This window comes from Bombina bombina, chromosome 7 (genome assembly GCF_027579735.1).
Source record: "Bombina bombina isolate aBomBom1 chromosome 7, aBomBom1.pri, whole genome shotgun sequence".
Classification (NCBI taxonomy): domain Eukaryota; kingdom Metazoa; phylum Chordata; class Amphibia; order Anura; family Bombinatoridae; genus Bombina; species Bombina bombina.
Genome location: NC_069505.1, coordinates 51,084,420 through 51,228,598, shown reverse-complemented (window position 1 = coordinate 51,228,598; position 144,179 = coordinate 51,084,420). Strand labels below are relative to the sequence as shown.

The 144,179-nt window shown below is 37.5% G+C and overlaps 1 protein-coding gene across 1 annotated transcript; it reads right to left on the bottom strand.

Moving 5' to 3' along the window:
- Positions 1-40,870: 40,870 nt before the first annotated feature.
- Positions 40,871-101,714, bottom strand: LOC128636209 (mucin-5B-like). Its single transcript, XM_053689253.1, has 64 exons — positions 101,639-101,714; positions 99,985-100,246; positions 98,815-98,929; positions 97,832-97,919; positions 95,824-95,936; positions 92,992-93,202; positions 92,087-92,207; positions 91,616-91,738; positions 91,359-91,497; positions 90,769-90,879; positions 90,105-90,174; positions 89,205-89,342; positions 87,604-87,768; positions 86,233-86,327; positions 85,700-85,826; positions 84,805-85,060; positions 84,480-84,532; positions 83,936-84,036; positions 83,663-83,814; positions 82,670-82,808; positions 82,398-82,508; positions 81,659-81,838; positions 76,956-77,195; positions 76,236-76,392; positions 75,841-75,969; positions 73,624-73,774; positions 73,466-73,509; positions 72,954-73,169; positions 69,291-72,689; positions 68,871-69,241; positions 68,100-68,837; positions 67,698-68,066; positions 67,329-67,652; positions 66,558-67,295; positions 66,171-66,524; positions 65,816-66,137; positions 65,400-65,767; positions 65,016-65,366; positions 64,629-64,982; positions 64,245-64,595; positions 63,456-64,211; positions 63,072-63,410; positions 62,745-63,026; positions 62,652-62,702; positions 60,803-62,240; positions 60,103-60,404; positions 59,734-59,908; positions 57,964-58,211; positions 56,949-57,132; positions 56,428-56,800; positions 55,184-55,362; positions 54,675-54,744; positions 54,477-54,589; positions 54,082-54,113; positions 52,653-52,830; positions 45,700-45,804; positions 45,513-45,553; positions 45,258-45,383; positions 45,069-45,150; positions 44,086-44,102; positions 43,318-43,446; positions 42,249-42,288; positions 41,825-41,948; positions 40,871-41,102 (listed from the first exon to the last, which is right to left on the bottom strand). Exons 1-64 carry the CDS (start codon positions 101,712-101,714, stop codon positions 40,871-40,873), a joined length of 17,538 nt encoding a protein of 5,845 aa, XP_053545228.1.
- Positions 101,715-144,179: the final 42,465 nt, after the last annotated feature.

Below are 144,179 nucleotides of genomic sequence, written 5' to 3'. Positions count from 1 at the left end.
CCCTATTCTACATTAAAAAAGTTCAAAGCTCTTTTACCTTACCAGCCCTTAAAAGGGCCTTTTGTGGGGGCATGCCCCAAAGAGTTCAGCTCTTTTGCCTGTAAAAGAAAAATACAACCCCCCCCCAACATTAAAACCCACCACCCACATACCCCTAATCTAACCCAAACCCCCCTTAACACTAATCCCCTGAAGATCATCCTACCTTGTCTTCACTCAGCCGTGAGGGTAGGGCATTTTTTTATTTTGGGGGGGTTTGTTATTTTATTAGGGGGCTTAGATTAGGTGTAAGTAGCTTAAAATTGTTGTAAGATTTTTTTTAAATGTTTGTAACTTATTTTTTTTATTTTTTGTAACTTAGCTTTTTTTATTTTTTGTACTTTAGTTAGTTTATGTAATTGTATTTAATTGTAGTTATTTGTAGGTAGTTTATTTAATTTATTTAATGATAGTGTAGTGTTAGGTTTAATTGTAACTTAGGTTAGGATTTATTTTACAGGTAATTTTGTATTTCTTTTAGCTAGGGAGTTATTAAATAGTTAATAACTATTCTAACTAGCTAAAACAAATACAAAGTTACCTGTAAAATAAATATAAATCCTAAGATAGCTACAATGTAATTATTAATTATATTGTAGCTATCTTAGGGTTTATTTTACAGGTAAGTATTTAGTTTTAAATAGGAATAATTTATTAAAGTATAGTGTAGTGTTAGGTGTAATTGTAACTTAGGTTAGTTTTTAGTTTACAGGTACATTTCTCTTTATTTTAGCTAGGTAAGCTATTAAATAGTTAATAACTATTTAATAGCTATTGTACCTAGTTAAAATAAATTGAAATTTGCCTGTAAAATAAAAATAAATCCTAAGATAGCTACAAGATAATTATTATTTATATTGTAGCTATATTAGGGTTTATTTTAAAGGTAAGTATTTAGTTTTAAATAGGATTAACTTAGTTAATAATAGAAATATTATTTAGATTTATTTAATTAATATTTAAGTTAGGGGGGCGTTAGGGTTAGTGTTAGACTTAGGTTTAGGGGTTAATAATTTTATTACAGTGGCGGCGGTGTAGTGGGGGGCAAGATAGGGGTTAATAAATTTAATATAGGTTGCGGCGGGTTCAGGGAGCGGCGGTTTAGGGGTTAACATATTTATTATAGCTTGCAGTGGGCTCCGGGAGCGGCGGTTTAGGGGTTAATACATATATTATAGCTTGCGGTGGGCTCCGGGAGCGGCGGTTTAGGGGTTAATACTTTTATTATATTTGCGGTGGGCTCCTGGAGCGGCAGTTTAGGGGTTAATATGTATAGAGTAGCTTGCAGTGCGCTCCGGGAGCGGCGGTTTAGGGGGTAATAACTTTATTTAGTTGCGGCGGTGTAGGGGGGCAGATTAGGGGTGTTTAGACTCGGGGTACATGTTAGGGTGTTAGGTGTAGACATCTCCCATAGGAATCAATGGGATGTCTGGCAACAGCGAACTTGTACTTTCGCTATGGTCAGACTCCCATTGATTCCTATGGGATCCACCGCCTCCAGGGGTGGCGGTTTGAAAACCAGGTACGCTGGGCCGTGAAAGTGCCAAGCGTACCTGCTAGTCATTTGATAACTAGCAAAAGTAGTCAGATTGTGCCGCACTTGTGTGCGGAACATCTGGAGTGACGTAAGAATCGATCTGTGTTGGACTGAGTCCGGCGGATCGAAGTTTACGTCACAAAATTCTACTTTTGCCGGTCTCTAGCCTTTGATAACTAAGGCGAATCAGCCTCGCCACAAATACGCTGCGGAATTCCAGCGTATTTGAGGTTGACGGCTTGATAACTATCCCCCATAGCATGAGCTATAGCAACATGGTTTACAGTGAATAGCATAAGTTATGGCAACAGAGTTTACAACCTATAGTGTGAGCTATAGCAACATGGTTTACAGTGAATAGCATAAGTTATGGCAACAGGATTTACAACATATAGCGTGAGCTATAGCAACATGGTTTACAGTGAATAGCATAAGTTATGGCAACAGAGTTTGCAACATAGAGCAACATGGTTTACAGTGAATAGCATAAGTTATGGCAACGGTTTACAACATATAGCGTGAGCTATAGCAACATGGTTATAGTGAATAGCATAAGTTATGGCAACAGGGTTTACAACATATAGCGTGAGCTATAGCAACATGGTTTACAGTGAATAGCATAAGTTATGGCAACAGAGTTTACAACATATAGCGTGAGCTATATAGCAACATGGTTTACAGTGAATAACATAAGCTATGGCAACAGAGTTTACAACATATAGCATGAGCTATAGCAACATGGTTTACAGTGAATAACATAAGCTATGGCAACAGAGTTTACAACATAGTGGGGGTAGTTATTAAGCCGTCTACTTTCCTGCCTTCGCCGGCCCAATACGCCCGCCTAAGCTCGCCTAGCTTCGCCGCCGCGGACCTGAATACGTTCGCCTAAGTTATCAAATAAAGCTGTCAAAAAGCCGCGCACCAAGTACGGGGCGATGAGCAGCGGACTGTGAGAGTTTTCCCAGCTTTATTGCTAGCCTGTCACTAAGCACCCACACTAAACTACACTGTTCTATCCCTATACCGGGGCCCCCGGAGCCCCTCACAACTCAATAAAGTTACTAACCCCTAAGCCGCCGCTCCTAGACCCTGCCGCAACTGTGATAAATGTATTAACCCCTAAACCGCCGCTCCTAGACCCTGCCGCAACTGTGATAAATGTATTAACCCCTAAACCGCCGCTCCTAGACCCTGCCGCAACTGTGATAAATGTATTAACCCCTAAACCGCCGCTCCTAGACCCTGCCGCAACTGTGATAAATGTATTAACCCTTAAACCGCCGCTCCCGGACACCGCTGCCACCTACATTATACCTAGTAACCCCTATCCTGCCCCCCTACACCGTCGCCACCTATAATAAATTTATTAACCCCTATCCTGCCCCCCACTACACCGCCGCCACTGTAATAAAATTATTAACCCCTAAACCTAACCCTAACCCTAACACCCCCCTAACTTAAATATTAATTAAATAAATCTAAATAATATTTCTCTTATTAACTATGTTAATCCTATTTAAAACTAAATACTTACCTTTAAAATAAACCCTAATATAGCTACAATATAAATAATAATTATCTTGTAGCTATTTTAGGATTTATTTTTATTTTACAGGCAAATTTCAATTTATTTTAACTAGGTACAATAGCTATTAAATAGTTATTAACTATTTAATAGCTTACCTAGCTAAAATAAAGAGAAATGTACCTGTAAACTAAAAACTAACCTAAGTTACAATTACACCTAACACTACACTATACTTTAATAAATTATTCCTATTTAAAACTAAATACTTACCTGTAAAATAAACCCTAAGATAGCTACAATATAATTAATAATTACATTGTAGCTATCTTAGGATTTATATTTATTTTACAGGTAACTTTGTATTTATTTTAGCTAGTTAGAATAGTTATTAAATAGTTATTATTTAAAATAAAAAAAATAAGTTACAAACATTTAAAAAAATATTACAACAATTTTAAGCTACTTACACCTAATCTAAGCCCCCTAATAAAATAACAAACCCCCCCAAAATAAAAAAATGCCCTACCCTATTCTACATTAAAAAAGTTCAAAGCTCTTTTACCTTACCAGCCCTTAAAAGGGCCTTTTGTGGGGGCATGCCCCAAAGAGTTCAGCTCTTTTGCCTGTAAAAGAAAAATACAACCCCCCCAACATTAAAACCCACCACCCACATACCCCTAATCTAACCCAAACCCCCTTTAACACTAATCCCCTGAAGATCATCCTACCTTGTCTTCACTCAGCCGTGAGGGTAGGACATTTTTTTATTTTGGGGGGGTTTGTTATTTTATTAGGGGGCTTAGATTAGGTGTAAGTAGCTTAAAATTGTTGTAAGATTTTTTTTAAATGTTTGTAACTTATTTTTTTTATTTTTTGTAACTTAGCTTTTTTTATTTTTTGTACTTTAGTTAGTTTATGTAATTGTATTTCATTGTAGTTATTTGTAGGTAGTTTATTTAATTTATTTAATGATAGTGTAGTGTTAGGTTTAATTGTAACTTAGGTTAGGATTTATTTTACAGGTAATTTTGTATTTCTTTTAGCTAGGTAGTTATTAAATAGTTAATAACTATTTAATAACTATTCTAACTAGCTAAAATAAATACAAAGTTACCTGTAAAATAAATATAAATCCTAAAATAGCTACAATGTAATTATTAATTATATTGTAGCTATCTTAGGGTTTATTTTACAGGTAAGTATTTAGTTAGGGGGGCGTTAGGGTTAGTGTTAGACTTAGGTTTAGGGGTTAATAATTTTATTACAGTGGCGACGGTGTAGTGGGGGGCAAGATAGGGGTTAATAAATTTAATATAGGTTGCGGCGGGTTCAGGGAGCGGCGGTTTAGGGGTTAACATATTTATTATAGCTTGCAGTGGGCTCCGGGAGCGGCAGTTTAGGGGTTAATACATATATTATAGCTTGCGGTGGGCTCCGGGAGCGGCGGTTTAGGGGTTAATACTTTTATTATATTTGCGGTGGGCTCCGGGAGCGGCAGTTTAGGGGTTAATATGTATAGAGTAGCTTGCAGTGGGCTCCGGGAGCGGCGGTTTAGGGGGGTAATAACTTTATTTAGTTGCGGCGGTGTAGGGGGGCAGATTAGGGGTGTTTAGACTCGGGGTACATGTTAGGGTGTTAGGTGTAGACATCTCCCATAGGAATCAATGGGATGTCTGGCAACAGCGAACTTGTACTTTCGCTATGGTCAGACTCCCATTGATTCCTATGGGATCCACCGCCTCCAGGGGTGGCGGTTTGAAAACCAGGTACGCTGGGCCGTGAAAGTGCCAAGCGTACCTGCTAGTCATTTGATAACTAGCAAAAGTAGTCAGATTGTGCCGCACTTGTGTGCGGAACATCTGGAGTGACGTAAGAATCGATCTGTGTTGGACTGAGTCCGGCGGATCGAAGTTTACGTCACAAAATTCTACTTTTGCCGGTCTCTAGCCTTTGATAACTAAGGCGAATCAGCCTCGCCACAAATACGCTGCGGAATTCCAGCGTATTTGAGGTTGACGGCTTGATAACTATCCCCCATAGCATGAGCTATAGCAACATGGTTTACATTGAATAGCATAAGTTATGGCAACAGAGTTTACAACCTATAGCGTGAGCTATAGCAACATGGTTTACAGTGAATAGCATAAGTTATGGCAACAGGATTTACAACATATAGCGTGAGCTATAGCAACATGGTTTACAGTGAATAGCATAAGTTATGGCAACAGAGTTTGCAACATAGAGCAACATGGTTTACAGTGAATAGCATAAGTTATGGCAACGGTTTACAACATATAGCGTGAGCTATAGCAACATGGTTATAGTGAATAGCATAAGTTATGGCAACAGGGTTTACAACATATAGCGTGAGCTATAGCAACATGGTTTACAGTGAATAGCATAAGTTATGGCAACAGAGTTTACAACATATAGCGTGAGCTATATAGCAACATGGTTTACAGTGAATAGCATAAGTTATGGCAACAGAGTTTACAACATATAGCATGAGCTATAGCAACATGGTTTACAGTGAATAGCATAAGTTATGGCAACAGGATTTACAACATATAGCGTGAGCTATAGCAACATGGTTTACAGTGAATAGCATAAGTTATGGCAACAGAGTTTACAACATATAGCATGAGCTATAGCAACATGGTTTACAGTGAATAGTATAAGTTATGGCAACAGGGTTTGCAACAAATAGCGTGAGATATAGCAACATGGTTTACAGTGTTGCCATAACTTATGCTATTCACTGTAAACCATGTTGCTATAGCTCATGCTATATGTTGTAAACTCTGTTGCCATAACTTATGCTATTCAGAGTTTACAACATATAGCATGACCTATAGCAACATGGTTTACAGTGAATAGCATAAGTTATGGCAACAGAGTTTACAACCTATAGCGTGAGCTATAGCAACATGGTTTACAGTGAATAGCATAAATTATGGCAACAGGGTTTACAACATATAGCGTGAGCTATAGCAACATGGTTTACAGTGAATAGCATAAGTTATGGCAACAGAGTTTACAACATGTAGCGTGAACTATAGCAACATGGTTTACAGTGAATAGCATAAGTTATGGCAAAGGGGTTTACAACATATAGCGTGAGCTATAGCAACATGGTTTACAGTGAATAGCATAAGTTATGGCAACAGAGTTTACAACATATAGCGTGAGCTATAGCAAGATGGTTTACAGTGAATAGCATAAGTAATGGCAACAGGGTTTACAACATATAGCGTGAGCTATAGCAACATGGTTTACAGTGAATAGCATAAGTTATGGCAACAGAGTTTACAACATATAGCGTGAGCTATAGCAACATGGTTTACAGTGAATAGCATAAGTTATGGCAACAGAGTTTACAACATGTAGCGTGAGCTATAGCAACATGGTTTACAGTGAATAGCATAAGTTATGGCAACAGGGATTACAACATATAGCATGAGCTATAGCAACATGGTTTACAGTGAATAGCATAAGTTATGGCAACAGGATATACAACATATAGTGTGAGCTATAGCAACATGGTTTACAGTGAATAGCATAAGTTATGGCAACAGGATATACAACATATAGCGTGAGCTATAGCAACATGGTTTACAGTGAATAGCATAAGTTATGGCAACAGGATATACAACATATAGCGTGAGCTATAGCAAGGTGGTTTACAGTGAATAGCATACGTTATGGCAACAGGGTTTACAACATATAGCATGAGCTATAGCAACATGGTTTACAGTGAGTAGCATAAGTTATGGCAACAGAGTTTACAACATGTAGCGTGAGCTATAGCAACATGGTTTGGCAGTGAGTAGCATAAGTTATGGCAACAGGGTTTACAACATATAGCATGAGCTATAGCAACATGGTTTACAGTGAGTAGCATAAGTTATGGCAACAGGGTTTACAACATATAGCATGAGCTATAGCAACATGGTTTACAGTGAGTAGCATAAGTTATGGCAACAGAGTTTACAACATGTAGCGTGAGCTATAGCAACATGGTTTACAGTGAATAGCATAAGTTATGGCAACAGGATATACAACATATAGCGTGAGCTAAAGCAAGATGGTCTACAGTGAATAGCATAAGTTATGGCAACAGGGTTTACAACATATAGCATGAGCTATAGCAACATGGTTTACAGTGAGTAGCATAAGTTATGGCAACAGAGTTTACAACATGTAGCGTGAGCTATAGCAACATGGTTTACAGTGAATAGCATAAGTTATGGCAACAGAGTTTACAACATATAGCGTGAGCTATAGCAAGATGGTTTACAGTGAATAGCATAAGTTATGGCAACAGGGTTTACAACATGTAGCGTGAGCTATAGCAACATGGTTTACAGTGAATAGCATAAGTTATGGCAACAGAGTTTACAACATATAGCGTGAGCTATAGCAACGTGGTTTACAGTGAGTAGCATAAGTTATGGCAACAGAGTTTACAACATATAGCGTGAGCTATGTAATAGGAATATATATAGAGTGCCTAAAGAGGCTGGAGTGATAAAAGAAACTTTGGTTTATTAAACATAAGATATATATATATAAACACACATATATAGTGCAGAAAAAAGATCCCTATTAGGGTGATCAAATACAAGAAGAAGTTAAAAAACAATCAAGTTATCACATTCAAACATATAAAAGATAAAACACATATGTTATCAGTACATGAGGTAAGTGGATGAGGCCCTCCTGTGAGGGAAGTAGCTCAGTCTTAGGCTGGTAAGGGGCACATTATACGATAAATGTAGGATAAACACTCCTAAAATCCTAAGTAGTGTTCCAATGAAATATGTGAATATTTTGTGATCCAAAGTAGTGTTCCAGGCTAGTGTTCCAAAATAATATAGTGTCCAGGCAATAAAATCCAAAGTGGGAGGTGTAAAAAATGAAAAAAGAAAAAGTAAAAAATGGGAAAAATATGAGTGTATCAAAAACGTGAAAAAGTTTAAAAAACTAATAGTGAGTGTTCTACATTGAAATATGTGGTGAAAAAGTGGTAAAATAATTTGTTATTGTACGAAAAATAGAAGCAGTATATCCAAAAGAATAATAAGTCCCTCTGTGGGGTGAATGTCTCTTAGGTGGTGAATTGTGATTCCCAGTAATTACCTGTAAGAGATATAGAAAATAGTGCAATACAGCTAAAATCCTTGGAAAAAAAAATGGAATAGGGTTTATTAGTAACTGTCAATGCATTTCGGCCCTCAGAAGTGAGCCTTTATCAAGACTCATGATAAAGGCCCACTTCTGAGGGCCGAAACGCGTTAACAGTAACTGGTAAGCCTTATTCCATTTTTTTTACCAAGGATTTTAGCTGTATTGCACTATTTTTTATATCTTTTACAGGTAATTACTGGGAATCACAATTCACCATCCAAGAGACATTCACCCCACAGAGGGACTTATTATTCTTTTGGATATACTGCTTCTATTTTTCGTACAATAACAAATTGTTTTACCACTTTTTCACCACATATTTCAATGTAGAACACTCACTATTAGTTTTTTAAACTTTTTCACGTTTTTGATACACTCATATTTTTCCCATTTTTTTTATTTTTGACTTTTTCTTTTTTCATTTTTCACACCTCTCACTTTGGATTTTATTTCCTGGAACACTACTTTGGATCACAATATATTCACATATTTCATTGGAACACTACTTAGGATTTTAAGAGAGTGTTTATCCTACATTTTTCGTATAATGTGCCCCTTATCAGCCTAAGACTGAGCTACTTACCTCATGTACTGATAACATATGTGTTTTATCTTTTATATGTTTGAATGTGATAACTTGATTGTTTTTTAACTTCTTCTTGTATTTGATCATCCTTATAGGGATCTTTTTTCTGCACTATATATGTGATTTTATATATATTTTATGTTTAATAAACCATAGTTTCTTTTATCACTCGAGCCTCTTTAGGCGCTCTTTACATATTCCTATTATATATTCTCCCTCTATGGTGTGCTAGTACACCTTGTGTATTAGAGTGACGGGGGTTTATCCTAAGCGCTTAGTCTCCTTACACCTTTGTATTTAGCATGAGCTATGACAACATGGTTTACAGCATATAGCATGAGCTATGGAAACATGCCTTACTACAGCATATAAGATTTAATAGTTTATTATGGAGGTGCAGGGGTTAATTCTGGAAGATTTTTGGCCATGGCTGTTAGGATTTATTGCAGTAGGGGAGGAGGGCCATATCCCTAATTATGCAGTGTTAAGTCCCACAGGAAAAGATAATTTATTTGATATAAGGAGAACACATAATATCCATATTATATAGATATAGGATTGTGGTTCAATTGTTAATACCCAGCAGTCATTGCAATAACCTGGAAGGAATAACAGCCTTCAAAACCCGAGTTGGGCATTATGAATATTTAGTGATATCATTTGGTTTATGCCACGCCCCTGTTATCTTTCAGAACTTTGTTAACAAAATTTTCTGTGCTTGTCCCAACCTCTTTGTCATTATTTACCTGGATGATATTCTTATACACTCTAAGACAGAAGTAGACCACATTAACCATATCCGAGCAGTACTGTACAGATTACAAAATGTTGTTTATTTTCTAAAATTGAGAAATGGTCTTTCCTTCTCAGTGGTATACCTTTCCTTGGGAATATAATGACAAGGATTCAAGATGAACCAGCAGAAACTTTCCTGCTCTTACTTGAAAAAAGAGAAAACTGTAGAGTTTGGCCAGACACTGCAAAGTATTTAAAAAACAAAAAGAAGCCATCTGTACCTCCCCAGTACTAAGACATCCAGACATAGGACTTCATTTATCCTATTGATAGACACCTTGAATGTGACTGCAGGGACCATACTATCACAACCTGATCCAGAATCAGGGCGTCTTCACCCAGTTGTATTTTATTCCAAAAAAGTTTTCTGTTACAGAAATTTTGTATGATGGCTTGATAGAGTGATATCACCTTCTAAAATAAACAAAAAACCCATTTAAGATTATGACTGACCTTACAAATATTATTTACCTGGACTCAGCTTGGACACTCATCAAGCACAATGGTCATTGATTTTGTTTTACAAATTTCCATTTAATCTTTTCCTATATACCTGGTTCAAAGAACTCAAAAGCTATGAAAGGTCAGGACTCAAGGATGACTGTGAGAGGATGAAATGCGTTGTCCTGCTTTTGTCAATAAGACTTACTGAATTTTTCTGTGCCAAGCAGAGTGAGTTGGACAGGGGTAACGTTAATCCCTGTAAAAACAATTGTGTATGTAATAATACAGAAATGTGTTAAAAAAACAATATTGAGCATAAAGTATAATAGTGACCGACCGAAAGTTCACAACATAATATGTTTGTTATGTAGGATAGATTTTCTTATGTGTCTTCAAATTACTCCAAATAATAATGGACCAATCTCCAAGGTAAATAGAGTAAAATCAGAATAACCTTAAAAAATTAACTAACATACACCTAGATTACAAGTTTTGCGTTCGTGTTTTAACGCTGAAAAAAATGACAATTTCAGTGTTAAAACAGTAACGCAGCCATTATAAATCTTGTCAGTATAGCTGTACTGCAATCATTTTAGCCTGTAACGCAACATCAATCCCACACTCAAAAAAATGATGTTTTTGAGTAAGATTTCCATATCGCTGCCATTACAAGTTTTGTGGTGAGGCTAAAAAGCTTGCGTTACAGCCTATACAAGATCCGTTTCACAATCTGAGACCAGTATTTATGAGTTTTACGCAACAAAACTGTTATACAAAACTCATAACTAAACTGTTACAAAGTACACTAACACCCATAAACTACCTATTAACCGCTAAACTGAGGCCTTCCCGCATCGCAAATACTATATTAAAGTTATTAACCCCTAATCTGCCACTCCCGACATCGCCGCCATTAATAAAGTTATAAACCCCTATTCCCCTGCACTCCAACATCGCCCACACTATAATAAAGATATTAACCCCTATTCTGCCGCTCCCTGACATCGCCACCACTAAATAAAGTTATTAACCCCTAAACCTCTGGCCTCCCACATCACTGCCACTAAATAAACCTATTAACCCCTAAACCGACAGCTCCCCACATCACAAAACACTAAAATTAAACTATTAACCCCTAAACCTAACAACCCCCTAACTTTAAATTAAAAGTTCAAGATGCCTATCTTAAAATAAATAAAAACTTATCTGTGAAATTAAAAACACCTAAGTTTAAACTATATATTAAACCAACATTACTATTATACTAAAATTAAAATAACTATCAATTAAATTACACTACTAAAAAAATGTAAATCTATAATTACAAAAAAATTAAAAAATACTAAATTACAAAAAAATAAAAAAAATACTAAAGTACAAAAAATAACAAACACTAAATTACGTAAAATAACAAACAAAATTATCCAAAATAAAAACATTATTTACACCTAGATTACACCTAATCTAATAGCCCTATAAAAATATCCCCCCCCCCCAAAAAAAAACAAAAAAACCTAGCCTACAGTAAACTACCAATAGCCCTTAAAAGGGCCTTTTGTAGGGCATTGCCCTAAAGAAATCAGCTCTTTTACCTGAAAGAAAAAATATACAAAGACCCCCCAATAGTAAAACCCACCACCCAACCAACCCGCCAAAAAACCCACCTAACTAATAAAAACCTAAGCTACCCATTGCCCTGAAAAGGGCATTTGTATGGGCATTGCCCTTAAAAGGGCATTCAGCTTTTTTTCTTGCCCTGAAAAGGGCAATCAGCTCTTTTAAGAAAAGCCCAAACCCTAATCTAAAAAAAAAAAACCCCCAAAAAAGTTTAAAAAAACCTAACACTAACCCCCGAAGATCCACTTACAGTTGAAGTCCGGACATCCAGGCGGCGAGGTCTTCATCCATCCAGATAGTGTCTTCTATCTCCATCCAGGCGGCGTCTTCTATCTTCATCCCGGTGGCGCAGAGCGGGTCCATTCTGAAGACATCCGGCGCGGAGCATCCTCTTCATACGGTCGCCCCCGTATACTGAATCTTCTAATCAGCCAATAGGATGAGAGCTACTGAAATCCTGTTGGCTGTTCAAATCAGCCAATAGGATGAGAGCTACTGAAATTCTATTGACTATTCAAATCAGCCAATAGAATTTCATTAGCTCTTATCCTATTGGCTGATTCGAACAGCCAATAGGATTTCAGTAGCTCTCATCCTATTGGCTGATTTGAATTTAAAAAATTCAAATCAGGCAATAGGAATGCAAGGGATGCCATTTTGAAAAGGCTCCCTTGCATTGAAAATTCAGTATACGGCGGCGACCGTATGAAGAGGATGCGCCATGCCGGATATGTTCAGGATTGACCCACTCCGTGCCACCGGAATGAAACATAGAATTTGACGGTAGATAAGAACCAAAAAGGCCAATCAAGTCTACCCATGAAGATAGAAGAAGCCGCCTGGATGAAGATAGAAGACACCGCCTGGATGGATGAAGACTTCTTGCCGCCTGGATGTCCGGACTTTAAAAACTGTAAGTGGATCTTCGGCGGTTAGTGTTAGGTTTTTATTTTAGATTAGGGTTTGGGCTTTTCTTAAAAGAGCCGAATGCCCTATTCAGGGCAAGAAAAAGAGCTGAATGCCCTTTTAATGGCAATGCCCATACAAATGCCCTTTTCAGGGCAATGGGTAGCTTAGGATTTTATTAGTTAGGTTTTTTTTATTTTGGGGGGTTGGTTGGGTGGTGGGTTTTACTGTTGGGGGGGTTTGTATATTTTTTTCAAGTAAAAGAGCTGATTTCTTTAGGGCAATGCCCTACAAAAGGCCTTTTAAGGGCTACTGGTAGTTTATTGTAGGCTAGGGTTTTTTATTTTGGGGGGCTTTTTTAATTTTTATAGGGCTATTAGATTAGGTGTAATTGTTTTTATTTTGGATAATTTTGTTTGTTATTTTTAGTAATTTAGTGTTTGTTATATTTTGTATTTAGTATTTTTTTAATTTTTGTAATTTAGTATCTTTTATTTTTTGTAATTGCATATTATTATTTTTTTAGTAGTGTTAAGTTTTTTTAATGTGTAATTTAATTTATTTAATTGATATTTAGTTTACTTTTACAGTAGTACAATAGTAATGTTAAATTTATAGTTTAAACTTTTTAATTTCCCAGGTAAGTTTTTATTTATTTTAAGATAGGGATCTTGTAATTTTAATTTTAAGTAAGGGGGTTGTTAGTATTAGGGGGTAATAGTTTATTTTAGTTTTTTGCGATGTGGGGGGCTGTTGGTTTAGGGATTAATAGGTTTATTTAGTGGCAGTGATTTGGGAGGCCAGAGGTTTAGGGGTTAATAACTTTATTTAGTGGCGGCGATGTCAGGGAGTGGCGGAATAGGGGTTAATAACTTTATTATAGTGGTGCAATATCGGGAGCGGCAGATTACGGGTTAACACATTTATTTTGGTTGCGGCGATATCTGGAGTGGCAGATTAGGGGTTAATAACATTATGTGTTGTTGGCGACGTCGGGGGCAGCAGATTAGCGGTGTTTAGACGTGGGGTTTATGTTAGGTTTAAATGTAACTTTTCCCCCCATAGACATCAATGAGGTTGCGTTACGGAGATTTTCATTCCGCGATCGCAGGTGTTTTTTTTTCTAACACTCTCTCCCCATTGATGTCTATGGGGAAAGCGTGCACGAGCACGTCAAAGCAGCACTTGTATTTTGTGCGGTATGGAGCTCATAGCCACCATATCGCATGCACAAGGCGGCTTTTCTAAAACTTGTAATGGCAGCGCTATGGAAGGTGAAATAACGCAACTTTTGTTGCATTCTTTTCACACCCTCTATAGCGCAAAACTTGTAATCTAGGTGATAGTGCACTCCATTGTAATAACAAGTAATAGGGCATACGCCGACCCCAGGCAGCTGTTGTCTATGCGTTTCTGCTCTAACAATAGCCTCTCTCTTTTTAGTAGGTTTCATGTTGTTATAACGGAGTGCACTATGTTAAGGTTATTCTGATTTTTCACTATTCACCGTGGAGATTGGTTAATTATCCTTTTGGAGTAATTTGGGGACATATAAGAAGATTTATCCTACACAACACATATATTATCTTGTGAAATTTTGGACACTATTATACTTTATGTTCAATTATTTTTATTTTTTTATTATTACATTTATATATTTTTGTTTTAACACATATTTCTGTACTATTATATAAACAATTGTCTTTGCAAGGGTAAACTGGACCCTTGTGGTAAATTGTGATTTATATATATTCTCTAAAAGAGAGTGTTATTATTCATTTTTTTGTATTGTATATATAATTCTTATTTTTTCCCATACCTCAGAGCATTATTTTTTGGTGCTTTCCTTTTTCTTTGTTTATATATATATTTATTATTATATTATATTTATTTATATATTTATTATTATATTATATTTATTTATATATTTAATATTATATTATAACTTATTTATATATTATTACTATATTATATTTATTTATATATTTATTATTATATTATAACATTGATATATTATTATTATATTATATTTATTTATATATTATTATATTATATTTATTTATATATTTATTATTATATTATATTTATTTATATATTATTATTATTTTATATTTATTTATATATTATTATTTATAATATTTTGTCCTTTTTGCAGATTAAGGGCTAGATTACAAGTAGATTGCTAAATTATCGCACACCCACAAACAGACAAACACTAATATCGCTTGCATGAAAGCGATAGTTAGCGCTCCACTTGTAATCTGACCCTAAATCAGGAAATCTGCATGAGGAGAGCTGGTGTTTTAATACAGCTAATAGCGCTTGATTTTAACTTCAATTTGTTCATAATGTAAATATGATTTTTTTTAAAACCGTTGCCAACTTAAAAAAAAACATTTTCCCCTTTAGGTAAAATAAACTATGTATGTATATATACAGTATATATATAATATATATATATATATATATATATATATAGCTTTTTTGTGGGGGTACTCACTGGTACTGAGTACCACCACCTCTACCAACTCATAAGAGGTAATATTTGTAATCATCATGTAATCACAAGAGGGGACTGCAAAATACAACAAACGTAAATAATGTTGTCCCTTTGCTTTTCTCAAAGTTACTGAGCAGAATATATAAATAAAAAATCAATGAGTACCGGCACCTTTGTTTTGAGTACCGGCACCTTTTCTTTTACAAAAAAACACTGTGTATATATATATTAGTACAAATATTAGAATACCTGGGGACAGGAGGTCCACACGTAAGCCCCAAAAGCGCTACTGGTGAGAAATATCTAATGTTAAAAAGGTATAGATAGAGTTAAAAGACTAAGCAGCCAATCACCATATAATAGATAAGTCCCCAAGAACCTTATCAAAATAACAAATACAAATAGAAGAGTTACAGATGGCACTTAATCAAAAAGATCATATATACAACCTAATATATAAAGTGAATATTGGACATAGAAATTACGGACATAGAAATTATATCCCTATGTATTATATAAAAATCTAAAACAGAGCAGAATTCATGGTGTCACAGTTTAGAAAAAATATATAAATCAATATTCTGCAGGTCCCAATAAATATGTATGTAAACCAGAGAATATATACTTAAAGGGACACTGTACCCAAATTTTTTTCTTTTGTGATTCAGATAGAGCATGCAATTTCAAGCAACTTTCTAATTTACTTCTATTATCAATTTTTCTTCGTTCTCTTGATATCTTTATTTGAAAAAGAAGGCATCTAAGCTGAGGAAACAGCAAATTTGTGGTTCAGAACCATGGACAGCAATTGTTTATTGGTGCTGCCCAATCAGCAAGGACAACCCAGGTTGTTCACCAAAAATGGGCCGGCATCTAAACTTAAATTCCTGCTTTTCAAATAAACATACCAAGAGAATGAAGACAATTTGATAATAGGAGTACATTAGAAAGTTGCTTCAAATTGCATGCTCTATCTGAATCACAAAAGAAAAAATTTGGGTACAGTGTCCCTTTAACGGATATGTCAAACTATTTATAATTCAATCCTAACAAGATATATATACAATTGATACAATCTTAAAAATGATACAATAAATAAAATTAATAAAAGAAGCGTTAATTCATCAATATTGCAAAATGTAATCAGAAAAAATTGGTGCAAGTGAAGTCCTTCAATCTTGATAACTTGTGCCAGAAATGGGGATATAAGCTCTCTCCCCCTATCAGATGTGCACTTACTTGGTTTAACCTCAATCACATATGAGGTAAGTATCAGGCACTCCCAGAGTATGGATAATAGATTAGGTGGATTTGATCTTCAGATCACACAGCAGGCAGAAACTTCCGGTATTACCCTCAATTCAGTCTCCCTCCGTTCAAATGTAGAACGATATGGCCACAGATATGGAGAGAAAACACAAACCAAAGAGGGCTAATAGTGTTATACCCTTTATTACAAGTCAAATACAAAATAAGCCGTAGTTATTCCAACTCACACTTTACAACCTCAATACAAGGAGGTATATTAAAAACGTTTGAAATCACAGTTCCTCTGCACACTTTACCACAGTTCATATAGCACACTGAAAGTTGTACAGTTTTTTTTACCACATAATATCCTTCTCATAGAGAGGCCTACAGCCTTAAAACAGATTTACAAATAAACCTTATGCATTTTGAAGGGCCCGTAATAGTTTCCCTTCTTCATCAGAGGTGTTTTCGCGGTCAATAGACTCCTTGCTATATATCGCTATGAGGCCCGTATTTCCGGGTAGCAGCGTAATGCCGACGTCACCTGCGTCTATACGTGAGAGTCTCTTATCTCCACAACGCCTTGTAACTATGGACGCTCTCAGAAATCTAGCAGCCCTTTAAGTACATTAACCCTGCTGCTATCCGGAAGTATTGACATTCAACATCGAGAGTTTTGTTTTATTATAATTCATATATATACCCAGGACTTGTTGCACCATTATGTATAAACTTTTAATAAATATTTAATTATTTAATAGCTGTTAAAAACGATCTAAAATTAAAACATAATAAAAACAGTAGTAAACACTCAAAAGATATTTAAAAACTTTAGGTTAAATTTATAAGCAAAATGATAATAGTACTTAAAATATTTTACATTTTACATCCATAACTAACGGCTAGATTTAGAGTTTTGTGGCCAAAGGGGTGCGTTAGCTACGCGTGGTTTTTTCCCCCCGCACCTTTTAAACAACGTATTTAGAGTTCTCAGAAGGGCTGCGTTAGGCTCCAAAAAGGGAGCGTACAGGCATATTTACCGCCACTGCAACTCTAAATACCAGCGTTGCTTACGGACGCGGCCAGCTTCAGAAACGTGCTCGTGCACGATTCCCCCATAGGAAACAATGGGGCATTTTGAGCTAAAAAAAACCTAACACCTGCAAAAAAGCAGCGTTCAGCTCCTAACGCAGCCCCATTGTTTCCTATGGGGAAACACTTCCTAAGTCTGCACCTAACACCCTAACATGTACCCCGAGTCTAAACACCCCTAACCTTACACTTATTAAACCCTAATCTGCCAACCCCGCTATCGGTGACCCCTGCATATTATTTTTAACCCCTAATCTGCTGCTCCGGACACCGCTGCAACCTACATTATAGCTATGAACCCCTAATCTGCTGCCCCTAACACCGCCGACCCCTATATTATATTTATTAACCCCTAATCTGCCCCCCCTAACGTCGCCGCTACCTACCTACAATTATTAACCCCTAATCTGCCGACCGGACCTCACCGCTACTATAATAAATGTATTACCCCCTAATCCGCCTCACTCCCGCCTCAAAAACCCTATAATAAATAGTATTAACCCCTAATCTGCCCTCCCTAACATCGCCGACACCTAACTTCAAGTATTAACCCCTAATCTGCCGACCGGACCTCACCGCTACGCTAATAAATGTATTAACCCCTAAAGCTAAGTCTAACCCTAACCCTAACACCCCCCTAAGTTAAATATAATTTAAATCTAACGAAATAAAATAAATCTTATTAAATAAATTATTCCTATTTAAAGCTAAATACTTACCTGTAAAATAAACCCTAATATAGCTACAATATAAATAATAATTACATTGTAGCTATTTTAGGATTAATATTTATTTTACAGGCAACTTTGTATTTATTTTAACCAGGTACAATAGCTATTAAATAGTTAATAACTATTTAATAGTTACCTAGTTAAAATAATTACAAAATTACCTGTAAAATAAATCCTAACCTAAGTTACAATTAAACCTAACACTACACTATCAATAAATTAATTAAATAAACTATCTACAATTATCTACAATTAACTCAACTAAACTAAATTACAAAAAAACCAAACACTAAATTACAAAAACAAACAAACACTAAATTACAAAAACAAACACTACATTACAAAAAATAAAAAAAGATTACAAGAATTTTAAACTAATTACACCTACTCTAAGCCCCCTAAAAAAATAACAAAGCCCCCCAAAATAAAAAAATGCCCTACCCTATTCTAAAATAAATATTTTACAGCTCTTTTACCTTACCAGCCCTTAAAAGGGCCTTTTGCGGGGCATGCCCCAAAGAAAACAGCTCTTTTGCCTGTAAAAAAACATACAATACCCCCTCCCCAACATTACAACCCACCACCCACATACCCCTAATCTAACCCAAACCCCCCTTAAAAAACCCTAAGCCCCTGAAGATCTTCCTACCTTGTCTTCACCACGCCGGGTATCATCGATCCATCCAGAAGAGGCTCCGAAGTCTTCATCCTATCCGGGCATAGGATAGAAGAGGATCCGCGTCGGCTGCTTCAAGATGGTCCCGCTCCGCGCCGGATGGAAGAAGATAGAAGATGCCGCCTGGATGAAGATGTCTACTGGTCCGGATGCCCTCTTCTTGCCGGATAGGATGAAGACTTCGGACCCTCTGTAGGAGCTCTTCTGCCCGGATAGGATGAAGACTTCGGAGCCTCTTCTGGATGGATCAGTGATACCCGGCATGGTGAAGACAAGGTAGGAAGATCTTCAGGGGCTTAGTGTTAGGTTTTTTAAGGGGGGTTTGGGTTAGATTAGGGGTATGTGGGTGGTGGGTTGTAATGTTGGGGGGGGTATTGTATGTTTTTTTTACAGGCAAAAGAGCTGTTTTCTTTGGGGCATGCCCCGCAAAAAGGCCCTTTAAGGGCTGGTAAGGTAAAAGAGCTGTAAAATATTCATTTTAGAATAGGGTAGGGCATTTTTTATTTTGGGGGGCTTTGTTATTTTTTTAGGGGGCTTAGAGTAGGTGTAATTAGATTAAAATTCTTATAATCTTTTTTTAATTTTTGTAATTTAGTGTTTGTTTTTTTAGTGGGGTTTTTTTTTTTGTAATTTAGTTTAGTTGATTTAATTGTAGATAATTGTAGATAGTTTATTTAATTAATTTATTGATAGTGTAGTGTTATGTTTAATTGTAACTTAGGTTAGGATTTATTTTACAGGTAATTTTGTAATTATTTTAACTAGGTAACTATTAAATAGTTATTAACTATTTAATAGCTATTGTACCTGGTTAAAATAAATACAAAGTTGCCTGTAAAATAAATATTAATCCTAAAATAGCTTCAATGTAATTATTATTTATATTGTAGCTATATTAGGGTTTATTTTACAGGTACGTATTTAGCTTTAAATAGGAATAATTTATTTAATAAGATCTATTTTATTTCGTTAGATTTAAATTATATTTAACTTAGGGGGGTGTTAGGGTTAGGTTTAGACTTAGCTTTAGGGGTTAATACATTTATTAGAGTAGCGGCGAGGTCCGGTCGGCAGATTAGGGGTTAATACTTGAAGTTAGGTGTCCGCGATGTTAGGGAGGGCAGATTAGGGGTTAATACTATTTATTATAGGGTTTTTGAGGCGGGAGTGAGGCGGATTAGGGGTTAATACATTTATTATAGTAGCGGTGAGGTCCAGTCGGCAGATTAGGGGTTAATAATTGTAGGTAGGTAGCGGCGACATGGGGGGGCAGATTAAGGGTTAATAAATATTATGTAGGGGTCGGCGATGTTAGGGGCAGCAGATTAGGGGTACATAGGGATAATGTAGGTTGCGGCGGTGTGCGGTCGGCAGATTAGGGGTTAAAAAAATTAATAGAGTGGCGGCGATGTGGGGGGGCCTCGGTTTAGGGGTACATAGGTAGTTTATGGGTGTTAGTGTACTTTAGAGCACAGTAGTTAAGAGCTTTATGAACCGGCGTTAGCCCAGAAAGCTCTTAACTCCTGGCTTTTTTCTGCGGCTGGAGTCTTGTCGTTAGATTTCTAACGCTCACTTCAGCCAAGACTCTAAATACCGGCGTTAGAAAGATCCCATTGAAAAGATAGGTTACGCATTTTGTGTAAGGGGATCTGCGGTATGGAAAAGTCGCGGCTCGAAAGTGAGCGTTAAACCCTTTCCTGACTGACTCTAAATACCAGCGGGCGGCCAAAACCAGCGTTAGGACCCCCTAATGCTGGTTTTGACGGCTAACGCAGAACTCTAAATCTAGGCGAAAGAATTTAATAAACATGATTTCATTTTCTCTTACAATAAAATTACTTTTTCTATACTTGACACAGGAAAAGTAGATATGGGGTATATTTAGAAACCCTGGGGTATTTTTACTAAAAACATCAATAAATAGTGTTGATTAAAAATCTCTACTATTAATCAAAAAAATCACAGTTCCTCTGCACACTTTACCACAGTTCATATAGCACACTGGAAGTTGTACAGTTTTCTTTACCACATAATATCCTTCTCATAGAGAGGCCTTCAGCCTTAATACAGTTTTACAAATAAACCTTACGCATTTCGAAGGGCCCGTAATAGTTTCCCTTCTCCATTAGAGGTGTTTTCGCGGTCAATAGACTCCTTTCTATATACCGCTATGAGGCCCATATTTCCGGGTAGCAGTGTAATGCCAACATCACCTGCGTCTATACGTGAGAGTCTCTTATCTCCACAACGCCTTGTAACTAAGGACGCTTTCAGAAAACTAGCAGCCCTTTACGTACATTAACTCTGCTGCTATCTGGAAGTGTTGACATTCAACATTGAGAGTTTTGTTTTATTATAATTCATATATATACCTAGGACTTGTTGCACCATTATGTATAAACTTTTAATAAATATTTAATTATTTAATAGCTGTTAAAACGGATCTAAAATTAAAACATAATAAAAACAGTAGTAAACACTCAAAAGATATTTAAAAACTTTAGGTTAAATTCATAAGCAAAATGATAATAGTACTTAAAATATTTTACATTTTACATCCATAACAAAGAATTTAATAAGCATGATTTAATTTTCTCTTACAATAAAATTACTTTTACTATACTTGACACAGGAAAAGTAGATATGGGGTATATTTAGAAACCCTGGGGTATTTTCACTAAAAACATCAATAAATAGTGTTGATTAAAAATCTCTACTATTAATCAAAAGGGCATCTTATTAAAATTCAAGGATTATCAAAAATAGAAAGAGAATAACTAGTTGCTATGAGTTAATGGCCATTTTGTATTATAAAAAGGCTGCCACATCAATATCTTTATTCAAGCCCCAAGGGGTCCTTGTATTGAAGGCATGGATCCAATATGTTTCCCTTTGTCGTAGTAGGATCTCCCTGTTCCCCCCTCTTTTACCAATCTGGACCTGTTCCAGGACTGTTCCTCTAAAACATTTAGGATCACAATTGTGTACCAATTTGTAATGGTCGGATTAATTATGTGTCTTGAGTCCTGCTTTTATGTTAGTGACATGTTCATATAAATGTTTTTTATAGGGTCTTGTTGTCCTCCCAATATATTGCAAATCACAGCTACATTGCAGTAAATATACTACAAAAGTAGCTTTGCAATTTACAAGGTTCTTAATTTCACATTTTTTACCATTGCCGGTTGAACAGACTGATTTAGTTATTTTACTCCCATTAAACATATGTTCACATGCCATACAATTTAATCTGTTACATTTATAAAAGCCCATTGTCCCTGTTTGTAACCAATTCTTTTTCTCCTCCTGATCTTTTAATTGGCTGGGGGCTATTATCATTTTTAAGTTTTTATATTTCTTGAAAATGCAATTTGGTTTGGGGCCTATCTTATCTTTTAAAAGATCATCTTTCTTTAAAATGTGTTTGATTCCTTCTGAACCTTCACAGAACGTTGAAATAAAACTCATGTTATTATTTCTATTTTTATTTTCATTTTTTCTAGACAAGAAACAAAATAGTGAAGAAGAAGAAAATCACCCCACTGAAAATATGAACAGAGGGGAGGATCTAAATAATGGGAAACGGAAAACCAGGTTCTAGAGGACTATGTTTTCCAGGAAAACTGGGATGGTCAATTGGACACCCCCAGAGAAGGGAGAAGTAATTCCGATTGGCTAGATATAAACACCCCAGATTATATTATGGGAGTTAAATAACTAAATCAGTCTGTTCAACCACCAATGGTATAAAATGTGAAATTAAGAACCTTGTAAATTGTAAAGCTACTTTTGTAGTATATTTACTGCAATGTAGCTGTGATTTGCAATATATTGGGAGGACAACAAGACCCTATAAAAAACGCTTATATGAACATGTCACTAACATAAAAGCAGGACTCAAGACACATAATTAATCCGACCATTACAAATTGGTACACAATTGTGATCCTAAATGTTTTAGAGGAACAGTCCTGGAACAGGTCCAGATTGGTAAAAGGGGGGGAACAGGGAGATCCTACTACGACAAAGGGAAACATATTGGATCCATGCCTTCAATACAAGGACCCCTTGGGGCTTGAATAAAGATATTGATGTGGCAGCCTTTTTATAATACAAAATGGCCATTAACTCATAGCAACTAGTTATTCTCTTTCTATTTTTGATAATCCTTGAATTTTAATAAGATGCCCTTTTGATTAATAGTAGAGATTTTTAATCAACACTATTTATTGATGTTTTTAGTGAAAATACCCCAGGGTTTCTAAATATACCCGATATTTACTTTTCCTGTGTCAAGTATAGTAAAAGTAATTTTATTGTAAGAGAAAATTAAATCATGCTTATTAAATTCTTTGTTATGGATGTAAAATGTAAAATATTTTAAGTACTATTATCATTTTGCTTATGAATTTAACCTAAAGTTTTTAAATATCTTTTGAGTGTTTACTACTGTTTTTATTATGTTTTAATTTTAGATCGGTTTTAACAGCTATTAAATAATTAAATATTTATTAAAAGTTTATACATAATGGTGCAACAAGTCCTAGGTATATATATGAATTATAATAAAACAAAACTCTCAATGTTGAATGTCAACACTTCCAGATAGCAGCAGAGTTAATGTACGTAAAGGGCTGCTAGTTTTCTGAAAGCGTCCTTAGTTACAAGGCGTTGTGGAGATAAGAGACTCTCACGTATAGACGCAGGTGATGTCGGCATTACGCTGCTACCCGGAAATATGGGCCTCATAGCGGTATATAGAAAGGAGTCTATTGACTGCGAAAACACCTCTAATGGAGAAGGGAAACTATTACGGGCCCTTCGAAATGCGTAAGGTTTATTTGTAAAACTGTATTAAGGCTGAAGGCCTCTCTATGAGAAGGATATTATGTGGTAAAGAAAACTGTACAACTTCCAGTGTGCTATATGAACTGTGGTAAAGTGTGCAGAGGAACTGTGATTTCAAACGTTTTTAATATACCAAATTGTATTGAGGTTGTAAAGTGTGAGTTGGAATAACTACGGCTTATTTTGTATTTGACTTGTAATAAAGGGTATAACACTATTAGCCCTCTTTGGTTTGTGTTTTCTCTCCATATCTGTGGCCATATCGTTCTACATTTGAACGGAGGGAGACTGAATTGAGGGTAATACCGGAAGTTTCTGCCTGTTGTGTGATCTGAAGATCAAATCCACCTAATCTATTATCCATACACTGGGAGTGCCTGATACTTACCTCATATGTGATTGAGGTTAAACCAAGTAAGTGCACATCTAATAGGGGGAGAGAGCTTATATCCCCATTTCTGGCACAAGTTATCGAGATTGAAGGACTTCACTTGCACCGTTTTTTTCTGATTACATTTTGCAATATTGATGAATTAACGCTTCTTTTATTGATTGTATCATTTTTAAGATTGTATCAATTGTATATATATCTTGATAGGATTGAATTATAAATAGTTTGACATATCCGTTAAGTATATATTCTCTGGTTTACATACATATTTATTGGGACCTGCAGAATATTGATTTATATATTTTTTCTAAACTGTGACAACATGAATTCTGCTCTGTTTTAGATTTTTATATAATACATAGGGATATAATTTCTATGTCCGTAATTTCTATGTCCAATATTCACTTTATATATTAGGTTGTATATATGATCTTTTTGATTAAGCTTTAACTCTTCTATTTATATATATATATATATATATATATATATATATATATATATATATATATATATATATATATATATATATATACATACAGTCATGGCTAAACATATTGGCACCCCTGCATTTCTGTCAGATAATGCACCACTTCGCCCAGAAAATTATTTCAATTACAAATATTTAGGCATTCTCATGTTTATTTCTTTTTTTTGTATTGGTATGACACAAAAAGTGGAGAAAAAAAAGCCAAATCTGACACATTCCACGCAAAACTCCAAAAATGGACTGGACCAAATTTTTGGCACCTTCTCAAAATTGTAAGAAATAATTGCATTCCAAGTTTGTAATTAAACTCACCTGTATCAATTTACAGGTGCTGGCAATATAGAAATCACCTGGCAACCAGTTAAAATAGTGAAAAATGTACTAAACCTTTCTGTTGTGTGTCTTTGTGTGCCACACTGAGCATGGAGAAGAGAAATAGCAGCAAAAGAATTGTCTGACGATCTGAGAACAAAAATTGTGGAAAAGAATGGACAATCTTAAGGTTACATGTCCATCTCCAGAGATCTTAATGTTCCTGTGTCTACTCTGCGCAACGTTGTCAAGAAGTTTAGAGCCCATGGCACTGTAGCTAATGTCCCTGGACGTTGACGAAAGAGAAAAATTGATCAAAGATTGGAACAAAGGATTGTTCGAATGGTGGATAAAGAACCTCAATCAACTTCCAGACATATTCAAGCTGACCTTCAGGCACAGGGTACAAATGTGTCAACTCTCACTATAAAATGCCATCTGAATGAAAAGGGACGCTATGAGACCCAGGAGGACCCCACTGCTGACAGAAACATAGAAAAGCCGATTGGAGTTTGCCAAAACTTACCTAAGGAAGCAAAAATTATTTTGGGAGAATGTGCTGTGGACAGATGAAACAAAATTACAGCTTTTTGTTAAAGCCCATCATTCTACTGTCTTCAGAAAAAGAAATGAGGCTTTTAAAGAATAGAATACAGTCCCTACAGTCAAATATGGCGGAGGTTCACTGATGTTTTGAGGTTACTTTGCTGCCTCATGCACTGGATGTCTTGACTGTGTGCATGGCATTATGAAATCTGAAGACTACCAAAGAATTCTGTGGTGCAATGTAGGGCCCAATGTCAGAAAGTTGGGTCTTCGTCAGAGGTCTTACAGCAGGACAATAACCCAAAGCACACTTCAAAAAGCACACAGAAATGGTTAAAGAGACCTGTGGAGAGAAATCAAAACAGCAGTTGGGAAAAGGAACCCTTTCAATCTGAGAGACCTGGAGCAGTTGGTGAAAGAAGAGTGGTCCAAAACTCCAGTAAAGAGATGTAATAAACTCATTGATGGTTATAGGAAGCGATTGATTTCAGTAATTTTTTCCAAGGGGTGTGCTAACAAATATTAAATTGAGGGTGCCAATAATTTTGTCCAGTCCATTTCTGGAGTTTTGCGTGGAATGTGTCAGATTTGGCTTTTTTTCTCCACTTTTTTCTGTCATACCAATACAAACAAAAGAAATAAACATGAGACTGCCTAAACATTTGTAATTGCAACAGGTTTCTAGGTGAAGCATTATCTGACAGAAATGCAGGGGTGCCAATATTTTTGGCTATGACTGTACACTCAATAGAAGTGCTCTCTCAGGATTAAACAGTAGCTCAGTAGCTTATTCTATGGCGATTTACCCCATGGGAGCAGCATTATAAATAGGTATATGGGAAATGATGCCTGGCTTTGTTTGACTCTAATGTAGTTTTAATGTGTTTATGTGACTAACATCCACGATAAGCCCCTTTAGCTCGCATGTAACTGTTAGCCACTAGAAATCTGGCCCAAAAGTGAATGAATAGCATTAAAATCTTACAAATGGTTGAATTAGCATGTGATTAAAATGGTACTAGTAGTAGTTCAACATTGTGTGGTCAGGTCACTGCCAGAGAGACACAGTCACACAATAATTGTATAGTAATTTTTAGTTGTTAGGTTATGTTCAATAAGGCTACTAGAAAAGTAACACAATAGTGTAACGGAACAGACAGTGTAACTTAGTAGTGGCAGTAGTGGACCTTTTAAGTTATTACAGTAATTTACTCTACTATCTTTCAACTCACTTGAGCAGTAACGCCACGTCAAGGCTTCAACCGTGATACTGTCCATTCATAACCCATTTCATTGCATTCACATACCTTTCAGATATCCATTCACACTAACTCTTACCCCTTTCATCACATCTCCTCCCCACTCCAGCCACACTCCTATTCACACTCTCTATTCTCACACAAGGGACATAAACTTTCTTTCACAACTAGAAGGGAATGGGTAGAGGAGGTGGGATGACAAGAAAAGGTAGAGTAATGAGGAAGAGATATTATAAGACAGAGAGAGATAGAGAGAGAAGTGAGGAAAGAATTGAGGAAATATTATGGGATTAGGGAGGATAAGGATTCAGGAATCAATATTACAAGTTATGTAGAAGGAATTGAAGGAAGAGCAAGAGAGGTTATTATGGATTAGTTCAAAGAGATAGTTTTTTTTTTTGGTTCCGGACACTCACTTACGTTATTATTATTATTATTAATGATATAGGGCTGAATGAATGTGTTTTTTCAGCTCGCACATTATTGTAAGATTGATTTGACATATAATCTTCTCAGTTTTAGAGCTGGAATGGAGGTGGAGACTTACAGACATGAGTAATGGGAAACAGTGGCATTGTGATGTCTGAGCATTTTTCTGGCCGGTGTTCTATCAGATTCTGCTCCTTTGTCAGAATCTGCTCCCTCTGACTGTGCATGCTCTGTATAGCGTAATGTGGAATGCGATTATGTCAATCAGCAACATGCGCAGTCAGAGGGAGCAGATTCTGACTTGGAAGCTGTAGTGTCAGATTTTGCTGCCCAAACAAATGCGCGCATGCGCTGTTAGATCGCTTGTCACGGTGAGGATAAAGGAGATATATATATATATATATATATATATATATATATTCTGACTATTGTGTCACATTGAATTTCTGGCTCCTCCTAGAGTCTCCTCCTAGCATTGTTCTTTAAGGTGGAATTATATACTGGTTGAGGTTACACATATTCTCTCTCCCCCTTCCCTCATCCCAGGCTTTATTCGCACATCGCTTCTATTTAACCCCATGTAGTTTAGCCTTTATCTTCTTTACCATGACAAGCGATCTAACAGCACATGCGCTCATTTGTTTGGGAAGCCAAATCCGACACTACAACTTCCAAGTCAGAATCTGCTCCCTCTGACTGCGCATGTTGCTGATTGACATAATCGCATTTCACACATTCCTATTTAATATATGTGGAGTGCGATTACGTCATACAGAGCATGCGCAGTTAGAGGGAGCAGATTCTGACAAAGGAACAGAATCTGATAGACTAAACTGAGTCAACCCTGTAAAGTATCTGCCTTGCCAGAGGCAGATAATTGAGCAAGCCGCAGTAATACACCAAGGGGGGTACCCTGTTCCCGTAAACACAGCATTTGAGTTGTTCCTTAAAAGGACAGTCTACACTAAAATTGTTATGATTTAAAAAGTTAGATAATGCCTTTACTACCCATTCTCCAGCTGTGCACAACCAACATTGCTAGATTAATATACTTTAAAACATTTAAACCTCTACATTTCTGCCTGTTTCAAAGGCTCTATAGACAGCCTCTTAATCACATGCTTTTTTATTTGCTTTTCAGAACAGGAGACTGATAGTTCATGTGGGCCATATAGATAACATTGTGCTCATGCCCGGAAAGTTATTTAAGAGTTAGCCCAAAACAATACTAAATGCAAATCAATAGATAATAGTCATTTGACCAGGGGGGATGTCAGAAGATGCTTAGATATAAGGTAATCACAGAGGTGAAACGTGTATTAATATAACTGCCGGTGATGCAAAACTGGGGAATGGGTAATAAAGGGATTATCTATCTTTTAAAACAATAACAATTCTATTGTAGACTGTCCCTTTAAGGAGGTAGCAGCAGTTGCATGGGTTGAGTGTGTCGTGTTGTCGAGTGTTATGGTGACAAAACTTGTTGTCAAGAACAATGACAGTAGCCACTTGCCAGCATCAAGGCCTAGAAGCTCTCACATGCAGATATACGGTGGTATATTGAATTGATTTACTATGTTTGTGTGGGTTTGGTGGGAGGCTTGGTGAGTGAGGTCACATTTGGCGTGACCCTGGCCGGTAACTGGATATTCCGGTTTCGAGAATTAGCTCCAGCAGGTAAAGTACGTAGTTGTTGCAGAACGTGGGATGAGATTATACAATTAACATCCACACAACAATAAAAGATCAGGATTTTGGCATGGTGTCTGAGCATTGTATTGACTGGTAACTGGATACCCCAGCATCAAGTGCCAGACTAAACTGAACAAACCCGTAAATGTGTCAGACTTTACAGAGGCTGGCGATTGAGTAATCTAAGCAGCAGCATTAATTGTAATTCAGATGATTTTGTCAACCAACCAGTAATAGAGCAAGGGTGGTGCCCTTTTCCCTCATTTGAGCTGTTTCCTATGGATCTATTGCCTCAGAACAAATGGACGCACAACAATTGAATAAAAAAAAATTTAAAATGTATGTTTAATTTAATTTGGTTGCAGCCACCAGCCATGCACAGTGCATGATCACATTACACAAGAGCAAAGACAGTTCCTTTGTTTTAAGGAATTTCAGCCAGTCACATCCATTGGTACCATGTGGGTAGGTAGGTACCATGTGGGATTTCAGAAACATAAAACTAACTCTCTCTTGCCAAAAGTGCCACAAAAGCTTTTGAATCGGAAATTTCCATATGTTGTATTTTTTGTTGTGTGTTCAGCTTGCATCATATTACTACTTAACCCCTTAGTGACCAGACCATTTTTCAATTTTCTTACCGTTAAGGACCAGGGCTATTTTTACATTTCTGCGGTGTTTGAGTTTAGCTGTAATTTTCCTCTTACTCATTTACTGTACCCACACATATTATATACCGTTTTCTCGCCATTAAATGGAATTTCTAAAGATACCATTATTTTCATCATATCATATAATTTACTATAAAAATAAATTATAAAATATGATGAAAAAATAAAAAAAAAAACACACTTTTTCTAACTTTGACCCCCAAAACCTGTTAAACATCTACAACCACCAAAAAACACCCATGCTAAATATTTTCTAAATTGGGTTTAGAAATACCCAATGTTTACATGTTCTTTGCTTTTCTTGCAAGTTATACGGCAATAAATACAAGTAGCACTTTACTATTTCCAACCCATTTTTTTTTTCAAAATTAGCAAGTTACATTGTAACACTTATATCTGTCAGGAATCCCTGAATAACCCTTCACATGTCTATATTTTTTTTTTAGTAGACAACCCAAAGTATTGATCTAGGCCCATTTTGGTATATTTCATGCCACCATTTCACCACCAAATGCGATCAAATAAAAAAAATCGTTAACTTTTTCACAAACATTAGGTTTCTCACTCAAATTATTTACAAACAGCTTGTGCAATTATGGCACAAATGGTTGTAAAAGCTTCTCTGTGATCCCCTTTGTTCACAAATAGCAGACATATAAGGCGTTGGCATTTCTTTTTGGTAATTAGAAGGCTGCTAAATGCCGCTGCGCACCACACTTGTATTATGCCCAGCAGTGAAGGGGTTAATTAGGTAGCTTGTAGTGTTAATTTTAGCTTTAGTTTAAAGATCAGCCTCCCAGCTGATCCCTCCCTCCCCTACCCCCCAAAGGTCACCCCCATTTTAAGTACTGGCAGAAAGTCTGCCAGTATAAAAAATAAAAGTTTTTTTTTTAAATATTTTTTTTTTCTGCAGTGTAGGATCCCCCTTACCCCCAACCTCCCTGATACCCCAAACAGCTCTCTAACCCTCCCCCTCTACCTATTAGCTGCCATAGTAGGTACTGGCAGCTGTCTGCCAGTACCCAGTTTCCTATATTTTTTGTTAAAAAAATAAAATAAAACATTTTTTCCGTAGTGAAGCTGCCCCCCTAATTCCCCTCCCCTCTCCCAGATCACTTTCCCAACTATTATCCCCCTCTCCCTCCTTTCCATGCACTCAATTTTTTCCATAGCGTTCCCACACGCTCCTGACCCTCTCACACCCCCTCCCGTCCCCTCCAGCGATGGGTCAGTGGAATACCAACTGCTAGTTCACTTATTGCAAACAGATCTGAGCCTTGTCAGGCAATAACTTAAAAATCACCATTCCACTTCCATCCCTCCCCCTGAGAATCCTGGTTGGCTAGAAAACGTCACACGCTACCAAATGATAGGCTGAGTGAAACTGTCAATCTATTTGCCCGCTCTTCCTGGTTTCGTTATATTGGATACCAGAGGATAACTTGCATCATAACAGCAGGATGTTAAAGGGACATGAAACCCAACATTTTTCTTTCATGATTCAGATAGAGAATACAAATTTAAACAACTTTCCTTTACTTAATTTATCAAATTTGCTTCATTCTCTTGGTACCTTTGGTTAAGGCAGTGCACTACAGGGATCTAAACACATTAGGTGATCCAATGACAACATATGTGGAGACACAATCATAAACTAGCTCCCAGTACTGAATTTCTGCTCCTGAGCCTACCTAGCTATGCTTTTGAACAAAGGATACAGTGAGAAGGAAGCAAATGAAATAAATCAAGTAATTTTGAAAGTCGTTTAAAATCGTTTGCTTTACGCTACTGCTCGCACGTTTACCCCGGAGCACGAAAAGTGAAAATAAAAATAACACAGCGCAAACCCAATTGCGTCTTCTCAAGTGTGCTAATCCGACATGCATATATATATGATTAACTGTACTTTTAAATATAGTTCTGACGTGTGCAAAGAGCCGCAAAAAATCCCTTATTGCACGCAAGTTTGCACGCCGCTCGTAATATAGCCCAATATTTTGTTAACTGGTATAAATGGGTGAATTTTATAGATATAAAGCTATTTAAAATAAAACAATTATTTTTATGTTTTGGCGCCCCAGAAAAACATAATTTATGTAAGAATTTACCTGATAAATTCATTTCTTTCATATTAGCAAGAGTCCATGAGCTAGTGACGTATGGGATATACATTCCTACCAGGAGGGGCAAAGTTTCCCAAACCTTAAAATGCCTATAAATACACCCCTCACCACACCCACAATTCAGTTTAACGAATAGCCAAGAAGTGGGGTGATAAGAAAAAAGTGCGAAAGCATATAAAATAAGGAATTGGAATAATTGTGCTTTATACAAAAAAATCAAAACCACCACAAAAAAGGGCGGGCCTCATGGACTCTTGCTAATATGAAAGAAATGAATTTATCAGGTAAGTTCTTACATAAATTATGTTTTCTTTCATGTAATCAGCAAGAGTCCATGAGCTAGTGACGTATGGGATAATGATTACCCAAGATGTGGATCTTTCCACACAAGAGTCACTAGAGAGGGAGGGATAAAATAAAGACAGCCAATTCCTGCTGAAAATAATCCACACCCAGAATAAAATTTTAATGAAAAAACATAAGCAGAAGATTCAAACTGAAACCACTGCCTGAAGTACGTTTCTACCAAAAACTGCTTCAGAAGAAGAAAACACATCAAAATGGTAGAATTTAGTAAAAGTATGCAAAGAGGACCAAGTTGCTGCTTTGCAAATCTGATCAACCGAAGCTTCATTCCTAAACGCCCAGGAAGTAGAAACTGACCTAGTAGAATGAGCTGTAATCCTTTGAGGCGGAGTGTTACCCGACTCAACATAGGCATGATGAAATAAAGATTTCAACCAAGATGCCAAAGAAATGGCAGAAGCTTTCTGGTCTTTTCTAGAACCGGAAAAGATGACAAATAGACTAGAAGTCTTTCGGAAAGACTTAGTAGCTTCAACATAATATTACAAAGCTCTAACAGCATCCAAAGAATGCAATGATTTCTCCTTAGAATTCATAGGATTAGGACATAATGAAGGAACCACAATTTCTCTACTAATGTTGTTAGAATTCACAACCTTAGGTAAAAAATTCAAAAGAAGTTCGCAGCACCGCCTTATCCTGATGCAAAATCAGAAAAGGAGACTCACAAAAAAGAGTAGATAATTCAGAGACTCTTCTGGCAGAAGAGATGGCCAAAAGAAACAAAACTTTCCAAGAAAGTAATATAACGACCAAAGAATGCATGGGTTCAAAAGGAGGAGCTTGAAGAGCCCCCAGAACCAAATTCAAACTCCAAGGAGGAGAAATTGACTTAATGACAGGTTTTATACGAACCAAAGGTTGTACAAAACAATGAATATCAGGAAGATTAGCAATCCTTCTGTGAAAAAGAACAGAAAGAGCAGAGATTTGTCTTTCAAGGAACTTGCGGACAAACCTTTATCTAAATCATCCTGAAGAAATATAAGTCTTCCAGACTCTATCATATATCTCTCTAGATACAGATTTACGAGCCTGTCACATAGTATCAATCACAGAGTCAGAGAAACCTCTTTGACCAAGAATCAAGCGTTCAAACTCCATACCTTAAAATTAAGGTTTTGAGATCCTGATGGAAAAAAGAACCTTGAGACAGAAAGACTGGTCTTAACGGAAGAGTCCACAGCTGGCAAGAGGCCATCCGGACAAGATCCGCATACCAAAACCTGAGAGGCCATGCTGGAGCTACCAGCAGGACAAACGAGCATTCCTTTAGAATATTGGAAGAAGAACTAGAGGCGGAAAGATATAGGCAGGATGACACTTGTAAGGAAGAGATAATGCATCCACTGCCTCCGCCCGAGGATCCCGGGATCCGGACAGATACCAGGGAAGTTTCTTGTTTAGATGAGAAGCCATCAGATCTATTTCTGGGAGTTCCCACATTTGAACAATCTGAGGAAATACCTCTGGGTGAAGACCATTCGCCCAGGTGCAACGTTTGGCGACTGAGATAATCCGCTTTCCAATTGTCCATACCTGGGATATGAACCGCAGAGATTAGACAGGAGCTGGATTCCGCCCAAACCAAAATTCGAGATACTTCTTTCATAGCCAGAGGACTGTGAGTCCCTCCTTGATGATTGATGTATGCCACAGTTGTGACATTGTCTATCTGAAAACAAATGAACAACTCTCTCTTCAGAAGAGGCCAAGACTGAAGAGCTCTGAAACTTGCACGGAGTTCTAAAATATTGATCGGAAATCTCACCTCCTGAGATTCCCAAACCCCTTGTGCCGTCAGATACCCCCACACAGCTCCCCAACCTGTAAGACTTGCATCTGTTGAGATTATAGTCCAGGTCGGAAGAACAAAGAAGCCCCCTGAACTAAACGATGGTGATCTGTCCACCATGTCAGAGAGTGTCGTATAATCGGTTTAAAGATATTAATTGAGATATCTTTGAGTAATCCCTGCACCATTGGTTCAGCATACAGAGCTGAAGAGGTCGCATGTGAAAACGAGCAAAGGAGATCGCATCTGATGCGGCAGTCCTAAGACCTAAAATTTCCATGCATAAGGCTACCAAAGGGAATGATTGTGACTGAAGGTTTTGACAAGCTGATATCAATGTTAAACTTCTCTTGTCTGACAAGGACAGAGTCATAGACACTGAATCTATCTAGAAACCTAAAAAGGTTACCCTTGTCTGAGGAATCAATGAACTGATTGGTAAATTGATCCTCCAACCATGAACTTGAAGAAACAACACAAGTCGATTCGTAAGAGATTCTTCGAAAATGAGAAGACTGAGCAAGTACCAAGATATCGTCCAAATAAGGAAATACCAAAACCCTGTTCTCTGATTACAGAAAGAAGGGCACAGAGAACCTTTGAAAAAAATTCTTGGAACTGAGGCTAGGCCAAACGGTAAAGCCACAAAACTGGTAATGCTTGTCTAAAAGAGAATCTCAGACACTAAAAGTGATCTGGATGAATCGGAATATGCAGATACACATCCTGTAAATCTATTGTAGACATATAATGCCCTTGCTAAACAAAAGGCAGGATAGTCCTACAGTAACCATCTTGAATGTTGGTATCCTTACATAACGATTCAATATTGATAGATCCGGAACTGGTCTGAAGGAATTGACCTTCTTTGGTACAATGAAGAGATAAAATAAAACCCCAGCCCCTGTTCCAGAACTGGAACTGGCATAATTACTCCAGCCAACTCTAGATCTGAAACACATTTCAGAAATGCTGAGCCGTGCTGTGTTAACTGGGACACGGGAAAGAAAAAAATCTCTTAGCAGGAGGCCTTAACTTGAAGCCAATTCTGTACCTTTCTGAAACAATGTTCTGAAACCAGAGATTGAGAACGGAATTGATCCAAATTTCTTTGAAGAAAACGTAATCTGCCCCATACCAGCTGAGCTGGAATAAGGGCCGCACCTTCATGGGTACTTAGGAGCTGGCTATAGGTTTCTATAAAGCTTGGATATATTCCAAACTGGAAATAGTTTCCAAACTGATACAGCTCCTGAGGATGAAGGATCAGGCTTTTGTTCCTTGTTGTGAGGAAAGGAACGAAAATGATTATTAGACCTAAATTTACCTTAGATTTTTTATCCTTTGGTAAAAAAGTTCCCTTCCTTCCAGAAACAGTTGAGATAATAATTTATTACCCTGGAAAGAAAGGGAAAGCAAAGTTGACTTAGAAGACATATCAGCATTCCAAGTTTAATCCATAAAGCTTTTCTAGCTAAAATAGCTAGAGACATATACCTGACATCAACTCTAATGATATCAAAAGATGGTATCACCAATAAAATTATTAGCATGTTATAGAATAATAATAATGCTATAAAAATTATGATCTGTTACTTGTTGCGCTAAAGCTTCTAACCAAAAAGTTGAAGCTGCAGCAACATTCGCTAAAAATATAGCAGGTCTAAGAAGATTACCTGAACAGAAGTAAGCTTTTCTTAGAAAGGATTCAATTTTCCTATCTAAAGGATCCTTAAATGAAGTACTATCTGCCGTAGGAATAGTAGTACATTTAGCAGGAGTAGAGACAGCCCCATAACCTTAGGGATTTTGTCCCAAAAAACTCTAATCTGTCAGATGGCACAGGATATAATTGCTTAAACGTTTAGAAGGAGTAAAAGAATTACCCAAATTATTCCATTCCCTGGACATTACTTCAGAAATAGCATCAGGGAGATTAAACACTTCTGGAATAACTACAGGAGATTTAAAAACCTTATTTAAACGTTTAGATTTAGTATCAAGAGGACCAGAATCCTCTATTTCTAATGCAATTAATACTTCTTTAAATAAAGAATGAATAAATTCCATCTTGAACAAATACAAAGATTTATCAGCATCAACCTCTGAGACAGAAACCTCTGAACCAGAAGAACCATTATCAGTATCAGAATGATGATGTTCATTTAAAAATTCATCTGAAAAAAGAGAAGTTTTAAAAGACTTTTATGTAAACTAGAAGGAGAAATAACAGACATAGCCTTCTTAATGGATTAAAAAATAAAATCTCTTATGTTTATCAGGAACACTCTGAAAATTAGATGTTGACGGAACAGCAACAGGTAATGTAACAGTACTAAAGGAAATTTTATCTGCATTAATAAGTTTGTCATGACATGCAATACAAACAACAGCTGGAGAAACAGATACCAAAAATTATAGCAGATACACTTAGCTTGGTAGCTCCAGCACCGGGCAGTGATTTTCCTGAAGTATCTTCTGACTCAGTTGCAACGTGGAACATCTTGCAATATGTAATAGAAAAAACAACATATAAAGCAAAATTGATCAAATTCCTTAAATGACAGTTTCAGGAATGGGAAAGAATGCCAAAGAACAAGCTTCTAGCAACCAGAAGCAATGAAAAATGAGACTTAAATAATGTGGAGACAAAAGCGACGCCCATATTTTTTTAGCGCCAAATAAGACGCCCACATTATTTGGCGCCTAAATGCTTTTGGCGCAAAAAATGACGCCACATCCGGAACGCCGACATTTTTGGCGCAAAATAACGTCAAAAAATGACGCAACTTCCGGCGACACGTATGACGCCGGAAACGGAAAAGATTTTTTGCGCCAAAAAAGTCCGCGCCAAGAATGACGCAATAAAATAAAGCATTTTCAGCCCCCGCGAGCCTAACAGCCCACAGGGAAAAAAGAGACACATTTTTGAAGGTAAGAAAAAATGATTAATTCAAATGCATTATCCCAAATATGAAACTGACTGTCTGAAAAATAAGGAATGTTGAACATTCTGAGTCAAGGCAAATAAATGTTTGAATACATATATTTAGAACTTTATAAACAAAGTGCCCAACCATAGCTTAGAGTGTCACAGAAAATAAGATTTACTTACCCCAGGACACTCATCTACATGTTTGTAGAAAGCCAAACCAGTACTGAAACGAGAATCAGCAGAGGTAATGGTATATAAATAAGAGTATATCGTCGATCTGAAAAGGGAGGTAAGAGATGAATCTCTACGACCGATAACAGAGAACCTATGAAATAGACCCCGTAGAAGGAGATCACTGCATTCAAATAGGCAATACTCTCCTCACATCCCTCTGACATTCACTGCACGCTGAGAGGAAAACCGGGCTCCAACTTGCTGCGGAGCGCATATCAACGTAGAATCTAGCACAAACTTACTTCACCACCTCCATAGGAGGCAAAGTTTGTAAAACTGAATTGTGGGTGTGGTGAGGGGTGTATTTATAGGCATTTTAAGGTTTGGGAAACTTTGCCCCTCCTGGTAGGAATGTATATCCCATACGTCACTAGCTCATGGACTCTTGCTAATTACATGAAAGAAAGCTGAGCAATGTGTACATTTTTTTTTTGCATACTCCAAATTTCCTTTTTTTCTGTTCATAATTAGGTAGGTAGGTAGTTGTTGATTAGTTCAATTCTGACACTGAAATGAATTGCACTGTGCTGAGAAACAGATGGGGCACCATTTATTAAATCACAGATGGGAACCTGTCTGCCCGTGATCACTGCAAGCAAGAAGCCGAGTCTGTCCTTTGCCCACAAATTTAACACTGCACAAGTATTTTCTTGTGCAGCACCGTACATTAGCAGAGATCTGTCAATCACCCAGAACAAGCCAGTTCAGAAGACCACCGTTTCTTAACTTGTGGAAAGCACGCTTACAAGATTAATAAATAGATCGAATAGAGAGTATATTGCTTTATACTAAGACATTTAAAGGGATAAACTGATTCAGAGCATGTAATTTTAAGACACTTAAATTTACTTCTATTCTAAATTTTTTTGATCTCTTGGTATCCCTTGTTGAAAAAGAATACACACATATCCTACACTAGTGGGAGCTAGCTGATGATTGGTTTCTGCACACATTTGACTCTTGTGATTGGCTAACTAGATGTGTTCAGCTAGCTGCCAGTAGTGAAATACTGTTCCTTCAACAAGGGATAACAAGAGAATGAAGCAAATTTGATAATAGAAGTCAATTGGAAAGTTGTTTAAAATTGTATGTTCTATCCAAATTATGAAAGAATCATGAAATAACATTTTGGTTTCGTGTCCTTTCAATTTATGCTGACAATTTACATCCCCAAAATATCATGCTAGAAAACTTGTTGTCCTATAGCTAACGGTGTTGAGATTTTTGCATTTGTATGTATAACAAGATATCATTGGTCACATGCAATGTTATTAGGGTTGCCAGTTGTCGTTCACAAAAATACTTTACAATCTGTCAGTAACTGGCCACAGTGGTACATTAGACCACACAATGTCCTTCTAAAAGCTCTACCTAAGACCCCAACCTAAATCCCACATTGAATATTTTTTTACAACTGAGCAGTAATTTTGCCCCTTGGCTGCAAGTAACCTATACATCTTTACCTTAGCCTCCACACTTAATGCTACAATGTATATTTGTCATAACGGAGCAGTCATTTTACCCCTTGGCTGCAAGTAACCTATACATCTTTACCTTTATCTTTATTCTATTGGTATCTTTTTTTTTAAAAGAAAGAATGTAAGTTTAGATGCCGGCCCATTTTTGGTGAACAAACTGGGTTGTTCTTGCTGATTGGTGAATAAATTCACCCACCAATAAAAAAGTGCTATCCAGAGTACTGAACCAAAAATTGGCTGACTCCTTAGCTTAGATGCCTTCTTTTTCAAATAAAGATAGCAAGAGAACGAAGAAAAATTGATAATAGGTGTAAATTAGAAAGTTGCTTAAATCTGAATCACAAAATAAAAAAATTGGCTGCCAGTAATATAGAAATCAATAATTTTTCATCTTTGGCTGCCAGTAAAACATGTAAACAGTAGTGATTTGACCCAGTGACTGCCCCCAGTTATTTCTGCTTTATATCTGTAATGCATTCAGGCATTAGAGACCTTATATATTTAGCTAACATTCAAGAACTTTAAAAAGCTGGACATTTAAAGGGGCATGAAACCCAACATTTTTCTTTTATGATTTAGGTAGAACATACAATTTTAAACAACTTTGAAGTTTACTTCTATTATCAAATTTGCTTCATTCTCTTGGTATCATTTGCTGAAGAGCAGCAATGCACTACTGGTTCCTAATTGAACACATAGGCGAGACAATGACAATCAGCATATATATGCAGCCACCAATCAGCAGCTAGAACCTAGGTTCTGTGCTGCCATAGCTTACCTAGATAAACCTTTCAGCAAATGATAACAAGAGAAGGAAGAAAATTAAATAATAGAAGTAAATTGGAAAGTTGTCTAATTATGACTTTACTGTCACTTTAAGTGTCTAGTATTTTTGTGAAGATTTTACTGGACAGTTAGTAACTCTATCGGTTATATAGACATATATTTTGAATATGGAGTATAGAGGTCACTCCAATTCGCATTATTATAAATTTCAATTAACTATTGTAACTATCTGATCATAAAAACGCAACAGTATAATGTTTAGTAAAAAAAACAAAACAAAAAAAAACAACAGGACACATTGTAAATTGCTTCATATTTTATTAGACTTTGTTTTTAAATATTTATATACACATATATTCTAGGCAGGGCACAATTATTGTCATTGAACACAATAAACAATCAGCATACAATAAACAGTAGATATTCTGCTGTGTTCCTTGTAAGTCTGCAACATCTCAGACTGTTTCATTATTAAAGCCAAAACTTTTTTTATAGTTGTAAAGAGACAAGATACCCAAACATTATAGCACATGAAAGTGATGCAGCACAGCTGTAAAAAGCTGACTAGAAAATATAACCTGAACATCTCTATGTAAAAAAGGAAGATATTTACCTCAAAATGTCCTAAGTATTCACACTCCATTGTAAAGAGACTTTAAGCAGCCAATCAGAATGCTAGCCCCAGGACTTGCAAGGAAGTGTGCATCTGTCATGTGAAGGCAGTCAGAAGACAAAAAGCAATTCCATATGCTATGGTACGTGCACACTTAAGAATAAGTTGTGTAGAGCGCACAATGTTATTTCTTGAATACTCCTATAAATACATAGTTATGGTATTGGAGTAAGACTTTTGGTGCCAGATATCTGACTCTCGGATTTTAATCTCTGTGTGGCCGACTCTTAATACCCATGAGATGTTTCAAATTCTTAAAGGACACAACAGTCAATACCAGCTTCATACACACTCATCTTTACTCCTGCATTTTATAGACAATACGAAGAGGAAAGAAAGAAGAAGTCCCTTCACCAGAAAAAAATAAATTATCATAAATTAATAAAAGGTCTGACACATCATACACAGCTTAGAAACAGTTGGTTTTAACAAAACAGTAATGGCATCGGGAACTGGATAACGCTATCCTGTTGCTACAAGGCAGTAGTGTGCTAATAGATTGATTTCAGGTAATGGTACATTGATAATGTGTGGCTATGTGAAACTATTGCTGATTCTATAGAGAATGATACGTGTCAGTGATTTCTTGTCTCAGAAGAGACCCACAACTGGTATAATCTCTTAGTTCAGGGGTCAGCAACTTTGGCACCCCAGATGTTTTGGAACTACATTTCCCATGATGCTCAAACACTCTTTAGGTTGGCTGAGTATCATGGGACATGTAGTTCCAAAAAAATATCTGGAGTGCGAAGGTTGCTGAACCCAGTCTTAGATCATGTCTTCAGGATCTCTTGTTTTCTATTTATTCTTTATAAAGTTGCCTCGGACATGTATTCATTCATCTTGAATAGTTGGTATTTTTATTTGGTCATTCAACTCTTTCAACAATTTGTTTTGTGTTATTGGTATGAGCGTTCTTATTTTGTCAGAACCTTCAGTAATTCAACCTTGCACTAGTTTTCATTAGTGTCGCTATCTTCAGAATTTTCATATTCAACACTTTCTTGCTGACTATCTTTATACTTCACACAGTGAGTGTCAACGCAAGCGCAGCTCTTGACATCGATGTAGGAATATTCCATTGTCTTTCCTGACGGGCACATTAAACTGATTGTTTTCTTTACCAATTTTGTCTCCTGACAACAGCTGCATTTGTGCTCCATTGACCGTGTCTCTTCGGAATATCTAGAAAGAACGTAAAAAAAAACAAAAAACGTTCAGAACTTGTTGGTCATATTTGTGCTTCATAAGGACCACAAATGGAAAACTTGACATATGGCTAATTTGTGAATTTTTAAATCAACACCTTGGCTATAGATTCCACTTAAATGTAATTATTTCAAATAGCCGCTTTTGCCTGTTGTATCTCAAACTATTTTGAAAATTTCAATACTTATGTATTGGCTATACAAAAGCTATGTAAATATAAACAGGAGAAGAAATTACATTCCTAGCCGGAGGTAGGAGAGATAAGTACTAAAATGTTCATTTTAATTGTTCTCTCCAAGTATACAGAAAGAGTTAAGAATTGATGCTTTGTGTGTGTGTAAAAAGAATGTTAAAGATAAGAAGAATTGGTCTCCCTGCAAGCTCAGTTTATTTTTCATGGGCTGTGTTCCTATACAAAAACAAACCTAAAGGAATGATTTACCATACATTTTAAATTCTTCAGCTAGTATAAGAAATCGTTGGAAACACATTACGGGGGTACAGTTTTACAGTAAACTGACCCTTCAAAAGTTTACTGATCTTATATTTATGAAGCTGTGGATGCAGTGAAGGCTTCCTCATGGTCCATAACCTCAGAGATTGCAGGTGTCAATCATCCTGTGATGAATGCTAGTGCCTGCTCTTGTCTAATTGCTGCACAAGACTACAATGTCACATGTAGATCACTAGATACTTACATGGAGGAACTTCCACAATTCCCTTGGCAGTATGACATCACAACGGGTGAAACGGAAGAACAGTTGTTCTGAAGGATGATGTTTTGGGCCTTTTTCATTTGGCACTTCTTAGGCTCTGGGACACCTGTAAGAAATGAATGAAAATATATTTTGCACTGTCTCTTTTAAGCAGTGATAGGAATGAGTGATATCCCTTCTGTTTTTCCCCAGATGTATCTATTGATGAAGCTCATACACATAGGCATTAAAATAACACAACTTCTGCTAAAACATTTAAAGGGTGTGCTATTTCAAAATAAAAAAAAAATCTGTTGTTTAAATATATATATATATTAAACGGCACAAAATAAAATATTGGACTTGCATTTTTCTAATTTTAAAAGTAAGATAACGATATTGGCCTACAATATTAACAAACACTTACAGGTTAGACAGCAACCGCTGGGATCTTTTTCGATTGTTCCCTGAAAATTAGAATTTTTTTTAAAAACAAAATAATTTTACTAAATATCAGGTAAAATCAATTGGTAAAATGTCATTACTAAAGGAAGGCGTTTTTTCTAGTCTATGACTATATTATGGTAAGTTCAAACATTCTATTTTTTTCTTGCACTATCAAAGCAAAAACAAAATTTTAAACATACATTTGGGGTGTGCAAACTGTTTTTTAAGCCATAAAAGGGGTTGCAGCTTCCCTTTAAATAAAGATCAGATGCTGTAGAAATGCATCTTATTTTTATTTGAAGTGAAAGAAATGCTATTGGTTTTCTTGTGGAACTGTATGTTATGGGGGTAGGGCTGGGCTCTTTTTTCCTCGTTTGTTTAATTGTGGTGCTTTACCATACTAGAGATGCTTGAAAAATAAATGTTTCTGAGCTACAATTTGTTTTTAAGTTAATATTAACCCTCCCTTATCCAACAATTATGCAATTCCTTCTAGTTTCAACATATATCTCGGTTTCATGAAACTTTTTAATGCAAAATACTATCAGTATGTTTCATTCTCCCTATTTTCTATCCACAAAAAAAAAAAAGAATTTTCTGTATATGTCTGTGGGAAAACAAGCCTCTGGGCCTGTCTAGATTTGTTAATGAACTACACAATGAGTTATTTTTTCTATATATATATATATATATTAATTATTCTGTAGACTTGGCTATAATTCTGTTGCAAACAAATATCTTTTTCATAAAGAAAATGTATATCAATAAGTCAATATCAGGTCAAATTCACTTGAAACGTCCAGCAAGTGTTGTGAATGAGATAGGGGAAACTAGCTTTGTATAAAAATTAAAATGTTTCAGTAAATCATCTAACCATATTTGGGTAATATACAGTCCATTTAAAACTTGCAGCAAATACATTATGTTTCATATACAAACGTTACATAATTTAGAGATGCTATATTGGCTCTCAGGCTGTATATTATAAATTAGTATGATGCACACACAGAGTAGGGTGAGAAGATAAATGCTTTGGATCTGATACTTACCGGGACACATTCTTCTAGGTTGATCACTGGACAGGTCTTTTTGGAGACTACATTAATTAACTTGCCCTTCTGCATCACACACTCATACTGAGTACAGCTGTCTCCAGGAGGGGACCATACTTCTCCAGGCTAGGGAGAAAAAGTTCATATGTTAGACATAACATACAATGCAGATGATAACATGCATGGTGAGCCTTTGTCCTCCATCAGGAAAGATACTTTAGATACTCTCTAATAGTACAACAAATCATAGATTGAGTTTTCATTTGGTGCACTAATCGCTAAGCTATTTTTCCTCTCAGTGTCAAGAAACATTATTTAATACTGATAAAAAATGGGTTATAGCATGAATGCTCCCCTTGGCATTTACTATACCATTGAATTTTTCTACAGAATTACTTTTAATTTCAGTTTGCACAGTAAACTAAAAGTAACATTTTGTCATTTAACAAAAAAGTGGCCAAAATTTTTGGTTTCAATTAACCAAGGTGAGACATTTGCCAATCCCAAATCACTAATGATTATTCTCACCAATTAACCAGTTAATGTTGCTCACTATGCTTTCATAATGGATTTAATAACTTAATCTCATTTCTGCGCAAACTGTTTGTCACCAGGTGAGAAAACTCATTAGCTGGTTATGTACTTATTGAATAAGTCATTCATTAACTAACACAACTAGCCATTTCTAAAACATTCCCATTCATATGTTTTTCCCTTCAAACCAGCCCTTTCCGACTCAGTTGTTACTACAGCTGCTGTACTAACCTTAAGCAAGAAAACTGGGTGCACTGGTGGGTAAATGAAGATCCATGGTGGATAAGGGAAAAAGCCAGGAGGGAAAGTGGAGTTTCCTTGTGGATAGGGGAAAAAGCCAGGTGGGAATGTGGAGTTTCCTGATGGATAGGGGAAGAAGCCGGGTGGGAAAGTAGAGTTTCCAGATGGATAGGGGAAGAAGCCAGGTGGGAAAGTGGAGTTTCCTGATGGATAGGGGAAGACGCCAGGTGGGAAAGTGGAGTTTCCTGATGGATAGGGGAAGAAGCCAGGTGGGAAAGTGGAGTTTTCTGATGGATAGGGGAAGAAGCCAGGTGGGAAAGTGGAGTTTCCTGATGGATAGGGGAAGAAGCCAGGTGGGAAAGTGGAGTTTCCTGATGGATAGGGGAAGAAGCCAGGTGGGAAAGTGGAGTTTCCTGATGGATAGGGGAAGAAGCCAGGTGGGAAAGTGGAGTTTCCTGATGGATAGGGGAAGAAGCCAGGTGGGAAAGTGGAGTTTCCTGATGGATAGGGGAAGAAGCCAGGTGGGAAAGTGGAGTTTCCTGATGGATAGGGGAAGAAGCCAGGTGGGAAAGTGGAGTTTCCTGATGGATAGGGGAAGAAGCCAGGTGGGAAAGTGGAGTTTCCTGATGGATAGGGGAAGAAGCCAGGTGGGAAAGTGGAGTTTCCTGATGGATAGGGGAAGAAGCCAGGTGGGAAAGTGGAGTTTCCTGATGGATAGGGGAAGAAGCCAGGTGGGAAAGTGGAGTTTCCTGATGGATAGGGGAAGAAGCCAGGTGGGAAAGTAGAGTTTCCTGATGGATAGGGGAAGAAGCCAGGTGGGAATGTGGAGTTTCCTGATGGATAGGGGAAGAGGCCAGGTGGGAATGTGGAGTTTCCTGATGGGTAGGGGAAAAAGCCAGGTGGGAAAGTGGGGTTTCCTGATGGATAGGGGAAGAAGCCAGGTGGATACGTGAAGTTAGCAGGGAAATATGGGAAGTCATCAGGCAGATCCATGACACAGTGAGTTTGCACACAGGTTCCACAGCATTGGCCTGGAAGCTCCTGATACTCTGACCCCTGAAAAGAAAAGAAAATGATCAGCTAAACATTTGTGTACCCTTAACAGAAATGTTCATTGAAACACAATATGGCTGATACACATTGCTCTGATAGTAAGTCCTTACCTCTGGGCATTGCTTGTTACATGGGATTGGGCTGCAGGTAACAGTATGTAGGCCTGACATGTCAGTCATTGCATTATTGCATATACACCTATCACAGGGGTTTTGGTCAGGAACAACAGCTCCAGGCTAAAAGGAAATAAGAGAAAGATGCTTAGGCATATACTTACTAAATTACCTCTGCTTTACAGGTTTTCAGTTGTCTAAAATAGTTTTTTTTTAGCAGAGAATAAAAACACAACATGACATTGACATTACCTGATACTCCGTTCCATTCTGCACACAGACACCTTTGGGCACTGCAGAGAGAGACATAATTTATACTATTACCTGAGCCTGCATGTTTGTTAAGCATTTACTATTATATGAAACTTCTCAACAACTATGCTGCTACTTTTCAAATATCTAATTCAACAACAACAAAAATATTAAAACAAATATTTACCACATCTGTACACCGGGCAGCACGTGCCAACTGGCATCTCAGGCACAGCTTCATAACCAGGCTTGCAAGTCTTCTTCACACCGGAGCAGAGGCTGGTATTACAACCTAGGGTAACAGACAACATACATTTATATATGGTCATGCCACTTGCACACAGAGATCTCCGTATGTCCCTAACCTCTACCAATATATCAATACATCATGAAGAAAACAGAATTTATGTTTACCTGATAAATTACTTTCTCCAACGGTGTGTCCGGTCCACGGCGTCATCCTTACTTGTGGGATATTCTCCTCCCCAACAGGAAATGGCAAAGAGCCCAGCAAAGCTGGTCACATGATCCCTCCTAGGCTCCGCCTACCCCAGTCATTCGACCGACGTTAAGGAGGAATATTTGCATAGGAGAAACCATATGGTACCGTGGTGACTGTAGTTAAAGAAAATAAATTATCAGACCTGATTAAAAAAACCAGGGCGGGCCGTGGACCGGACACACCGTTGGAGAAAGTAATTTATCAGGTAAACATAAATTCTGTTTTCTCCAACATAGGTGTGTCCGGTCCACGGCGTCATCCTTACTTGTGGGAACCAATACCAAAGCTTTAGGACACGGATGAAGGGAGGGAGCAAATCAGGTCACCTAAATGGAAGGCACCACGGCTTGCAAAACCTTTCTCCCAAAAATAGCCTCAGAAGAAGCAAAAGTATCAAACTTGTAAAATTTGGTAAAAGTGTGCAGTGAAGACCAAGTCGCTGCCCTACATATCTGATCAACAGAAGCCTCGTTCTTGAAGGCCCATGTGGAAGCCACAGCCCTAGTGGAATGAGCTGTGATTCTTTCGGGAGGCTGCCGTCCGGCAGTCTCGTAAGCCAATCTGATGATGCTTTTAATCCAAAAAGAGAGAGAGGTAGAAGTTGCTTTTTGACCTCTCCTTTTACCAGAATAAACAACAAACAAGGAAGATGTTTGTCTAAAATCCTTTGTAGCATCTAAATAGAATTTTAGAGCGCGAACAACATCCAAATTGTGCAACAAACGTTCCTTCTTTGAAACTGGTTTCGGACACAGAGAAGGTACGATAATCTCCTGGTTAATGTTTTTGTTAGAAACAACTTTTGGAAGAAAACCAGGTTTAGTACGTAAAACCACCTTATCTGCATGGAACACCAGATAAGGAGGAGAACACTGCAGAGCAGATAATTCTGAAACTCTTCTAGCAGAAGAAATTGCAACTAAAAACAAAACTTTCCAAGATAATAACTTAATATCAACGGAATGCAAGGGTTCAAACGGAACCCCCTGAAGAACTGAAAGAACTAAATTGAGACTCCAAGGAGGAGTCAAAGGTTTGTAAACAGGCTTAATTCTAACCAGAGCCTGAACAAAGGCTTGAACATCTGGCACAGCAGCCAGTTTTTTGTGAAGTAACACCGACAAGGCAGAAATCTGTCCCTTCAGGGAACTTGCAGATAATCCTTTTTCCAATCCTTCTTGAAGGAAGGATAGAATCCTAGGAATCTTAACCTTGTCCCAAGAGAATCCTTTAGATTCACACCAACAGATATATTTTTTCCAAATTTTGTGGTAAATCTTTCTAGTTACAGGCTTTCTGGCCTGAACAAGAGTATCAATAACAGAATCTGAGAACCCTCGCTTCGATAAAATCAAGCGTTCAATCTCCAAGCAGTCAGCTGGAGTGAAACCAGATTCGGATGTTCGAACGGACCCTGAACAAGAAGGTCTCGTCTCAAAGGTAGCTTCCAAGGTGGAGCCGATGACATATTCACCAGATCTGCATACCAAGTCCTGCGTGGCCACGCAGGAGCTATCAAGATCACCGACGCCCTCTCCTGATTGATCCTGGCTACCAGCCTGGGGATGAGAGGAAACGGCGGGAACACATAAGCTAGTTTGAAGGTCCAAGGTGCTACTAGTGCATCCACTAGAGCCGCCTTGGGATCCCTGGATCTGGACCCGTAGCAAGGAACTTTGAAGTTCTGACGAGAGGCCATCAGATCCATGTCTGGAATGCCCCACAGCTGAGTGACTTGGGCAAAGATTTCCGGATGGAGTTCCCACTCCCCCGGATGCAATGTCTGACGACTCAGAAAATCCGCTTCCCAATTTTCCACTCCTGGGATGTGGATAGCAGACAGGTGGCAGGAGTGAGACTCCGCCCATAGAATGATTTTGGTCACCTCTTCCATCGCTAGGGAACTCCTTGTTCCCCCCTGATGGTTGATGTACGCAACAGTTGTCATGTTGTCTGATTGAAACCGTATGAACTTGGCCCTCGCTAGCTGAGGCCAAGCCTTGAGAGCATTGAATATCGCTCTCAGTTCCAGAATATTTATCGGTAGAAGAGATTCTTCCCGAGACCAAAGACCCTGAGCTTTCAGGGATCCCCAGACCGCGCCCCAGCCCATCAGACTGGCGTCGGTCGTGACAATGACCCACTCTGGTCTGCGGAATGTCATCCCTTGTGACAGGTTGTCCAGGGACAGCCACCAACGGAGTGAGTCTCTGGTCCTCTGATTTACTTGTATCTTCGGAGACAAGTCTGTATAGTCCCCATTCCACTGACTGAGCATGCACAGTTGTAATGGTCTTAGATGAATGCGCGCAAAAGGAACTATGTCCATTGCCGCTACCATCAACCCGATCACTTCCATGCACTGAGCTATGGAAGGAAGAGGAACGGAATGAAGTATCCGACAAGAGTCTAGAAGCTTTGTTTTTCTGGCCTCTGTCAGAAAAATCCTCATTTCTAAGGAGTCTATTATTGTTCCCAAGAAGGGAACCCTTGTTGACGGGGATAGAGAACTCTTTTCCACGTTCACTTTCCATCCGTGAGATCTGAGAAAGGCCAGGACAATGTCCGTGTGAGCCTTTGCTTGAGGAAGGGACGACGCTTGAATCAGAATGTCGTCCAAGTAAGGTACTACAGCAATGCCCCTTGGTCTTAGCACAGCTAGAAGGGACCCTAGTACCTTTGTGAAAATCCTTGGAGCAGTGGCTAATCCGAAAGGAAGCGCCACGAACTGGTAATGTTTGTCCAGGAATGCGAACCTTAGGAACCGATGATGTTCCTTGTGGATAGGAATATGTAGATACGCATCCTTTAAATCCACCGTGGTCATGAATTGACCTTCCTGGATGGAAGGAAGAATAGTTCGAATGGTTTCCATCTTGAACGATGGAACCTTGAGAAACTTGTTTAAGATCTTGAGATCTAAGATTGGTCTGAACGTTCCCTCTTTTTTGGGAACTATGAACAGATTGGAGTAGAACCCCATCCCTTGTTCTCTTAATGGAACAGGATGAATCACTCCCATTTTTAACAGGTCTTCTACACAATGTAAGAATGCCTGTCTTTTTATGTGGTCTGAAGACAACTGAGACCTGTGGAACCTCCCCCTTGGGGGAAGTCCCTTGAATTCCAGAAGATAACCTTGGGAGACTATTTCTAGCGCCCAAGGATCCAGAACATCTCTTGCCCAAGCCTGAGCGAAGAGAGAGAGTCTGCCCCCCACCAGATCCGGTCCCGGATCGGGGGCCAACATTTCATGCTGTCTTGGTAGCAGTGGCAGGTTTCTTGGCCTGCTTTCCCTTGTTCCAGCCTTGCATTGGTCTCCAAGCTGGCTTGGCTTGAGAAGTATTACCCTCTTGCTTAGAGGACGTAGCACCTTGGGCTGGTCCGTTTCTACGAAAGGGACGAAAATTAGGTTTATTTTTTGCCTTGAAAGGCCGATCCTGAGGAAGGGCGTGGCCCTTACCCCCAGTGATATCAGAGATAATCTCTTTCAAGTCAGGGCCAAACAGCGTTTTCCCCTTGAAAGGAATGTTAAGTAGCTTGTTCTTGGAAGACGCATCAGCCGACCAAGATTTCAACCAAAGCGCTCTGCGCGCCAAAATAGCAAACCCAGAATTCTTAGCCGCTAACCTAGCCAATTGCAAAGTGGCGTCTAGGGTGAAAGAATTAGCCAATTTGAGAGCATTGATTCTGTCCATAATCTCCTCCAAAGGAGGAGAATCACTATCGACCGCTCTTATCAGATCATCGAACCAGAAACATGCGGCTGTAGCGACAGGGACAATGCATGAAATTGGTTGTAGAAGGTAACCTTGCTGAACAAACATTTTTTTAAGCAAACCTTCTAATTTTTTATCCATAGGATCTTTGAAAGCACAACTATCCTCTATGGGTATAGTGGTGCGTTTGTTTAAAGTGGAAACCGCTCCCTCGACCTTGGGGACTGTCTGCCATAAGTCCTTTCTGGGGTCGACCATAGGAAACAATTTTTTAAATATGGGGGGAGGGACGAAAGGAATACCGGGCCTTTCCCATTCTTTATTAACAATGTCCGCCACCCGCTTGGGTATAGGAAAAGCTTCTGGGAGCCCCGGCACCTCTAGGAACTTGTCCATTTTACAAAGTTTCTCTGGGATGACCAACTTGTCACAATCATCCAGAGTGGATAATACCTCCTTAAGCAGAATGCGGAGATGTTCCAACTTAAATTTAAATGCAATCACATCAGGTTCAGCCTGTTGAGAAATGTTCCCTGAATCAGTAATTTCTCCCTCAGACAAAACCTCCCTGGCCCCATCAGACTGGGTTAGGGGCCCTTCAGAAATATTATTATCAGCGTCGTCATGCTCTTCAGTATCTAAAACAGAGCAGCCGCGCTTACGCTGATAAGTGTTCATTTTGGCTAAAATGTTTTTGACAGAATTATCCATTACAGCCGTTAATTGTTGCATAGTAAGGAGTATTGGCGCGCTAGATGTACTAGGGGCCTCCTGAGTGGGCAAGACTCGTGTAGACGAAGGAGGGAATGATGCAGTACCATGCTTACTCCCCTCACTTGAGGAATCATCTTGGGCATCATTGTCATTATCACATAAATCACATTTATTTAAATGAATAGGAATTCTGGCTTCCCCACATTCAGAACACAGTCTATCTGGTAGTTCAGACATGTTAAACAGGCATAAACTTGATAACAAAGTACAAAAAACGTTTTAAAATAAAACCGTTACTGTCACTTTAAATTTTAAACTGAACACACTTTATTACTGCAATTGCGAAAAAACATGAAGGAATTGTTCAAAATTCACCAAATTTTCACCACAGTGTCTTAAAGCCTTAAAAGTATTGCACACCAAATTTGGAAGCTTTAACCCTTAAAATAACGGAACCGGAGCCGTTTTGAACTTTAACCCCTTTACAGTCCCTGGTATCTGCTTTGCTGAGACCCAACCAAGCCCAAAGGGGAATACGATACCAAATGACGCCTTCAGAAAGTCTTTTCTAAGTATCAGAGCTCCTCTCACATGCGACTGCATGCCATGCCTCTCAAAAACAAGTGCGCAACACCGGCGCGAAAATGAGGCTCTGCTTATGCTTTGGGGAAGCCCCTAAAGAATAAGGTGTCTAAACCAGTGCCTGCCGATATTATTATATCAAAATACCCAGATAAAATGATTCCTCAAGGCTAAATATGTGTTAATAATGAATCGATTTAGCCCAAAAAAAGTCTACAGTTTTAATAAGCCCTTGTGAAGCCCTTATTTACGATCGTAATAAACATGGCTTACCGGATCCCATAGGGAAAATGACAGCTTCCAGCATTACATCGTCTTGTTAGAATGTGTCATACCTCAAGCAGCAAGAGACTGCACACTGTTCCCCCAACTGAAGTTAATTGCTCTCAACAGTCCTGTGTGGAACAGCCATGGATTTTAGTGACGGTTGCTAAAATCATTTTCCTCATACAAACAGAAATCTTCATCTCTTTTCTGTTTCTGAGTAAATAGTACATACCAGCACTATTTCAAAATAACAAACTCTTGATTGAATAATAAAAACTACAGTTAAACACTAAAAAACTCTAAGCCATCTCCGTGGAGATGTTGCCTGTACAACGGCAAAGAGAATGACTGGGGTAGGCGGAGCCTAGGAGGGATCATGTGACCAGCTTTGCTGGGCTCTTTGCCATTTCCTGTTGGGGAGGAGAATATCCCACAAGTAAGGATGACGCCGTGGACCGGACACACCTATGTTGGAGAAACATCTTTTACATTTCAGAAATAGGTGAACACTTACAGGGGCATGGAGAGCGGTATTGGTAACCCTAAAGAGGGTGTTTCAAACGAGCAACCATTTTGTGCTTTGAAAACACTTTTCATGCATGTGTGAGTTGTCCCTATACGCTAGTGAACATTAAAACTGCACAATGAGTTGTGAATAGTCAGGAATTTGTTAGCTTCGGTTATATGCATATTTGTCTTTACACGTTATTGTAAATCACACAGTTAACTCTGCTTTATTTCACCCATACATGTAAATTGATTGGATGATACGTCTATGTAAGTAGGGGTTTTCTTTTGTATATACAAGACTTGAAGTATATATTACTGAAAATGCAAAATTCAATTCAGATGGGAGCTTTTTATTTTATAGCAGCAATATTTTCATTGGCACCATAGGATTCAAGATCCCCAAAATGTACCCCTTTTTACTACATGAAGACAAGCCACACATTATTCTTCTTTATCTTTTGGGAAATTAAATCTAGCAACATTTGTTGTTAGGTATTAGGGACTGGTTGAGGTGGCTGTGACAATTTTGTGGGTGGGGCAGTGTTAGGAGGAGGCTCACTGGTAAAAGGTGTGTGGGATTGTGGGCGTGTCTAAGTGGCTGATGGTCTGTGGGCTTGTTTAGTTTATGGGCGAAGCTAAAGAAAATTCTACAAATAGGGAGATATGGCTACCTCAGAGTGACTGCTTTTCTAGTATTTAGGGAACGTGTAATGCTTGTATCAATTCAAATATTAATACTCTATGCTGCTGATATCACACACTACTATTCCTCTGTTCAGCGCAGGAGTCACACTGCAATCCAACCATATTCATCAATTCTATAAAGGTCCACATGACTTCACTTACGGCACTCTGTGATCTGGCAGCAGGGGTGGGCAGGGTCAGGCACAGACACTGGCATTGTCCCCTCCTCAGTGCAGGGTGCAGGGATGGTTGAGGCACAAGAGTAAGCTGCACACTGCACACTCATTGTCATGTTGTCACACATACAGGTCTGACAATTACTGTCCCAAACTTCTCCAGGCTGAAATGAAACACAAATTAGTAAACTTAGTGATCTAGATTCAACAATTGGAAGAGACCATTAAACATGGAGACAAAATACATTTAGCTATCTTGTTACCTGCTGTAATTTTTGTAATCACAAAGACATAACAAGAGTCTTGAGATTCTGATTGACTCACATTGAAGATAAATGTATCTAACACTATAAAAGGACCATTAAATATTGTAGAATTGCATAGTCAACAAGTGCATAATAAAAAGGAGCAATACAAGGTACAATTGCGCTTACTCTGAATTTTAAATGAGCAGATTTTTTTCTGACAAATTTGAAACTTTCCTTCAAATTGTCGGCCCCCTGTATCATGTGACAAACATCAGCCAAACACAGCCTCATATATGTATACACTGTGAACTATTGCGCATGCTCAGTAGTAGCTGGTGCCTCAGAGAGTGTGCATATAAAAAAGACTGTGCACAATACGATAATAGTAAAAGTAAAAACTGCTGCTCTATCTGAATCATAAAAGATTAATTTTGATTTGAGTGTCTCTTTAAATGTTTTTCATGTAAAGTAAATACAGTTCCATTATAATGGGGGTAACTTAGAGGTACCTCTGCTTGCACATACCTTAGGATGTAACATGCAGTGAGTAGAACTTCCTGTAGTCGTCATATTTAAAGTCTATCAGAGCAAAACTAATGCTAAGTCTGATGTAGCTTTGTGGGACAGAGCCTGAAGCATTTACGATTTAATTGTTTGTAGTGGGTGCTGTATTATAACTTTATTAAAGGGACCATATACAGCAATTTTAATATAACTGCATGTAATAGACACTACTATAAAGAAGATTATACACAGATACTCATGTAAAAATCCAGTGTAAAACCATTAAAATAATGACTTAGAAGCTCCCAGTTTAGCACTGTTGATGAGGTTAGGCTGGGACACCCACTGAAAGGGGCTGAGAAAGCAGAAAGAGCACCCCCCACCCCCGCATATGAAAAGACCCATTACACAAACAGGAGCAAGATGGAGTCTATAGACATCAGTATACAACTAAAACTCTAAAATAAGCAAAACTATACTCCCAGATGGGCTATATAAATAGATAATCTACAAAGCATTTATGCAAAGAAAAATATAGTGTCAAATGTCCCTTTAAGATGGAAGATATCATATAATTTTCATTCCAGCTCTCAATAGCAGAGCTCTGTATAACATGAAGACAGAACAATTTTACATAGCTTTAAATATGCCATTTTACATTACCTGTTTGGGCATTCCATCTGGACCAGTACATCCTACAAAATGTAAACAAAAATGACCCATTAAGAATTATATTTATTAGACAATATGTAAAAGATGATAAAAAAAAGTAGGAAATCTAATTGGTTGATATTGTGTGGAAAATAGATTTATTTTTTCCCCTCAATAATAATGGTAAACAACCCCTTGTGGGAATACTGAACCATAGGTATTAAACAAAGAGCATACAAGCCATATAAAAAAGGTACATGGGTATTCTAGAATGTGTAAATGCGCACTGATTGCAGAGGTGTGAGTATGGAATCAAGAATTTTACATATATTGGTATAAACTGGTGGGTGATGAAGATTTGCCATCCTACTTATATGGCGTAAGATACACAGTTGGGTGAAACTTACCACAAGATGAGACGCATTGATCAGAAATTGTATTGAATAGTGTGGTTCCCTCAGGACAGTAACATCCTTCCACAAGGTAATGTGGTGCATTTTCAACATATTCTTTGTTGTATCTAGAGTAGGAACAAATCAGTGATTAGGGATCAGAGGAACAAATGCTCGGAGGATACATAAGAAACAAAAGATTTTATCACAAACCTGGAGTTACAGGTAGGTTCTACTGGGGGGCCACATGCCTTATATACCTGGTTTGTAGGACAATTTTTAGCTGTAAAATTAAGAGATATATATTAGGACAACCTAATAGAATTTAGATATATCCTTAGAAAAAATAGAAAATATTCATTTAGGGCCCGATGATCAAAAACATGCTGGCATGAAAACAAATCCCACAAATCTTTCCGATTTTATTTTAGATCCTAATATTGTAACATAGGAGTGTTTCTCCTTCACATACCTAACCCTAAAAAGTAAGAATAACATCGCTCAAGGTAAAATTTGAGTATCTAAAATTTTTTGGAGGGACCTCGCCATACTGTTGAGACTTCTTAGATCATCTCACCTGAGCGGAGAACTTGAGATCATCGAGCAGTTAATCTTAATACATTATACTGGCGTAATTTGATAACCTTATAAAACATTGGATTGGAGAAGAATGAAAAAGTGTAGTATGTTAAGACTTGTTACCTATAATTTGAGAGACTTACGGCAAACACCATGAGTACTGTTTCTCCAATCCACACAGACACCCTGTATAGCACAGAGCCTGGCATAGGCCTCCAAGTTGGAGCATATGATGGGACCCTCGTTTTTAGTGCATCCGTCATTTACACAGGCCTGGTAGAATGGTTCTGGAGGAACAACCTGGTGGCACATCTCAAATACGCTAATGGAAGACATAAAAGTTGGTGTTATAGACACTTAATAAAGAGGAAGCTGAAAGCATTTTACACTAAAAAAGAAATACCAAAACAAGTGGTCACAATCTTAAGTTATAGGGTAGCAGGTTCAGGAGAAAATGTGAGGAAGCAAGTTTTTTTTTTTTTTACAGAAAGGGTGGTGGATTCATGGAATAAGCATCCAATAGAGGTGGTAAACGTAAAGAATGTAAAGGAATTAAAAAATGCCTGGGACATACATAAGGCTATCCTAAGAAAAAGTAACATGTAATATGGGTAGACGCGATGGTACTTTTTGGTTCTAATCTACAGCCAAATTCTATGTTTCTAGACCAGATACATGGTTTTCCCCAAAGATTTCATACGTTTTGTAATTATACCTGGTCTCTGTTTTATTAGCAAGATCATATCAGGTTACTTTAGCATCATTCATATAATTAGTTCCCTTATAGCGTAGCAACGATAAAACAGTTCACCCGCATATAATATAATGTACATTAGCTTACATCATCTTATTCTTTTTTTTTATAAATGTATTATAGATAGAAAATCATTATCTTCAGTGTACCTCCAGTCAGTTCAATAATTCTCACTATGGCTCTGTGTTTGAACTGCAAGACTTGACAAACGGTCCCCTGAGATTTAATAAGCATCGGTTTTAAATTGAAATCTCTATCATTTTGCACATAGCAAACCCCATAGTGGAATACAATGGATAAATGCAACACAAAATAGTACATAATGAAATGTAAGTTCTGTTTGCTCTTGGTATTTCGTTTCATAATATGTTGATAAATGTTTATTTAGGAATAAGAATTTAAAAATATCAATGTTAATTTAATATTGTATTTTATAAGTTATCACTTCAGAAAGAGCCATGTCAGACGCTGCTTTTCTACAAAAAGCAACATACTTGGGGTTCCTGGTTTAGCCCTGTGATTAGTTGAGTTGCAACTACTTCTGCCATGTCTGTGAATAGTAATTGTTCAAACCCAGAGATCTTTAATGAACCTAGATCAGTGAGTGTGTGCCCCATGTGCATCTATAAGTACCTGCTCAGAATAGTTTTGCAAACATCAGGAGGGTTGCAGGGCTCCTCGGTTCTAGTGGCTGCAATAGTACTAGTGCTCGTAGAGGGCGGAAGAGATATCACAGTAGTTCCCCGACTTGATGAAGACATTGGGGGCAAACTGGCTGGGTGACTTGATGAAGATGTCTTGGTTTTACTGGATAATAGTGTGGAGTAATATACAGAGGAGTAGGTGGATGATCGGAGAGTAGATCTAGTGGTGGTGGTGGGAATAGGGCTGCAGGAAGATGGATCTTGACCTGGCGCACCCCAGTCTCCTGCCATTTGAACACACGATGGTGCCAAAGATCCACTGGGCAAGATGCAATCATCAAGGCGATTGTTAGAGCATTTTCCTTTGGAAGAGAAATGACATTTATTATGTTTTGTAGAAACAATTAAGTGTTATTAGAAAATGATTATATCATATTCAATATGTACACATAACACATGCCAGAGAAGAATAAGTAATATAGGGATGGAGAAGGCAAGAGAGGTCCTTACCACAGTGGCCTTCGGTATTGCCAAAGAATTTGCTGTAAGGCAGCTTGATGGTGAAGCTCAAAACATTAAATGAAATATATGCTCCCAGCTCTGGTATCTCCACAACCAAAAATATACCAGAGTTAATGATGTTTATGCCATTTAGGGAGAATGCTGGATAAACTCTCTCCTCATTGAAATACACCTAAAAGAAAAAAAAGAAATCTTACCGAATAGGAACAGAACAGTTTGGATATGTTTCTAATTATTGTTTCTAAGAAACATTAAAATGAAAAACACAACTGCTACCTGTAAATTGCATTTAGTATCCATTGCAAATTTTATCTGCTATAGGTCATGTTATGGGAGATAATGCATTAGCTGATTTGTTTGTAAAGGTAGGACATTTTTATTATTTGTAACTTTTATTAAAAATGTCATACTTAAAGGGACATAATTCCCAAATGTTGAAGCACTTGAAAGTGATGCCACATAGCTGAAAAAAGCTGACTATAAAATATCACCTGAACATCTTTATGTAAAAAATTTCCTCAGTAGCCACATCCCATCGTTTAAGGACTTTAAGCAGCCAATCATGATACTAGTCCCATGACTTGCAAGGGAGTGTGCATCTGGCATGTGCAGCACAATCATGTTATTTCCCTGCTCAGTGTAAGAAGGTTTATTATGAAATCTCACAAGATAAAACAAGGTAAAACAAAGTGTGACATTAGCAATGATAAAACTTGTTGGCTGTTGTGTTTTCTTTAACGATAATTGTTCACAGTCCTTTTGAGATAAAATATCTTCCTTTTTTAGATAGAGATATATGATATTTTTGTCAGCTTTTAACAGTAATGATGCATCACTTTTAAGTGCTTTATAGGTTTTTGGTCCCTTTAAAGCAATCTCATTAATTTGTTCTATTAATCGTAACCGGGGGTTATTTGTTACATTATTTTATTCAAATGTACGTCCAAATAACATTTCTTAATTCATCTGTTCTGTCTCACAGAGAGACCCAAGACCTTTATACCTTGTTAAAAGGTCGGTTGTTCACTTCTTGAGAAATTAGCACTACTGTGTCAGTCTTGTACATGATGCGAAGAGTCTTAACACAATCAGGATCATCTGGGTTACAAGAGAAATTGTCGATATAAACTCTGAAATGGTCAAAGCGTGGTGTGATCTGCTGGACCAGGACATATGTGCATTTGCCACCGAAATCGTAGTAGGTGCCATCAAAGGTGATGTAATGAGCCACACCCCATCCGCCACAGACACCTGAGTATATAAAAGAAGTAAGTTCAACAACAGGTTCTTCTTCCCATCTTGGAAAACCAAGAAAAATATAAACATTAATTGCTAGCGAGAAGTTCAGAAAAATTCACCAAAACTTCTGTTACAATGAAGTAGAGTGTATATATTAAAATTAATAAAGGCATGTTTATGTGCCGAGTCAACCTACTTTTAGTTAGAGTTTTGGAGGCTTGTTTTTGTCCACTAAAGCTGGGCATGTGGTGACTATCAGCTACTAAACAATAAATATTGGTAAATGCAATACATCTGTTGCGGGTTCCATTTTGAATTTATATACCCTTTGCATAACTTTATTTGCAATAGTTTATCTTATTATGATTAACAACGTGCATTTAGATAAGAATTCCACATTTTTCAATAAACTGTTTAGTGATATAGTAGTAATTTAAGTAGCTAGATTACATTCAATTTGCAAATGTAACAACTAATATTAACGGGACAGAAACACTTTAAAGAGACACTAAAGTTAAAATTAAACTCATGATTCATATAGAGCATACAATTAAAATAAAAAACAAACTTTATATTTTACTTTAATGATCAAAATATGCACAACCCTTTTGTATGCACAATTTCTGAGACAAGAGGTCCTACTGAGCATGTGCAAGAAAGACTTTATACATACATGCATTTTGTGATTGGCTGGTAGCTGTCACATGATAAAGAGGGTGGGAAATGGAATTGACTTTGTTGTTAACTTGTTTGAAATTCAAAGAAATTGCTATTGCATTGCATTTTTATCCTGTTATGCAATTCTACTGTATTAAATGGTCTTTAAAGGATTTATATAAAACATACAATTGGGATATGTTTTGTTATCACATTTTGTTAGCTTTATAAGTGTAATGTCATATAGCCTGGCATGTTTTTGTCTGTAATGTTTTTTTGATAGAGTTAAAAGGCATAATCTGGCTAAATTTTATGCTCTCATTACCATTATAACAAAGTTAAAAGATGCTCTACTGATATGTATTATTACGTGCTGTGTGTTTCCACCCATGGAAAACATTTAAGTTACAAAATAAATTAATAAATAAATAAAAGGTAGAGTCTAGAGAGTGACCTAATTAATGGTTGCAGTTGCTGATTGCCTGGTGCAAGTTTTGAGGTTATCCATTAAACAAAACTAAATTCTCTGATGCATGACTTCATGGTAATGGGTATCTTCTCTTTAGATCTTATTGGACAGTGAACATTATCCTAATCAAAAGAAACCTTGTCTAAGTTTTACAAAATTAGTAATTGTTTTGAAGTAACTTGCTTTGATTATTAAGCCACTGTGTGCCCCCTGCTCGTACAGCTACATACATAGCATTTCGGCTGGGGCTCCAAAGCTTAATAAATGGAGCCCTTTAAATTGGATTTTTATAGGTATCAGCTTCTAGTGTGTTCACTAAGTTGTTTAAAAATGTTTCATGTCTAATTTGTTTTGCTACTACAAATTCTCATGTTTGTAATATATTTAAATCATGCAAGACTAACTCACATTCACACTCATTTTGATAGCAGCAACCACTCTCGTCAAATGTCTTCTTAGGTTGAAAGCGGTTAGCACAGACCAAGTTATTAATAGGTGCGCATTTCATTGTGTTCATAATTATCTCATTTTTGCCAGTGCAAGTTGCATTTGTACACTTGTCCATTACCCAAGTTTCACTCAACTGTGGAAAGAGGAAAAAGGAACACTTTAACATCAGATATTTTTCAGTTGTTATGACATCTTGCTTTTGTATTTAATGTGCTAAAACATTACTAGAAGTTGTCAGATATTTGTATAATAACATTAAAAATGTTTCTGCTATCCAACGTTTCTAAAAAAAAAAGTGTTACATGTTACTAAATGAGACATATGTACCTTTCTGGGAGGAGTTACCGCACTGCACTCATAAGAGGGAGTGCTGGTATAGCTGGTTCTTGATGTGGACGTTCTTGTTGTAGATGTTTTTGTACTCTTCTCTATTGTTGAGCTACTTGTCTTTGTAGAGATGACAGTAACTGTGCTAGGAGTGACTGTTTTTGCTGTTTTGGTGCTACTTGCAATGGTCGGAGCGGTAGACCTATGACATTCTTCACTGTACCTCTCCACTTGGCAACTCTCATTGCATCGTGCATAGAAACACCAACCAGCATTATCAGTTGTGTTGTATAACATTTCACCTGTAATATATTAGGCATTTATTATCAGAAATGTCATCTATACAGATGAATATCTCCAAAAGTAGTGGCATTATCTTTTCCATATGATCTATGACTCATGGTGTCTAATCTTTGTGTAACCTTGATAGAGACTGCAAATTCGTTATCGGTAGTTGGCATTTCCAAATAAATTCACCAAACCGAAAGCAATAGAGTTCAACTAAAGCTAATTTGCAAAGTTTGAATCTACTACACAATTAGTTGTCTATAAAAAGAACAACACAATAGTGGATAACATGATTTGTTAAAAAAGTAAATTACAATTTATTTGAAAAATGTTTGCAGTATTTAAAGACTACTAGTAGTTTATTATCACAAATAGTGTGACTATGTAGATAAATAATAATAGATGTACTTACCAGGTGGAACCAAAGTTCCATTAACACTACACATACACTTGGTAGTTTTCATTAAAGTGGACTTATGGGATGTATTGTCTTCATTTGAAGACTTAGTAGTTGATCTGTAGAAGCCTGTAGTAAATTTGGAAGATGATTGCTTTGCAGTACTTAAAACACCAAACGTGGATGTCTCTGTTGATATATTTCCATTTAATGCAGTGGACAATTTAGTAGTTTTCATTGATATTGCTTTATGTGAACTTGTCATTTCTTCCAATGGTTGTTTAGATGTTTTTTTAGAATACTCTGTACTAAATTTGGATGATGATGTTGGTACTTCAATAGATGCAGTGGATACCTTAGAAGAGGCTGACTTAGTTAAAACTACACCAGGAGTAACTGTTTTAGTACTTGACAAATCTCCATATGCAGTTGTTATGATAGTTCTTGTTGGAACTGGTGTACGAAATGTAAATTCTTCTTCTGATGACCCAGTTGTTGACTTCAGGAAGACTGTTGTTACTTTTGAAGATGCTTTGTTTGTGGTGCCAATCACAAATGGAGTGGAGTTCTTAACAGACGTTACTTCCCCAGGTGCTGTAGAAAGTTTTGTAGTTTTCATAGAAATGGGTTTGCCAGATGTATGTTCTTCCTCAGATGAAAGTTCAGATGTTGTCTTGAGAGCCTTAGTAGTCAACCTAGAAGTGGCTGCCTTTGATGTTACTTCAACAGATGCAGTGGATACCTTAGAAGAGGATGGCTTAGTTGTACTTACACCAGGAGAAACTTTTTTAGTACTAGATAACTCTTCATATGCAGTTGATACTTTTGCAGGTTTGGTTGAAATAGGTTTACGAGATGTAGATTCTTCTTCTGAAGACTCAGCTGTTGATTTGTGTAAACTTGTTACTTTTGAAGATGTTTCTTTTGTGGTGCCAATCACAAATGGTGTGGACTTCTTAGCAGATGTTACTTCACCAGATGCTGTAGAAAATTTTGTAGATTTCATTGAAATTGGTTTGCCAGATGTACTTTCTTCCTCAAATGAATGTTCAGATGTTGTCTTAATCTTAGTAGTAAACCTAGAAGAGGCTGCCTTTGATGTTACTTCAACTGATGCAGTGGATACCTTAGAAGATGATGGCTTAGTTGTTCTTAAACCAGGAGTAACTGTTTTGGTACTAGATAACTCTTCATATGCAGTTGAAACTTTTGAAGGTTTTGTTGAAGAATATTTTTGGGATGTATTTTCTTCTGATGATCCAACTGTTGACTTGTGGAAAGCTGTTGTAAGTTTTGATGATGCTTCTTTTGTGGTTTCAATTTGAAGGTGAGTTGATTTCTTAGCAGATGTCATTTCACCAGATGCTGTAGAAACTTTAGTAGTTTTAATTGAAATGGGTTTGCCAGATGTACTTTCTTCCTCAGATAAATGTTCAGATGTTGTCTTAAAATTCTTTGTAGTAAACCTAGAAGAGGCTGCTTTTGAAGAAATAGTAGTATCTGTTTGTATAGATGATAAAGGTAAGACTGTTGTGGTATTACATTCAGAGCAGCAAAGAACTCGAATTTCATAGTTGTAACAAAAGGCAAAACCACCAGTCTGTTCCTCATTCCTGCAGATAAGCCCATCATTAATATCACAGTGAACAGTCTGTTGCAATTCATCCAGTGGGATTTCTGGAAAGTGTACTGATCTACACTCAATATTAGATGGTTTCTTACATATATTAAAACCTGCATTTCTGATATCCTCAAGAGTTTCTGATTCTCCATATGATTCCTCATTAGGGACATTTAAATCAAACCAGTCTGACCATTGGCATTCTGATTTACAATTACTATTAGATGATGTGGTACCAATCACAAATGGAGTGGACTTCTTAGCAGACGTTACTTCACCAGATGCAGTGGATACCTTAGAAAAGGATGGCTTAGTTGTTCTTAAACCAGGAGTAACTGTTTTAGTACTAGATAACTCTTCATATGCAGTTGATACTTTTGCAGGTTTGGTTGAAATAGGTTTACGAGATGTAGATTCTTCTTCTGAAGACTCAGCTGTTGATTTGTGGAAACTTGTTACTTTTGAAGATGTTTCTTTTGTGGTCCCAATCACAAATGGCGTGGACTTCTTAGCAGATGTTACTTCACCAGATGCTGTAGAGAATTTAGTAGATTTAATTGAAATGGGTTTGCCAGATGTACTTTCTTCCTCAGATGAATGTTCAGATGTTGTCTTAATCTTTGTAGTAAACCTTGAAGAGGCTGCCTTTGATGATACTTCAACTGATGCAGTGGATACCTTAGAAGATGATGGCTTAGTTGTTCTTAAACCAGGAGTAACTGTTTTAGTACTAGATAACTCTTCATATGCAGTTGATACTTTTGCAGGTTTGGTTGAAATAGGTTTACGAGATGTAGATTCTTCTTCTGAAGACTCAGCTGTTGATTTGTGGAAACTTGTTACTTTTGAAGATGTTTCTTTTGTTGTTCCAATCACAAATGGTGTGGACTTCTTAGCAGATGTTACTTCACCTGATGCTGTAGAAAATGTAGTAGATTTAATTGAAATGGGTTTGCCAGATGTACTTTCTTCCTCAGATGAATGTTCAGATGTTGTCTTAATCTTTGTAGTAAACCTTGAAGAGGCTGCCTTTGATGTTACTTCAACTGATGCAGTGGATATCTTAGAAGATGATGGCTTAGTTGTTCTTAAACCAGGAGTAACTGTTTTAGTACTAGATAACTCTTCATATGCAGTTGATACTTTTGCAGGTTTGGTTGAAATAGGTTTACGTGATGTAGATTCTTCTTCTGAAGACTCAGCTGTTGATTTGTGGAAACTTGTTACTTTTGAAGATGTTTCTTTTGTCGTGCCAATCACAAATGGTGTGGACTTCTTAGCAGATGTTACTTCACCAGACGCTGTAGAAAATTTAGTAGATTTCATTGAAATGGGTTTGCTAGATGTACTTTCTTCCTCAGATGAATGTTCAGATGTTGTCTTAACAATCTTTGTAGTAAACCTTGAAGAGGCTGCCTTTGATGTTACTTCAACTGATGCAGTGGATACCTTAGAAGAGGATGGCTTAGTTGTTCTTAAACCAGGAGTAACTGTTTTAGTACTAGATAACTCTTCATATGCAGTTGATGCTTTTGCAGCCTTGGTTGAAATAGGTTTATGAGATGTAGATTCTTCTTCTGAAGACTCAACTGTTGATTTGTGGAAACTTGTCACTTTTGAAGATGTTTCTTTTGTCGTGCCAATAACAAATGGTGTGGACTTCTTAGCAGATGTTACTTCACAAGACACTGTCGAAGATTTAGTAGATTTCATTGAAATGGGTTTGCCAGATGTACTTTCTTCCTCAGATGAATGTTCAGATGTTGTCTTAACAATCTTTGTAGTAAACCTAGAAGAGGCTGCCTTTGATGTTACTTCAACTGATGCAGTGGATACCTTAGAAGAAGATGGCTTAGTTGTTCTTAAACCAGGAGTAACTGTTTTAGTACTAGATAACTCTTCATATGCAGTTGATACTTTTGCAGGTTTGGTTGAAATAGGTTTGCGAGATGTAGATTCTTCTTCTGAAGACTCAGCTGTTGATTTGTGAAAACTTGTTACTTTTGAAGATGTTTCTTTTGTCGTGCCAATCACAAATGGTGTGGACTTCTTAGCAGATGTTACTTCACCAGACACTGTAGAAAATTTAGTAGATTTCATTGAAATGGGTTTGCCAGATGTACTTTCTTCCTCAGATGAATGTTCAGATGTTGTCTTAATCTTTGTAGTAAACCTTGAAGAGGCTGCCTTTGATGTTACTTCAACTGATGCAGTGGATACCTTAGAAGAGGATGGCTTAGTTGTTCTTAAACCAGGAGTAACTGTTTTAGTACTAGATAACTCTTCATATGCAGTTGATGCTTTTGCAGCCTTGGTTGAAATAGGTTTACGTGATGTAGATTCTTCTTCTGAAGACTCAACTGTTGATTTGTGGAAACTTGTCACTTTTGAAGATGTTTCTTTTGTCGTGCCAATAACAAATGGTGTGGACTTCTTAGCAGATGTTACTTCACCAGACACTGTCGAAGATTTAGTAGATTTCATTGAAATGGGTTTGCCAGATGTACTTTCTTCCTCAGATGAATGTTCAGATGTTGTCTTAACAATCTTTGTAGTAAACCTAGAAGAGGCTGCCTTTGATGTTACTTCAACTGATGCAGTGGATACCTTAGAAGAAGATGGCTTAGTTGTTCTTAAACCAGGAGTAACTGTTTTAGTACTAGATAACTCTTCATATGCAGTTGATACTTTTGCAGGTTTGGTTGAAATAGGTTTGCGAGATGTAGATTCTTCTTCTGAAGACTCAGCTGTTGATTTGTGGAAACTTGTTACTTTTGAAGATGTTTCTTTTGTCGTGCCAATCACAAATGGTGTGGACTTCTTAGCAGATGTTACTTCACCAGACGCTGTAGAAAATTTAGTAGATTTCATTGAAATGGGTTTGCCAGATGTACTTTCTTCCTCAGATGAATGTTCAGATGTTGTCTTAATCTTTGTAGTAAACCTTGAAGAGGCTGCCTTTGATGTTACTTCAACTGATGCAGTGGATACCTTAGAAGAGGATGGCTTAGTTGTTCTTAAACCAGGAGTAACTGTTTTAGTACTAGATAACTCTTCATATGCAGTTGATACTTTTGCAGGTTTAGTTGAAATAGGTTTGCGTGATGTAGATTCTTCTTCTGAAGACTCAGCTGTTGATTTGTGGAAACTTGTTACTTTTGAAGATGTTTCTTTTGTGGTTCCAATCACAAAAGGTGTGGACTTCTTAGCAGATGTTACTTCACCAGACGCTGTAGAAAATTTAGTAGATTTCATTGAAATGGGTTTGCCAGATGTACTTTCTTCCTCAGATGAATGTTTAGATGTTGTCTTAATCATTGTAGTAAACCTAGAAGAGGCTTCCTTTGATGTTACTTCAACTGATGCAGTGGATACCTTAGAAGAGGTTGGCTTAGTTGTTCTTAAACCAGGAGTAACTGTTTTAGTACTAGATAACTCTTCATATGCAGTTGATACTTTTGCAGGTTTGGTTGAAATAGGTTTACGTGATGTAGATTCTTCTTCTGAAGACTCAACTGTTGATTTGTGGAAACTTGTTACTTTTGAAGATGTTTCTTTTGTCGTGCCAATTACAAATGGTGTTGACTTCTTAGCAGATGTTACCATACTAGACGCTGTCGAAGATTTAGTAGATTTCAGTGAAATGGGTTTGCCAGATGTACTTTCTTCCTCAGATGAATGTTCAGATGTTGTCTTAACAATCTTTGTAGTAAACCTAGAAGAGGCTGCCTTTGATGTTACTTCAACTGATGCAGTGGATACCTTAGAAGAAGATGGCTTAGTTGTTCTAAAACCAGGAGTAACTGTTTTAGTACTAGATAACTCTTCATATGCAGTTGATACTTTTGCAGGTTTGGTTGAAATAGGTTTACGAGATGTAGATTCTTCTTCTGAAGACTCAACTGTTGATTTGTGGAAACTTGTTACTTTTGAAGATGTTTCTTTTGTCGTGCCAATCACAAATGGTGTGGACTTCTTAGCAGATGTTACTTCACCAGACGCTGTAGAAAATTTTGTAGATTTCATTGAAATGGGTTTGCCAGATGTACTTTCTTCCTCAGATGAATGTTCAGATGTTGTCTTAACAATCTTTGTAGTAAACCTAGAAGAGGCTGCCTTTGATGTTACTTCAACTGATGCAGTAGATACCTTAGAAGAAGATGGCTTAGTTGTTCTTAAACCAGGAGTAACTGTTTTAGTACTAGATAACTCTTCATATGCAGTTGATACTTTTGCAGGTTTGGTTGAAATAGGTTTACGAGATGTAGATTCTTCTTCTGAAGACTCAGCTGTTGATTTGTGGAAACTTGTTACTTTTGAAGATGTTTCTTTTGTGGTTCCAATCACAAATGGCGTGGACTTCTTAGCAGATGTTACTTCACCAGATGCTGTAGAAAATTTAGTATATTTAATTGAAATGGGTTTGCCAGATGTACTTTCTTCCTCAGATGAATGTTCAGATGTTGTCTTAATCTTTGTAGTAAACTTTGAAGAGGCTGCCTTTGATGTTACTTCAACTGATGCAGTGGATATCTTAGAAGAGGATGGCTTAGTTGTTCTTAAACCAGGAGTAACTGTTTTGGTACTAGATAACTCTTCATATGCAGTTGATAATTTTACAGGTTTTGTTGAAATAGGTTTATGAGATGTAGATTCTTCTTCTGAAGACTCAACTGTTGATTTGTGGAAACTTGTTACTTTTGAAGATGTTTCTTTTGTCGTGCCAATCACAAATGGTGTGGACTTCTTAGCAGATGTTACTTCACCAGACGCTGTAGAAAATTTAGTAGATTTCATTGAAATGGGTTTGCTAGATGTACTTTCTTCCTCAGATGAATGTTCAGATGTTGTCTTAACAATCTTTGTAGTAAACCTAGAAGAGGCTGCCTTTGATGTTACTTCAACTGATGCAGTGGATACCTTAGAAGAAGATGGCTTAGTTGTTCTTAAACCAGGAGTAACTGTTTTAGTACTAGATAACTCTTCATATGCAGTTGATACTTTTGCAGGTTTGGTTGAAATAGGTTTACGTGATGTAGATTCTTCTTCTGAAGACTCAACTGTTGATTTGTGGAAACTTGTTACTTTTGAAGATGTTTCTTTTGTCGTGCCAATTACAAATGGTGTGGACTTCTTAGCAGATGTTACTTCACCAGACGCTGTCGAAGATTTAGTAGATTTCATTGAAATGGGTTTGCCAGATGTACTTTCTTCCTCAGATGAATGTTCAGATGTTGTCTTAATCTTTGTAGTAAACCTTGAAGAGGCTGCCTTTGATGTTACTTCAACTGATGCAGTGGATACCTTAGAAGAGGATGGCGTAGTTGTTCTTAAACCAGGAGTAACTGTTTTAGTACTAGATAACTCTTCATATGCAGTTGATACTTTTGCAGGTTTGGTTGAAATAGGTTTGCGAGATGTAGATTCTTCTTCTGAAGACTCAGCTGTTGATTTGTGGAAACTTGTTACTTTTGAAGATGTTTCTTTTGTGGTTCCAATCACAAAAGGTGTGGACTTCTTAGCAGATGTTACTTCACCAGACGCTGTAGAAAATTTAGTAGATTTCATTGAAATGGGTTTGCCAGATGTACTTTCTTCCTCAGATGAATGTTCAGATGTTGTCTTAACAATCTTTGTAGTAAACCTAGAAGAGGCTGCCTTTGATGTTACTTCAACTGATGCAGTGGATACCTTAGAAGAAGATGGCTTAGTTGTTCTTAAACCAGGAGTAACTGTTTTAGTACTAGATAACTCTTCATATGCAGTTGATACTTTTGCAGGTTTGGTTGAAATAGGTTTGCGAGATGTAGATTCTTCTTCTGAAGACTCAGCTGTTGATTTGTGGAAACTTGTTACTTTTGAAGATGTTTCTTTTGTGGTTCCAATCACAAATGGCGTGGACTTCTTAGCAGATGTTACTTCACCAGAAATTGTAGAAAATTTAGTAGTTTTCATTGAAATGGGTTTGCCAGATGTACTTTCTTCCTCAGATGAATGTTTAGATGTTGTCTTAATCATTGTAGTAAACCTAGAAGAGGCTGCCTTTGATGTTACTTCAACTGATGCAGTGGATACCTTAGAAGAAGATGGCTTAGTTGTTCTTAAACCAGGAGTAACTGTTTTAGTACTAGATAACTCTTCATATGCAGTTGATACTTTTGCAGGTTTGGTTGAAATAGGTTTACGTGATGTAGATTCTTCTTCTGAAGACTCAACTGTTGATTTGTGGAAACTTGTTACTTTTGAAGATGTTTCTTTTGTCGTGCCAATTACAAATGGTGTAGACTTCTTAGCAGATGTTACTATACCTGACGCTGTTGAAGATTTAGTAGATTTCATTGAAATGGGTTTGCCAGATGTAGTTTCTTCCTCAGATGAATGTTCAGATGTTGTCTTAACAATCTTTGTAGTAAACCTAGAAGAGGCTGCCTTTGATGTTACTTCAACTGATGCAGTGGATACCTTAGAAGAAGATGGCTTAGTTGTTCTTAAACCAGGAGTAACTGTTTGAGTACTAGATAACTCTTCATATGCAGTTGATACTTTTGCAGGTTTGGTTGAAATAGGTTTACGAGATGTAGATTCTTCTTCTGAAGACTCTGCTGTTGATTTGTGGAAACTTGTTACTTTTGAAGATGTTTCTTTTGTCGTGCCAACCACAAATGGTGTGGACTTCTTAGCAGATGTTACTTCACCAGACGCTGTAGAAAATTTAGTAGATTTCATTGAAATGGGTTTGCCAGATGTACTTTCTTCCTCAGATGAATGTTCAGATGTTGTCTTAACAATCTTTGTAGTAAACCTAGAAGAGGCTGCCTTTGATGTTACTTCAACTGATGCAGTGGATACCTTAGAAGAAGATGGCTTAGTTGTTCTTAAAACCAGGAGTAACTGTTTTAGTACTAGATAACTCTTCATATGCAGTTGATACTTTTGCAGGTTTGGTTGAAATAGGTTTACGTGATGTAGATTCTTCTTCTGAAGACTCAACTGTTGATTTGTGGAAACTCGTTACTTTTGAAGATGTTTCTTTTGTCGTGCCAATCACAAAATGTGTGGACTTCTTAGCAGATGTTACTTCACCAGACGCTGTCGAAGATTTAGTAGATTTCATTGAAATGGGTTTGCCAGATGTACTTTCTTCCTCAGATGAATGTTCAGATGTTGTCTTAACAATCTTTGTAGTAAACCTAGAAGAGGCTGCCTTTGATGTTACTTCAACTGATGCAGTGGATACCTTAGAAGAAGATGGCTTAGTTGTTCTTAAACCAGGAGTAACTGTTTTAGTACTAGATAACTCTTCATATGCAGTTGATACTTTTGCAGGTTTGGTTGAAATAGGTTTACGTGATGTAGATTCTTCTTCTGAAGACTCAACTGTTGATTTGTGGAAACTTGTTACTTTTGAAGATGTTTCTTTTGTCGTGCCAATTACAAATGGTGTGGACTTCTTAGCAGATGTTACTTCACCAGACGCTGTCAAAGATTTAGTAGATTTCATTGAAATGGGTTTGCCAGATGTACTTTCTTCCTCAGATGAATGTTCAGATGTTGTCTTAACAATCTTTGTAGTAAACCTAGAAGAGGCTGCCTTTGATGTTACTTCAACTGATGCAGTGGATACCTTAGAAGAAGATGGCTTAGTTGTTCTTAAACCAGGAGTAACTGTTTTAGTACTAGATAACTCTTCATATGCAGTTGATACTTTTGCAGGTTTGGTTGAAATAGGTTTACGAGATGTAGATTCTTCTTCTGAAGACTCTGCTGTTGATTTGTGGAAACTTGTTACTTTTGAAGATGTTTCTTTTGTTGTGCCAATCACAAATGGTGTGGACTTCTTAGCAGATGTTACTTCACCAGACGCTGTAGAAAATTTAGTAGATTTCATTGAAATGGGTTTGCCAGATGTACTTTCTTCCTCAGATGAATGTTCAGATGTTGTCTTAATCTTTGTAGTAAACCTTGAAGAGGCTGCCTTTGATGTTACTTCAACTGATGCAGTGGATACCTTAGAGGATGGCTTAGTTGTTCTTAAACCAGGAGTAACTGTTTTAGTACTAGATAAGTCTTCATATGCAGTTGATACTTTTGCAGGTTTGGTTGAAATAGGTTTGCGAGATGTAGATTCTTCTTCTGAAGACTCAGCTGTTGATTTGTGGAAACTTGTTACTTTTGAAGATGTTTCTTTTGTTGTGCCAATCACAAAATGTGTGGACTTCTTAGCAGATGTTACTTCACCAGACGCTGTAGAAAATTTAGTAGATTTCATTGAAATGGGTTTGCCAGATGTACTTTCTTCCTCAGAAGAATGTTCAGATGTTGTCTTAACAACCTTTGTAGTAAACCTTGAAGAGGCTGCCTTTGATGTTACTTCAACTGATGCAGTGGATACCTTAGAAGAAGATGGCTTAGTTGTTCTTAAACCAGGAGTAACTGTTTTAGTACTAGATAACTCTTCATATGTAGTTGATACTTTTGCAGGTTTGGTTGAAATAGGTTTGCGAGATGTAGATTCTTCTTCTGAAGACTCAGCTGTTGATTTGTGGAAACTTGTTACTTTTGAAGATGTTTCTTTTGTGGTTCCAATCACAAATGGCGTGGACTTCTTAGCAGATGTTACTTCACCAGAAGCTGTAGAAAATTTAGTAGTTTTCATTGAAATGGGTTTGCCAGGTGTACTTTCTTCCTCAGATAAATGTTTAGATGTTGTCTTAATCATTGTAGTAAACCTAGAAGAGGCTGCCTTTGATGTTACTTCAACTGATGCAGTGGATACCTTAGAAGATGATGACTTCATAGTTTCAACACTAGGTGTAACTGTTTTAGTACTTAACACCTCTTGACGTGCAGTTGATACTTTTGAAGGTTTTGTTGAAATAGGTTCATGAATTGTATAGTCTTCTTCTGATGACCCAGTTGTTGATCTGTAGAAACCTGTCGTTAATTTTGAGGATGCTAATTTTGTCGTCCCAATTTCAAATTGAGTAGACTTTTTGGCAGATGTCATTTCACCAGATGCTGTAGAAACTTTAGTGGTTTTCATTGAATTCGGTTTGTGGGATGTTCTTTCTTCCTCCGATGAATACTTAGATGTTGTAATCCTGGCAGAGGCTCTCTTTGTTGTTACTTCAACAGAGGCAGTGAATGCCTTAGAAGAAGATGGCTTAGTTGTACTTAGACTAGGAGCAACTGTTTTAGCAGATGTTTCTCTAGATGCAGTTGATCCCTTAGTAGTTTTCATTGATATTGGGTTATTAGATGTAGATTTTTCTTCTTCAAACCCATGTGTTGATTTAAGGAAGTCAGTAGCAGATCCAGAAGAAGCTGTTTTAGTTGAAAATACTGCAGTGGTAACAGAAATAGTAGTATCTGTTTGTATAGATGATAAAGGTAAGACAGTTGTAATATTACATTCAGAGCAGCAAAGAACTCGAATTTCATAGTTGTAACAAAAGGCGAAACCACCAGTCTGTTCCTCATTCCTGCAGATAAGCCCATTATTACTATCACAGTGAACAGTCTGTTGCAATTCATCAAGTGGGATTTCTGGAAAGTGTACAGATCTACACTCAATATTAGTTGGTTTTTCACATATATTAAAACCTGCATTTCTGATATCCTCAAGACTTTCTGATTCTCCATATGATTCCTCATTGGGGACATTTAAATCAAACCAGTCTGACCATTGGCATTCTGATTCACAATTACTATTAGATGATGTGAGTCCTGATGTGCTCTGTGAGCTTGTTAACTTACTGGGAGTTTGAGAACCAGTAATCACAATATCTTTTGGACTAGTGTTTTCTTCTTCTTTAATAGTTGTTGATTCACTGTGTTCCATAGTTGTCATCGGTCTAGTTGTGACTTTCATGCTTTCAGTGGTAAGGATACTTGTTTTTTCTAAGAGTGTCACAGAGGTGGGTTGTGAAGTTTTAGGGTATTTGGTTGACTGCCCACAGGGAACATAACTACAGCAAAGTATACGGATCTCATAGTTAAAGCAGAGCTGAGAAAACTGGTCTCGATTTTTACAAATAAGGCCTAAAGACTTGTTACACTGAATGATCTGACCCAAGTCTTCAACTGGAATATTAGGAAACTTCTGTGCTCGACATTCCACCTTTGATGGGACCTTACAAATGGAATGACCTCTCTCTCCTATCTTTTCAAAAGTTTCAATATCACCTTCATTTTCACCATATTTAGGCCTATTGATGTCATACCACACTGACCAGCTGCAGACTTCCTCCAAGCATACTACAGAGGTTGGAGACACCGGAGCTGTATGAAAATAATTTTAATATGGTATTACTTACACACAAAAACAAAATATTTATGATATATTTTACTAACACAGACTCATAAACCAATGTTGCCATTGGGAAATGTGTAGAAAAGAAGGTGAAAAAATGCAGTTTACGTGCTAATTCTTAAATTAAATTGGAAGCTTTTTGAATACTTAAATGATACTGTGTAATAAATATGCATGCACTGTTAGGTTAAGAACATAGGTATAATTTAAATATGATGCAACCTTTGTCCTACCTGTTGTGGAGAGATTTAAAGATGGAGATGATGTGGTTGTATCAAAATGGAAGGTTGTGGTTGGTGCTTCAGTGGTTGGGACACATGGGTAGACATTTCTGCTAATGGTTCCATTAAATGCGCATGTTGCTGTTATGCAGCCACCAATACCATCAGTAGTGTTGTAGATGACATCCCCATAGTTATATTTCATATTTCCGTAGTAACAATAACAAGCTGTGACATTAATAATAGAGAAGTGATAAATCCAGAAGCATTGTGGTCCATTTAGAGTTACAAAAATAACTGACACGTTATCATTTTATTTATAATATATATGCTATACCATATTATAAATATTGTGTTATGTTATAATATGGTATACTATTACATTTCTATTTTATAACCAACACTAAATTAGTTTATTTTCAAACCTTGTTCTTTTTAAATTCTTATTTACAAATATTAAAAAGGATATTAAGTTTACAAGTTACTTTTGTCTTGTATTAATAATGACAATAATAATCATTTACCTCGGAGGTCCGTTTGACAACGTCGTCCCTTTTTAGTGCAGATACTGAAAAAAAGAAGCATAAGTGGTATTTTTTTTGTACAGTGGAAAATACAACTGTCAAATTGCTGTCAGAGTAAGGCAACAACTTATTTTTTTTTTTAATCTGAAAGAACTTACCATGTTTCACAATTTCTATAGGATGGAACCATATCCCCAACACTGTATCGTTTGCCATCGTCGTCATAACAACCACAGTTTGCTTGAGCAACACATCGCATTATGTCCTCATCAAAGAAAGGACGGTCTTTGGGACATTGTGGGTAACACCCTAGAGTATATTAATTTTGAGAATAATTATTAAAATTAATTATTTCCATTTAAATCACATTAATTTAAGTGTCACAGTTTAAGTATCAAATATAAAAAGTCAATTTTGAATTTAACCCCTTTTACAGACAAGCATTTTTAGAAGATAACTTTAGTTTGCAGAAATACCTTCATATGGCAAAGTGCCACCATATGAAATGCAATATATACAAATACTGTATATATATATATATATATATATATATATATATATATATATATATATATATATATATATATATAAAAACATAAAAATACTTTAATCAAGTGTACAAAAAAACGTCTATTTTTAAACCAGGATTCACATTTAACTTCCTTAGTAATAGAATCAAGGGTTATGGCCCTCAGATCAACAACTCAGCAAAATGAGTCTACCAATAACTGAAAGTTGATCATTTTTACTATAAAGGCATGAAACCCTTTATTGAATAATAGTGGGGTCTCTTTCTTTCAAATGAAGGGTAATTTCATATACATTACTTATATGGATAAGACGTAATAAAGACCTTGCTAAAATACCTAGAACCCTCAAAATAGAACCAAAGTTGTGTGATATTTGTCACCGTTATAGTAATCATCTGTCAGTTGGCAAGACACGGGATCACTCCCTTATTCATAGGACTGCAGCTTTTAAATAATAATAGGTCCTGTCACGGATACCAGGCTGAAAGGGTTAAACCCCTACCCCCTATAACCTTCCCCCTGTTGTTATCTAGTCTAGGTGTGAAGTGTTTTTCTGTTAATTGTGTGAGTCATCCATTGTCCTTTTGTAAGTCAGAATGTGATTAGAATCTGTTTAACTAACCATTGTCTGATGTTTGTCTCATTGTATAATATTTGTTTCTATTTGTGTAGTAACTACCCCCATGTGTTGGAAATGTCTAAAAGCTGTGTTTTCTGTGCAATAAACCCCTACCCCCTATAACCTCACCGCTGTTGTTATCTAGTCTAGGTGTAAAGTGTCTTTCTGTTATTGTGTGAGTCATTCATTGTCCTTTTGTAAGTCAGGATGTGATTAGCATCTGTTTAACTAACCGTTGTCTGATGTTTGTCTCATTGTATAATATTTGTTTCTATTTGTGTAGTAACTACCCCCATGTGTTGGAAATATATACAAGCTGTGTTTTCTGTGCAATAAAGTAGTTCTTGTTTCACCTGAATATGCTAGTCTGTCTAGTTATTTAGGTGAGCTCCAGCTAAAATCACTTTTCCTGGGATACATAGCAGCCTGTTCAAGGCAGAGAAAGGATTCTAAGGCAGAGCTACCCAGCCCGGGTAGCTGTAGTCTGTCACAGGGTTGGACCCTGGGTACTGATGCTGTCGGGCATCAGGGGTGGCTACAGGCTGTGGTCACTTGCCAGCTACATAGCTGCAGTCGGCAGGGAGGAAGCAGGACCCGTTGGGCGGAGCTACCCAGTCGGGGTATCCGTCACAGGTCCCAAATGTATCTGTGTATTGGGAGCAACAAAGGGAATACAAAACTCCTCTGATTTTTCCCCCCCATACATCTATAGTTCTGTAAGAAGATTAGGGATAACAAGGAGTGGACTACCTATTTCAAATAATAGGTCTTATGTCCCTGTAAGGTTTTAGGGGGCTGTGATGTGGTTTTTAAAGTCCACCCCACCAGCTCCTTTAGTAATTAGGAAGTTCCTGTTGTACTATGTGACATTTCCCTGAACTACTCTAGGAAGTGAGGTCTACTTTTCCGACTGAAGTACTGGGCTTCCCAAGATGCAAATACAGAAGGCCCCCTATGGTTCTCAACTGCAATAAAGGCTTAATCCATATAGCAACCATGTGTTATTGTCAGCAACATTGAGGTTTAAATTTCTATATTCTGGAAGACCTTCTTCAGAATAGAGCCAAAAAAGTGATAGAGAAAGAAAGATAAAATAATGACAGAATTTCTCTTCGCTATAAACCTACCCGGGTGATCTCGATAATGTGCATTCATTAAAAGATTAGAAGATACATGGACACCAAAAACCTCTGAAAATGTTTGTTGCCCCAGCACTGTTTATGTACCTTCTAATCCTGGCAGCTGGTTCATGCATTTTCCTCTGGGGTTCCTACAAGTCTTCATACAGGGAGCTCCACACGGCTTGTAGTGCCATTCACATTCACCTTCCGGATTGTAGTAATCACAGAACAAAGCTGGAAACAATAAACAAAACCATTATTAAAAACATTAGTAATGAGAACGAACAGTAGTCACCATCATATAATAGAAAGCTGAAAATCATAATTATTGGGTGTGAAAATTATAAAGCATAAAGCTGTATTTATCAAACAAGGTGTTAAGTTGTATCAGCAGTATACGTCTTTTCAGATACGATGGTTATAAATGTAAAACTTTTGAGGTGCTATGTAGTTGAACATATTGGATGAAATATAAGCCTTGAATAAGGGAAGTTACTTACGACAAATCTCAGGGCTTCTCCACGCTATACAGATTCCAGCATCGTTACAGGCTGCGGCGTATGCGGCAACAGCTGTGCAGTAACACTCACAGTCTCCTCCGGAATCACACGCACAGGTGTCTCGTACACATGCCTCGTAGTAAGGTGTGGGGTCAACCTAGAGAATGTAAATGGTTTGTGATATATTCCCTTTAGTGTGTTTCATTTGCATTGTGTGTTACAGATCACAAGACTGGTGGATGTGTTTTTGATTTCATTATGTTTTATGTCATTAACTATAAAACAAACCAGCAGTTCTTTAATATTATCTTCTCATTAATTTAAGTAATCAACTGTGTTATTTTAGAAATACTAATTAGGACCAAAAATATATACACACTATTCATGAGCATCAGATGAGCAAGACTATAAATACTAATGTTGTGCAGATGCAGAAAATACATATCAAATAATAAAAATGAAGTCTCCTACACTTCTACTAATAAACATTTGCTGCTTGAAAATGAACTTTGCTATAAGATAAAAACAAGAAAAATGTAATATTTACCTTCAATAAGTTATCATATAAATAAATTAACTCTGCTTCTAAATAACTATAAAACTATTTATTATCCCAGAAAAAAATGTATTCTGCTAAGCAGAATCAACTAAATTTGTCTTTTTTCCATTTGGTTATCCATGATCTATTTCACTTAAAAAAGAGGAATCTATGTGACCCACCTTTGCTTGGCACTTTGAAAAAACAGGACTCATGATGATGCTGCAGTGTTTTTGTGCCCAGGGTTGGCGGTACGGGTTGGCAACACAAGGGTCTCTAATTGGTTGGGAATCAGGGCATGTGGGAGAGGCTTTCCAGCTGTTCCCAAACTCTTGCTCATTGACAACTACGGACATACTCCTTGTAGTAAATTCATTGGGCACGGAGCCATCATAATTACCGCAAAGACCACAAACGCTACCCTGATGGGCAAAACAAGAGAACAAGGGGAAAATGTATTTGTTTAGTAAACAAAGGTGACTAAAGGAAGAAGTGAAATTAGAATGAAATCATTATGGAAAGGTTTATATTACAAAAATTAACCCAATGCTTGTGTCACAGCTTCGCATTCATAATTTACTGCCTGTCCCAATTCTTACTATAATTAACGCCTTTGGAAAAATATGTTTAAAGGGACATTGAACAATAAATAAATGCTAGATAAAATGAAGTATTCAAAGAAAAGATTCATCTGAGACTAACATGTAGATGTATTTTTTAATGTTTAATTAATTTTTTACATATTGACAAAGTAAGTGTAAATGTTTAGTGTCTATAAAGCAATGGAAGCTGCCATGTTATAACTTAGGTTTCTTTCTCTGCTATAGCCAATTAGAGATTGTTATACATAAGTCACTAAAGCGTGCAGCCAATGACTGTGAGGGATATAACAGTGTTCTGAACTTCCACTTCTAAAAGGAACTGAAAGGCTCATAATTGTCTGAAACAATTACAGGGAAAGGGGACAACATACATAATGAAAGTATATTTCAAAGTTTTTTTTATATATACAATTTATCATTCTATTTAACATCTTAAAGTATTTAATGTCCCTTTAATGTCTAAATATTTAACTTATCCAGTTGTAAACAACTTGTTTTATACCATGCAATTGTTAATCCACCCAAAAATACATTATGGCAGAATCTATTAGCAGTGAGCATTTTTGTTGTTGAAATAGACCCTTAGTCTATTTTGTGAATAAAAATAAACACTACAGGGAGTGCAGAATTATTAGGCAAGTTGTATTTTTGAGGATTAATTTTATTATTGAACAACAACCATGTTCTCAATGAACCCAAAAAAAACTCATTAATATCAAAGCTGAATAGTTTTGGAAGTAGTTTTTAGTTTGTTTTTAGTTATAGCTATTTTAGGGGGATATCTGTGTGTGCAGGTGACTATTACTGTGCATAATTATTAGGCAACTTAACAAAAAACAAATATATACCCATATCAATTATTTATTTTTACCAGTGAAACCAATATAACATCTCAACATTCACAAATATACATTTCTGACATTCAAAAACAAAACAAAAACAAATCAGTGACCAATATAGCCACCTTTCTTTGCAAGGACACTCAAAAGCCTGCCATCCATGGATTCAGTGTTTTGATCTGTTCACCATCAACATTGCGTGCAGCAGCAACCACAGCCTCCCAGACACTATTCAGAGAGGTGTACTGTTTTCCCTCCTTGTAAATCTCACATTTGATGATGGACCACAGGTTCTCAATGGGGTTCAGATCAGGTGAACAAGGAGGCCATGTCATTAGATTTTCTTCTTTTATACCCTTTCTTGCCAGCCACGCTGTGGAGTACTTGGACGCGTGTGATGGAGCATTGTCCTGCATGAAAATCATGTTTTTCTTGAAGGATGCACACTTCTTCCTGTACCACTGCTTGAAGAAGGTGTCTTCCAGAAACTGGCAGTAGGACTGGGAGTTGAGCTTGACTCCATCCTCAACCCGAAAAGGCCCCACAAGCTCATCTTTGATGATACCAGCCCAAACCAGTACTCCACCTCCACCTTGCTGGCGTCTGAGTCGGACTGGAGCTCTCTGCCCTTTACCAATCCAGCCACGGGCCCATCCATCTGGCCCATCAAGACTCACTCTCATTTCATCAGTCCATAAAACCTTAGAAAAATCAGTCTTGAGATATTTCTTGGCCCAGTCTTGACGTTTCAGCTTGTGTGTCTTGTTCAGTGGTGGTCGTCTTTCAGCCTTTCTTACCTTGGCCATGTCTCTGAGTATTGCACACCTTGTGCTTTTGGGCACTCCAGTGATGTTGCAGCTCTGAAATATGGCCAAACTGGTGGCAAGTGGCATCTTGGCAGCTGCACGCTTGACTTTTCTCAGTTCATGGGCAGTTATTTTGCGCCTTGGTTTTTCCACACGCTTCTTGCGACCCTGTTGACTATTTTGAATGAAACGCTTGATTGTTCGATGATCACGCTTCAGAAGCTTTGCAATTTTAAGAGTGCTGCATCCCTCTGCAAGATATCTCACTATTTTTTACTTTTCTGAGCCTGTCAAGTCCTTCTTTTGACCCATTTTGCCAAAGGAAAGGAAGTTGCCTAATAATTATGCACACCTGATATAGGGTGTTGATGTCATTAGATCACACCCCTTCTCATTACAGAGATGCACATCACCTAATATGCTTAATTGGTAGTAGGCTTTCGAGCCTATACAGTTTGGAGTAAGACAACATGCATAAAGAGGATGATGTGGTCAAAATACTTATTTGCCTAAAAATTCTGCACTCCCTGTATCTACAGAATTTTGGGAGCTATTGGGAGGGACTACTAAGGAGTTTTTGGAAAGTTTATACATAAAAAGAAGTAAATATTACATTTTCTTTTACAAAAACAGGCTATAGGGTTTGGTAGACGGACAGATTAGCAATATTCACACAGAGGTTTCTCCAGCTTCAACTGTTCCTGAGTTATTCTATGCAGCAGAGTCACTAAAGAATTTCGGAATGAGTGAGCTTTCGTTAATCAACTTAACAGATTAATACAAGAGCTGGAAAGGTTGGAGAGAGTACTGATATGTCTTAAAGGGACAGTTTTCTACACCTTAGTCATCTTAAAGTCTTACCTTAGATTAAGCTGCAAATAGCTACCTGCACCTTTTCTATATCATGCAGCAGGGATGGTAAAAATGTCATTTTAAAACAAATATATTATTTCTGGACATTTTAAAATGGCTTCCAAGCTCCGCCCACTGAAAACATCAAGGTCTGGGCTGCATATGGCATCCAATCACAAAAGGCTCACTAGTTGGTTTCAACAGACTGTCAAAGCTATTCAGCAAAGTGCCTAGATGCAGCCCAGATCGTGATGTCATCAGTGGGCAGAAACAATATTAATTTTAAAATAACTTTTTTACTGTTCCTGCTGCGCGATATATAAAGAGGTGCAGGAGGCTATTTGCAGCTTAATTTAAGACTTTAAGATGACTAAGGTATAGACTGTTCCTTTTAATAATTATGGCCAAGAGAGATGCCTTAACTGTTCCCGCGTTATTCTATGCAGCAGATTCACTAAATAATTTTGGATAGATTGAGCTTTTGTTAATCAGCTGAAAAGATTAATACAAGAACTGATAAGGTTGTAGAGGCTACTCATGGCATAAATAAATAAATCAATGAAACTGGAAATCTCTAAAGACAAAGTCAAACACACTGCAGAGCAAAGAGGAGAGAACCTAGGAAGCTGGCTCTTAAGGGGCAATTTACAGCCTATGTATGACTACAGTTCCTCTGGAGACTCCATATCACTGCGAGAGGATAGCTTTCTGGAGGGCGAAAAAAGGTCCAGCAGGTGTTTGTGACACTTCTCAAGTGCATTATACTTTGTAAGTATTACATTGTACTGCGTGTGTGAAGACCTAGTACCACTGATTGTGCACTATTGGCGCCCTCTTCTCTTCTACCCTTCAATAGATTCTGTGCACTTGCATCGCCATCAATTTTTTGGAAGAAGGTTGCGCCTACGGTCTTTTTTCATATCCCCCTTTAGTTGGATCATCACAAGTATCTACAAGGGATTTTTATTTGGGGACTTGTTATCTTTACGGGACCTTTGGAGGACTCTCATCACCTTTAAGTATATTTTTTTGCTTGCTAATTGCTTGTTTTGTTTGTTCACATATATATTTTATCACTTTAGGGATATCAAATTGAATTTTTGTATCTCATTTGAAGGCACATTGCATTTTAATGTTGGTCACTATTTTTCCATTTTTATTTTTCTCATTACTTGGATTATATGTAGAAATGGTGAGTTTCTGTTAGTCCACTATATTATTTCACTATTTGTAATTTATTATATGTTCTAATTGCACAGTATTTTCACATTTTGCATTTCATTCTATCATAGTATAGGTATAGCATTTTTTATAGCATATTTCGATATATTATATACTAGGTTTTTTTTACTAGGTGCATCTAATATATATATTTTTTCTCTGTAGTTATGTCTTAGTGGCCAGGTGAGATGTGTTGACTTATAACTATCAAATGATTAGCTAGAATCCAAAACTCATACTATATGAAACAAAAGACTCATGAAAAAGCACACTCTGAATTGAACATGAATGAATTACAGATTTGAAAGTATTTTATTCTAATGCAAATCTATACGCAATGATACATCTGACAAATGTTATTTTTTACTGAGCACGGAACTAACTATCCATATACACCATGTCTTCTCTGGCAGACAGACATTGTATACATTAGTCACTGTGGAAATTATGTTATCATAGATGCAATATATGTTCTCTTGGCAGGCACAGTGGTTGAACACAGGTACACAGTAAAATCAATTAATAATACATCTGCATACATTTCAGTGATTATTGTATCTCTCACCTTGAATTCTGGGCTTAGCCTGATTAAGATGCTGGTTTTCTTGTCCCACATAAGAATGAGTCCATCCTTGGCTTCAATCACAAGGTAGATACCCATCTGCCTGACATGATAAGGGACCTCACTGCCAATGTCTCTCTCCAGAACTTCAAAGACTCCTTCACTCAGCTTCAGCTCAAAGTTCTAACAAAAATACCCAAACAGATTTAATAGGATTAGAAGTGTCATTTTCATTATGTGCTTCTTGATAATAAAGTTCTACTTTATTTAACGGTTATAGCAGCTTAATGTTAGATCAAAGGGAGTAATTTTACTGGACAGTTATACAGAAACTAAGAAATTAATTTAATAATATAGAGAAGGAAAATTAGCATAAAAGATTACTTATATTGAGATTTAATGTGGCTCAATAGGAGTTATTATGTGGAGCAAAAGGAAAATGTAAAATGTGACATTATACTGAGATAGGGGGCATTTATATGAAGTAATAGGGATAGTAACACTGAGCAGTTATATACTTGGAACATTATAATTAATTATTTTAGTATTTACGTGAATTAATATAATTATGTTTACGTAACCGCAACATGTTTTATATAATAGAGTAGAAGCCGTTATAGGAAGAAGTTAAATGAAACAATAAGAGGGTTCCTAAGCAAGTTATAGCTATAGCGCTATGATTTGTTACAGGCAATAGTTACATAGAGCAAAGTGTTCATGATGTTACGTTCCTCTTTCTTACCCCCAGAAACACTTTAATGGCTTTAGAGCAAGTGGCCCCAATACTCCCACACGGAATGTTCTCAGACAGAACTCGGAACGTCCCATTTCCTGAGTTGGAAGTGCAATAATCCTACACGTGAGAAAAAACAAACACAACTCTTAGGTGAAACGGTTTAACTGTACTAGACAAACAAAGCCTTGTGTAGTGGTCAGTATAGATGCCGTCAGCTGAAGCCATATCTTTAGAAAAGGTATGATAACCGTATATTGGGAATTGTGCTTATTTAATACCTGCGTTAGAGTATATTCACAAGCTCCATTAAAGTCATAACGCTTCCCATCAAAGGTTACATAATGCCCCTCTCCATAAACGGCACAGGTCTTGGAGCATTCTTTATTTGTACACTGCCATTTCCGGTTCTTACAGACGCTGAAAGAAAAAAAAATCCATTATGAAGTCAGTAATGTCTAACAATTTAGAGAACAATAAGAGTGTTTCAATGTACAATTTTCCTATCTTAAAAAAAAATAATCTGAATCATCATCATCTACATCAGTGTTTGCTAATGAAAATGTTAATTCTACTAATTATCATAAGTGGGTTGGACCGTTATGTAATATTTTTTCCCTAGATCTACATTCCTGTACATTTGCTTCAGTAAATATTCTTTAAACCAAAGCTTTACTGAATACAATATGCTGAAAGATTGACCAAACTCTTTGGTGAGACCCACTATACAAAGATGGCAAATTTGAATAAAAGTTCTTTTAGTTTCAAAAGACAGATATAACCATGTGATGCTATTTTATACCCGTGTTAGGGATATACTTATAGCAAATCTCATGAATTTCATTGGAAACAAATCACCTCTTACATATTCTTTATTAATACAAATGATAATGGGGTTTACATTTAGATTATTCTCCTCTCTTCTGTAGTTTTCTGTCACTAGCAAGCATCTGGGTTGACAGCTGAAGGATATTTGGTGCAATTTATTTTTCAGTTTAATGAGGGCTTTGTTTATGGAATAATTACATCATTTCATTGAAACACCTTTATGTTTCCCTTGGCTTTATGCCAGGCTTGGTCATCTATGGCAAATGAAAGCAGTTAGTTAAAGTATTAGCACATTGCCTGATAGTGGCAATGGGGATAGAGGGGCACACAATAGTTGCTTCTTGACAACCTGTCTGTTAGTGAATTTAGGCCATTGTATAGTCATTCTGCACATCATATCATATCAAGAAATGTTGTTAACTCCACACTGGGTATTCGGCTCTTACCATGTGTTACAGTCTTGCTGAATGGTGTCACCACTGTGGTAGATATCACCATTATGTACACAAGGACACTCCTCTTCAGGGATACATTTGCCCTTATTATTGAGTACAAGTCCACCGGCACACATACACCCTGAGGCGCACTGAATGCTGAACTGCAGAACAAAAGGGAATGTTCTGGTTATATGTTGTCAGATATTGTAGACTGCACATGCTCAAGGTTACAACTAAATAATGCCCTCTCCTTACATTGTAAAATACAGCAAACTAACTTACACACTCCATGTCCAGGGTCTGGCAGGTCTTTTGGCATTCAGTACCTTTAGCTCCCATGGAAGCTTTAGCACAATCAAAATACACCATGTTTGCTGGACAATCTGTAAATAAAAGGCATTGGAGGTTGCATTAGTTTTCCATCAAAAAATACTAGGAGTAGTTAGTATCAGATCTGAAAAACTCAAGCTGAAATACCAGATTAAAGGGAACACTAAATACATTTTATAAGCATAGTATTGAGGTTATTCTGTGCCTCTCTAGTCATGGGTGCTGCCATTTTAAAATCTAGATTTTACTACATTTCAGTGCTAACTTGTTTGCACATGTGCAGCAACTCCTTCAGATACCTGTGTTCCAAAATGGCAGCACACATAATTTAAGGGAGATGCATAAAATGTATTTAGTGTCCCTTTAGGAGACCCTGAGAACCTGTGTCTCTTATACTGAAATATTAGCTTATTCATTTTCTGTTAAACACACACACAAACATATACAAACACACAAAAACAAATACGCACAAACATACATTAATGTTGTAACTTACCTGAAAAGCTGGATGGTTTTCCAACACAGTTCAGTCTACCGCTTTGACAGGTACTAGAATGAAATTGTAAACCACTATCAGGTTTTGTCATTTTTAAATTATTAAACAGGAAATACTCTATGCACATTGTGGATAAGGTAAAATATAGTCTAAGTCTTTGGAGGTCAAGCTCAGGTTTAATAAAAATTGGCAAATAAAAAATAAAATAATAGATATTATTAATTAGTCTTCTGCAGCTTGTTAACCATGTATTTCTGTAGAGTATTTGGATATTTTTAAATGAGAGATAATCATAATATTAAACCCATATAGGTTTCATCCTTACCACATGGCATTGTTATCATAAATGACCTCTCCTGGGGGAATTACGGAGCCTTTGTAATAACATGGGCATATCCTGGCTGGCACACAAGACCCACTGTCATCAAGGAAGGTGCCCTTGGGGCATCCGCAGCCGTCCAATGGGGTGAAGCTGACACTGCAGCTGGGGTCAGGCTCACTCAGAGAGCGGCAGGTTTTCTGGCAGGACTTTATGGAGTAATGGTAAGTAGAGTTCTTAGGGCAGTCATTAGTGTATTTACCTAAAGGAAGGAACACAAGAAAATGAGAGCTCAGTCCCACTCAATATCAGGGCAACTGTGTTATCTTTATAGCAATAGAAATGCAGTTCCATTCAGAGCTAAGAGCAGGTGCATATAGAATACATTAAATGGACATTCCAGCCAAAATTGGAATCCACATGGATGCATTTCAGTTTTGTAATTGAAGATTTTATGCTAATACACGTATATTACAAAATGCTTCTAATAAAAGCTATAGCTGTTTCAAAAGTGTATTTAAGTATGCACCGTGCACCAGCATTTTAAGCACATCAATTGCTCAGAGAGCCTAAAGTGCTTGTATCTTCTGGTAATGACTTAATTTGTTAAATGCTGACAAACCCCACTGGTGCTCTGAGCAGCTGCATTATTTAAAATGCTGGTGCACTGAGAATATCTAGCTATGCTTCATATGTACATGCAGAGTGAAATGTTAACACTAAAACAGTGATAACTTTTACTAGAAGCATTTTTGCCAATACATGTATATTTCAAATATGTTTACCGGAATGTCCCTTTAAGGGAAAGCTGAATACATAAAAACAAAACACTATAACATGTATAGGGTTAGGGGTCTGTGCCATACAGCAGGGTGAGAATACAGTAGATTCATGAACTTACCACAGAAGCTGTCTCTCCACCCATCCAGACTGACGCCCTCAATGGCACAGGCTCGGGCATAGGATGACATAGCTGCGCACACGCTGTCCTCACTCTTCTCGTAGTTACAACTGTCGTACATACAGTTCTGTAGAAAGATACAGTATGTATCCCAGTGCTCAAATCATTTATTTTATTAGGGCCTATACTGAGGCCTCTGTAGGGTGTCACATTAGCTGTATTATTTCCCTTTCTTAGCTATAAAATGTGCAAGGCTGGATTTATATTCACTCTAAATAGCCGCAGGTTAATTTAACTCTCACAGATGTTTCCTTTTGCCTGTGCCAGGTGGTATCACCACTAACAGATTTCTGATTGGCTCTACTGGGTACCCAAGTGTTTAGAACATAGGACATAAGATAAGGGAAAGTGTGTTACAATGTATGGACAAACAGATACATAAATAGGCAGACAAATACAGATTAGCCTAGCAGACAATGCTGATAGCAGATGCTATTGTGTTTAACAAGTATCAACATCAAAGAATTTCTCACCTTCTCGTATATGACGGGATTTACTGTGTCATGACAGGGGGCAAAAGGACCATTGGTGTCTGAGAGCAGAGAGCACCAATACTGAGCATATTTCTCTGTGGAAACAGGGAACATAATACAAGATGTGAACAAAAATACAATTTTCTTCCTTACTTATACTTTCACATTTAAAAAAATGTAAAATGAATACAATTGTGTCTAAACTTAATGAATGGTAAGCAGGTATATAGTCTATATCAGCGGTGGGCAACAAACCATCTCATACTTATTTTCACTCCAAGAAAATGCTCATGTAACACTAAACAAAACACCAGCGTTCCCAGTCCAGCACAAGTATTATAAGAACAATGTTTTTTTTTTTAATATTGTTATGATTTTTTTTATATTGTTAAGATATGCATGTATAGTGTGATCAACCTGGACAGAGGAAGTATGTGTGCCCTCTCTGTTGGGTTTCATTAAATAATTGGAGGCGGGATGTCTTTGCACTACCAGATTGGCTGATCCCTAATGTTTGATCCGCATGAATGAGAGGGGGCGGAAAATATCAAGCACATACTCCTCCTCTGGTCTACAATTGGTAGAGTGTGTTAGAGGGGTGTGGCTTCACCCTATATAAGTCAACCTCTGAGACATGGTACCATACCCGCTTCTGACCGATACCCTTGAAAAAGTTTGCATAGAAGCAAACAAAACATGTAGGGTTGTTTTTAATAGAAGGACTCTTCAAGCAAAGTCGGGCTGAGTTATAGCAAGATCCCCATTATCCCAGGAGATACGTGGACAGCATGTGAGGCTATCACTAGCATCACGGCATATATCCTGAAAAGGGGATTCTCTAATGGACAACTTTTTTCATGATGAGCACACTATTGTTGTACTTCTAGTAAGTGCAGCTTGTATTACTTGTACAGCAAAATAAATCTTGTTACCTTGAGTCACGGATGCACTCTCTTTTTGCTCTGATGTTTTATGTAAGAACAATGTGTCACTTCTGAGAAATTGATGACCACATAAGTAGCCCCTCTAATAACACTGATTGCCCAACCATGCTTTATAGTATTGTAAGAGATTTAACTTGATTTAAAGAATCCCCTAAATGATTGGATTTGTTTAACATATTTATTTCTATTTTGTATGTTTTCTGGAAATCAATATCATGAAGAGCATATTTTGTGAAAGGTTTATTAGGTGGGTAAATAAACACTTAGATTATGAGATTTGGAAAGTTCTGACTATATTAGAAAGAAACTTCCATTTATCAAATGTTTAACTGTAATAACACAGAACCTCTCTTTTATATATCTGTTTCTATCCAACCTCTTCAATAGATTCCTCCATACCCAGTTATTTAGAATGTGACCCACGTACCATTTTCTACGCTGAGTGAGCAGGGATTGTCATATATATCTTTCACATCATTACAATCTCCTTGACTCCTAAATGTGTTGGCAAAGGCAGCGGCCGTCCCCTCCAAAACTCCACCCATCGATCGGTAATCATCTGTCCGCACATTGTTAAAGTCTCCGCATAGACCTGTCAAACACCAACAAAAACTCAGGATTCTAATGTTTCAAGTATATTTTATTTAACAAATAATAAGATTACAAACACAAATAATGATAGACAATAATATATTATTATTAATATTATTGTCTATAATAATACATAGACAATAATATAATATAATAATAATACAAAGACAATGCAACAGCACTTAATCTGTATTTTTTATGATACATTTTAAATACTACTTTCATTTCCCTGCCCACTGTATCATGTGACAGTTATCATCCAATTACAAGCTCATATGTGTATACACTGTGAACCCTTGCCCATGCTCAGTAGGAGCTGGTGCCTCAGAAAGTGTTCACATAAAAAGGTTGAGCACAAATTTATATTGTCAGTTGTTTAAAAACTGCTGCTCGATCTGAATCATGAGTTTAATTTTGACTTAAGTGTCCCTATTACATTTCTAAATATATTTATATGCCATAACTTTCATTCTAATGTTTATTCTGTTTAAATTGCAGAACATATCCTTAATATTTTGTGTCCTCTAATGTTTAGAATGAAAGTGAACACAATTGAACACAACAAATATAAAACTGTACATAGTATTTAGTCATGTTTATAAGGTTATAGACAACATAATATTGATAAGTATTGTTCTTGGTGACAAAGTTTACACGGCCAGTTAAAGGGCCATAATACCCAAATGTTTAAACACTTGAAAGTGATGCAGCATAGCTGTAAAAAGCTGACTAGAAAATATAACCTGAACATCTCTATGTAAAAAAGAAAGATATTTTACCTCAAAAAATCCTCAGTAGCCACCTCCCATTGTAAAGGATTTCTAAGCAGCATATTAGTGTTTCTGTCCCGGGACAACTGAAGGGATGAGCATCGTGAACTCTCATATTATTTCACCAATCAGGTAAAGGAAGCTTACTATGAAATCTCATGAGAGTTAAGTCAAATCTCATGAGATCACAGTAAGAGTTCATGACCTCAGCACTGCTGATGTTGATTGGCTGCTGTTCATTTCTTCATTTTTTTAATTTTTTTACCTGCAGCTGGGAGCAGCTAAGTATAACTTTTTACACAGAACTAACTCTACTGAGCTGAGGAGATTGTGAGGTAAAATATCTTCCTTTTTTACATAGAGATGCTCAGGTGATATTTTCCTGTTAGCTTTTTACAGTTATACTGCATCAGTTTCAAGTGATTTAGCATATGAGTATTATGTCCCTTTAATTCTATAGATTTAAACCGCAATATGGTTTAAAAAAATATTTTGAAGCCTAATCTTGTGAAAAATTGGTTATAACAGAGTTTTCTAATGGATTGGAATGTTTTCAATTTAAACACTTGCCAAGGGCAATGCGGGACAGTTTGCATATAAATTCTAATGGATTTGATTTAGGTCATGGTGTTAGCTACACAATGTATATCTAAGAGATTGGACTCACCGCATGTATCCCCCTGGAATTTAGGTTTCAGAACCACAAACAGCTGCATGATAGGTGAGAGCTGGACTTGAACTTGAATTCCATTGAAACTCTGAATAATCAGGTAAAAAGAGGAAGGCTGGAAAACCGCAATGTTTTCTGGAAAAAAGAAATAATGGTTTAATAACCAACGTGATGAGTGCCAAGAATGTAGTTAGCCTTCAAATTTACCATCCTAACTATACTTAATTATGGCATCAATTACGATCCTCAATTGGATACCAAAATGTATCTAATGATTGTATACAGGGAACCAATGTTAGAGTCTGAGGATTTCAGTTGACAAAGTTTTTTTCTAATTGATTGGAATTAACCTCTATATTAGTTAATATGATTACTGTATCTTCATTTAAAGATAGCAAGATTGGATTTATACCAATTCTTGTAGTTTTAAAACAGTTATTGGCAAACAGTACAAATACTTAGCAGAGTCATATGAATGGTGCATTATGCACTTTCTAGAAAGATTCGGGGAATGCCATTTGTTTCAATAGGAATTACCACATAAGTCTTAAAACCGTGAAAAATATATATGATGAGCTATATCTAACCTCAGCAGGGGTGTGTTCATTTATTTAAAAAGTGTGGTGCTAATAAAGCTTCATATTAAGGGATATGAATGATACAGATAGGGGGGTATCACTATCTTTTTTTTAATTCAGGCTATTTTTAAGCCTATTTCCCAACAATTTACCAATTTTCTTGTTCTGAGAAATGCAAACGACATGTAAAAAGGTTATACCCTAACAATCTATGGCTATTGACAACATTTAAAAGTGATGGAGGTAGCCATAAAACCAGCACTGACCCTCAAAGAGACATAGGGAGCAGCAACAGTCAAGAAAGTGATATTGCATGTACCTGTGACCAAAGGTATCTGTGTGTAGATGCCATTCAGGAGAACAGTTCCAGAAGATTTAACTGTGACAACCTATATAGAGAAATATAGTCAGCTTTGAAGTTTCTTGTGACAGGGTAAATGTTAGTAGAAGATATTGCAATCTGGGGCTCCGACAGCCTTTGGGGACTAGTTGGTTAATTTATGAAGGTAAAACCATAGTTTTATGAAGTAATTATAGATATGCAGGTTTTCTACCATACGTGACTTGATAACACTTAGAACATTGGAAAATGGACATCTGAAAATCTCAGTGCAAGCCTGACATTACAATATGATACTAGAATAGACTGTGATGCATCCATTTAAATAGATATGGGAGGAACTCAATACAGAAGGAGCAGCTACTACTGGGAGCTAGATGAACACATCTGGTGAGCCAATGGCAAGATATACGTGTGGAGTTATCAATCAGCAGCTAGTTCCCAGTAGAGCATTGCTGATCCTAAGTCTACCTAGGTATGCTTCCCAAAAAGGATACCAAGTGATCAAAGCCAATTAGATAATAGAAGTAAATTGGAAAGTTGTTTAAAATTGCATGATCTACCTAAAGTTTAATTTCTGACTTTACTATCCCTTAAATGGAAGGTTTGGATAGGCTGTAACAATAAATAGCCTTAGACTTACAATATTTCCTTTATCCAGGGACAGGGTAACGCTCTTCAGACAAGTCTCAGTATCTGTTACGCCGCATCTCCTGAGCTCGGCCAGCACTGTGAACGTGCTCGTTTTACAGTCCTAGACAGGAAACATTTATTGGTTGATATCAGATATGAACTTTAATCTTATTCCATGTAATGCATACAGTTTAGATGACAAGTACTCATTTATTTTAGTAGGATAAATAACAAGAACATTTGTATTTATGTATCATTTTATTTGTATTACATTATATATGAAATGGCAATATAATAAAATTGTTCTCTACTCATATCAAGCCCTTTCTGTACTAATTTAAAATTTCTAGAACATGAAATGTACTTGGTAACATTTAAATAGAAGCATCTTTGCAATATAATTCCATTAGCAAAAATGCTTCTAGTAAAAGGTGGCATATGCACATATCCTGTGAGGGAATCGTGCACCAGCATTCAAACACCCCACCTTCTCAGTAAGTCAGCACAACATGTATTTAAAACTGCAAAACACCCAAGCACATTTCAATTTGACCTTTCTATTCCTTTAAGAGTTATATTAGTTTTTATGTATTTAAGTACCTTAGTAAAGATGTAACTACAGTCTCCATGAAAGTTGTAGTGACCACCATCATAGGTGTGAACATGAGATCCCCCTTCAAGAGAACAGTGTCCAGGACACGGCAGAGTCTGGCAGCTCCACTGACCTCCTTCACAGGCGCTGATAGGAGAAGAAATGGTCATAACACAAACTCAACAGGTACAGAATAAAACCACTTGTACAGGAAACAGACATAGGTAAATGTGTACGCCAGTAAATACAACATTTTAGTAAATACCATGTGCGGCAGTTGCTGTTGTAGGATTCTCCTGGTGCGTATTTTCTATTGTTGTAGGTACAGAAGCACTCAGACACTGGCACACAGCCTCTGTTGTCAATGTCATCAAATACAGTTCCTGGAAGAAGCACATATAGCAATAATTTCAGCTCTTGAATGTATTTATAACTCATTTATCTATATACACTTGAGTTGCTGTAGACAGTACAGAGCTTAAGAGGAGCTGGTTGTCTTTCCTATTGATTTTAATGTGCTACACCATATAACTTCTATGCCATTCAATACATAGTTCTAGAATTTACAGGCTACATGTAAATTTTGTCTTAGATGCTGGTAGTCTAGATATAATATATAGGCACCAAACATCTGAGTAGACTACTTTTGTTTGGTATTCAGACCAGGCTAAATACATAACACACAGGTGTAAGAAGCTGCTCTTCCAAAATTATTTAAGGAGAAACTTACCAGGGGGGGCAGAAGCAGCCGTCTACACAATGTTCTTCACACATTAGCGTCCTCTCTTGGTTTGAGCAGGTATCCATACATGGGGTGCCACATTCCATGTAGGTCATGTTCATTGGGCAACTTCTCTCTACCAAACAAAATCCTTCTGGTTAGTGTGAGGCAACAAAAGTCACATTTAGGAGGACAGCTACTGTGGAAAACCTTAATTTTACATAATAGTTTCATAAATAATTAATATGATAGTTGAGTGGTTACTGATAAAATTTATATTCTAACAAACAAGAATGTATAACAATAATTGTATCCCTTTATATACAGTGTATACATATGCATATATTGTAAAGGGACTTGCCATGTATGCAAACACTCAAATTGTTAAAGAATAGTAGCATTTGTTAATACACCATGTTTTATTAATTGGTTGATGAGTAAAATATTTGTAAAATAAAACACTGGTTTCAGAACTGATCACTGCCCCATTTACAGAATGGCTTACTATATTGTTTGTAAGTATTTTAGGCAAAAGACGGCTCAGAAAGGTTTGGTGAGACCCAGTATTACCACAGGGTTAGGCATTCTACTGAGGATCAAGGCAGTGATTTCAGTTAAGGATGAGCTAGAATATGTATGTGTTCTAAATACAACACATGTGCTGCCTTTAAGGATCGTACTGACATATATACATGAGCAAACAATGTAAAGACCGGCAGGCTTCTCAGTGCATAGATCTTTGGTAGACCAGGGATGATTTTCACAGCATGGGTTAAAGCTAATGAGCAGATGCACTATCAACCCATGGTCTCCTTAACTTATCAGGGGAAGCGGAAACATTTATATAAAACTTTGGTCTTTGATGTACAAACTAGCCAAGTCCTTAAAGGTTTAAACAGATGTGTGTCTTTAATACCTACCACACAATTGCTGATTTCTCCAGGATTGAGGCTTCCCACCAGCATGGGCGCATTGCCGTGAGTACTCAGCCAGGGTGGCACAGACACAGGATACCTCAGTAGGAGAATTGCAGCTGCACAGATCCGACACACAGGAATCTACATAGTCACCCATGGGAACGAGCAGCACACAGTCTGCAAAGGCTGAACTGGCGAGCAAGCTGGAACATATCTGCTTCTGCAAGAACATTACTTATTGGTTACTCTTTTATGCCACAAAGAAGAAGTCAATATAAATTTAGAACACAAAGTAAACTGAAATGAAATAGATATGAGAGCCAAAATGTTTCTTTCATGATTCAGATAACTCATGCGATTTTAAACAACTTTCTAATTTACTTCTATTATCAATTTGTCTTTGTTATCTTGCCATCTTTGGTTGAAAAGCAGGGATGTATGCTCAGGAGCCGGCACATTTCTGAAGCACTATATGGCAGCGGTTTTGCAAAAATTGTATCCATTTGAAAGAGCACTAGATGGCAGCACTATTTCCTGCCATATAGTGCTCCAGACACCTACCTAGGTATCTCTTTACCTAACAATATCATGGGAACAACACAAATTTGATAATAGAAGTATATTTGGAACTTTGTAACAATGTTCTGCTCCGTCTGAATCACTAAATAATATGTTTGGGTTTCATATCCCTTTAAAACAAAACAAAGTCTTGATCTCGGAACACACTGACATAAGACCATTAAAATACATTATTCCGAGGGATAGCCATATTCTCCTTGACAAATGGGAAAATAAGGGACTATATAGGGTGGCAGACTTTTTACATAATGGATCCCCACTCACATTTATCCAACTACAAGAGAAGATACATCCACTCTCCCTGCACTGGTTCTTATACCTACAGATACTATCTGCCGTCCGTACTTATACTCAAAAGAGAAATAGGAGACAGGCCACATCACTTGAGAAGCAGTGTAGTGCAACACATAGACCTAAACACGCAATTTCCAGCATGTATCTGGCTATCCAGTCATCTAAAATTTAAAGTAAACCACCCATTGCCTGCAGGTGGGAAACAGATCTAGGACTGGACATATCGGGGAAGGAATGGGATTCAATAACAAGTGAGGCTAGCAAGGGATTACTGAGCGCATACTTGAGGGAAAACAGTTTCAAATCGGTGTTTAGATGGTATCTGCACCCCGAAAGGACAGCACATTCTGTTAAAGGCAGCTCAAATGCTTGTTATAGAGGATGCCAAGCCAAAGGAACTTACTCGCATATGTGGTGGGAATGCCCCTTAGTTAAGGGGATATGGAGGCGAATGTCAGATTTTATATCTAGGCTTTTAGGGGATCAAGTTATTGTCACAGCCCCACAGGCGTTATTGAATGTTAAAAACAAGGCCTACAATACACATATTAATACATTTCTTAGAATCATATTTACTATTGTTAGGATTTCCATCGCTAAACATTGGAAGACAGGGGTACCTGAGTGGACGGAGATTATTCTCAAAATTAGGAATATATATGCAATGTATGAGACAGCTGCTCACCTACAAAACACCATGGACACTTTTGGCAAAATCTGATTTTATTGGATAACGGAGGGGGACAACAGTGACTACAATTAGATAGAGGGCTCAAGTAGTATCCGCTATCTTAAAAGGACAGAGAAAACTGAGAGACTACACAAACGAGGTTGGGGGGGGGGTATGTGAACACAGTGACCTATAGTTTTTTTTTTTATCTTTATCCGTTCAGTCTATATTCATAAGATGTTTAATTTGGAAAATGTAATGGATGTTCAAAAAATTTGTAAAATGAGTGGCAATCAGATGAACCAACAGGAATCTACTCTATATTGGAGACATTACAAGATTACAGAGAGACTATAAAGCTATAACACCTAGTGTTGGGGTGGCTCTTCGTGATATGGTTTTTGGAATCGTTTGTATTTTTTCTTTTTTTGTTTCATTCTGTATTGTACTCAATAAAAAATTATTTCAACTACCTTTAGTAGCGCGATCTACCCCTGAAATAGGAGGAGAGAGTTCATGCTGTCTCCTCCCCCGTTCCGTTCCCTTTCCTTCTTCCCCTCCTTTTTTTTTTTTTTCTCTCTATCTCTCTCTCTTTCCTCTGCCTCCTTCTTTCTTCTTTGTATCTCTTTCTTTACTCCCTATCTGGGGGAGATGTGTATAATCCCTATTTATTCAGTTGTCTGACAAATTTGTACGTGGGCCCTGTTGGCTCACTTTCTATTCACCCCTCTTCTAGGGCCAAATAATGCCCGATACCTGTTTTTTTTCCTTCTTTGTTTCAATATTGACTACTATGAGAATGTACACTTATGACACACCTATTTTACTATTTCTGATTATTCCAATATGTGCAATGTATACTTCTGTTAACCAAACATACTGTTATACTATGTTATATGATATGTTCTGATGTAATGCTACTCTAATATTACTGTACGGTGCATTTCTATTCAATAAAGAAAAAAATATTTACAAAAAAAATAAAAAAAATTATTTCAACTAAAACAAAACAAAGTCAGTAATATGAAGACATTTTTGGCCATTTTTGCTTGGATTAGACCTTGAGCTTGTCCTGTTTACATCACAACTTTAGCCTTTTGTGTTGGGCTCTGAGCGCCACTTCATATTTACAACTTGATACAGACACATTTGTTTGTAAAAACATAAACCAGAAGTGTGAGCTGAATACAGAAACTTCAAAGTATTGGTTTTTAATTCACCTTCAGTAGAATAATATAAATGCCTTATGGTGTCATTAGAAAATTAGGAATCAGAAGTTATGTTTAGGTGACACTTACCAAGTCGCTGCAGTTTTTGGGGGCAGAGGCCACAGGATCTTCACACTGTTCTGTGGGTCCGTTCCACTTCTGCAAGTTTCCAAACTGCAGAGGGGTCAGTTGTATATCTGTAAAATAGAAATGTTTTTTTTATTAGTGCATTTGTGCAGTTTGAAAAATGTAGGAAATATTTAAACAGATTGTATGGCTTAAAGGGACATATACACTCATTTTTTCTTTGCATAAATGTTTTGTAGATGATCTATTTATATAGCCCATAAAGTTTTTTTTTTTAATGTATAGTTTTGTTTATTTTTAAATAATATTGCTGTGATTTTCAGACTCCTAACCAAGCCCCAAAGTTTTATGAGAATACTGTCAGATACCTACTTCAGCTTGCTCCTGTTTGTGTAAAGGGTCTTTTCATATGCAAAAGAAGGGTGAGGGGGAGTGTCTTATTTTCCACTTGCAGTGGGCTTTCCGGCTACCTTTTCAACAGAGCCAAACTAAGAGCTTCTAATTAAGTTTTTAAACGGTTTTATACTGGATTTTTATATCAGTATCTGTGCATCTTATTCTTTATAGTAGTGTCTATTACATGCAGTTATATGAAAATGAGTGTATACTGTCCCTTTAAAGGGACAGTCTAGTTAAAAATAAACTTTCATGATTCAGATAGGGCATGACATTTTAAACAACTTTCCAATTTACTTTTATCATCCATTTTACTTTGTTCTCTTGATATTCTTAATTGAAAGCTAAATCTAGGTAGGCTCATATGATCATCTCTTAGCCTTTGAAGGCAGCCTCTTATCTGAATGCATTTTGACATTTTTTCACAACCAGAGGCTGTTAATTCAAGTGTGCCGTATAGATAACATTGTGCTCAAGCATGTGGAGTTACCTAGGAGTCAGCACTGATTGGCTAAAATGCAAGTCTGTCAAAAGAACTGAGATAAGGGGCAGTCTGCAGAGGCTTAGATACAAGGTAATCACAGAGGTAAAAAGTATATTAATATAACTGTGTTGGTTATGCAAAACTGGGGAATGGGTAATAAAGGGGTTATCTATCTTTTTAAACAATAAAAATTATGGTGTAGACTGTCCCTTTAAACACTGAAAGGGACAGGTTATTCAGTAGTCTATGTAGGCAGCAGCCAATAGTGCCTTGCCTTTAAAGGGCATCTTTCTAGCAGGTCATACGGTAAAACTTTAATACATTTTTCCCTTCTTTGTTCAGCTACAACGTACAGCCAATCATTAACTGTACTAGTTAATGCAAAAAGCAGATGTTTGTTGTTTAGTATAGAAAGATCAGGTTAGTTATGATATCAGCGTGCACGAGTGGGTTAACTGGCACGGAGCACCTAGGTTTAAATCAGAATTGCTCAACAATTATTTTCAATTGGAAAAGAGACACCGGATACTTGACATGTGTGACTGAACCTCTGACTCAACTATACTCATACAGAGATATTCTTAAAGGGATACAAAATGTACTTTTATTATTGAATTTGCATTATTCCCATGGTATTGTATGTTTAAGAGATACCTAGGTAGGTATCTGGAGCACTAAATTGCAGGAAATAGTACTGTCTTCTAGTGCTCTTGCAAATGGATAAGATTCTTGCAAAGCTGCTGCCATATAGTGCTCTAGACACGTGCCCGCTCCTGAGCTTACATCCCTCAATACATAATCTCACATACAACATGTAATTACTATTTCTTTAAAACAAATATTTTTATTGTGTATTTTGCCTGTATTTCCTGCCCTTTGCCTCTGAAACTTGTGTTTTGTTATATAACCACTTGAAAAACTAGATCTTAAACAAATCTTAACCCTATAACATTCTAAACAGTAATTACTTGATTTTTATCTGTGTCCCTAACTGGCTACATCGAAGAAGAAAACATCAGCAAAACAGGGCATTTTAAAAGGTCTACCAGTGGACTGTAAAACATTTATTTTGTGTGTAGCTATTTTAAACATCCAGCAGAACATGTTTTAATGGAACAAACGTACCATTCACATGAAATTCGTCCTGGGCTTTCCCGTTGTAATTTCCGCACAATCCACATGTACTGTTGATATATTTGTTTGGCAGGTCCAGCTAGAGATAAAAATATACACGTGTCACACAAGACAACGGCAGAGATAAAATGCTTTATATTAATAGGGATTTCAAATTTGTGCATTGGTCTGGGTGCAATGATTAAATGAAAATGGAACACAGTTCAATAGACTCTAAAAAGATCTCTGCAGTGAGACAAATCCCTCTAATAGTTTTAATTGACTTTAGGACTAATTAACTGAAGCCACTAGGCATTATATTTAAAGAAGTGCAAGGCAATACTTAACACAAATGACATATTATTCTATTTTGATCCTATGTTTAGAACATTTTCGTATAAATTCAATACTTTAATTTATAGGAAAATGAAAAAATATCCCAATGTCAATGTTTTCTTTCTGAATACTGATTTGTTCACTGTTTTAACCATTTAGTGAAAAAACAAAACGATCATATTTATTAAAATGAGCGCTATGTGCATGTGATTGACAGCCATGCAAAAAATATTGTTTGTTTGGAAACCATTTTGATAACTGTATTTTTTTTTAACTGATTGGAACAAATTCAAATTTGAAAACATTTCAATTGAGATTAACTAATGTATTCCAAATTTTCAGAAGAATAAATCAGTTTATCTTTTGCCTTGTTTTTGTCATCATCTCACACCATCCTTCACTGGGAATGTGTTCCCCCCTCTTCAGATAATATAAAGTCCAACCCTTCACATTTTGAAAGGCATTTATCAAACTTTAGGTTGGAAGGACTAAGAAACCTTCCCTGCTTGTACAGCCCCATACACTGCGCTAGCACAACCAATCACAAGACAGGACTTGTCGATCATCCCAGATGAATCAGTCTACACACACACATAGATATATATTTGATTATAGCCAGTTATAGACTATAGAAGAATGATAGGTAAAACTTTCCGCACCATGATAGCGTCGTCTTCGTTCCACATAAAGACAAGGCCAGTTTTGGATGTCACAGTTATATAAATGCTGCTTCTCTGTACTTGAATCCCATGCTGGCTGTATGGCAGAGAAACGCTGGAAAAACAAAGCATTTGTCCTTAAAATATCACTGAAACATATATTAAATGCACAACTAAGCATCTTATAAAATATTTACTTATCTTTAGTAACATACATTTTGTAATGTACTTGCATTATTGTATTTGCCTTCTTTTTCTGTAATTTAACTCTGAACATTCTATTTTCATCTGTCTCAAAGGGGCTGTAATATGCCCTGGAGGATCCAAAACTTTGACACTGTACAATGCTACCTAATGAATACTTAATCTAGTGTAATAGCTTATATATATATATATATATATACACAGTATATAGATATACACAGTATATATACACAAGCTATATATATATATATATATATATATATATATACACATATACACAAGATATATATATATAGCATTACCCGGGTAAAACTGACCTTACCCAAACGGCTGTGGGTAAAGCCTGATGTAATTCCCCCATCTACACTATTTCCCCCCCCCCCTCTGTCGTGGGGGTTGAAGGGGGGCGCCCCACCGATCCTCTGGCATCCACCCCAAGTGAACCTTGGGGAATGAGGTTTACAAGGGGTCTTGAACCTTGAACCCCTGCAGGAGGAGGCAAAAAAGATAGTGAAGTTGGGGGAGTTACAGTGCATCGTATATATGTTTGATGCTGTGATTCGATCACTCTGAGGGGATCTATGATCTTACATCAGGCTTTACCCACAGCCGCTTGTGTAATATCCTAGGATTACCCAATATCTGACTTTACCCATAACACACACATATATATATATATATATATACACACACACAATATATAACAAATATTTATTATACAGTGCTTATTTGGGGAATTATATTATGCTCACAAAATTAAGTTAAAATCCCTTTAATCTTTCATTATTTGTTTTTTGTCTGTTTCCTTAAACACCTCATTTGACTACTATATCCCTCCCTACACCATTGTTTTACCATCATTTATCAAAGCATTTGAGTCACCTATACCCCTTAGTCATTATTCTACCCTAAGTATAATGCTCTTTATCATTGTTCTCCCTTGTCTGCTACAATTTAGTCACTCACCTTTCGCCTGAAACTAAGACTTCTGCTCTTGTCATCTCAATAACTGAACCCTCCAACTTCATCACAATCTTAGACAATGATGTATCTCCTTGACCAGGGGAGCGTCGGATTTGGATGTTAAAGTCCTCAAAGGTGTTCTGGCAGTGGGAAGAGAAAACATAGTTGCAGGTTCCTGGGAACTGGTAGATGTCGCCGTCAAAAGTCTTATAGTGAGATTGTCCCCATGTACTGCAGACGCGACCATTGTGCGGGGCATTCAATACTGAAAAGAGATATTTATTTTTTAGTGTTTTGTGACAAAGTATAAAAGTGAACATCACCTAGAAATATAGTTTATTCATCTTCCCATGTAAAGGGATAGGAAAGTCAAATTAAACTCACATGAATCAGATAGAGTATGTATTTTCAAGACACTTTTAAATTCACTTCTATTTTCAAATATACTGTGTTCTCTGGGTATCCCTTGTTGAAAAAGAATATGTACATATCTTAGACTAAATGGAGCTAGCTGCTCATTGGTGCCTACACACATTTGTCTCTTGTGATTGGCTAACTAGATGTGTTCAGCTAGCTGCCAGTAGTGTAATGCAGTTCCTTCAGCAAAGGATAACAAGAAAATGAAGCATATTTGACAATAGAATTAAACTGGAAAGTTGGCTAACACTGTATGTTCTAGCAAAATTGTTAAAGAAAATTTTGGGGTTTGCTGCCCCTTTAAGTAAGGCCCTAGGCAAAACTTACTTATGATTCGCCTTTTAAAAATGTATTCTCCCTCTAATTTGATCTACATAGCTGAAATCAACAATGATTGATGTAACCTCCATACATTCAAGCACTAAGACATGAGTAGTTTAACCATCCCCTTGTTGCACAAGGTCCTATACGGTTACCTAGTTTAACTACGGTGCTGTTGTTCATTTATTATTTCATATTATTCCCAACCTTTTCCCTTATTTTACATTTTATTTCAAATGGAATCAAATGGATTAGCCTAAACCCCAGTATATTTTTCTACTGCCATATAACATACTGTAGTTAAAAAAAAAAAAGGTTTAATATCAAGAGATGTCAGCCCATTTGTGACGGTTTTATTAAACAAACAAAACCAAAACAAAAAAACACAGGAATGGAGGTCAGTTTGTTTTTTAATAAATGTGGCTAATTTATACAATTTCCAACATGCATCAAGCTTGGCATTGTTAGGAAACATAATTTAAATGAACTATTTCAATCCAAAAAACAGAGGAGGGCTTATAGGCATTTAAATGGATTGTTTTGTACCATAAATAAAAGATAACGAGTCCTGTTTTTAGTAAATCTAGGGTCACGTGTCCTAGAGTAAGAGGTGTATAGGTTGGTAATATTATTTCAGTATCTACCTATCTGCCTGCCTATTACCACACTACATTTTCTTCATTCTACCTAGTTGTATATATAGATTAAAGGACAGAAATAGATTAATATAGAGATATAAATATAAATAAAATAGGGATTAAACAAAAAAGAAATATAATATAATAGTTATTTTATTTATAATATACCCACATACTTATAGATTGACAGAGAGATGGTTACCTCACTGGACACGTTGCATTAATAGACCTTTGATGAAGATATGGACCAGAGAATGTAAACCCATAGATAAATCACTCACCTCTTGGAAGAATTGTAGCAGAACAATGAATAATGATTGCAGACAGGATCCAGATAACTGGTCCCAAAGTCCCCATTGTTGAATACTGTGTATGGGGACACAGCAAACTTAAAGTGGCATAGTTCTCTTTGGAAGAGCTGAATATTTATAGGGCATCTATCCTCACCTAACTATGGGAGGGTCAGAGGGGTCTTAACCATAAACCTAGCAATTACATCACAAGTAAAACTCTAAATTCGTTTAATTACGTCAAAGATCTGTGCTGATTGAATAAGATTATATTCATCCTGTAGTGCATCCTTGACATTAAAAATAGTATATACTCATTATAGGATTTGTTATTCTGAGCAGTCTAAGTGATTATCACTCTCCTACACTACAGAATACGGCCCTTATCTTTTTTATATATATTTTTTGTTGAGGAGTTAGAAATGACAACATTAACAGATGTATGTATAAAATACATCATACACAATATTACATGTCATAGTGGGATGAAGATATATCACAGAATAACTAGTCAAATGCCCCAGTAGATATCTGGGTATGATGGATAATGGATAACAAACAGTGTGTCCACAGTAATATTGGGCATTATGGTAGAAAAGTCTATATCTATATCTCTTTAACCTCCCCTTTTAATAGACAAATTTTCAGATCAATTGAATAATATTTTCTAATGAAATGAATGCATTGTAGTTAACATTTTCTAGTAATTAGTTTTGAATCAACTACGTGTATACTTTGGGGAACTGTGTTTTATTTATTTAGTTTCTAGAAATTAGACATGTGCGTTTCGTTTCAAAACGAAATTCGGACGAATTCGCCAAATTCGGAGATATGAATTGATTTGAATTTCCTAATTACCTTAGCAACTAAACTAAACTAATCCGAATGCATTTGTAACGAATAAATCTGAATTTGTTCGGATTTATTTGTTACATTCGCATGGCCAAGGACTAATCACAATTCAGTATTAAAATTAAATTTAGTGAGATTTAGTGAGATAGAACAGTGAAATAATTACGTTTGTGTAACTTGGAACCATCTGAATCAACAAAACACATACCAAACTTCTGAATTTCCAAATTGAATCCGAAACGAATACATCCGAATTTATTCTAATCCGAATTGATCTGAACCGAAATTCGAAAAAATCTGAATCGGTCTGAAATGGACCGAAACAAAATGTTTCCGCTGTGCACATGTCTACTAGAAATGCCATAAGGTAACTTATTTTTCAACTGTGCAAAAAAACAAAAAAATAATGTTACATAAAGGCCCAAGTTAAGTTAGTTGTAAAAATCATGGATAACTGGCATCAAAAAGTTTTTATAATGGGTGTTTGAGGCTTGATATAAAGATCAACATTGTAATGTATGTTTTTGTAGTAATCTTGGGGATCTGCTGTTACTGCACATGCTATAAGTGACACCGTGTTTTAGTGGAATGTGTGCAGTAGATATGAGCTTTGTTATCATTAAATGCGCATCCACAGTTGCTGTGATATTGGCACCGATTACTGACGTAATACACTGCCAAACACTGAAACATGCAATGATGCAACATTATAGTAATCTGCATACATGGCATGTATCCCTTATGATTTATACTGAAGAACCTTTTCTTTGTTGCTAATGACCTTTTTTAAAGGTGTTAGTGTTAAAAGTATGTTCTCTAATAGATTACAATGCTATTGCCTCTCTAATGTTATGTGTTTAACCCAGACATCCCAACCTGCAAAAACTAATTTCAGGGAGGTGGCTTCACCCGCTACTGCGCCGCCACCCCCCTTACAGTTATATATTGGACATCTTGAAACCCTAAATAAGATAGAGACTTATTATTAAAGTAGCTTCCCACTAAAGTCACATTAAAAAAGTAGCTTTTTTTGCACAACCACATACAGCAAACCTATTTTCCAGTGATCGTAAGCTTGTTGAATGCTTAAATATTTTAGAATACGAAGTTTAATTACGTGCAGTAAATAAGGAGGTATTTGTGTTTTATTTTATTAGAATAAGTGGGGGCTTTTTGGTTACTGATGCTTTGAGGGTTCTATAACGTCCCAGCAACTAAAGGCATTCCTTAAAGAAACACTTTTCCGGATTTGGGCCACATTGTATCATGGTACTTGGAGTTTCAGGGAGATTGCACTCCATTTGCTGGCACCAGGGAGCTGCTATTACAATCAGGGAGACTCCCTGAACTTCAGGGAGAGTTGGGATGTCTGTTAACCCCCTGTAAAGGGGATATCACATAGTTTAAAGTCCTGCTCGGGACTCGCAGAGCACTGCAGGGCCAGAAGCGGTAACTGCAACTAATCCAATCAGCAGCGCAGAAGAGAACATGTGATTTTAACACTATAATGGCCCTTTAAGCTGTAAAATATTTTTTTTTAAAGATAATTATTCATGACTAAACAAAATGTGAACTTGTAAGAGAATGTTAAAAAAAAAATAATATTGGGCATTACAGGTTCTCTAGTCAAGTACACTTAAAAAGACTATCTATAACTGACATATATAGTAAAAAACAACATTATCTATTTTACTTCTCAGTTGCTCGATCCACAAAAGGAATTTTGAGACCTGCAACAGTCCCATGAAATGTTACTGCATTATAAACACATAATTGCATGAACTTCACAAATATAATCCTATGTCAAAATGTATTATTACGAATATAGTACATTGTTATATTTAATTCCTTCCTAATATTAAAAGGGACAGTCTGTCCAAAATTAATCTTTCATGATTCAAATAGGGCATGCAACTTTCCGATTTACTTTTATCATCAAATTTGCTTTGTTCTCTTGGTATTCTTTTTGGAAAGCAAAACCTAGGTAGGCTCATATACTAATTTCTAAGCCCTTGGAGGCCGCCTCTTATCTCAGTGTAATTTGACAGTATTTTGTTTACAGCTAGACAGCGCTAGTTTATTAGTGCCATACAGATAAAATTGTGCTCAATCCTGTGGAGTTATTTATGAGTCATCACTGATTGTCTCAAATGCAAGTCTGTCAAAAGAACTGAGTCTGCAGAGGCTTAGATACAAGGTAATCATAGAGGTAAAAATGATATTAATATAACCGTGTTGGTTATGCATAACTGGGGAATAGGGGAAAAAAAAGATTATCTTTCTTTTTAAACAATAACATATTTGGAGTAGACTTTCCCTTTAATTGATATATAAAATATAGTTTGTTTGTTTGTTTGAATATACGTCATTATTCTTAAACCAAACAAACTTTTCATGGAAAAAATATGAATTTGCTCATCTCAGTATGTGGGCTACTAAGGTCTACTTTACTTAGGAAATATATAAAAAGATGACTATGTTGTCAAGCTTAAGAAAATGAAGATGTTAATATATATTACTGCATGGTTACCGCTCAATGCAGTAGAATTACATCATTATCAAGTACATAATAAAAAGACAATGCAATAGCAATAAGCAGTAGATTTTATTCTGATACATTTACTTTTTTCTATTTTCTGCCCCCCCTGTATCATGTGACATACGTCAGCCAATCACAGACTAGTATACGTATACCCTGTGAGCTTGTGCACATGCTCAGTAGGATCTTGTTCCCCAGAAAGTGTGAATATAAAAAGACTGTGCAAAATTTGATCATGGAAGTAAATTGGAAAGTGTCTTTAAACTGCTGCTCTATCTGAATCATAAAAGTTTATTTTAACTTGAGTGTCCCTTTAATAAACTGTTAATTTGTTTAAAATTGCACCATCAATGGGGGCGGAGCTTCGCCGTGCTGGGACATGGCCGCTCTGTAGATAAGCTCTGGAGTCATCAGGGCACTAATCCAGAATAACGGCGACAGCAGCAGCAATTAGTATTCTGTAAAGGCAACATACCATACAGATTCCTATAATATCACACCGGAGGGGTCTTTTACACTGCTCACCAGGAAGGACACGGTCGGATCTCGGCAGCCGCCATCTTAACAGGCCTTGGCCGTCTAACTAATACGGACATGCTCATTCAGAGCGATCACACTGGAAACACATAGAAGCAGACGACCTTATCAAAATCCGTAATTGGTAACAGACCCAAACTACAGGCATCCGATTGCGCAGGAGAACACTGTGAGGACTTGGGACAAATGCCAAATAGCTGTCCAGGTGTGCAGACCCGCATCAGAGCTCTGTGACACATTCACCTTGCCTTATAGGGTTACTCTGGACTCGCTCCTTACCATGTGACAGACATCAGCCAATCACAGACTAGTATAAGTATACCCTGTGAGCTTGTGCACATGCTCAGTAGGATCTTGTTCCCCAGAAAGTGTAAATATAAAAAGACTGTGCAAAATTTTATAATGGAAGTAAATTGGAAAGTGTCTTAAAACTGCATAATCTGACTCATAAAAGTTTATTTTGACTTGAGTGTCCCTTTAATAAACTGTTAATTTGTTTAAAATTGCACCATGAACATATTTGTATAGGAATAAAGAACCAAATACATTTTGATACATTTCCGTAGGGCTTCCTCTTGGTTGGTGGCAACCGGGCCATAGAACAAGCTATTGAGATGCTGTTTGTACCTGGCAGACTGCTTCTCTTTCTGTTTTGCATATGTAAATATGACCCTGGGGATAGTCTCCCTAAGGGTGATGGGGAAAACCAGACGTGGAATCCAGTGTGCTTAGAGGGATATGGCTGCATCTCACTGAAGAGGCCCACAGAAGGCCGAAACGATCGTCTGGGGTTGCCGTTTTCCTTGTTCAGAGGAGAATTGCCTGGTATTTTAGGGCTGGACTGACCGTAATAGGCGGAATCAGACTGATGTTCTACTCTGGGAAAAGCACAATTGGGCAGAAAGAAGCTATTCCCAAGGTGGCAACAGGGCCATAGAACAAGCTATTGAGCTGCTGTTCATTCCTGGCAGACTGTTTTGCTCTTGGAACCTTTTTGTCTTCAGCTGTGATGAGCATTGATTTGCATGAACATGCCCATTAATATGATGAATTATAAAGTTTGGATTTTTAAAAAGGTAGGCTAGAACCAAAAGGCCTATCAAATCTTGCTATCAGCGTCAGCTGATTTAAATCTTAGGATAACTTCATGTATGTTGCATGCATTCTTGAATTCCCCTATAGTAATTTTCTTTACAGCCTCTATCACTCTATTCCATGAATCAACCACACTCGTAAACAAACTGCACAAATTGTTCCCAAACATACAACTCTCATGTCTCCTTGTTATGGTGGTGTTCTACTTATGAAAAAGGATTAAACCCTCAGATTTTATAAATCCATTAATATATATGTGAAGGTTTCTGCAATAGCACATCTCTCCATTCTTTCCTCTAAGATAAACAATAAGGTTATTAAGTTTCTCCCTGTATGTTTAATTCTTACATTATATATGAATTTAGTAAAGTTTCTATTTATTTATATCCTATAAGTGATATGGCCTCCAGTAATATAAACAATTTGGAATACATATAATTTCAACAATTTTATCTCCTTTGCATAAATCAATGTTTAAATAAACATAATAGTGTAAAATATGCAGGTATGGCACCGCTAAATAGAGAAATTGAGGACTTTTGAGAAAGGAATTCCATTTTTCCATTACCATTTCATATAATGTAAAACTTTGGAAATACTTTTCTGCTCCTTAAAGGGACACTGGACCCAATTTTTTTCTTTCATGATTCAGATAGAGCATGCAATTTAACCCCTTAATGACCACAATGTACCCTGTATGTCACTGGTCGTTAAGGGTTTTTTCAGGACATAATAGCACAAGTCTAGCAAGAACACGCTATTAATGCCCTCCCTCCAGAAGGCTTTGTGGAATAGAGCAGTCGCAACGCTGGTGGCAAGACCGCGCTTTAAAACAATCAAGTCCCAAAAAAAGGCCAGGGACATACAGGGTACGTCGCTGGTCCTTAAGGGGTTAAGCAACTTTCTAATTTACTCCTATTATGATTTTTTCTTCATTCTCTTGCTATATTTATTTGAAAAGCAAGAATGTACGTTTAGAAGCCGGCCCATTTTTAGTTCACAACCTGGGTTGCCCTTGCTGATTGGACAGCACCAATAAACAAGTGCTGTCCATTGTACGGAACCAAAAATTATCTGGCTCCTTAGCTTAGATGCCTTTTTTTTTCAAATAAAGATAGCATGAGAGCAAAGAAAAATTGATAATAGGAGTAAATTAGAAAGTTGCTTAAAATTGTTTCTCTATCTGAATCATGAAATAAAAAAATTTGGGTTTAGTGTCCCTTTAATTAAAACATAAAATCAAATAATGGCTAAAAAAAGCAAGTTGTGTAGATTATAATACATATAATTATATCATTAGATACAAAACTGATAGAAACTATCTAGCTTGCTACAATTACACTACAATTTCTGCAAAAGCATTTATATACTTAAAAATAAAATATGTTTACTTAAAAAAACAACAACAAAACATAATTTATGTAAGAACTTACCTGATAAATTAATTTCTTTCATATTAGCAAGAGTCCATGAGCTAGTGACGTATGGGATATACATTCCTACCAGGAGGGGCAAAGTTTCCCAAACCTCAAAATGCCTACAAATACACCCCTCACCACACCCACAATTCAGTTTAACAAATAGCCAAGAAGTGGGGTGATAAGAAAGGAGCGAAAGCATCAAAAATAAGGAATTGGAATAATTGTGCTTTATACAAAAAATCATAACCACCACAAAAAGGGTGGGCCTCATGGACTCTTGCTAATATGAAAGAAATGAATTTATCAGGTAAGTTCTTACATAAATTATGTTTTCTTTCATGTAATTAGCAAGAGTCCATGAGCTAGTGACGTATGGGATAATAAATACCCAAGATGTGGAACTTTCACGCAAGAGTCACTAGAGAGGGAGGGATAAAATAAAGACAGACAATTCCGCTGAAAAATAATCCACAACCCAAAACAAAAGTTTTAATCTTAATAATGAAAAAAACTGAAATTATAAGCAGAAGAATCAAACTGAAACAGCTGCCTGAAGTACTTTTCTACCAAAAACTGCTTCAGAAGAAGAAAACACATCAAAATGGTAAAATTTAGTAAAAGTATGCAAAGAAGACCAAGTTGCTGCTTTGCAAATCTGATCAACAGAAGCTTCATTCCTAAACGCCCAGGAAATAGAAACTGACCTAGCAGAATGAGCTGTAATCCTTTGAGGCGGAGTTTTACCCGACTCAACATAAGCATGATGAATCAAAGACTTTAACCAAGACGCCAAAGAAATGGCGGAGGCCTTCTGACCTTTCCTGGAACCAGAAAAGATAACAAATAGACTAGAAGTCTTTCTAAAATCTTTAGTAGCTTCAACATAATATTTTAAAGCTCTCACTACATCCAAAGAATGTAAAGATCTCTCCAGATAATTCTTAGGATTAGGACATAATGAAGGAACAACAATTTCTCTACTAATGTTGTTAGAATTCACAGCCATAGGTAAAAATTTAAATGAAGTCCGCAACACCTCCTTATCCTGATGAAAAATCAGAAAAGGAGACTCACAAGAAAGAGCAGATAATTCAGAAACTCTTCTAGCAGAAGAGATGGCCAAAAGAAACAGAACTTTCCAAGAAAGTAATTTAATATCCAGAGAATGCATAGGTTCAAACGGAGGAGCTTGTAAAGCCCTCAGAACCAAATTAAGACTCCAAGGAGGAGAAATTGACTTAATGACAGGTTTTATACGAACCAAAGCCTGTACAAAACAATGAATATCAGGAAGATTTATCAGTGTCAATATCTGAGACAGAATCCTCTGAACCAGAAAAATCCTCATCAGAAACAGACAAATCAGAATGATGACGGTCATTTAAAAATTCATCTGAAAAATGAGAAGTTTTAAAAGACCTTTTACATTTACTGGAAGGAGGAATAACAGACATAGCCTTCCTAATAGATTTAGAAACAAATTCTTTTATATTAACAGGAACATCCTGAGTATTAGATGTTGAGGGAACAGCAACAGGTAATGGTATATTACTAATGGAAATACTATCTGCATTAGCAAGTTTATCATGACATTCATCACAAACTACAGCCGGAGGAACAGTTACCACAAGTTTACAACAAATGCACTTAACTTTGGTAGAACCAGCATCAGGCAGCGTCTTTCCAGAAGTAGATTCTGATCCAGGGTCAATTTGAGACATCTTGCAATATGTAAAAGAAAAAACAACATATAAAGCAAAACTTATCAAATTCCTTAAATGACAGTTTCCGGAATGGGAAAAAATGCCAATGAACAAGCCTCTAGTAACCAGAAGCAATGAAAAATGAGACTGAAATAATGTGAAAAAAAGGTGGAGACAAGAATGACGCCCACATTTTTTAGCGCCAAAAAAGACGCCCACATTATTGGCGCCTTCCATTTTTTGGCGCCAAGAATGACACCACATCCGGTGGCGCCGACATTTTTGGCGCAAAAACATCAAAAAAATGACGCAATCAAGAACAACTTCACAACGCCGGAAATGACAAAAAAAAATTTTGCGCCAAAAAAGTCTGCGCCAAGAATGACGCAATAAATTGAAGCATTTTCAGCCCCCGCGAGCCTAACAGCCCACAGGGAAAAAAGTCAATTGAAACAATTTTTAAGGTAAGAAAAAATTGATTATTCATATGCATTATCCCAAATAATGAAACTGACTGTCTGAAATAAGGAATATTGATCATCCTGAATCATGGCAAATATAAGTTTAAAGACATATATTTAGAACTTTACATATAAAGTGCCCAACCATAGCTTAGAGTGTCACAAAAAATAAGACTTACTTACCCCAGGACACTCATCTACATATAGTAGATAGCCAAACCAGTACTAAAACGAGAATCAGTAGAGGTAATGGTATATGAGTATATCGTCGATCTGAAAAGGGAGGTAGGAGAAGAAATCTCTACGACCGATAACAGAGAACCTATGAAATAGATCCCGTAGAAGGAGACCATTGAATTCAAATAGGCAATACTCTCTTCACATCCCTCTGACATTCGCTGCACTCTGAGAGGAAAACCGGGCTCCAGCCTGCTGCGAAGCGCATATCAACATAGAATCTAGCACAAACTTACTTCACCACCTCCACGGGAGGCAAAGTTTGTAAAACTGAATTGTGGGTGTGGTGAGGGGTGTATTTGTAGGCATTTTGAGGTTTGGGAAACTTTGACCCTCCTGGTAGGAATGTATATCCCATACGTCAGTAGCTCATAGACTCTTGCTAATTACATAAAAGAAAACAACTTTGTGAATTTAAAAAGATCGAGCTAAATCAACACCAAAGTGGTAGGTAAAACAGAAATTATAGAGCCTTAGGGCAAAATTCAGTACACTCCCCAATCTCTTCTTCCAACTTTATTTATACATACAAGAACTACACCATATAATCCTCTTCAAACACACACGCACAATATATAGATATTACTGCGCCTACACATACATAATCACAGGCTCCCAAACACACATGCAAAATATATAGATATTACTGCGCCTACACATACATAATCACAGGCTCCCAAACACACACGCACAATATATAGATATTACTGCGCCTACACATACATAATCACAGGCTCCCAAACACACATGCACAATATATAGATATTACTGCGCCTACACATACATAATCACAAGCTCCCAAACACACACGCACAATATATAGATATTACTGCGCCTACACATACATAATCACAGGCTCCCAAACACACACGCACAATATATAGATATTACTGCGCCTACACATACATAATCACAGGCTCCCAAACACACACGCACAATATATAGATATTACTGCGCCTACACATACATAATCACAGGCTCCCAAACACACACGCACAATATATAGATATTACTGCGCCTACACATACATAATCACAGGCTCCCAAACACACACGCACAATATATAGATATTACTGCGCCTACACATACATAATCACAGGCTCCCAAACACACACGCGCAATATATAGATATTACTGCGCCTACACATACATAATCACAGGCTCCCAAACACACACGCACAATATATAGATATTACTGCGCCTACACATACATAATCACAGGCTCCCAAACACACACGCGCAATATATAGATATTACTGCGCCTACACATACATAATCACAGGCTCCCAAACACACATGCACAATATATAGATATTACTGCGCCTACACATACATAATTACAGGCTCCCAAACACACACGCACAATATATAGATATTACTGCGCCTACACATACATAATCACAGGCTCCCAAACACACACGCACAATATATAGATATTACTGCGCCTACACATACATAATCACAGGCTCCCAAACACACACGCGCAATATATAGATATTACTGCGCCTACACATACATAATCACAGGCTCCCAAACACACACAATATATAGTCAACAACATGGATACATCAAATTCAACAGCCAACACCCACAGATTGACCAATAACACATCAAATAAACAAGATGGAGCTGTCCATGCCAAGAATCAACGCTGCCCTTTATCACAATTTAATCACGGCAAGTAACAAAATATACGGTCAGGAGATGAGAGACTGCTGATGAGTTGCCTGGTCAGTTGGTGAGAGTGGATGGGGAGACTGAAGAGTAGATTTATTTTTTGTATATTGATTCAGTTTTTGATCATCAACAGCCATTATAGGTTGTCAATAGCGTTGTGGTGAGGAAAATGAGATTGAATATCTTGGGAGCGCTAAAGCTCAGCTGAGTTTGATAGGGATTATTTTCATTAAATAAAAAAAATTAAGTTTTTACAATATCAAACGAGAATTTTGGAAAGAAAAGAATCAAGGCCACTATGAGTTTAACTGAAGTTATCTAATATTTTGACAAATATATTCTTGAATAAGATATAGGGCCTGATTCTATAAATCTCTCTGGGCTGGTATTTAAGAATGATCGCCAGTACTTGTATTTTCCTTGTGGAATTCTATAAACCTACTTTTTACCCTGAAATAAGGGCGCCTCGCTTTTTTGTATGGAGATGCAGATATACAGAGGAAACAATTGTATTGTTAAAGTGCATTGTAACAAAACTGTTCACCAAAAATCAAAAATGTAAAATTTGTATGTAATTACACAGAAATAAATTGTATTAAATATGCACAGTGTAAATTAAGTACACATTGAACTTTGTACTGATACATATTGAATAAGTAGATTATTATTGATTAGTAGCTTCTGTTAAATGGGTATATAGTTTATCTAGATATTTTATTAAAATATACATATTGCTGAATCCTTATAAAAGTATAAGGTACTGAATCCTTATAAAATATCTAAAACATGAAAATGTATTGCTGGTTAAAAGTACACACACACACACACACACACATATATATATATTTCCTGTGCTGAGAAAAAAAATATTGTGAGGTTTGTCACTTCCCACTAATAAAAATGTGGGAAATTTCTTCATTAGCCAGCTGTCCAAATTAAACTTTCATGATTCAGATAGGGCATGCAATTTTTCTCATTTACTTTTATCATCAAATTTGCTTTGTTCTCTTGTTATTCTTAGGTGAAAGCTAAACCTAGGTAGCATTATATTCAAAGTCCTTAAAGGCCGCCTCTTATCTGAATGCATTTGGCAGTTTTCACAGCTAGAGGGTGTTAGTTCATGTGTGCCATATAGATAACACTGTGCTCACGCACGTGAAGTTATTTAAGAGTCAGCACTAATTGCCTGAAATGCAAGTCTGTCAAAAAATCTAAAATAAGGAGGCAGTCAGCAGAAGCGTAGATACAAGGTAATCACAGTGGTAAAAACTATATTTCTATAACAGTGTTGGTTATGCAAAACTGGGGAAAATAACATTTTTTGTGTTTACTGTCCCTTTAAGGCCCTTTTAAACTTCTTATTGTCTTCAAAATAAATACTTTTCATGAAAATGTAATTTTTCTTTACATTTTTAAAGGGTACTAACATAAATCTGCTATATGTGCTTGTTCCACTTTCTCCCAGGGAGGCTTGGGCTAATACTGTAAGCTACTTTTCCTCCCTCCTCAGCTTTTCTCTCTAGTCATTTTCAGTGTTTAAAGGGACAGTCTACACCAGAATTGTTATTGTTTAAAAAGATAGATAATCCCTTTATTACCCATTCCCTAGTTTTGCACAACTAACACAGTTATATAAATACACTTTTTACCTCTGTGATTACCTTGTATCGAATCCTCTGCAAACTGCCCCCTTATTTCAGTTCTTTTGACAGACATCCATTTTAGCCAATCAGAGCTGGCTCACCTGAACTTCACGTGCGTGAGCACAGTGTTATCTATATGACACACATGAACTAACACCCTCTAATGGTGAAACACTGTCAAAATGCCCTGAGAGAAGAGGTGGCCTTCAAGGGCTTAGAAATTAGCATATGAACCTCCTAGGTTTAGCTTTCAACTAAGAATACCAAGAGAACAAAGCAAAATTGGTGATCAAAGTACATTTGAAAATGGTTTAAAATTACATTCTCTATCTGAATCATGAAAGTTTATTTTGGACTAGACTGTCCCTTTAAGGTGAATTATCTGTTTAGCATTAGCCATCATAATTGGAAAAGGATTCTAGGTAGATGGATATTAGAAATGTGATAATGTCCTATTTCAGTATTGTACCCACAAACGGACAGATTACAAGTGGAGAGCTAATTAATGCTAAACTGTTTTTGCTTGCATGCTAACCCGACCAACGCAAAAAGAAGAACTTGCATTGCGTGCACATTCAGTAGTAAAACAGTTGAGGAAACTGGTTACTACAAAAAAAAAAATAGTTTTTTTTACGATATCATATTCCACTGGGAATCAAGCAGAAAAGGTATTGGAATCTACTTTCACACCCAACCCCAATGCTGGAACTGATAACTAGTTAGCATTGTTCGACAAGAGGAGGATCCTCTTGGGAGGCTCGAGCATGAGATCTTTCGTCTTGTCTCTCCCTTCTCCCCTCTACACACATCTCTCCACCCTCCACCTACCTATGTCTATTTTCCTACTAATCCCTACTCTTTTTTCTATTTGCTCCACATCGTACAATTAAAACTGTTCTGGAGATATTCATATCTTGTGCCATTTTAGCTTACTTTAAAATTGCTTTAAGACTTGACCAGTTGGTTCTTATTGTTACTTTAATTATTGCATATTTGACAGAAACTGCTGCTATGTATTACATCTCCAATTTGGTAATTATATCTGTTTTGTAATAATTGATAAAAAATAATAAACAAAAAAAATATAATTATAATATATGTGTATGTATACCTGAATATATCAGCAGTCAGATGGAAGAATCTGTGTTTGGCGGATGCTAGGAGAACTCTACCTTAAAAAATGCACAGTGTGATGGAGTTGGGGTGTGTGGAACTCAGGGTGCAGAAACAGATTCACACAACAATAAACGTCTTTTTGAAAGCTTTACTGATTGATAAACAAATGAAAGTGTAAGGCTGCTTGTCAGCCTGAAACGAATTAAGGGCCTGACCACTACAGGCAATGATTGCTAGGCTGGGTTAGTGCAACATTGTTGCAATGTTAGGGGTGGGGAATAAGCTTACCTATTTAAGCTGGGGTGGTCATTTTCTCTCCCTCTTTTCCTGGTGGCTGTCGTGGTAAATTTTTTTCCTGTGCAGCTATGAACTGGTCGCGTCGTTCATCTCTTCCTCCTCTCAGGTTCAGGGATGGCGTGGACGATGCTCCGCAGGAAGGGTTGCCTGCAAGAGAGCAGATAAGTATTGGGGATGAGGATGTTATTGCTCCTAGTCAGGAGGTGGTGGCAGGGCAGGTTGGGTCAGACTTCCCCCCCTTCTCGTCAGTCAGGGGAGCGGGTGGTCGGGGGAGTAGTGGGGGGCCGGGAGGGTTTGAGGCCTGTAGGGGAGGCTCTAGGGGGCAGTGGCCCAGTGGTAGGTGGTAGCTCTGGGGGAGATGTGGGAGTTAGGCATGTGGAAGGGAGGCCTGGTGGGTCTGAGGATGTGGCTGGGGGTGGAGGCAGTGGGGTGACTTGTATCCCAGAGGGAGTTATGGGCCTACTCCCACCCTACTCCCACCCGAGGCCTTGGCAGCGATCTTCACGCTTGTGAAGGCCTACAACCCGGTATCATGGCCGCCGTCAGTGGTGGTTCCGGTGGTGTTGGAGGCCGGGAGGTGCGTTTGCGCCAAACTGCAGCGCAGGCTGCACCGGATGCTGGGCCCTCAAGGATGGCGTCGGGCGGGGCCGTGGTGGAGAATGGGGCTTCCTGTCCTCCGGGTGACGTCATTTCGGTCCGGCGGCAAGAGGGAGCGCAGCTGCGCAGAGAGGCAGGGAACATGAGAGGAAGGTCCGGGGGAGGAGCGGGCAGGAGTGCAGGGTCCGAGTGCGCAGAGGCCTGGAACAGGGAGGCGATTTTCCGGCGGTGAAAAGGCCTGCAGGTGAGGTGGGGGCGCCCAGGCAGGGTCCAGGTGTGGAGCGGTCACGGCGGGTGGTGCGGGGGGCTGCTCTGCTATTAAGGGGCAAAGTGAGGAAGCAGGCTAGTGGCGGCAAAGGGCAGAAAGTAGCTGAAGGCAGCAGAGGAGAAGGGTTCAGGGAGGGGGCGAGTGGTAGTGAGCATGATGCAAGGGGGGCTCTAGGGAGGATTGGAGAGCAACCGGGCAGGGGCCCAGTGGGGGGACTGGGGGGGTTGGGGGTCACTATGAAGGCTATACAGAAGCCAGGACCTTCCAGGGGCAGTTAGTCCAAGGGGAGCTTGCAGTCATTGCAGATGCGCAGGCAGTGGGGGTCCAGTGGCACCGGTTTCAATGGCTGGTAGTCAGCGGAGTGATGTGATTGCTGGGGGTGCCAGCGGGTCAGGGGTGGGGGCAAGTGTGAGTGGTGTTGGGACTTGTGCTCTGGGTGCTCCCATCTCTTTTTTATCTCCCTCACAGGTTCGGGCAATGGAGTCGGCGGACAGTGGGGTTCCTGCTGCTGGGAACTTGTTGGTGGTGGCGGGAGAATCGGATGCCCCGAGGAGTAAGCCTGGGCCATCTGGAAGTTCGGGGCCATCTGGAAATTCGGGTGCAGGTGAGATAGCTCTTGGAGCGCTTACACCCACATTGGCACGCACTACACACACTGCCCTGTTAGACAGCAGCGAGTCAGACTCAGACGGGGAGCGTGCTTTAGGGTTGCATAGTAAAGGGCAGCGTAAGATGTATAGGATGATGAGGCGCATGCTAGCGCTTCAGTCAGGGGTGCCTGTGGCAGGTGCAGGCATTAGCTGCAGCTCAGCGGTTGCTGGGGTGTTGCCGGTTACGCCCCAGGGGACGCCTGGTGGGCTGAGGGGTGTCCAATTAGATCGGGGAATTGAAGCTGGGGTGGCGGCCAGGAAGGTGGCGGTGCACGGGGATACCTACCCATGCATTGTCCATTTGCTGCATGCACATCTGAAGCCAAAGACTGTAGCTAAGATTAGGGAAGCAGGGATGTTAACGTCTTTGTGCTTTCTATGGAGGCTCATAGGGACAGGGAGAGGAGTGAGGATGGTACGGGCCCCAAGAACATCAAAAAGCTTGAGACGTTTGATGAGTGGCGTCGGTGCTTTAAGGTCTTGGCGTCTTGCTACATTGAGCAGTGGCCGGATAGGGCGCTCAATGTCTTAAAGTATACAGATATAATCTAGCAAATTTTTAGGAAATACCCGGAAGGGGCGTGGAGGTTTTATGACTCTGAGTTCCGCAGGAAGATGGCAGGGAACCCCATTCTGATGCTTGGGATGAAAGATGTGTATCTGTGGACAAGTCTGGATGCAGATAAACCACATCAAGGGGGCGCAGTGTCGTAAGGGGTAGGGCAGGCAACGTCCACTGGGTTTCGGAAGAAAGGGCGTGAATGTTGGTGGTTTAATGACCGCCAGTGCGACAAAGGAACAAACTGTTCCTTTCGGCACATCTGCCTTTACTGTGGGGGTCCCCATCCCGGGATTGAATGCCAAAGGAAGAGGGATGGGGGAGCTGGCAGGGGTGCAGGGAGGGCCGTGGTTGCTGGAAAGGGCTCCCATGGGGCCATGGCTGGCAGCCTACCCGGATAGGGTGGCCGCTAGCACGCTTTTCATGGGGGTCAGGGACGGGTTTAAGATTCCGGTTACATCTGTGGTGGTGGGGTCTGCCACTCACAGGAATCTTAAATCAGCATACCAGTTTCCAGAGGTGGTTAAGGAAAAGTTGGCTAAGGAGCTGGCTTTGGGGAGGATTGTGGGCCCCTTCCGGGTGTCTCTGGTTCCGGGGTTGGTAGTGTCTACTGTGGGGGTGGTGCCTAAGAAGGAACTGGGGAAGTTTCGGCTGATCCAGCATTTGTCCTACCCTAAAGGGAGGTCAGTTAATGATGCCATCGATCCGGCAATCAGCTCGGTGAGATATCAGTCGTTTGAGGAGGCCTTAGACTTGGTCAAGTGGGCCGTGTTTGGGGCGATGTTAGCGAAATTAGATATTGAATCTGCGTTTCGCCTCCTTCCTATTCATTCGGAATCCTTCAGGTTGATGGGCTTTCATTTTGAGGAAGGATTCTATGTGGACAAATGCCTTCCCATGGGCTGCTCCATATCTTGTGCCTATTTTGAACTATTTAATTAATTTTTGCACTGGGCGGTAGAGACGGCGGCCGGGGGCAGGCTGATAGCACATTATCTCGATGATTTCCTGTTGGTGGGGAGTCAGGGGTCTGGGGAGTGCGCAAGGCTGATGGCTGTTATGCGGTCTTTGCTGCGGGAGTTTGGGGTGCCGCTGGCGGAGGAAAAGACTGAGGGACCTTGTACGCGGTTGGTGTTTCTAGGGATTGAGATTGACACGGTCGCGCGGGTGTGCCGCTTGCCCAGCGACAAGGTGGCACGTTTGCTTTTGGCAGTGCGGGAGGATGCAGGGGTTGCTGAGCTGACCCTTACGCAGGTTCAATCGTTGTTGGGTCTCTTGAATTTTGCTTGTTGGGTGAAACCCATGGGGAGGGTGTTTAACCAGCGGATGGAGGGTCTCCTGCAAGGGGGATTGGCTTGCAGGCGGAGAATTCGCATTACAAGGGTGATGAAGGATGATTTTGCGGTGTGGGAGGAGTTTCTGTTGCACTTTAATGGCATTCTGTTGTGGAGAGAACCAGTGGTTTCTAGCCAGGCCCTCCACTTGTTTACGGACGCAGCGGGAGCGGCGGGTTACGGGCGTACTTGGAGGGGGCTTGGAGTGCGGAGCCTTGGCCGGTGTCGTGGGTGGAGGCAGGGCTAATTCAGAATCTCACATTGCTAGAGCTATTCCCGATCGTGGTGGCAGTGGTGTTGTGGGGTTCGAAGTTGTGGAATCGCTCTGTGCTTTTTTGGTCCGATAACCTTAGCATAGTGTACGCTGTGAACCGGCTTTCAGCGACTTCTCCAGTGGTGGTGTCCTATTTGAGACACCTGGTTTTGAGGTGCATGCAGCTTAATTTGCAGTTTGAAGTGAGGCATGTGCCAGGGTTAAACAATGTGGTAGCTGACGCTTTGTCACGCTTTCAGTGGGGTCAGTTTAGGCGTTTAGTGCCGTCAGCGGATGCTGATGGTGTCCCATGTCTGATCTCTCTTTGGCAGATAACAGGCCTTTAGAGGCACTTCTTCCTCTGGTGCGGTGACAGTCACCAGCCGAAGGTACACAGGTGTTAGTGGTTGAATGGCTGCTTAGCTTGCGGGTGCGGGGAGTGTCTGCTGCGGTTGCCCAGGGTCGGGTGGCAGCCCTGTCGTTCTTTAACAAGCTGTATGGTTTTAATGACTTCGGGAGCTCCTTCCTAGTTAGGAAGGCGCTGAAAGGTTGGGGTAGATTGAAACCCCGTGGAACTGATCAGAGGGAGCCTGTTACAGCCCTGCGCTTAGGCGTTATAGTGACAGGACTTGTTCAAGTGTGTGCCTCAGAATATGAGGTTGCATTGTTCAGTTGCGCCTTTGCTTTGGCATTTTATGGGGCGCTGAGAGTAGGGGAATTGGTGGCCCCATCTCGTACGAAGGTGGGGTTTGGGTTAATGGCTAGGCACGTGCGGATATCCGAGAAGTCTGTGTTACTGTTTGTGTCACGTTCCAAAACCGACCAAGAGGGAAAAGGGGCTTGGCTTTCCCTGTCAGCGTCCGGAGACAGAGCAGTTTGCCCGGTAGCGCTGACAAGGGCTTATATGGCCGTGCGCCCTGAGACAGCAATCCAGTTTCTGGTCCATAGGGACGGACTTTCATTGTCTAGATTTCAATTTAGGAAAGTACTCGAGGGCGCGGCGAAAGCAGCCGGGCTAGATGCGGAAAAAATTGCACCATATTCCTTTAGGATTCGCGCGGCGCTAGGCTGGTCGGGGGAGGCAATTAAAAGACTGGGTAGGTGGAAATCTAGGCGTTATCAATCCTATGTGCGCCCGGTGCTTGACGGCTAGTGGGCGTGAGGCGTAGGTGATAAAAAAAAAAAAAATGGGGGAGAAGGGGCGCGTAATTTAGGACACTCGTTTATATTCAATTTATGTTTGTTTGCAGAGTTGGCGAGTCGCCCCACGCGTGTATGGATTGTGGAGCACTCTTACGTGCATTGGGCCTTTCTTAGGGCCCTGGCCGTGCCTGGAGGTTCACAGCTGGGTTTTCGCCCGTCCCGGGTTTCGCTGCGATGGCTCGGGCGCAGAGGCATGACATGGCCAGAGCTGCCTTCAGTATTAGTGGACGCTTGTCACCGGTGGGGCAAGCCAGACGTTATCCTTTTGCACTTAGGGGGTAATGATATGGGGCAGCTTCCGGCTTTAGACCTAATCAATGTTATGAAGTCGGACGTGCGGTGGATGCACGCCTTCCTGCCAGGTTTAAAATTAGGTTGGTCGAATTTGGTGGTGAAGCTTTGCTGGCTTTCATTTCTGTCCCCGAGGGCAGCTTATAGAGTGCGCAAAAAGATTAACCAAGAGCTGGGGAAGGCGGTCATGGTTGCGGGAGGTTTTGTGGTGCGCCACGATGGCTTATCGGCAGATAAGCGTCATTTATATCGCCCGGATGGGGTGCATTTGACAGAGGAAGGCCTTGATATCTTCCTGACTGATATTAAGGACGCATTGGCTAAGCTGATTTAGGGTGGCGGCAAGAGTCCTTTTTCTGTTCTTAGGTCTCTTGTGGCGGGAGGACGGGGCCTGTTTGTTGGTGCAGAGTCCAGAGGGGGCTGGGGGTCGAGCTAATGGGTGTGGTGATGTCCCTGGGTCGTGACCTAGGGGTGCCATACCCTGCGGGCCTGCTGACCTTTCGGGCCCCTAGGGTGTCTGTAGCCGTTCCGCAGGGGCAGAGTCACCGATGGCTCCCCCCTGACAATCTTACCTTTTGGCCCGCCCTCTCCCGTTTGGGGTTTCTGTGTTTTAGGGACTCCATTGGCCGCCACCGTTTGAAGTTGATTACTTGAAATGGTAGTCATATTTAAATGTTATAAATAAAGGCGACCATGTTGTGGTTTTTTTTTTCCTTTCTTCCTGTCCTCTCCCTCTTTCTTGGAAACAAAGAATTAAATTATGTTAAATATATTTGTAATCTATGGTTAATTTGTCTTCCTGGAATGTAAGGGGTATAACTTCGCCACAGAAAAGGAAAAAAATACTTGCACAATTAAAAAGATATAAAACTGATATTGCATGTATACAGGAGACTCATCTAAATGAAGTAGAATTAGTTAAACTTAAATCTGATTGGGTTGGTGAAGTGATAGGTACCCCCTGTACAGATAGGAAAAAGGGAGTTGCTTTTCTGTTTCACAAGAACCTTTCATATGTAATTAAAGATGTTGAATCTGATAAAGAAGCGCGGTACTTAATTATACAACTTTCTATAGGGGGTTCTCCTTTAATATTGTGCAATCTCTATGGCCCTAATAAAAAAGATAAGAAATTCTGGGAAGCTTTGCAAGCCAAGCTGCTTCTCTTTTTTAACCGAAATTTAATTGTTTTAGGCGACTTTAATTTAACAGATTTTCCCACCCTAGATAGATAGACTTAAACCATCCTTAAATAAAGATAATAAATTTCAGACTAAACTTCTCAAAAATTTAAAAAACTTACTACATTTAAAAGACATGTGGCGGATACAAAATCCTGACCTAATTAAATTCTTGTGTGTATCCCATGCACACCAAACAATGTCACGCATTGATTTTTTCTTAACAGATGAAAAATAAATGACCTACGATATGCATGCTGATCTTCATGAGATCATTATTTTGGATCATGCGATTATCACTCTAAATATAAAATTAAAAACACCACAAGAAAGGAATTTCAATAAATTCTTTTCCCCACTATATCTTGTTGAAAATGTCCAATTTAAGACATGGCTTAAAAGAAAATGGTCAGAATTCCTACATATCAATTCAACACCTGGGATCACTACAAAAACAATATGGGAAAGCTTTAAAGCAGTTATAAGGGGGGAAATTAAATCTTATTTAGTCTGGCAAAAACGCAAATACACTAATAGGGACTAATAGGGACACAGAAATACGCTTATAATTCTTACATAAGTGATCCTTCAAAAATATTCTGGGAAGCTTACCAGGAAGCCAAAAAAGAAAGAGAAATCTTCTTGAGTCAAAAAGTGGTACAAGAAGACCTCAAAACACTTAGCCAACCTGACAAAATCTAAAAATAAAAAAAACTATGATTGGAGGATTAAGAATATTGTCAGATAGGCTTACTAATAATAAGGATATAACCAATTATATCTTAAAATATTTTAAAGACCTGTATTCAGAAACTGAAATAAATACAGAAAATAAAAATAAATTTTGGGAAAACATTCAGGTCCCCATGCTAGATAAAGATAAACTTGATGAATTGAACTTGCCGATAACCAAAAGTGAGGTAGAAGAAGCTATCAGAAAAGCTGCTATGAATAAAGCAGTGGTCCCGACCAGATTCCTATTGAACTATATAAAATCCTAACAAATGATATTTCTGACACCTTAGTAGACCTATTTAACCAATATTTTCTATATAAGGCACCCTGCTCTCAATATTTCTCAGCATCATTAATAACTCTAATCTTAAAAAAGAAAAAAAAATCCAGAAGATATTACATCTTATAGACTAATCTCACTATTAAGCAGTGACTATAAATTGCTAATGCACATTTTAGCAACAAGGCTAAAAACATTTATGAACCCTCTTATACACAAAGACCAAGTAGGTTTTATGCCAGATAGAAATTCTACATACAATCTACGTAGGTTACAACTAATACTTAATAATATACATACTCAACACTATAATAGAAGTTTCAAGAATAAATGTTATGCTGATTCAGCCATTATCTCAATAGACGCACAGAAGGCTTTTGACTCCATAACGTGGGATCATCTATTTACGACACTAATTAAATTTGGAATCAATATACCTTTCTTGCAGTCAATTTCTCAAATATATAAGACCTCTACCGCCTCTGTTATTGTAAATGACACTCTCTCAGAATCTTTCCCCCTTCAAAGAGGATCTAGGCAAGGATGCCCACTCTCCCCTTACCTATTTAACTTAGCACTTGAACCGCTCGCGATCCTGCTTAGAAAAGAACTAGATGGGATAAACTTAGGTAAGGAAAAAATAATAACCCTTCTATATGCAGATGACCTATTAGTTCTACTCTCGGATACTAAGAAAAATATTCCTTTATTATTTCAGACTTTACAGGATTTTGGTAGCTTTACGGGCTACAAAATAAATGCGTAGAAAACTGAAATCTTCTGGCTCAATAAAAATAAAGATTATCTTAAGTCTACTCCATTTAAGGAGACTAAAAATACATTTACATACCTTGGAATTAAATTTTCTATAAATTGGGAAGAATGGTATGATCTGAATTACCCTCCTGTTTTCTTAAGAATCAAGCATGATCTAGAAAAATGGGCAAAATTTAAACTATCCCTTACAGGTAAAATTAATTTAATAAAAATGTAACTCCTTTACCTCATGCAAAATCTCCCTATTTTTATTAGGAGAAAAGATATAAAGATTTAATCAAATTTAATCAAATGGTCAAAAGCGATTTCTCTTAAAAAACTGTGCCTTGACAGACTAAATGGAGGACTGGCAATGCCAGACATAGAGATATATAATTTAATCTGTGTAGGTAAAATAGCACTTGACTGGATAGTAAGAGCAAATTATTATTCTCCAATAGATTTAGAGGGAATATTATGTTTCCCTTACGCCCCCATAGCTTTACTTCACTCTCACAGGCCCATCTATCAAAGCGTCAACCTCCAATACGCCCGAATTCCGCGTCGTACATGTTGCGATGAGGATGCGCCGTACTTATCAAAGCTTTAAGATCGTAATAATTAGAATTTTATGACGTAACATACGATCCACCGTTCTCTATTCGGCGCAGATCGATGCGAGTTGAAAGCATGTGTAAATTGAGCGTAATCCTGTGCATTCGCTCTCCTATTCGAAACTATTTGAAGCTGTCCCGAAATTATTTAAAGTTCAACAATTACGCTCGCGTCTCATCCGACGCAGTGTACCTATTTTTGAATCCGCCACCTTTGAGCTCGCGGATGCCATAGAACTCAATGGGAATTAGAAATGATTTATAATGAAAAACATTTATGTTCCTTTTATCATTTGTTATATATTTTGAGATAAATATCTATGTATAAAATATGTATAAATTATAAAATATGTATAAATATATCTATACGAAAAAATCATATACCTTAATTGTCTCTTCCAAAACCCAAATAATTACTCAAATTGCAGCAATCAATATGTTGCTTCCACCTGCATTTTCAGCAGGTGAAATGGTCATTATAAAACGGAGTGTCTAACAGCATAGAAATACGCAAAAGAAGGAGATTTTTGGATTTAGTTCAGGGTTATGAACGACGCAGAAGGCCAAGGTTATTTTTACCTAGAATAGGGTTGCATACCCTGAGTGACAGGGAAATTGTTCGGAGATTCCGTTTAAATAGAGGTTTAATTGAGAATCTGTATCTGGAGATCAAAGAATCCATTGAACCTATAACTTATAGGACAAAGGCAATCCCTGGAATGTTAAAACTGCTGGCTGTCCTCTATTTCCTCGCCACAGGATCATTTCAGGCTGTAACAAGTTTAGTTGTGGGGATGAGCCAGGCTTCTTTTTCAAGTCATCTAACTGTAGTATTAAAAGCCTTACACCAACGGATAGTGAATTATGTACATTTTCCGGAAACACCAGAGGATTGGCATTGTGTGAAGGTGCAGTTCTATGGGATTTCCGGGATGACAAACATTTTTGGTGCAATCGACTGTACCCATGTGTTAGTGCAGCCTCCAAAGTTAGGAGAATTGCCCTATCGTGACCGCATAGGGCAATTCTCTGATGCCAAATTGAAGATTATGAGCATCCGGTCAGGATTCCTAGGTTCAACACATGATTCTTTCATCCTGAGAAATTTGCATGTTTATGACCTGTTTCAGAATCATCAAATGCCAGAGGGAATTCTCCTAGGTAAATATCTCTTACTAATTGTCATATATGGATATAAAAATATTATTTATTTCAGATTGCTAAAATATATTTATTTTTTGCACACAGGAGATTCAGGCTATTCATGTCTCCAATGGCTTTTCACTCCTGTGCTGAACCCCAGAACTCCTGCGCAAGTGCGCTATAATGAGGCTCATACATCTACAAGATGTGTTATAGAGCGCACATTTGGCGTTTTGAAAAGCAGGTTTCGTTGTTTAGACCTCTCTGGGGGAGTCCTTCTATACAAACCAAAGAAAGTATCCCTGATATTTCTCATATGTTGCATGCTCCACAACCTAGCATTACGCATGCCAGATGATGATATTTCTATTTTACAAGTAGAGTATGATGACTATGTGGCACCTTTAGAGCAAATTGATGCAAGAGGAGTACAAGCTCGATCTGATTACATCCATGCTCTATTTGAACAATGATTATGTAAATATATTGTACATATGTTCTTTTGTTTCATCATATCTCTATGTTTAAAATTATCCCAAAAGAGGCTATTTATGTTAGTTTTACTTAATTTTTAATATGTATTCAAATAAATGTTCTTCATTTCACACCTGACTCTTTTTTTAATTAAATATTTCTATTTAATACTCAATAGATTATAAGTGATAGACCATGTTATCATAGGGCTCTCAGAAAATGCTTAGATACAAGGTACATTACACATCATCTTTCATGATTTATCGAGAAGGCAATTTTTATTATTAAATTCTATTCTATTTTCCTCATCTTTGTATATAATTTTTGGAATCAGCATCAATGCAATATAGGTTTAACACCTGATCTTGGGTGGTGTTCTTTAACCAATGGCAGATGTTTAGTCTCCCTGATTAGGTTGTAATAATAAAAATCAAAAATCCCCCCAAATCAAATATATAAATTTGGTTGCTCTTATTATATGTGTAGATACATTATTAAATTTTGCCTTAAAACATTATCATGGAGATTGACCATTTTCCATTGGTTAAAGCATTGATTTTTTAACCTATTTTTTTTTTTCATGGCACACTTTTTTCAATTAAAAAATACTGTGACACACCACCATTCAAAAATTGAAAAAAATCACACGTATCCTAATAGAGTATATATATATATTTTATATATATACATACAAACTGTATGTATTGTGCTGTCATGCCATGCCTCCTCCAAACTATACGTGACATATTGACATTCATTCACAAACAATCATACTGATTGTCTGTGAGTGAATAGCAATATGTCATGGTTGTACATGATGCCTGTCACATACCTCCCAATATTTCAAAATTTGAAAGAGGGGCACCCCTGCACTGGGAGTAAAAAACAAGCAAAATTTAAGAAATATGTCACAATGTTGTCAGTCTGCCGTGGCACACCTGAGGATCTCTCATGGCACACAAATGTACCATGGCACACTGTTTGACAAACACTGGGTTAAAGCATCACACCCAAGCTTAGGTGTGCTAATAATATTTTTGAATATTAAGTCAGGGCTTCGAATTATATTATGTAGTGTAATATCAGTAATTATTATGCCCATTGAGTAACGGCACTTTAGTGCATATACATTATTTTTAATGAGTTCAAAACATATATATATATTTATCAATAACATTGGTTATTACCTGTTCATGAGCTTCCATACATTCATCTTTGATCAATATAGAACAAGTGAATGACTAAAATTCTACAATTAAAGTTATTACTAGAAAAGTTTGAAATAACATTCTATTTTCTAACATCAAAATTAATTATTATTGTATTTATGTCCATTTAATATAGTTGTGTTGGTTGTGCATAACCGGTCACTGTTTAATAATGTTATTTATTTTGCAAAATATAAAATCCTTTGGTGTACATTGTACCTTTAATAACTTATTAGATATGACCAATGAATAGTAATTAAAAACAGCATTTTTTTAAATAAAATACAATAAAGATAATCATCCAAATATATATTTTTTTATTAAATTATAACAAGCATTCCTTCATGCATAATACAAACAAAATAAATAAAAAAACTAATCTTTAGACCGCTTAGAGGCAGTGGGAGATTGTGGAGGTGATCTTTCCCTTCTTGAAGAAAGTAATTCTTGAAGGGTACCCTGCATCAACAGAAATAAATTTCTATTGAAATTTCGGTTATCCTCATCAGCTCTCTCCCTTCGCACCAACTCCCTTTCCTCTATGGCTACCCTGCGTAGATCTATAGCTATTCTCTCCCTTTGCAATTCCATTTGCATCTCCACCTGACGCCCCTGTTGCTGAATATATACACCCAATGTCCTAATCAACTCCTGTTGATTGTCAGGATACTGCCTCCCCAGATTCACCATATTATTTATTGCTCCATCATCATCATGGCCAGGGGCGGCAGCAGGAGCGGCAGCAGGGGTGGCAGCAGGAGCGGCAGCAGGGCCAGGTGCAGCAGCAGGGGCAGGTCCTGGTGCAGCAGGTCCAGGTGCGGCAGGGTCAGCGGCGGCAGCAGCTGAATCTTCCAGATAGCTTTCTATCTGTGTATCGTCATTCAGTAGGCTACCAATCAGATCTTGTGATTCGTCATATAAACTCTCCAGTATCTGCCTAACCACAATTGTAAGCTCCTCCGACAGCTGATGACACCGTTCGGTACCTAATGTAAATATAAACTAATATTATAATCCAAATTAAAGTTGCATGAATGTGCAATGTATTCTCTTTTTAATACACATTGATTAACAATAATATTTTTAATATAGATTTGTTCTCTTGTAATCTCATTTCTTTGTAATTATAAATAAGCACATATTCAACACTTGGGTTAGATATATTATGGTTGTTGCCTGCACAGATTTATCTGTAAATTTCATTAATAAGTCACAGCCATCTGCAAGGATTGCACTCCTTTTCCATTCAACTAATAATAATACATTGCAGTTGACATTTAACACACCAATCATAATATATTTGTGATTGGTTTTTTTTTTAATTAAAAAATATGATTTTTTGAATAAAAACAAAATCATATTAAAAAATAAACTTTTAAAAATAATATGCCTTGTGCAGCTATATCACACATGTACATTATTATTTCATGCAAAAATACATATGACCTAAATAAAACAGTCATATAATGAACTTTTCATGGTTTTGTACATTTTAATCTGCATTGCAAAAATGCTATAAAAATGTTTGTATTACATGCACCTTGAAAGGGACATCCAACAATGTTTTTAAAAAAAAAAAAAAAAATATCTAGATAATCCCTTTATTAAACATTCAGTTTTGCATAACCAACACTGTTCAAATGAATGTTTATCTTTTAAATAAGTACATCAAGAGAACAAAGCAGAATTGGTAATAAAATTAAAATGGAAATGTTTATAACATTACATGCTCTATTTTAATTTTTTTAGTTTTCATAATTTACTTTCCCTTTAAAAGAATATTACATACAAAATAGGAAAGCATATGGATGTATTTCATGTAGTAATATAAACCCAAAAACTTTTATATACAACTATTAACAACTATGCTTTGAATCCAAAGTAAGGGATTTTAAATAAATTGTATTTAAAGGCACAGTCTAGTCTAAATTAAAATTTAATCATAAAATTCCGGTGATCAGGGGACTGGAAGAAGGTTCCTAGATACAAGGTAATCACAGAGGTAAAAAGTATATTCAAGGAACAGTCAACACCAGCATTTTTTGTTGTTTAAAAAGAGAGAAAATACCTTTATTATCCATTTCCCACTTTTGCAAAAGCAGCACTGTTATATTAATACACTTTTTACTTCTGTGACTAACTTGTATCTAAGCATATTTTGACCTCCCCTAATCACATGACTTTGTTATTATCTATTGACTTGTATTTTAGCCATTTAGTGCAGTGTCTGCCACTAGCCATGGGTGTGATCACAATGCTATCTATATGGCCTACATGAGCAAGCTCTCCCCTGCTGTGAAAAGTAAATAAAATATAGGCCGACTTGAAGGGCATAAAAATCATATGATCCTTCCTAGGTTTGCTTTCAAATAGAATACCAAGAGAACAAAGCAAATTTTTTGCTAAATGTTAATTGTAAAGTTGTTGAAAGTTTTTTTGGACTTGACTGTGCCTTTGATATAACTTTGTTTGTTATGCAAAACTGGTGAATGGGCAATAAAGGGATTATCTATCTTTTCAAACAATAACAATTCTTTTGTAGACTGTTCCTTTAAATAAGCACTTTTCCTCAGCATTTTAAACAGCATTCATTGCCTGAGCCTGAGGTGCTTGTACCATCTTGTAATTAATAAATGTAAAAGTTCACATGATACAATCACCTCTTTTGCTCTGAAGAGATGCAGTGTTTAATATGCTGTGGAAATAATAATTTCTAGATATGCATCACATGCATGTATTAATATAATGTTGAGCAATCAAAAACATAAATAAATAAAGTATTTGTGGTTAATACATAAATTTAGAATGATTTCCCATATAAATGGTTGAATGTAACGCCCCATTTATTTTCAACACAGTTATATTTGACAAACTTTCAATGTGCCCTAATACTTATTAACCCTTTATATTACATGCAGCATCACAAGATAAAGTATGTCAATTTTGATATTGTTTACTCGTTTTATAAAACTCTGCAATGAAATCCAGTATGCTATCTTACAATCTTTAAATAAAAAAAATAATAATATTTACTGTGATTTCATAGAGTCACACAAATTAATGATTATGGCATTCAGTGTCTGTTTAAGTTTTCACACTTACAATTAATGCAACACCTGAATGTTGTATTACAGGAGGAGGAGGAGGAGGAGGAGATGGAAGAGGTAGGAGCTGGCCCCATAGCCCTTCTGACTTCCACTACAATTATAAAAAAAGGGATTATAAATTAAAATTGAATATTAAATGTAAAATATTAATCCAATAACAATTTAGATTTATATTAAACAACAGCTAACATTAACTTACATACCTGTTGTTTGTCCAACACCTGGGTCAGGGGTGCTGCACATTATGTCTGGCAGTGTTGTAGCTGAGGAGAAACTGTGGCTGGAGTCCGTATCAATCAGCCCAGTATCAACCACAGGTAACGGCTGTGTAGCAACAGTAGAAGCTTTACTAGTAGATGCTGTAATAGATTAAGGTTTAAAATCAATATCAAGTATTAATATAATTGAAATCCAATAGTAAACATTTATACCGTTAACATTATTTAAATTTTAAAATATATAAATGTACCTTGTGCGGCTTAGGCGTCAGTGTTGTGGTCAAAATCTTCTAGACCCTGAAGCAGATTTTCTCCCAACCTCTCAATTAACAAATTTTCATATGTTGAGAGTTCTGCAACATATGGCTTCCCACCGCCTGTCTCACGTGCTGTCTCTTTTTCTCTGGTCACCTTTGCCTTCAAAATTCTCTTAATATCCGAGAACCTTTTTTTGCAATTATGTACAGTTTTAACATTGTTCCCCTCAGCAGATACATTTTCTGATATTGAGCGCCATATTTCATTTTTCCTGGAGGTAGTAGTTTTTTGTGCTTTAGCACCAAATAAAAAATCGTAATTTTGCAGCACCATAGTAACAAGAACCTGGTTCTGCTGGAAATTGAATTGGATGTTACGGCCTGATTTTGTTTTTCCAGACCCTGCAGATGCCATTGCCAAATTCAAAGGTAATGGTTAACAGACAATTCTATCTCCTGAACCATACACATTCAATTGACTTTTCTCTTGATATTTATTGGGAATTGATGAACCAGGTGATCATTTAAATCAGCCAATCAGTATGCTATTGCAAGCAATGTAATCAATCAACAATCATCCAAAAGTTTATATAAATCCCTATACTTTGTGTGCCATTCGTGACTCCATTTTTATATAGAATGAATTGTTTTGAGGATCTCTGATTTCGACACCCCATAGGTATGTATTATTTTATATTTTTTTCTTTTTTCAATATTAATAACATTAATCATATAATTTACAATATATATATATGTTTTATTACTCAACAGGCCTATGGGGCCTTCAGCTTTTTCATGCGTTATTTCTGTTTTTGTTTGTGACGCAGATAATATAATTTTCTATTGCTTACAAAAAACGTACATTGGTGACGCATTTAAAATTATTATTTAGATGACGCTCATCATGTTTAGTGATTCGCTGTTGCATACAATATTATTCAGATGTCCCTCCAATCAATAAGCGAAACTAAAATTGATATTTTCTATAACCAATGAGACAGCTGTATACTTAGTATATTTATTGTCGCCTTAAAAAAAAAGTGTTTTTGTTTCTGTGAGTTTACAAGTATGTCGAGAACACCAATTTTCACAGATGGGGAGCTCATTATACTTGTTTATGGAATGAACAGGTATTTCCCGAGGAGAATCGGTGGTGTGTGCGGTATAAGGCACGAGAGACGGGATGAAATAATATACGAGATGATGCGCAGGATGAGACGCGTATCAGGGATACATAGGAGGTGACGACAGTGTCTGAGACGATTCAGTGACCTGAGACGCAGAGAGCCGGAACGCTATACGGCCATGAGGTCGCTCATTCGGAGATGTAAGATTTTATTCGTATTTTCATAATTTTCAATTTAATTAACTACTGTCGACACACATGACGCACCAAAATATAACATGTAAAATGTTGAGTGTTAAAGGGATAGTCTACATCGGAATTATTATTGTTTTAAAAGATATAGAGAATACCTTTATTAGCCATTCCTCCGTTTTGCATAACCAACACAGTTACTATAATGTACTTTTAACCTCTGTCATTATCTTGTATCTAAGCCTCTGCAAACTGCCCCTTTATTTTATTTCTTTTGATAGACTTACAGTTTAGCCAATCAGTGCCTGCTACCAGATAACTTCATGTCCACAAGCACAGTGTTATCTATATGAAATACATTTAAACTAAGAATACCAATAGAAAATAAAAAAATACAAAAGTAATTTGTACAATTGTTTACAAAGAGATGCTCTATCTGAATCATGTATTTATTTTTGTGCATAGACTGTACCTTTAAATAGTTGAAAGCATAACTGGTAAACAATCATTTACTTATTATAAAAACTCAGAAAATATAGTATGATATATAGATATATGATATATGTGTTGTTATTATTAATATAATCTGGAGTGTACAATGTACAATTTTGGAAGCTGCATGAGCATTAGACATAGTAGTATAAAGTGAATAGTTGTAATGTGGACATGAATACTTTATAATTGCAGACTTATCAAGGCTAAGGGAGAGGATACCTAGGTATCTGCTGCCGGTATCCCACAGCAGCCCAGTGAGCAACAGTTCATCACCGCCACTGCCACTGACTTTGCTCCAACCTCAGGGGATGAGGACTCCCGGACATCCTCAGATATGAGTGAAAATGAAGGTAATGTTACAAGATCTCATTATTTACATTAAAATGAGATATCAAAATGTTTTAATTTTCGTAATGCTGATTCATCAGGGATGTATTATGGCCTAGGCACACACGTTATTCGCATAGGGAATCAAAATTTGGATGTGCATCACATCTGTACTGTCCTCTATCTAAAATCAAGCATATAGTACAGTGACTGATAATGTGAATGATTTTGTAGAGAAGACAGGGCACACGCAATGATTAAGGCTTATAGGCATTGCTAATTCAAAAGATTTGCTTAATTAACTGCTTAAATAATATTTGGTGTGAAAAGCATTACACACGAGAAACTGGACCAGTGCTAAGCATCAAAAGGTGATAATGGAGGACAAGACATTGTTACGATATGCTGTATCCCATTATCTGCTGCAGTGCATCTGTGACCTTTGTGGTTATTGCAGGTCTTAGCAGGTAATTGAATTGAATAGCTAATATGTAATTTTGTGTTTTTAAAAGCATGAGGTTGTCACAACCATCTAACAGCAATGATGGGCATAACATATAACTTTAAACATATTCATCTACCTAATAATCATTTGTGTTTCTTCTCGGACAGATGAAAGTGATGAATCATCATCCGATGAGGAGAGTTCCCAAGCAGCATGTCCAATACAGGTGACGGCAGAGGAGGAAGATCAGCCTGAAAATGAAGGTAGGAATCTATCATGTTCTCTTTTTTTAAAATTCCACATTGATTTGGAAATAATCTGCAGACCCTTGTATCTTTTTTCTTTGTAGAACAATGTGGGGGATAATCTAGGCCTTGACACCAATTCTGCATCCATAACAATGATTTTTCTGGGGGGGGGTTGTGTTTCTTCTCGGACAGATGAAAGTGATGAATCATCATCCGATAGTAGAGTTCCTAAGCACCATGTCCAATACAGGTGACGGCAGAGGAGGAAGATCAGCCTGAAAATGAAGGTAGGAATCTATCATGTTCTCTTTTTTTTTAATTCCACATTGATTTGGAAATAATCTGCAGACCCTTGTATCTTTTTTCTTTGTAGAACAATGTGGGGGATAATCTAGGCCTTGACACCAATTCTGCATCCATAACAATGATTTTTTAGTTTTTTGTTTGTGCTTCTTCTCCGACAGATGAAAGTGATGCATATGCTACATCAGCCCTAAGTCCAGAGGAGAGACAAGAGGAGGAGGCGGAAAGTGAATGTAAGCATAAGCATTTATCATATATTATTTCACTGCTATATTTATTTGGAATTTGTAGACCCTATATTTTTGTTTTTGTTTTTTAACAATGTGGAGTATAATGTAGGCCTTGACGCATATTCAAGATCAATAACAATATATTTTTTGTGCTTCTTCTCGGACAGCTGAAACAGACAGTGGCACTGAATATGCAGCCACAGCAGAGGATGAGGTGGCAAAAAAAGAAAGTAGGAATATTTCATATGATGTTTTTTAACTTATATCTTGAAAGTGAATTGTTGTAACAAAACTAATTTTGTGTTTTTATTACAGCGGTTCAAATAGGGACACAAACCGAGCCATCACTTACACAATTCATAGACCTTCGTCAGGCACTGCGAAATTTTGTAGAGGCTGCAAGAGTACTAGAGCATTTACTTCAAAATCTTTAAGAAATTCATTGTATATATTTTTTTTGGTTTTACAACAATCATTTTATGAATAAATAAAAGTTTATATTTATAATATCATGTTGTCACTCCATTATTTTAAGGATTATCTTAAAGGGACATGAACATAAAATATATGTTTAATCATCTATAAATAGCATGCAATGTGGTGGATTATTATTTGGTTATAAATTTATATCTATCCTTTGATGGCAAACATATTTTTCAAAACCATATAGCTGCTCAATTATGTCTACATATGGATGCCTTATGTGATTGGCTTGCACATGTGCATTGTTATTTTTAAAAAAAAAATCTGAGGGATAATAGAAGTGAAAATGATTAATGCTGCTTGAAAAGGTTTTGTCTATCGGCAAAATGAAATTACATATATTAGTTTGATGTCCCTTTAATATATGAAATGACATTTTTTTTAAATATAAAACTCAATTGAGTAATAATTCACATTACATGTTTTTAATATATTATTGATACAATCGATAATATATTTCATCGATCAAAAACGATTCATATGAATACATAATGAGATATGAAGAACAATGTTGATTTCTTAAAAAAATTACAATGCTGATGAACATATTAAACAATTTAGTAATTGGACATAACAGGTATATAAATATATATATTTATATATATACATATATACACACAAACAGACATGCAGTGTTTATCTCTCTCTCTCTCTCTCTCTCTCTCTCTCTCTCTCTCTCTCTCTATATATATATATATATATATATATATATATATATATATATATATAAAACAGTCCCAGAGCTCCGCACTCACTGTTACTAATAAGCAATAGGTGCCTGGGGTGCATCCAAAGTGAACATATGCATAAGAAAAAGAGACGCACTCGCCGGGTCTTAGCAATTGATGTGTTTAATACACCAGTAGTGACGTTTCGGGGTAGTTAGCCCCGTCCTCAGACCAATAAAATATGTACATACATTACAGACCTATATAATCTTACCCTCCACCAAGATTCTATACCGGAAATGTCCACAGCGTTCCCCCTGCGCCACTGCGCAGAACCGGGGGTAGTCATGGCAACCGGAATACACAATACTCACAACATGACATCAGACACCGGATCCTACGGACACGCCCATCTGCACTGTCAGTGCCAAAGGAAGCCGTAAGAGCTGGATAGCATTTTACTGGGCTAATGATAATTCTGCAAGAAAAAATAACACATTATGAGAAACGAGGTATTTACAATGGTATCACAAGATCCAAGTATTCAATATGGAAGGCAGTTACAATGTAATCTAGGGCTATGTATCTAATACAGCATAAATGCATTTTGAATAAAAAGGCCATCTGGAAATGAATTACCAATGTATAGATAAGACATAAACTTGTCATAAACAATTTTTATAGGAAGGAGTGCCAATCTAAATTTACATTTAGCCCATTCGGCGTTATGGTATTAAGTGTATAGATCCATCTGGATTCTTTTTGTAGAAGTAGTTTGGCCCTGTCTCCCCCTCTACTGGGTCTGGGAACATGATCAATGATGACATAACGTAGGTTAGACACCGCATGGCCAACCAGCGCAAAATGTTACCCCGAAACGTCACTACTGGTGTATTAAACACATCAATTGCTAAGACCCGGCGAGTGCGTTTCTTTTTCTTATGCATATGTTCACTTTGGATGCACCCCGGGCACCTATTGCTTATTAGTAACAGTGAGTGCGGAGCTCTGGGACTGTTTTGTATTGCTTTATTTAGCTCTGGCACCCTAAGAAGTTTACTGACTGCCTCCTTCCTAATAGTTTTTACACTTTTTTGAGGATTCACGTTGTATATTATTTGAGCACTGATTGTTGCTGTACACGAACTCACAATATGACTGATATAACCGCAAATGAGGAACATGACACTGATATGGATTATGATGCAGAACAGGATATACAGGGGGCTACAGTGTTCAACTTTACACAGGAGGATGCTGATTGCATCAGATTTGATGCCTTACCAGTCAGAGATACTAAGGAACCACCGGAACACCTGTATTCCAAATGGCTTAAACTAAAAAAGAGAAGCACCGATCTGGCATTACACGGTAGCTTTCTCTCTGAGTATCACAGAAAGATGTACATCCCTAGAGGATTTAGAATGAAAAGTGTGCCAACAATAGGTCGTAATAACACTGCTTTCTGTATCAAGTGGTGCAGTATTTTAAACAAGTGTTCCTTAGATCTCATGCTCTTGGTAATTGAAGAGGTGAGGACTCTCATGCAGGCAGCCAAAATAGAGATTGACAAATTTGAAGAGCAACACAAACCAACTTTTGAAGCAGATAGTGAACATAACTGGCTTACCAAACTTGAACAACAAGTTGCCCAATATCAATTGGAATTAACAACATTCAAAAATAGAAAATGGGATGTAGTGATGGCAGATTATAAGGAGAAACGTGTGTATCAATGGCTTTTGAGCCCAGAGGAGAGGAGAATTATAACCACCTCCTACACACGTAAGCCACGATATCGCAAACCAAGGAACCTCACTACAGTTGATTCCTCTGGGAACAGCTCAGAATCTGATGGGGCCCCCACCATACATGTGGAACCTGGAACTGGCCCCCAGGGCGTAACCACCCGGTCAAAAAACTTCAGGGGCACAGGCCACATAATCGGAGGGGGGCGGAAGAGGAAGACCACCCAGACCTCAGAGATTCTGACAGAAGATATTGTGATCAATCTCAGCTCATACCCCCTGTCTCCCATTGAAGTAAGGGTACTTAATAAAGGTTTATCCTTCATACCCACCGAATATGATGACCCTTTCACATCCTTCTTGGATCAACACAAGTTTGAAAGAATGCTACGATTACGAGAACACTTTGGGAGTAATCAAGCAGAGATACCAAGATTTCGAGCAAAAGGGAGGTATGACCCCAGCAGTTCAAATGCCAGTATTAAGACCTACAGCAGGCTGTTGGAGGATGGAGCCAGGAAAGATCTACAAGGAAACTTTGGGAAACATTGTAATAACCTCTCAAGACAAGAGAGGGATGCTTTGAAAAAACTAAAAGAAAATACCGAATTGGTATTCCGTGAAGCTGATAAAGGCGGGGCGGTGGTAATCTTGGATTACTCATACTACCGCAGTGAAGCAATTGCACAGTTGAATGATGGCAACACCTACAAACAACTTTCAGGAGACCCAGTGTGGTCCTTTAAGAAACAAATTGATGCTTCTCTACAAAACGCACTAAGTAACAATCTAATAGATGAACAGCTCTTTAGATATCTGACAGTACAGTTCCCTCGGGTTCCTGTATTTTACACGTTACCAAAAGTGCACAAGCATCTTACCCAACCACCTGGTAGACCAATAGTCTCGGCTATTGGTTCTCTGCTTCAGCCCATTGCCACATATTTGGACTCCCTTTTCCAGCCAATGGTCTGTAATATGCCTTCTTTTTTGTTGGACTCCATGGCCCTCATCCAAGAGCTTAAGCAGTATGATAATCTAAAAGGGACTGAACTGCTGGTTACCCTAGATGTGGTTAGTCTCTATACCATTATACCACACAGCCAGGGTATGGAGGCAGTCCGTAACCACCTGAGAAGATATCCTTTTGTAGGACCTCATACTGAGTTGATTATGGAAATGTTAAATTACTGCCTCACAATGAATTATTTCCGATTTGAGAACCTGTTTTACCTACAGCTTTTAGGTACGGCGATGGGGTCGAGTGTGGCCCCATCATTTGCCAATTTATACATGGCAGAGTTTGAACAATACAATACCGATCTATTTTCCCATCCCAACATTAGGATGTTTCGTCGCTACATAGACGACTTGTTCTTAATCTGGGATGGATCGACACAGGATCTCCTACTATGGTTCAACCAGCTGAATGAATTACGTTCCAACCTACAATTTAAGATGGAGTACAGCGAAATATCTGTAGACTTTTTAGATTTGCGTATATATAAGAACCAGAACCATCTCTCTACTACACTATTTTGTAAGGCTACTGACAGAAATTCCCTGCTCCAGGCTACCAGCTGTCACCCTCCGGCTCTAAAGCAGGCGCTGCCAATCTCCCAATTCAAAAGAGTTGTCAGAAATAATAGCGACCCTGTACAAACAAAACAACAACTGTTAGAAATGAAGTCAAGATTTCTGCAACGGGGATATAATGAGCAGCACCTAAACAAACATCTGGAACAATTCTGGGATCTGCCGCAGGAAGAAGCCCTACGAGCAACTACTAGGACAGCTGATACCGACAGGATGACATATGTGACAACATACACGGTGGATAAACAGAATTTACCAGCATTACTAAGGAAGGACTGGGAAATTGTGCAGTCTGACCAGACTTTACCTTTTGTCAATATGGGACCACCTAGAGTGAGTTTTAGAAGATCCAGATCCATTCGGGACACTCTAGTCAAGGTGGATCCTATTGACTGTTACAAGAAATCAACATGGCTAAAGCGATTGAAACCAGGCTGCTTCAAATGTCTTGGTTGCACTACATGCAGTGGACTTAGTGCTACAAAGTTTTTGTGCACCCGCATACTAACAAAAAGTTCTACATAAGACATAGTGTTACTTGTACCACTGAATATGTTGTCTATTTGATTCATTGCCCCTGTGGGTTATACTACGTGGGTAAAACCATTGATGATCTGCGGACCCGCATGGCCAACCACCGCACTGCAATCAGAGCAGCCATTGATAAAAAATAATCTGACCAACCTGTTGCCAGACATTTTGCGCTGGCTGGCCATGCGGTGTCTAACCTACGTTATGTCATCATTGATCATGTTCCCAGACCCAGTAGAGGGGGAGACAGAGACAAACTACTTCTACCAAAAGAATCCAGATGGATCTATACACTTAATACCATAACGCCGAATGGGCTAAATGTAAATTTAGATTGGCACTCCTTCCTATAAAAATTGTTTATGACAAGTTTATGTCTTATCTATACATTGGTAATTCATTTCCAGATGGCCTTTTTATTCAAAATGCATTTATGCTGTATTAGATACATAGCCCTAGATTACATTGTAACTGCCTTCCATATTGAATACTTGGATCTTGTGATACCATTGTAAATACCTCGTTTCTCATAATGTGTTATTTTTTCTTGCAGAATTATCATTAGCCCAGTAAAATGCTATCCGGCTCTTACGGCTTCCTTTGGCACTGACAGTGCAGATGGGCGTGTCCGTAGGATCCGGTGTCTGATGTCATGTTGTGAGTATTGTGTATTCCAGTTGCCATGACTACCCCCGGTTCTGCGCAGTGGCGCAGGGGGAACGATGTGGACATTTCCGGTATAGAATCTTGGTGGAGGGTAAGGTTATATAGGTCTGTAATGTATGTACATATTTTATTGGTCTGAGGACGGGGCTAACTACCCCGAAACGTCACTACTGGTGTATTAAACACATCAATTGCTAAGACCCGGCGAGTGCGTCTCTTTTTCTTATGTATATATATATATATATATATATATATATACATACATATATATATATACATACATATATATATAATTATATATATACATGTATCTATATATCTATCTTTAACTATATCTGTATTTATATATCTATATATATATCTATATCTTTATATATCTATGAGTATATTAATTAAGATATGTGCAGATGTTAGGAATAGAGTTGCAATAATTAGAGTAAAAAAAGTCTTCATATAACAAATAATAGTCGACAAACTTTAGAAACAGGGAATTCGCAACAGGAAACACCAAAATTTATAAATAAATTCGGTAACCAGTACGATGCTAATCGCGCCGTACTTGACGCGCGTGTTTTTTACCGTTTTTTCATAAATTTGAGGATCGGATTGAGATTCGCGGCCGCGATGTTTGTCGAAGTTTAGCGAGCGTATAGACGCCTGCAAATGCAACATATTTGATGCTTTGATAGATGGGCCTGTGAGGCTGATAAATCCCCCACAAAAATAAAAAAAATTGAAAAGAATACATAATGTAATAGTAGCATGGAATAAAATAACTCATATTCAAAATATTTACCTTTGGTAGGTAACCCTTTTTTTCTACCAGTATTGAATTCTAAAAATTTTAATGAATGGTCATTGAAAGGGCTCAAAAATGTATACCAGTTGTTAGATCAAACTACAAGAAACTGTAAAAGTTTTGAAACATTAAAACGGGAATTTGGATTAATAAATAAGGAATTCTATGCATATCTCCAGGCGAGTCTCTACCTGCAACAATTACTACCTAACAACATGCTAGAAGGAAATCTGGATGTTCTAGAACCGGTCCTTACACTATTTAGTTCAGGGAAATATGCAATTTCCCTATTTTATAAGATAGTTATATCGTCACTGGGTACAAGAAATTTATACATTCTAGCTAATAACTGGCAAACATACCCGGAAAGAATTAAGGAAAGTTTTAAATTACTAGATTTAGCAACAATCTCCACCTCCTGGAGAGAAACACATACAAAACTTATTAATAAAGCATACATTACCCGGCCGTAAAGGCAAGATGGTCAGCATTAGGAATATCCTGCCCTAAATGTAAGAGGCTAAGAGTAGATATATACCATTATTTTTGGCAATGTACTAAGATCAAAAGATTTTGGTTTAAGGTTACTGCTTGGTTTAATAGAATTAATGTTACTAATATACAAATATCAGAAGAAATTATCTTCTTCTTTGCTAAGGAAGGAGATCCTTATAAGAATGTTCGTCAGTTAAATAGCATAATTGTAACAAGCAGGATGTTGATTTTAAAATATTGGAAGTCTAATAAAGCCCCCAGTGTGAGAGAACTGAAACAAAAATTATATAAACAAATTATTCTGGGACAGTTGGACATCTCTGTTAGCTCTGAGGCCCTTATAAATAGGATTTTCCAAAAATAGAAAAATATAATCTTAGATCTCTCAGAAGAAAGCCAGAAACAGCTAATTGCACCATTTAGGGGGACCACTTTTCTTGAAACAGCGATTATAAATAACGAACTTCCTGGATAAAAAGATAAACCAAGAATCTGAGGAGGGAGAGGACTAGATTATATATATATATATATATTATTTTTTTTCGTTGTTTTTATTAAATGTTTGTTTGTTTAGTTTTACAAAATCCAATAAAATAGTCAACAGTATAAGAACATGTTAGGAATAGAGTGTCTGATGCCCGACAAGTGTTAAGATAGGTACCTAAAGAGGTCACCTTAAACCCAGATCCTCTGCTGTGAGTTTTCTTTATTATATGTCTATTTTCGTGGAAACCTTTTTAAGGGGGAAATTAATTATTGTATTATTTTTTTTACATGTAATTCCACGATGTTAGTGGAACAGAAATATTTTATTTCAATGTAAACCTACTCTTTATTTCTATGGGTAAAGAATGTCTGTTTAGGGGTTTTAGCCCTTATGAAAGTGTAAGGCTGCTTGTCAGCCTGAAACGAATTAAGGGCCTGACCACTACAGGCAATGATTGCTAGGCTGGGTTAGTGCAACATTGTTGCAATGTTAGGGGTGGGGAATAAGCTTACCTATTTAAGCTGCGGTGGGCATTTTCTCTCCCTCTTTTCCTGGTGGCTGTCGTGGTGACATTTTTCCCTCCCTTCCTTAACCAATTTTGTTGCAGGTGCAGTGGTGGCGGCATTAGAAGTAGTAGTTAGAAAGTACTGTAGCTGTGGTACCAGGGCAGGGATTTGATTAGTTGAACTTTTCTTAGTAAGCCCCTGGCGTGTAGTTACTTAGCTCTCCCAGTTGGGCGTGTTGTATGGCTCGTCTTGCTGGGAGGGGGTTGCCATTTGTGGGGGCTGATAGTTTTCCCTTTCGGGCGGGAGGACGGGGCCTGTTTGTTGGTGCAGAGTCCAGAGGGGGCTGGGGGTCGAGCTAATGGATGTGGTGATGTCCCTGGGTCGTGACCTAGGGGTGCCACACCCCGCGGGCCTGCTGACCTTTCGGGCCCCTAGGGTGTCTGTAGCCATTCCGCAGGGGCGGAGTCACCGATGGCTCCCCCCCCCCTGACAATCTTACCTTTTGGCCCACCCTCTCCCCGTTTGGGGTTTCTGTGTTTTAGGGACTCCATTGGCCGCGACCGTTTGAAGTTGACTACTTGAAATGGTAGTCATATTTAAATGTTATAAATAAACGCGACCATGTTGGTCTTGACCTCCAGTTCTCGTGTGGTCTCTTTATTTCTATGGGTAAAGAATGTCTGTTTAGGGGTTTTAGCCCTTAAGAACAGTTTGTAGTTCAGATTGAAGATAAGAGAAACAGCAAGTTGAACATTGGCCTTATGCAAATCACTAAAGTAACCAAGTCCAATAGATACTGGTGCTTAAATTAAATAGTAAACCGTAAGGTTGTCACAGAATACCAGGTAGGTACAGCTGGTTTGAGGAAGGCTGTCACTAGTAAGGTAGACATAGGATACCCAGCAGGTACTGTAGGTGAGACTGTCACAGGATACTGTACTAGATAGTTACCGCGTGCACAGCTGGTGTGAGGAAGGCTGTCACTAGTAAGGTAGACACCGGATACCCAGCGGGTACTGTAGGTGAGACTGTCACAGGATACTGTACTAGATAGGTACAGCAGGCACAGGATACCCAGTGGGTACTGTAGGTGAGACTGTCACAGGATACTAGATAGGTACAGCAGGCACAGGATACACAGTGGGTACTGTAGGTGAGACTGTCACAGGATACTGTACTAGATAGGCACAGCAGGCACAGGATACCCAGCGGGTACTGTCGGTGAGACTGTCACAGGATACTGTACTAGATAGGTACAGTAGGCACAGGATACCAGTGGGTACTGCAGGTGAGACTGGCACAGGATACTGTACTAGATAGGTACAGCAGGCACAGGATACCAGCGGGTACTGCAGGTGAGACTGTCACAGGATACTGTACTAGATAGGTACAGCAGGCACAGGATACCCAGCGGGTACTGTAGGTGAGACTGCTAGATAGGTACAGCAGGCACAGGACACCCAGCGGGTACTGTAGGTGAGACTGTCACAAGATACTAGATAGGTACCGCAGGCACAGCTGGTTTGAGGAAGGCTGTCACTAGTAAGGTAGACACACAATACCATCGGGTACTGTTGGTGAGACTATCACAGGATATTAGATAGGTACAGCAGGCATAGCTGGTTTGAGGAGAGCTGTCATTGATATGGTAGACATAGGTTTCTCAGCAGACACAGGATACCCAGTGAGTTCTGTTGGTGAGACTGTCACGGGATACCAGATAGGTACAGCTTCAGGAACAAGGTGAGCATACACAGGTATCAGAATAATCTGCTTGGCTTTCATAAACCAGATGAACATTTATTTGTAAAGACTGAAAACATGACAATCTTTTACCACTTAAGCATTGCTTTAAAATATATTATTGTGTTTGTTTTCCTGAATGTTCTAATAAATATATATGGTCACAGAAACATCACTGTCCTTTGTTGGATACTTTCAGAGATTCTGCTGTTATGACAAAAGTTATTTCAGTATTAACCATTAAACAGACAATTTCAGATAATAAAAAAGGAAAGAGATAGACGGAGATACAGAAAGACAGACAGATAAATGTACACAGACATTTTTTTTCATCTACACAAAAATATTGTATATGAGTAGATAAACTGTTTCCAATTAACCTTTATTGATTGATGACAGATGGGGCCCCACGTAGCAATATATTGAGAGCAATAAGAATGTGCAATATCTCTTTAATTCCAGGATCAGGTTATACAAGTCTGTTGAGAGACGTACTCTGTGCATGATGTTCTTAATTGGCAATTTTGTTTTTAGCCAATAACATTGTATTAATTTGTGTATTTATACTTCACCTGTGACTGGCTACCTACAGCTATGATTACGGCAGACAGTCAAAACGCATAAGCGTTTACTCTTGGACTGTGTATCTATAGCCTGTCTTGAGCACCAGCACCCTGCACAAAGTTCTTAACTTATATAAGGATCCGGAATACTCCAGCAGCACTTTGTGGATTTTTG

Excerpts from the sequence above, each read along its gene's own strand:
- LOC128636209 (XM_053689253.1), bottom strand. The coding sequence starts at position 101,714 with ATGGGGACTTTGGGACCAGTTATCTGGATCCTGTCTGCAATCATTATT. Across the intron at positions 98,930-99,984 it reads GTCTTAGTTTCAGGCGAAAG|CGTTTCTCTGCCATACAGCC; the intron begins GTGAGTGACTAA and ends TTGTTTTTCCAG. Across the intron at positions 89,343-90,104 it reads ACAGATACCTTTGGTCACAG|AAAACATTGCGGTTTTCCAG; the intron begins GTACATGCAATA and ends TCTTTTTTCCAG.